Source organism: Strix uralensis, chromosome 2 (genome assembly GCF_047716275.1).
Source record: "Strix uralensis isolate ZFMK-TIS-50842 chromosome 2, bStrUra1, whole genome shotgun sequence".
Lineage (NCBI taxonomy): Eukaryota > Metazoa > Chordata > Aves > Strigiformes > Strigidae > Strix > Strix uralensis.
This window is the reverse complement of record NC_133973.1, coordinates 118,886,961-119,028,913: the sequence shown is the minus strand read 5'-3', so window position 1 is coordinate 119,028,913 and position 141,953 is coordinate 118,886,961. Positions and strand designations below refer to the sequence as shown.

The 141,953-nt window shown below is 40.5% G+C and overlaps 3 protein-coding genes across 10 annotated transcripts; 1 reads left to right on the top strand and 2 right to left on the bottom strand.

Annotated features, from left to right (window-relative positions):
- Positions 1 to 9,171: 9,171 nt before the first annotated feature.
- On the top strand, positions 9,172 to 20,937 carry IL17D (interleukin 17D). Its single transcript, XM_074861027.1, has 3 exons — positions 9,172 to 9,375; positions 9,527 to 9,837; positions 18,939 to 20,937. Exons 1-3 carry the CDS (start codon positions 9,361 to 9,363, stop codon positions 19,252 to 19,254), a joined length of 642 nt encoding a protein of 213 aa, XP_074717128.1. The 5' UTR covers positions 9,172 to 9,360; the 3' UTR covers positions 19,255 to 20,937.
- Positions 20,938 to 25,099: 4,162 nt separating this feature from the next.
- EEF1AKMT1 (EEF1A lysine methyltransferase 1) lies at positions 25,100 to 38,352 on the bottom strand. The gene is made up of 5 exons (XM_074860069.1): positions 38,254 to 38,352; positions 30,690 to 30,843; positions 29,690 to 29,772; positions 28,749 to 29,029; positions 25,100 to 27,275 (listed from the first exon to the last, which is right to left on the bottom strand). Exons 2-5 carry the CDS (start codon positions 30,837 to 30,839, stop codon positions 27,148 to 27,150), a joined length of 642 nt encoding a protein of 213 aa, XP_074716170.1. The 5' UTR covers positions 30,840 to 30,843; positions 38,254 to 38,352; the 3' UTR covers positions 25,100 to 27,147.
- Positions 38,353 to 41,881: 3,529 nt separating this feature from the next.
- XPO4 (exportin 4) lies at positions 41,882 to 127,916 on the bottom strand. 8 transcript variants are annotated; one of them, XM_074860061.1, is made up of 23 exons: positions 127,818 to 127,916; positions 102,443 to 102,548; positions 98,669 to 98,810; positions 98,269 to 98,407; positions 86,452 to 86,568; positions 85,533 to 85,686; positions 77,055 to 77,167; positions 74,466 to 74,623; positions 74,019 to 74,193; positions 69,178 to 69,354; positions 66,864 to 67,006; positions 66,604 to 66,749; positions 65,147 to 65,324; positions 63,270 to 63,429; positions 61,444 to 61,613; positions 60,326 to 60,500; positions 58,923 to 59,216; positions 57,858 to 58,038; positions 56,797 to 56,915; positions 55,717 to 55,847; positions 54,858 to 54,975; positions 53,507 to 53,599; positions 41,882 to 50,109 (listed from the first exon to the last, which is right to left on the bottom strand). In XM_074860061.1, exons 1-23 carry the CDS (start codon positions 127,893 to 127,895, stop codon positions 49,912 to 49,914), a joined length of 3,465 nt encoding a protein of 1,154 aa, XP_074716162.1. In that variant the 5' UTR covers positions 127,896 to 127,916; the 3' UTR covers positions 41,882 to 49,911. The 8 variants fall into 8 exon arrangements, 7 of the variants coding, with proteins under 7 accessions (XP_074716162.1, XP_074716164.1, XP_074716163.1 ...); XM_074860063.1 differs by lacking the exon at positions 127,818 to 127,916 and adding an exon at positions 112,536 to 112,636; XM_074860062.1 differs by lacking the exon at positions 127,818 to 127,916 and adding an exon at positions 112,328 to 112,396.
- Positions 127,917 to 141,953: the final 14,037 nt, after the last annotated feature.

The window sequence follows — 141,953 nt, the reverse complement described above, 5'->3', positions numbered from 1 at the left end:
AGAATTTCCTAATAAATACTTGCAAAACTAGTACACTGGTGTGGCAGGGACTTGGTTTTAAAACATTAGTGTGAATTTGGTTTAATCATTAGACTTTGGTTATTACACTTTGAAATGCAGGGATTCAGTCTTCTGAAATTCCCAATGCTCATTCTCAGTGCTGGTGCTTAGACTGTTTCCCAACACCGGAAAGTTCTCTTCATATCTTCATGAAATGTTCATTTCAGGTTTCAAAAACATCTGCCGGGTCTCATAAGATGTCTCTGCAAGTGGTCTGTAATGGCAGAGTTGTAGGAATGTAGTCCTGTGGGGTTTATGGTACGTTAATGAACCGCTTTACACGTAACGTGTTTCCCACGATACCGGTGCAGCACTCGGTCTAGGACTGCACCCGCTGCCGCTTGGTGGTACAAGCAGAGAACATTCAGTGCGGTTTATGGAACATCCTGAGGAGCTCACCAGAGAAGAAAGACACAGTAAGCCCTGGGGCCTGGTCCTTCTAGAGGATGGAGACAAGCGTGAGAAGGAAGTGGATGCCACCTGTCTTATTTCTGCAAGTCTTTCCTGTGCTGCAGTTAGAGAACTTAGCAGCAGGACAGAAAGGACAAAAAGATGACCTAATCTGCTGCAGCTAGGGACAGAAAGGGAACGAATGAATGGCTTATGTGGCTGAAGAGCTTGGATACCACACTATGATGCTAACATGCCAGAGCAGTCTTTGGCTTTTTGACTGTTCAACTTGGCTGAGGAGACCTTCCGTATCTTTTAGCATGAGAAATACAGAAATGTGTTGCCTCTCTTGTCCCTGGTGAATCCCCAGTTTCACTGCAGACTTTACCGTTTTCCTTTTTTCCACTCCTTGACAACAGCCCAAAGCCAGCGCACGCCTGTCAGCACCGAGTCTGTGTGCTGTTGTCAGCTGGGTATATTCTGGGTCCGTTGTAGAGCCAGCAGGAACTTGCTGTCTCTGGCACTGGGCAGCCCTGACCTCTTCACCAAGGCCACCCCTGCAGCCCCACCACTGCCAAAACCTTGGCACTGACACCCAATACAACAGTGTATAGTTTTAATATTTTCAGTGAAATGTCAGCCAGCAAGACAAAGGAGGGGAGATGGCGAGGCAGTTGAGCTGAACAATCCTCAGAGAAGGACTTGGACAGATGATTTAGCCTTATGGTCACACTTGAGAACCAGCTTTCTCTTGCCTGTACTTCACTGCTGCTGTATCTACTGCTCTGGTCATGGGATGACATTTTCCTGGGTATCACGGTAGTTCTTTTCTGTCAGGTTTACAGTCTTGGAAGACCTGGACCTCCAGGATGCAACATGCCAGGCAGGAGGGAGCACGTGCAGCTGCAGACTGCAGTGGAATGACGTATCTGACTAATCGCAGTGGGGGAAAGTATTTGGGACCATGGCAGGGAGCACAGATGAACCTGTGAAACAGTGCACAGAAGAAGCCAGGCAAGATACTGTCATGGTCTGCTAACACAAAACCATTTGAGTAGAGCATCTAATCAAACACTGCAATTGCATAGATGTGTCCATAATAAAGTGGTATGAATTACTAACAATTTGGGATATGGTTCATGACTTAGTCTGTAGAAACACTCCTACTGACATCAGAGAGATTTTGATTAGCAGCAGTTTTCTTGGTTGGTTTTGCCCAGATGCCTAACTGTACATCATGTAAAAATTTATGTTTTTACAAACAAAATTGCACTTTTGTTCCACTCTTGCACAAATTGCGAGGAACTTCTGGACCATGTTGTTTCCTATAGCATGAGGATCTGATCATATAATGCTCTGGGTTATGATGTATTTGCATGTTATTTTGCAAGTACAGTTGAGCTTGTTCTGAACTGACAGAAAGCCATGTGATCCAGCTCCAACACTGGAATCATAAGTCCTGCTGACAGTCAAAATGATTTAGCCCAGGTTCATGTCCTTCAAAACCATGTTAACTATGGGTACGTCTCTACTAGAACTGCAACATTGCCAGGTCAGGCCCAGAGCAGAGGAGCTGACGCAAAACCATCTGCACTGTAAGACCAGCAGCATGCTCCCCAGTACAGTTTTGGCCCGTCACTACCAGCAATCTCCCAGACAATTCCCTTGCATGACCCAAAGGTTAGCCTGGGCCAGGAACCATTCTCCATAAGCAGCTTCGGTGCAGCCTCCTCCTTCTGCTGTGTGAGATGTTCTGTGTGAGGGAACACAAGATGTGACATCCCACCTGGACTCAAGGCTGGAGAGTGATCCCTGATGGGGACTAATATAACTGGAATCTGTTCAGGGGGAAGAAGCTGTGTGCACACACCTGCATGATTCAGGCAGCTCAGGTCTCAAAGGAAACGTGGCCATGCCAGTGGGGGCTGTGTCTAAAATAATTACCTGGGTTATACGTGATTATTGTGCTATGTTGATGTGATGACCCCGTCCTGGAGGTAGCTTGGTTGGCATTTAGCTCAGGTGGTGTGTGAGTTGTGTTCCCTGCTGCCATCCATGTAGGATGCCCTCAGTCCTGCAACAGGTCTCAGAAACTGCAGGAGTGGAAACACTCCATGAGCTAAATAATTCTACCTTCACCCCAGAAATTCAAGCAGAAACATTTACGCACTTTTGGTTGTGCAAAACAGACTCCATCTCCAGAAGCCATACTGCAGATATGTGCTTCCAGTGCCATTTAAGTCCTGATTTTGTGTTTATCATTCTGGAATTAGTAGATCATTTAAAACTCCTGAATAAAGTTCTGGTAAATGCAATAGGATTGCTATTATATCAGTTTGTTTATTTTTTTATCTTAGGAGGGCAGCAGCATTAAACCTAGGAAAATGCTAATCTTCTTGAGGAACTGACTTGTGAGCTATTTTAGCTTGTATTATCATCAAAAATTTATTGGTCACAATATTAAAAAATCCTCAGTTGACCACTCACACCTGAGATATTATGTAAGTCTTCTTCAGGATACACTGAATTCAGTTAGATACAAAGTTACCTTTCTCTTTACATGTATGAAAAATGTCTTTGTGCAGTAGGCTCTCTGGTAATGACCCTATGAGTCACTGTCACTTTACAAAACATACAGAGATTCATTTTCCTTGGATAAAGGTGGAAAGTAATCACAGCAATTCTATCCCTTGAGACAGACATTTGTCTTCTTGATTCTCTCTAGAGTCTTCTATGTCTATTACTGCTTCAAAAGTGGACAGGGAAAAAAAATCCTTTGAGAATAGCCTCTTAGAGCAGAGGCTGTGAACTCTCTGTGAAGAGTTGGTTACCCTGGTGATGAGCATCTTGGCAGCATAAATAGCCAAATATAAATGATTACTTGGGTAGTATTTCATTTATTTATAAACAAGCCTAACTCCACAGTATCAAAGCAAAGCATTCTTACTCACACATTTAATGTTTCACCCTGAACATCCTTCACTACAGACTGCATAACTCATTACTTTTAAAACAAAGCTATTCTAGAGTAACGTGGGAATTGAAAGCTGTATGAAGAAAAGATAAACAGTTCTGCAAGTCTTATGATGAAGGGCTGTTTCTCTTCTTGGTTCCTTTGCAAGTGTAGTATGAGACCACAAGAAATTAATCTAATTTGCCAAGCTTTGATTGTTCTTGATTTCAAAGGCATGGATTCTCAGCTTTTCAATAGAAAGGCCATTTTTATCCTGTTTGCTCCTCAGTTTCCACCTTTCAAAATGAAGGCCATTAAGGATTCTCCATTTTGCAAGAATTCAGTTTTGCAAAGCTAAATATGCTGAGATCCTGCTGTAGAAGATGCTGTGCCATAGAAGCTGCAAAGTGGTATTACGATGCTTACAAATGCAGGGAAGAGGGAATGGGAACAGAATCAGCAGCGTGGGTGACAGGTTATCTGCAAACAGAATGTCAAAGAGAAGGACGTCTTTGGGGAGTAATTTTATTCTCTGTCTGAAGATTTATACCTGCTGGTGATGACAGCTGAATGTTTGTTCCATACAACAATATAAGTTGTTCAACTTGAAGACCTATATGATGATTGTTAAATGTTTTTCACATCACTATTTCAGATAGAGATGGGATCTTGTTAATGTACACGCTGCTGTAGCAGGATGGGGATGAGCATTTGGAATATGCCAGTGTAGGGCAACTGTATCAGTGCTGGGACAATCACATTACAGTGGCATCATTAATAATGCTTGTCACAATAATGTGTTTTATTTATGTGAGAACCATAGTTTCTGGAACTGGCTGCCATGCCAGGGCTGCTATGGAAGAAAACAATCCCAAGGAAGAGAAAGTCCCCACAAGGTTGCTCATTGGTGGTTAATGTGTCTGGGAAGGGCTACATTCTTACACCTACTGGCAGGTTTTCATGACCATGTTAATGGTTCAGAAACAACTTTCTAAATTATCTTAATGGTCTGATGATAATATATTTGAATAAGATTTTTTCTCCTGCAATGACATATTTTTCTCCAGCTGTTAGTAACAATATAGCACTGAAGATACGAACCTTGTGTGGTTTTTGTGCATTTCAGTGTTTAACATTGCATGAAACTCTCTCTGATGGAATCATGTGCAGAAAATGTTTCTTCTTACTAATATGAACTCACTAAAAATGTCTGCCTTATTCTTGCACAGCTCAGTTTTCTTTTGAACATCCTGACTTTCTCATAGCAGAGTTGTGTGGAACTGAATTTATTAACTACCTAGCATGGATTACTATAGTGTCAATATCAGGAGAGAGGCAGCTGCCACTCCCAAGTATAACTGTTGCGTTACAACCCCCAGAAAGAGCATTTAGAATATTATGTAAAGGTGAAAGAAATAGTTTTTCTACTACTCAGTATATTTCCTTCTGTCTCTCCTATCAGTGGCAAGTTTCTCTTCCCCTTCCTCTCAAACTTTTCCCCTTTGACTTGGTTAAAAAGGGATAATGTAAGGTGAATAAAGGAGGATGAGAAACAGTAAGGCACAACATGAAGCTCACTGGAATCCAGTAAAATAGAATGTGAAGACTGGATCATATTAGAATTCATAGATGAAATGATTGCATAGAAGGTGAACTGCTATCTTAATTTGTAAAACATTCTGGGCCAGGAAAGCAGAAAGTTTACAATAACATATTGTTGAAACACTAAGGGCAACACCAGAATCTTGGGAGACTATCAAGAAGAACCCTTATGAACCATAAAAAGTAGCTGTCATTTTTTGACAGCAGGTACAAAAGTGCTTACAATGTATTAGAAAACAGAAGTCCAGAAATCTTCTAAGGATCTAGAACATCGTAATAAAAATGTTTATATTGATATGAATGATAAGGAAATGTGAACACATGGGTGCAAAATACCAGCAGGAGAAGGGCTATGAAAATGGCATGTGTTGTTGACATCTACAATAGCAGGTCATCAAGATCCTAGCACACATCTACCTTCAGTTTCTCAGGACAACCAGATCTGAAGCAGGGACACTGACTAACTCCTGATGACTCACAGAGGTGGGACACGATCCAGAGATTAATTGCTGTCAGCTCCTGATGAGTACAATGAGACACATCCAAAAGCAGCACCCTCCTAAGAATAACCCAGTCAGTGCAGGGAATAGGCTTGAAAACTGGTGCCCCTTGTCCTCCATGTCATTGCAAGCCACCCTGGACAGACTCTGTGGATATAGGTGTCAGTGCCTCACTGCTCGGTGGACTACCTACATGCATCTTGAGGTTTATATGTATGAAAGTGTTTTAGGGGCTGAAACCAGCTGTGTTTTACATAAATGAGTATTTCCTTTCTATGAGATACCACATCGAGCTACGTCGTCACTACAGTCCTGTGACATGTATTTCTGCAGTCGTAGAAGACAGTAGTCATTATTTCTGTCACCACGGGGTTGGTGACACAGCCAGCCCAGGATGGGTGTCTCCTGGCTGCCTGGGAGATGTGGGACTGACAGCCTTGGCCTGAGGCTGGGAGAGCCCCAGGCAGGGAGACAGGGGCTGCCCATGGCAATGGAGGGTGGCTGCTCCGGTTGTTGCTATTACCCTGTCTTTTACAGTCGCAGTCTGTACTGCAGCACAGTCTCACAGGCAGCTGGGAGCTCCCCACAGCCTGGATGAGGGGAGCTCTGCACCACCTACCCTCTGTGTGAAACTTCTCTCAAAATAAAGTTTTTTCATTCATAAACCCACTGGCTGGTTCTGGTTCCTGTGGTCTTTTGGGGGAAGCTTGTTCATATATATGTACGGAAATCTCTCTCTATAAATCTGTATGTTATACAGGGACACTTCCTGACATAAAGGAAGCGGGCAGCCAGTCAGAGGGTGCTCTGAGATCATATGGGTATGATGATTTCAAAACATGACAACCGTCCGCGCACAGTTGGAAACAGTGTGAAACACGTGGGCTATGACATCATCAACAACGGCAATTGCCATGTATGCAGTGGGCAAGGGCTTCCTGTTGTCACCTACTGCTGGGAAAGCTGTAAGGGCTGGCTGATCCTGCCAGCCAGCCACAGGCCAGGATGAAAACATGTGGGCCATGAGACTGTCAGAAATGGCGACTACCTGCCATAAAATGGCATCTGAAACAACTTGGTGGCCTCTGTGCATGTTGTGGGAGGGGATTTCCCCCTCTGAGACCCTTCTATGGCTGACGGGAAGAGGTGGCTGGTGTCAAGAAATGGCTGTGAGCTAATCACAGAGCGTATGAAAACAAGTGGGTCATGTTTTACAAAATGGCACCTTGGTGCCATTACAAAGAGCAAAGAGTCACGTCCTTCAGGCAGCGGGATGAGGCAGGACGCAGTCTGTGGGCTCCATACCGACCTCACCACCGGGTCTGCTGTTGTCAAGGGCATGGGTGGGATGCTCTGTGCTCTGTCACTGGGAATTTTCACCTGAAGCCATTGAAGGAAAACATCTCACTGCCTTGTCTGTTTTCTCTTAGAAAACAGCCATGACCTGTTTAAATCCCTAAAGAATCACATAAAGGTGCATATGGCTGCTATTCTGGATTTATTGATTGAAATATTATCATATATTGCATCAAAGCCAGGACAGACTTTTTATTACTAAAGATTTTTTCTCAGTATTTCATTATATAGATATCTTAAACCCCCTCAAATTCTGAGAAAATTATAAATCAATGACAATGAACCTTAGTAATATCTTAGTAACTTCTCAAAGTCATGGAAGAACCTAAGTTTTGCCAAAGTCTATAAGTGAATTTTTTATGACTCAGATGTCTCTGGGGCAGACTATGCCATGAGAGCCAGCACAGCGCTCTTTCAATTGCTGTGTAATGGAATCTCGTTTGCTGCCCTTCTGTGATTCTTATTATCTGAATCAATGAGATTGCTAATCAGACAATATGATGCAACTAATGTACAGAATTAGAATATTGTCTAAAGACTCAAAGCCTTAAACGCATTGGCAATTTAATGTCTGTGCCATTGTTTCCTCTCCTTCTGCTCTGATTTTGTGAGGCAGACCCCTCCCAGAAATGTCAATGCGTATAAAGGAAGTGCATAAAGGTAATGTTTTGCAAAGCCAAGTGTGACATGCTCATGCTACTCAGAAAGCATTGAAAAAAGATACTGGTTTATCATAGGAAGAGTAATATAAAAACATCTGTGATGATAATGACACAGTCATGTTGCCACACATATCACTCAAAGGTGTTGAAGTAACACGAGGCCAGGTGCAGTGTAGAGCTCAGGGGGTTAGACCGGGCTGAGCTAAACGGGCAGCCGCCTTGCCTCAGTCTGTCACCTGAAGATACAACTGCAAAGGAGGGTTTTTGATTCGATTTGAAACAAAGTCCTTCCTCAGAGTCAAAACCTGATTCAAATTCCATACAGTTCAAGGTTAAGATACTGCTCATGAGTGATACTGACCTGTGATGCATAAGGTACCAAAACCACTAAAAATCACCGTTAGACTCAACTCAATGACTTTTCAGAAACCACGAAATCAAGTCACTCTATCACATTATGAATGCCAGGTCATTCTGTTTCAATTCCAGTCTGGTCTGTGAAACTGATGTCCTGCATTTCTGTGGTTCTAAGCTGCGGTTTCACAACTCTTGGATGACTTATGAACCCATCTTCCCTTATTCTGGATTAGTATTTTCATATTTAACCATCCTTATGCTAAATGCCTTGATAGACATGCAGGGCTTAATCCTAGTGCCCCAAATATTTGATTCAAGTGATAAATTCAAAAGGCTGTTTTTAGTGCAAACCATTTCAGTGGACTGCATCTTTTATGACCCAAAGTACTACAGATGCTTATTTTTGTGGGTTGTGCCAGAGACCCTGAATATATTGCATCATGTGTCTGTTAATAGTACTGGTAAACCAGCACAGAATGGACAGAGAAGTGATTAGACTCACCTCAATCTCATTTAGAGACGTACGATGCAAGTTTCTCACCTTCTGAAGTAGGCTTCGTTTTTAGTCAGCAGAGAGTGACATTGTAGCGGGTGTCCGCTGTGGGTCACCCCAGCAGGAAGATGATGAACGGGTGGATGAGGCCTCTAGAGACAGCTCGAAGCGCCCCCACGTTTGCCAGCCCTGTCTTCATGCGGGACATCAACCACCCCAGTGTCTGCTGCAGAAACAACACAGCGGGGCTGCTTCTGGAGAAACAAACCAGAGGTGCTACCTGGAGCTGGGCACGTCGGAGATCCCAAACCCTACAAGGGCCAGTGCCACCGCTCCAGAGTGACAGCAGCACTCCCCTCCTCAGCTGCAGTTCCACGGCCAGAGCTGTGCTATTCTCAGCTGTAAATCCCCACATATTCGCTCATCGGCCTTGACACTTTGGCTCCGACTGGGCCAAAACCATCCTGGCTCTGCCTCAACCTCGTGCCCTGCCCCGGTGGGTCCCACTCGAGGCTCAGGGGCCCAGCGGGCCTGAGGAGGGCCCGGCCCATCTCCCTGCCGCCGAGGTCGTGGAAGGGAGAGCGCTCGGCTCCGGCAGAGCAGAGGAGGGCACTGGCCGCGCCCGCCGCCGGCGGGGGGCCCCGACAGCGCCCAGCCTGCAGGGAGAGGCGCGGGGCTGCTGCGGCCGCGCCGCGGGGCTGGGCAGCGGCTGGTGGCGGAGCCAGCCCGCCCGCGGGGCTCTCCCCGGTGGCCGGGGGCAGCGGGGCAGGATGGCGGGGCCGTGCCGAGTGCGGCACCGGCCGGCTCCCGGCGCTGAGCGCTCGCCTCCTCCGTGAGCGCCTAAAATGTTCCTGGCATGCGAGGCCAGGGGAGATGCAGTGAGGAGCGGGGCACTTTTCCAACAGCTCCTCCGCCGAGAGAGCCAGTGGCACGGCGCGGCTCCGCAGCCCGCCGCTCTCCTCGGCTTCCCCGAGCCGCCCGACGGCCATGCAGCGCGGCAGGGTAAGGGGCTGCGGACCGGGGACGGGGCAGGGCGCCCCGGGGAGGGGGGGGGGGGGCGGGGGCGGGGGGCTCCGGGGCGCGGCGGGCGTGTGTGAGGGGGGGGGGGGGGGCGCGCCCGGTCCCAGCCCCGCTGACGGCGGCGTCGTTGCAGGTGCGGGCGGCGCTGGCGGCGCTGCTGTGCGCGGCGCTGCTCCCGCTCCCGCTCCCGCTCCGCCCGGAGGCCGCCAGGGCGCCCAAGCGGCCGGCGCGGACCCGGACCTGCGGCGAGCGGCCCGAGGAGCTGCTGGAGCAGCTGTACGGGCGGCTGGCGGCGGGCATGCTCAGCGCCTTCCACCACACCCTGCAGCCCGAGCCGCCGGGCCGCCAGCACAACGCCAGCTGCCCGGCCGGGGGCCGGCCGGCCGGCGACAAGAGGTTCCGGCTCCCCGTCAACCTGCGCAGCGCCTCGCCCTGGGCCTACAGGTGACTCCGGGGCGCCGCGGGGAAGGGGGGGTTCAGCCGCGTCTAGGGGCGAAGCGGTGCCCGCGTCCCGGCGGGCTGAGGAGAGCCGGCTCCTCCGTGCGGGACCCGCTGTGCCACGCGTGCCCGGGGTCTCGCCGCCCTTCCCGCGCAGTGCCCTCAGGGCGGCTGTGGGGAGGCGGCGGTCCCGAGGGGCGGCGGCTGCACCGAGCAGCCGCCTGACGGAGGGGCGTTAAAGTCTAAATAGGCACGTGTAAGGTAAAGATATAAAAACTACTCGTGTGAGGAGTTTGTCTGACGAGCAGAAAGAGAGGCAAAAAATGAGTGAGGTGGCGCAAGCTGTGAGATGGAGCTGACGCACACCCCCCCTCCCGGGAGCACAGACCACCCCTCAAAAAGTCACTTTTGGCAAATTGTCGTACGTGAAGCTCACTGAGAGGACCCTCAGCAAAGGACCATCACCAGGAAAGCCCCGCCGCACTCCCTGGCAGCCCCAGAGGGGCTCAGATGCTTTCCCCGAGATGTGACTCCCGGCGCTGTGCTGGTTTCTGAGATACATCGGAGCACAGTGTGTGCTCTTGTTACAGACCAGCAGAGCCGTATCTTCACTTACCCACTGCAAACACTCCCAAGGGCTTACTCTCCAGTTTGCTGTAGGAGCATAGGCAAGGAATGAGTACTGCCATTTTTTACATCTGTATTTTCAGCCCATGCTTTGTAAACCCCCCTCCCCTGAGGTGGAACAGGGGCTGAGTCTTTTTAAGGGGGCCCAAAAATACCTTAGTAAAGCAAATCTGTTGTTAGGCTGGTTAATACACAAAACAAGGATCTGCACTTCTGTAGGGAACTCTGGAAAAGCTTGGAAACCACTGGTCTAGAACACTAAACCCAGCGTGTTGATCACATTCTCAAGTCTTCTGGTAGTTCTCTCTGAGTAAGACTGACAGAACTGGGTTCTCTGTTTTCGGCTTTCTGTAAAGACACTGGAGACAACAGGAAGCTAAAACATGCACAAACTTAAAAGGAACTGACTTTCTTGCTACTTTCTGTACACTATCCTTTGTATATACCTTGATGCAGTTACTGTGTATTCAGCAAACTTGAATATCTCCTTGTTAGTGATCTCCAATAAACATTTATTTTGTGGCATGGTTTTTGCCCACTTTTAGTTTAAGAAGTAATCCTGTTGAGAGAAAAATGGTTTATTTGCTCAATAAGCCTTTCATAAACAAAGTATTTTTAGAAATAGTATTTTTAGTAATACATTTTCTGTAAGCAGACTGAGGATTTTTTAAGCTACCTAAGCGGGCAAAAAGCATGTTGAACGGAACACTTACCATTAGGCTCAGGTATTTTTTACATTGGTCTTGCCAAATACTATCAGAAAACTGTTCTTCTGGCCTGAAAACAGTGCCTTCCATGCTCACATCTCATTGGGCATCTCATTTATTTTCAGTTGGAGCTCTGTATAGGTTTACTTCTTAACAGAGAACCAGCTGCCATTTGGGGCCTGGCTTACAAAAAGTTTATTAAGAAACTGTAAATCCACTGTACTTTTAATCAAAATGTTTTCAAACAGACCACTAACCATTCACATACAAGTAACGATGACATCTTCAAGCTAGAAATTTTAAAAGATAGTGAAACAAAAGTACTACACCATTAAAGGCAAAATCTAAAAGTACATTTAGGGGGAAAATTGTTTCTCTAGGGTAAAGAGGCCTCAGTACACTGTCTAGTTAACAGTTACAGCTTTTTTTCTTGACTGTATTTTTACTGTATCATGAGTGTGCAGTGAGATGGCAACAGCCATTGCAAGATGTGTAATGGAAGTGTAAAATATAAAATTGCTCATTATGAACAGTAACATGAATTTGTTATTACAACCTGCTATTTCATAGATTTTGAAGCCAGATAAAAGCATTATGATCTGTAGTGTTCACCTGGTTACCCTGGCAGCAAGCTCCCAAATCCCATTAGAGCTACTGCGTATCTTTGAAAAGGACATGCAACTCTCCATTAAAGGTTGCAAGTAATGGTACATTACGTCTTTTCAATGGTTAACCAATTCCACTTCTAAGATCCCAACAATTTCTTCTCCATGGCAGTGGTGTTATGCTGAAAAACTGCATACAGCTCTCTCCTTTAACACAGAACTTTCTTGACAAGCCTACATACATTTAATTCTTTTAATCCTTCCTCACTGAGTTGCTCCCCTTCACTCATCTTGCCAAGTTTCATTGCTGTCTCCTGAACTGCCTTTGAATGACCAGAGAGGGTCTAGTAATGAATGCCCAGAAATTAAGTCACTGTAGGCAGTCCCCTTTTGTGCACCCTGGTAGGACACCCCTCAAAGCATGAATTTGACTATTTGAACCCTGTTTCAGCGTGTCTCACAGACATCCTGCTCTCCAACTTCTTTTCTGCCCCTAAAGAGTTACAGTGCAATTGATTTCTGCTCTGTGCACAAAGAGTCTTTTTTCTTTTTGACCTGCATTTTAATGTCTGAGATATCTCCTGCTGTTTCTCTGTCTTCATTGGTGTTACAGCAGTTCCCATTGTTACCATCTGCAGATTTCATTAACATACTGTTTATACTCCCTACTCCAGGTCATTAATAATAAAGATATTAAGTCTGGCTCTACTTACCTTCCCCTGCATATCTCCCTAGGCACCTGTTCCCAGCTGTTTAACACTGCTTCTTGTAATTCTTCTGCTCACATGACCATTCAGTTCAAGTCAACTGAAATTTTTTCATATCGGCTTTTGTGAGAAAGAATCAAATATATTACTTGGGATCTGTGTATAGCATTCACCCTGCTGCATCGCGTATATCCAAGTTTGTCATTCTGTTTAGTGAGGACGAATTAGGTTTGCTTGGCTCAAAGTACAGCTAATCCTTGTGTGGCTTCTTTCCTTGCCTTTGTTCTGTGCTTACTATTTATTTTCTATTACTTGGTCTTTAATTTGGTTATACAAAACCCAAGACTTACATCATTTTTGGCTTGCTACAACCCAGAGACACGGGAGTTGCACATGGATTGCACCACAGATCCATCTGGTCCACGATCCTGCTGCTGGCAGCAACCAACAGTTGGTATTTGAGGCAAAAGTTAGGGGAAAAATACTAGCTCACCTGCCTGATACTGAAATTCCATCTTGATGGCCACAGGAGATCAGTATATAACTCAGGACACAAAGTTTAATCACATGAATCGCTCTTTACTCTGCAGAGCTATAGACAGCAGAGTTCCCTGGAGTCAGTTGAGTGGAGTGAAATCTTGAGCATACTGGGTTTGCTTAGCACTTCAGGGAGTTGGTCTAAGAATTACCCAGGATTTTTAAAAAATAGAGCCAGCGACAGAAGCTCTGCCATGAAATCATCATGGCATGAAATCATCAGGCCAACTGTGTGCCAGTTTGTGACATCTGTCCAGGAGTTGCTTGTCCTTTTTAGCAGCATTACATGGACAGCCAGTGAAATCCAGAAAGCCTGCTTGTACGAGGAGGTACTGACAAGGTCCTTGGCGATTGCTATGGTTCATAGTTGTCTTACCACCTACAGATCCCTGCCGACAGCACAGGATGGGTGCTGCTTCTTAAGAGAAGCCATAATCACTGTGAATCTTTACCAATGCAAGCTGTGCTCCAGAGCTGCACACACAAGTTGCTCATGGACAAGAACCATTATAAAAAGAATTAATTTTAAATGCATGCCTAAACATTTGCAGGATCTGATCATAAAGCTCACAGTAATGCTTGAAAAATCGGATCCCACTGAAGTCAACAGCATGTTTACAGGTAGTGTTGATTTGTGATTCCATTCATGGTACTGCAAAGCACAGGTTCCATTCATTAACCAGCTGTCTACATCAGCGCTGTTTTTATTCTCTGTTGTCTTAAGGTTATAATAGCATTCATAGCTAGTTTGTAGGAATACATTCAGAGCCTTCTGCAAACACACTTCTGCACAAATTTAGCAAAAATTATTTATGTGTATTCAAGAAGTCATTCCCATTTCAGAATTTCCAAATCTCATGGCTTCTGTGTCTGTCTCTGGGGCCTAATCCTGCATTTACTAAAAGTTAATTTACAGTGATTTAATTTCTGTTGTTGGTGTTGATCTGATCATGAAATCCCACGTTAACTAGTCCCTCTCTCAAACATTGCCCAGCTTGTTTTTTCTGCTTTTCGAAAACTGGTTTCAGTTTATAAGTATCCTTGGTTTGTGCTAATCTATATAAAATCTTAATAAAAGTAATACAGGCAGGTCTTTTTTTACTGGTAAAAGCCAAGCTTGTCTGCAGTGCTTTTGAAAAAAGTCATGCAAGAGGGCTTTCCTTTAAATAATACTCCAGTGATTTTCAAGGACCTTATCCAAGACATTTTCCAGGATTTAACATTATCATGTAGCACAGTGTGCATATCCCAAAGATGCAGCCAAGGGAAAGAATACAGGGGGATGCAGAACTGCCGTCCTTTTTATTTGAGTACACTTGTACAACTCTTCAGGAAATCAGTTAGCACTAGGTGATTTTATGCAAGCACTGTACTTACTACCTGTATATAAAACAAACTAATCGTAATGTGAACAAAAGAACACCTGCTATAGAGAAATAAATGTCTGGCCAAGAGGGAAAAAAAAGTTGTTAGCTCTTAATCCTGTATTTCAGAGTGCAAAGTAAAGGGATGATGATCTGCTTATTAGACTTCTGATAACATCCAGCTGTTAGCCTAGTGCTAACAGTGATTTTTCTGAAGAGTCAGCGGTATCTGCCTGCCCCAGCACAGCATCTGACCCTCTGGATTTAGAAGCTTGGAAACTATGAAGTGATAATATTATTAAAAATACTACATATGAAAGTAGCAGTACAGGACAAGACAGGTTAAGTCTTTGCAAGAGTTTTACTTCTGACAGAAACCTTTGAGTTTCCAGGCTTAGTACATAAACGGCAGGAAGTTTGTTTTTCACTGGGAGCTCTCAAAGCACTCGTAGGGTCATAAGGAAAAGCAGCCTAGAACTAGTCACACTTCATTAGCAGTTCCAGTTCAGTACAAACCTGCTTCTTGTTCCAGCAGATTGAAACACAGCAGCCCGGCATAGCTCACTGCTCCTGTCGTTTGTAAATCAGGAGCGCTGGCTAGGCAGAGTTAGCCTTACATACTGGCAACCCGAGTTCACAGGACAAGGGCAACACTCATCAAAATGTCTGGGCTGTCTAATTTGCAGCAGTGGCCACAGCAAGTGACACAAGGGTGCAGGGGACACTTGGGTACCAGTGGAAAGTTGCACTTCTCTGGTCCTCCCACCACTCTTCCCAGCTGCTTCTGTTGTGTCCACCCCAATTGGGTGCATCTTTCACTATGTATGCCAAAGAGTCAGTGGAAACTTGGAGCATGGGTTTTATCCGGTTAATTAACCTGTTTGCCCTGTTCTAGGAGAAGACATAAAAATATGACTTGTAGTGCTTGGAGTAATGGAGACCCATCACACTACAGCAGCTGAGGCTGTGGTCATTACATGCACAGAGTGATGATGTTCAACACATGCAAGCAGAGGAAGCAGGTCACGCAACTGCATTTATACGGCAAGGTTACTGGTCTTTATTAATGGTTCAGACCCAAATCAGTCTGGGTTGCCTAGAAAGATAAAAATGAGGCTTTCGTTATATGGCCTTTCTTAACAAGTTTGAGCTGAAGATGCAGAACCTCAGATATGGCTCCAAACTTTAGTGACGTTTGAGTTCAGTGTTTAGTTTCAGGAGGCATTACTTAGAGTCTTCAGCCTTAAAGTTCTGGTATGGGTGCAAAACTGTGTCTATGTTTCGGATCCATCTTTGGGTTTGGATCCTCTCTGATTCCTTTTAATCATCATATGATGAGTAGAGGTATCTAAATCAGACTTAGCAATATAAGGGATTCTTCTATGGAAAGTAGAAAACCACACCACACCGTCTTTCCAAAAACCCCTCATTTATACCTGACTTACGCCATGTGGGAATTTGGAGGGGGAAGTTTATTGTAGACCATGATTTCAGTGACAGTGTTCTCTTGTTATTAGTGAAAACTCTTATGTTTGTAACCAGAAGCGTGTTCATGCTTTCCAGTAACATCATAAACCAGGTGCTAGAGATAATACAGTAGAGGAAATACCAATGACTTGACATACGGTGTGTTTAACAATCCAGCACTGAAATTATTCACACTTGGGTTTGAAATGGGAATGTATCACGGCAGAAAAGCCTGTATTCCACTTTCTTTCCTTCTGCTGGCTACCAGACATTTTATTTCACATTGGTGTGAGATCCTGTAACATTAAGGTATTTCCTGGGGAAAGTAAGCAAGTATAAATGGGACAGAGAAGCTTTGCAAAAAATATCTGCAACATCACAGATGTCTGGCTATGAGAAAACTGGTCATATTTTTCTGTGTGGAAAACAAACTTCTTAAAAAGACAAAGAATCCAGATTATATGGTCATTGCAAAAAAAAACCAGCGTCTTTTTGATGACAGGATAGTCAAGTTTCTGTTTGGCTGAAGCTATGATTCCAGATTTGGTTTAACCTGAAAAACTGGTGATACTTCTGAAAAGGGCAGCTCCCTTCTGCCCCCATCTACAGCTTCATGCTGGCTTGTTTGTGTAGGGTTCTGCATATATGCGGCAAGACAGCTGAAGGACCAAAGTCCAGCTTTTGTTGAAGTTACTCTTCAGTGGAACAAATTCCCTGATCAGTCCTGTGACCAGAAGAGCGTGAGCTGATATCAACCCAGGAGCAGAGGCGAGAGGGAGAGCCAGGCTGCCAGTTTTGGCAAGTGCAGATTTTGTTGTAATGGCACAATCACAGCCTGAGGCAGACTTACCCTGCCTCTTCCACAGCTGAAACCTCTTCTCATCGCAGAGGCCACCTGAAAAGATAAAAGGCTAACACTCTGATACCCAAGGAAGTGGTACAAACCCGGGGAAACGCAATTTAGGAAACACTTTAAATCTACTGCAGTTTTCGATCGGTTATTTTGAAACTGCTGTGGGAAGGGGGCATTGTATACTCCGTAGTTTGTATCATCCAATAAATAATTACACTGATGACAGATATTTATTAATTTTTCTTACGTAGTTGCCCCACTTCGTCTACTGCATGGTGGTCCTATCCCAATCCCAAGTAGAGGATGGCTTAAAACCCAGTGCAAGAATTTTTATTGGTTTTGCAGCACTTCACATCACAGTAAACATTACAGGCTTGAACATACTCTCTGATATCAAATCTTTGGCTGTTACTCAGTTTTTTAGACTCAGCTGCTGTAATTTCCCATCCAAACACAGGCAATGATTGATGCAGTTTGCAAGAAAAAAATGCTCTGCTTCACTGTTAGGAAAACTTACCAAGTAAAAAGGATGTGAAATACTGCAAGAGAGCCTCTGGGCAGGCTGAGGATCTCCTCCGGAGGTTTTTAAGAACAGGCTGGACGAACATGGGCAAATACATCTGAGCTTGCCTCATGGAGGCATTTGGAGTAGGTGATGTCCCGGTGTGTCTTCATGCTCTCTGTGTGCCAGTAACAGCCTGTAGGATACTTCTGCTGTGCACCATGTGTAGGTCTAACGGTTTACTGTGTGAAAGTAGGAGCAGGGGGAAAGGGCAGAAAAAGGTTTTCTGTTACCTGACAGGTGGGTAAGTGCTTCTGATAACATATGTGAGGTCAGCATCATCCCAAAGGGGAGACAGGCTCTCAGGGAGGAGCACGGGGAAGTGGCTGGTGGCACTTCTGCGCTGAACACTTCTCCAGCCAAAGAGAGCAGCCATCCCTCTCCAGCTGGACAGTGCAACCTGTGCTGAAACAGGGCTAGTTTTGTACCAGTGTGAGAGTAGAAGGTGATCTGGAGGAAGCTTACAGGTACAAAGAGGGCAGCTGGCATAGAAGTTAAAAATATTAAAAATTCCTCTTTCTCTGGAGGTGCAAACATCTCTTCTAGACTAATGACATGCCGTTAGTAATAACATAGAAGTTACAGCCATGCCCAGCAATTACTTCCAGTATAAGCACGAAAAGCAAGTAAAGAACAAAGCAACAAATGCATCACCACCACAATAAGCAGTGTGGCTACACACACCAGTACGTATACTCCACTGTGTACTTAGTCTTTTATTTCAAAAAACGAGCAGACTTTATCAGCTTTTGCTCTCTGCTAAAAACAATGACTATAGGTCAGCCAGGATCTGTATGACTTGAGACCATAGTATCACATCTTTGTTTCTGCATCCAACAACATCCAGAGAGGAATGTTGGAACTTGGACATCGTTGATTCAAGCTATACTTAAGTTACAAGCTTTCCAGCTCCTGCTAATCAGGATTTTCCAGAGACAGGGCATTAATAAGGAAGAAGAAAGGGTCAAACAACAAACTAAGACAACAAAAAAATAGAGGCTATACTCTTGAAGCTTTGGGCAATGCTTTACTTCAAAATGTAGCAGGAGAGGGCAGAAAAAACATTAACTTTGCAGTTTATCTCAGTGTGGGCATGCAAATGTTACTCTTCTCTGGTTAGAGGAAGAGACCGTGGAGGTGAATTAAAGAAATAGAGAGTCCTGCTTTCAAGAGGAAGGCACTTTTATAACCCCAAGTATACTAGAGAGCAAAAACTATTGCAAAAATAATAGTACAATCTAATTCTATTTAAATTATAAAATTTTAAAACATCATGTCATAGCTTCAACAGTAATAATGTTAACAAGGATTTGTACCAAGTTTTGAAGAACTCAAGGCAGATCAAAAGTTTGGAAATGCCTGGGGTCCTTTTTAATGCTCCGTTTACCCATTCAGTCCAAAATGCAAAACTTACTCTGCTTAAACCCTTGAATCTCACAGTTTGGAAAGCCAGTCACTTCATACTTCAGTGTGCACTGTAGGACCTAATCAGTTCTATAAGTTGTTCATGTTTTTTCTTTGCGCAAATAAGAAGCCAGACAGCAACAGCTACAGCTGTTTTTCCTGGCAAAGAAAACAAAAACATTATATGGTCAAATCGCGTTGTAATAATGTTTCCCAGATTAATATATCTATTTTTAGAGATACTAATGAATCTTTATTATTTACTTCCCTATAGAATTTCATATGATCCCACAAGATATCCTAAATACATTCCTGAAGCATACTGTCTGTGCAAAGGCTGCCTCATGGGGATCTTTGGCGAGGAGAATTTTCACTTCCGCAGCACCCCTGTGTACATGCCAACAGTCATCCTCCGTCGCACGTCGTCCTGTGCTGGGGGCCGTTACGTCTACACGGAAGATTACGTCACTATCCCGGTGGGCTGCACTTGTGTACCTGAGCAAGAAAAAGAGGCCGAAAGTGTAAATTCCAGCATAGATAAGCAAGAAATGAAGTTGCTGGTAAGCCAGAACAAGCCATCATCAGAATGAAGAATATATAGAGAGTCGTGTTACAGTATTGGCTTCACATCATCATTTCACCATCTCAGGAAACAGCACCACAGCAGCAAACACATTGACTTACCCTCTTTTTCTACTTACAGTTATTTCAGTTATAAGATGGAAAGTTTGTCCACTCACTCAGATCATTAGAGATGACAGTTCATATTAAGAACTTCTTTAGTTCATGTAAGTATTTGTTGCAAATTCCAAAGTAGCTTTCTTTTATCTTAGAGCAGAATTTTATCCTTGCTTATTCACAGTAAATTTTAGAAGACGGATGCAACTGTAAGACATGCTAGCTATTCCTATAGCAGACTATTGGTTGTAGATATTTTTAAGGAATCTCTTATACTTTACTTTTAAATACTCTTATATAAAAACCACACAGCTGCCATACATGTGCCAAATCAGCAGTTAAAAGGATAATTTCTCTGGCTGCGAGAGCCTTCCTTTATATTGCATATCTCAAGTCTAAGCAGTGTTCTTGGCTGTTACATCTTTGGCTATTTATACACTACACCAGGGAAACCTTTGCTGAGTTTGAGTCATTCATGAAACAATATTCCATGAGTTTGCTATTTTTAAACTTGCCAAATTGCAAAGGGTACAAAAGTGTTGAGAAAAAGCATGCTAGAATATTGTAAAACTGCAGTGGAGTTTTCTGATGTGGACTAAGTCTAATTACACAGAAAATGTCAATTAGAAAAAACACAGTTTGGGTCCCAAGAATTCTGTATTAGATTTCATTCATCATTAACTGCTTAACTATTTCTTGTGACAAAACTGTATTCTGTACAGTTGAAAGGCAAAAACCTTTTTCATGTTCGGAGAGGAGATGCCCTATTTTAAAAAATTAAGTATGAAGGATAGGCTTCATCTCAGGTACACTGCAGATGAGTTAACAGGCTGGGTCATGACTTCTAGATGCTACTGAGGTCATTGAGGTGAGTCCCAGCAAATCCAAACTTGTTAAATCCAACTGATTTATACAACTAGTGTTACTCATTTTCCTCTGTGCTACACATAACAGACAATCACCTGCAGAAGAGCTTAGTCTGTGGAAGAGCAGTCTTCCATCATTGAAGTTTACGAGAACTTGATGGCAAGCCCTAGCCAGAAACCCTAGATACACAAAAATTTGCGTTTCCAGAATAAGAGACTGAAGGTTGACTCAGTCTAGTGAATGAGAATCAGGAATAACCAGGCATACCTTGCACAAACAGAACTCCTCTGAGGGCCAGAATCACCAAAGTAAGTTGATAAATCTCTGAATGCACAGCAGAGAGTATCTTTTACAGCTCATGACTGCAATATCATTACAAAAAAGAATGAACACCATATGCAGCAATGTATTTGCTACATCAAGAATCTCAAAATTTGGCTTCCTTCATAGTGGAGAAAGTCCCTGCACTACACAAACACACGCTTCTTTGGAGTGTCGTTGGATGAAGAATGAAAAGACTATAAGCTAACCAGAATTAAATAAAAGTTAAGTAGAGAATGAAAATCATATGACAACTCCTTGTCTTGGTGCATAATTATTGACTGTGCTCTTTATGACTCAGTCTAGTATAACAGTATTTTTATAGTGCAATCTGTATAGCTTCTTACAAAGCCTAAAACAACTTTAAGAACTCCAGAAACCAATAAAAGATTCCCATCACAATGTCAGATTGAAGTTTATAACTGTGTTTCTTGTGCAGATGCTTTTCCACAGTTGTAGTTGTTTTCAGATCTGCGTTTCCTCAAATTGTGATGCTTCTATCTCAAGGGGATTCTCAAAGAAAGGTTCAAAGAAGGTCATAAAGTGTTTATACTACTCTGAGAACAGCTAATTGCCTAGCTGCTGCCAGCAATTAAAGGTAGTTACCTGTTCCCTGGAGAATGTAAATACTTGCAGCAATTACAGCCACTTTTCCTTCCTCCTAATGTGGAAGAACTTCTCGCCCTCTGAGAAGAGGGAAATGGTAATCAAAGATAGAGGGGCTGTAAAGGGAAGCAGACCCGCAAAACTGGAGAAACACTTCATTAGATGATGCTTCAGCAGTCCAAGATCTTATGGTTTCACTATTAAATTGTGGGTTTTTTTTCTCCACACACACCCTTTAAATAGGATGAAGTTGTACCTTCAGAATCCACAGCACAGAAAGCAAAGTCTTCACAGTAAAAGGCAGTAAAAACCCCCAACAACAACAAAAAAAATCCCAAACTACACAGCCCTTAACATTTAGTAAATACCCAGGGGGGCTACCAGCTAAAGCTTGGGCTAAACACTGCCCTCCAGCAAAACTCATCTCTCTGCCCACACCCTTTTGTTATACAACTCTGTCTGCACAAATTAGTTACTAGAGCACGTGGATTTATTTGCATGATGTGGAGAAAAAAATCTCACTTTTTGTTGCAACTCTCTTGTCCTGCAGGCATAAATGATGGAATCGGTTTGAGGTTTTTGAGTAACTAGAGTATGTTCTGGGGATTCCTGGGAGTCACAGGCTAAGATCAGGTAAATGGAACACAATTGGTTTCGCCAGTCCAGAAAAACAGATGCTTTAGCTTACATACAGCTTCAGGAATTGGATGACTGAAAGGAAAGTGTTAGAGAACTGCAAAACCCCAGTGGATCAATAGATCATATATGTTGGCGACGTTCTTCTCATCATACTGCAACAAGTGCAGAAAGCTTCCTATGGTTACAGGCAACCTCATTTTATCTTACTTAGAAGCCCCATTTTCCTTTTTTAATCCTCACCCTTCTGTGACAGACTTTTTAGCTGAGCCAATTTGCTTCTTGATCCAGCTTTCCAGTTAGGTGTCTCTTAAAAGATATGTTTACATTTTAGCGTGAGCAACTTTGATAATAATTTGTTAGTGAACAACTGTTTGTTAATGTTTAACATCATGAACTATTAGCCACACAAACATTTGTTAACTTTCAAAATATCCTTCCCTCTATAAACCCCTGTCTACATTACTCATGTGGAAAAGGTTGAGTATTAAATGTAGTTTACATTTGTTTGGAATTTTATTTTTTAAAGAGATCATCACATCATGGATTTATATCAGTTTCACTTCAACTGTGGTGTGACATTTTCCAGCTTCTAGCCCTCTGGTTACAGCTGCTGCAGCCTTGCCTTTAATTTGCATGGGAGGAGGGAGGGTTCACTGGAGTTGCTTCAAGGCTCACAAGCTGTTGACACAAGGCAGACATGAAATGCCTCATTGAACCAACTCCAGGCCCAATAAATCCAAACAATTCAAAGCTGAAACTATCTGGCAGCTGCAGCTGATTTGAGAAAATTTTTGTTGTGCCAGGAAAATCTTTTCCTTCAATGAGGTTGTCCCTGGAATACATTAGGAGCCACAAAACACAGAACAATATCCTTGGTAAAAAGATTATTTTCTCTTTAAGTGTAGTATCAGTTAAGATAGGTTGGAAAATCCGTATCATTTAGGAAGGTTGAGAGAAGCCTGAGATGCTAGTTTTGGTTTACTAGCCAGTCATTACATGAAGGTGTTTGTCCGAATAGGTGGAAGTCTACAGTTGCAAGTAAACATAAAATTGCATGGGGGAACACAAACATGGAAGCAGCAAGGGGAAAAAGGAAAAGGGCTATGATGTGATCAGAAAGTATAAACACCCATTAATTTCACTGGGATTAGGGAACAGCCGTAACTACCTGGACTGAGGCATATGTGTTCCTCAGGACTCGGTGTTGGGACCATTTCTGTTCAACATCTTTATTGATGATCTTGATAAGGACATAGAGTGTATCATCAGTAAGTTCACAGATGACACCAAGTTAAGCGGGAGTGTCGATCTGCATGAAGATAGGGAGGCACTACAGAGAGACTTGGATAGGTTGGATCAGTGGGCCAACGTTAACGGGATGAGCTTCAACAAGGACAAGTGCCAGGTCCTGCACTTGGGCCACAACAACCCCATGCATCGCTACAGGCTTGGGGAGGTGTGGCTGGAGAGCTGTGTGGAAGAGAAGGATCTGGGGATTCTGATTGACAAGCAGCTGAACGTGAGCCGGCAGTGTGCCCAGGTGGCCAAGAAAGCCAATGGCATCCTGGCTTGTATTAGAAATAGTGTGACCAGCAGAAGTAGTGAGGTGATAGTCCCCCTGTACTCTGCACTGGTGAGGCCACACCTGGAGTATTGTGTCCAGTTTTGGGCACCTCAATACGAGAGAGATATCGAGGTGCTGGAGCGAGTGCAGAGGAGGGCAACGAAGCTGGTGAAGGGCCTGGAGAACAAATCCTATGAGAAGTGATTGAAGGAGCTGGGACTGTTTAGCTTGAGGAAGAGAAGGCTGAGGGGAGACCTCATCACTCTCTGCAACTACCAGAAAGGACATTGTAAAGAGGTTGGTGCTGGTCTCTTCTCACAGGTAATGAGTGATAGAACAAGAGGGAATGACTTTAAACTGCAACAGGGGAGGTTCAGACTGGACATTAGGAAAAAATTTTTCACAGAAGGAGTGGTCGGTCAGTGGAATAGGCTGCCCAGGGAGGTGGTGGAGTCACCATCCCTGGATGTGTTTAAGGGTCGTTTAGATGAGATGCTGGGGGATATGGTGTAGGGGAGAACTTTGTAGAGTAGGGCTGATGGAGTCAATGATCCCAAGGGCCTTTTCCAACCTGAATGATTCTGTGATTCTGTGATATGAGGGAGACCTAGTTAATCCTACGTGTTTTGCTGAGTAGTGGCATGAGCTACCACTTGGTTTTGCAGTAGTTGCATCTAAGGGGGCTGCAGAACACAGGTAGACCCAGAGCAACAGCACAGCTCTGCCACCGGCTGACGAGCGACTTCTGCAACCCAAACCTAGCTGCCCTGTTCCCCACCTCACTGCACCGCCCTGGGGCTGCGCCGAGCAGGTAGCCAAGGGGGAGTGACAAAACCAACCATCAGAGATATTTCCCACTTGCTCTGGGACAGAGAGGCACGGGCAGAGGGGTGAAGGCACTTGTGTGGTACAGAGATGGGCTCACTGTGCAACATCGAGCTGAGAGCAACACCAGTTTTAACGGGAAGTACAGATCTTAATGGAAGCAGTACCTTGCTAGAAATGTTTTGTCATCTGGGCTGAGGTGCAGGCAGCTGCAGTATGTTCTCTTTCACCTGGTGCACAAGCCCCCCCAGGTTTCCTCTGCCAAGTGTCACACTGACACCGGCAGCAGGGCACTGAGATGCCCAGCTGCTGCGCACTGCCTGGCAGTGCAGCCTGAACCAAGGTAGTGCAGCCAACACGTGACTCTGCAGTCCTAAGTGCCACTGTAAAAGTAGCAGGGTGGTAACGCTGCAGTACAGTCTGTTCTAATAGAAAGTCCATCCGAGACATCCACAATAATGAAAGCCAATCACTGCTTGACACTGAAGGTTTTTTTCATAATCCTATTACAGAAAAGAAGAGAGATTTTGCTGTCACACAGTATTTCTTAAAGTTACTGTGATGGCACAAAGCACAGATTCACTATGCATTTTTGTGACTTGTAGCCTTCACACAGCTACTTCCTTGGAAACAAGTATGACAAAAATAGTTTACCTCCTACCATTGATGAAGGCTGTGAATGCCCCTAGTCAAGCTCTGCTTGGGCAGCCGCCTGCGCTCACCAGGCTTTTAAGAGGGAAGCTGGTGGACAACGGACTGCTCTGTTGAGTGCATTTACACAGATTTACATGTACCCTCATTTTCATAATCGTGCATCTTCACAGTGCCTCTTTTCAAAGCTGCCCAACCTACATGTGAGAAGCAGCAGTTATTTTCTTGGTGAACTGAATTTCTTGGTACAACTGAATGATGTACTTTTTTAAGAAAGGTCTCTGATGAAGTTAGCAAAATTGTCTTTTAATTCTGATATAGAGAGCCCAACAATACACATCTACCAAAATGAAGCAGACAACTGAAGGAATGAATAGCAAAGCAGCAACATAGGTGAAGCTTGTATTTGAACTGCACATTCTAATTGGAGGGGGAAGAATATCATCCCTTCTGGCAGTCATACCTGTCCCACTTGAAGCCTCTATGTAGGTAAAAATAAAGTTTCAGGAGTTACTTCATTGTCTCCATCTGCTTGGTGTACAAGGCACTGAGGTAATAAACATAAAACAGTTTACAATTGTGAAGTATAGATTTCTGCCAGTATCTGTGCATTTAACATTCTGGTTTGCTTTATTTTGAAATTGGCCACATAAAAGCAATGGTATAGCCTCCAGGAAAACAGCTAAACCCAGCTGTATGTCACCTGTGGACTGTCCTTTTCGAGGGGGGATTCTGGCTTTACTGGGCTCAGCAGCAAGGATGGCTTCTGGTTTGAAAGGCAAAACTGTTTTGGCCATGGGCTGAGAGACTGCCAGAAGAGCCCAGTCTCTATTCTCCGTGCAAGCTCTTCCTCCGTTTGTCTATTAGAAACAGTGGGAGTTTATCAATACATTATGTTCTACCTCAGTGGCCATGTAAGATTCAACGATTTCTAAGATGATGCTTCTGCTGCTCTGCTGCTGTCTGTGCAACAGGAGGCAAAGACAAAACTGGGCAATTGGAAAAAAAAGACTGTTCTTGTAACTACAAACTTGACATACCTGTAAATCATTTTTAGCTTGATATTGAAATCTACTAAAAAGCAGGCACTATATTTAATCAGATCCATTATGATTCAAGATTTAAGGGACTAACATGTATGGGTCACATTACTACAGAAGTATCTTATAACCAACAGTAAGAATAACTCCAAGTGAGAACCCATGAACACAGTCTGAAGCATTAATGCAAGGACTGGCTGATGTGTTGCATTTTTATTTAGTAATTACTTTGTATTCCAGGTGATTTGGCTTGACTATTGGGTAGGATTCTTAATGAACCTAAAGCTCTCTCTAATGGGGAAATCCTTATTGTGCTTTTTTCAAAGAGACATCAGGTTTATATCACTTCTGGAGATTAGCTTAACTAGTAAATCGAAGAGCCTAGTTGTGTGGTCTTTTAAAAGCTCATGACTTTGTTGCGCTAACACATAATCATCGCAAAATAAATGCACTGCTTCTGCAAAGAGACATTTAACAACTTAGATTACCTTTCAGTACAGCATTCATACATACACAAGTTTAGATGGTGGTAAGTGATGACAAAATAGATCTTTCTGTTACAAAAAGAAAGTCTGGGCTTTAGAGAAAAGGTGAAATAATAACCACAAGTTTTTAAAAAGCCAGTCTGGCAACAGTAGTGGATAGCAGGTCTTATCTTACTTGGCAACTGGTAGGTAGTTCTGATTATTATTAAAAACAACTGTAGAGGCCTCCCCAGAAGGAGACCTATTTTCTCTTCTAGTTAACCTTTATAAAAATATCAGCCTGCTGGATAATGAATCTGAAAACATGTGACACATTCAGAACAAACATCTCTCAGTCCTCTTACTAAGGGAGCATCTCTCAAGATTGAAAGGAGACCAGTATTCATGCTCTTTGAACCATCCACTAGCTACCAAGTCATCAGTTCTGATGCAATGACGATCCTGATGTCTGTGAGGCAAGCACCTATGTGTTGTTACAAGCCAACCAGCTAAAACCACTTCAGAGAGGTCAATGAAGAGTCCTTGAATGGTAAAAACTACCAGTTAGAATGAAACTATTAACAGAGAAGTTCCCATTATCCAGCATCTGCATTGTTTGGTCCCCATTTACCTAATAGGTAAGATAAAAAACACAGTAACTGCAAATGCTTACACATTTAAAAGAGAGAGGCTATCACACCGTGTTGATTAAAGCTAGCCCAGAAAACAGTACTTGGAGCTGAATATTTCAGCATTGAGAAATGTGGATTCACTGATAAAAAACATAAAGGAGCTTGACTGAAAAAGTTGTACAACTTCTTATGAGAATCAGTCCAGTCCAGAAGCATAGTTCACGTAACATCGAAATTCATTGGCTAAATTTCGCAAGTGTTTTGGAATAAACTTGCATATCTTCACACCAAGGTGCTTTGCTGCCTGTTCCTCCATGACTGCACCTGCAGCAAAAATAATTAGTATTTGATGAGAAAAACAGTAACAGAATGTTTGGGCTTTTTTAATAGCTCCTCCCAAATGCATATATACAGAGCCTGTTTTTTTTAAGGAAGCAAGGTGTAAAGCAGCTACACTGTCAGCCCTCTTCAACAAATGAATCTATAGGGAAATCTAAAATAAATACGAAAGAATGGAAGACGCCCTAAAGAAATGAATGCCCTAGAAGTTTCATAAAAATAGGTAGAGGGTAAGATCAGTGCCCCTTTTATAGAAAACAGAAACTCGAACTCAATCTTCTTGCTACATGCCAAAGAAATTACATGGTAGGGAGCCATGGGAAATGCAAACAGATTACATATACTCTTCCACTTAAATAAACCACAGTGCGATATTTACAGCTACACACTGAGAAACCATTTCCTTGAGCAGTATTTCTCAAACTTTGTAAACTGAAGGACCACCTATCCATTTTAGGGAAAAAAATTCTGAGAGCCACCCTTGTGCATGACTGCCATTTGCAATTAAACAAAGAAGTAGGCTTTCTATGGCCATAGAATTTTATTTTTTCTTTATTTTTGCCTTTTGGTTGACTTCCCTCAAATTGTCTGTATAGAGGGGTTTTTTTCAAAAGTTTCCTGGATGTCTTCAGATGTCTTGTAGTAAGAGTACAGTTTAAGAAACACCATGACTAAGGCAGATACTCATCACTTCTTAAACCAGCAAGTGCATCTTCATAAAGAAGGACCTGCAAGTACAGCTGATAAGTTATTCAGTTTCACTGCTCTTGTCACTAGTGATTTTTTAATTCCTCCTGCTGTATTTCAGTGTCTAAGATCTCCTTACTTGGACCACAGTGGCAGAGTCCGCTCATACATTCATTCATGTTACAGTTTCTATGCTTACCAGTAAGGACAAGTAACATGAAAAAAAGGTTGACTTTGTTTTTCTTTTCAAGACTTAGCTAAAATCATCCCACTTTACTCAGCAAAGGCCATTCCAACCTATCTGTCATTCTTTCCACTTAGCTCACCTTAGATGCTAAGTAGTATGTGGCAGCTGAAATCCTGCAGCTACTGACACGTTTAAAAAAATCAAATTTCTAAGGTTACTGAATAAGACATTAACAATAAGTTGCATCTATGTTTGTCATACCCAGATTTCAATCATTGCAATTACTCAGAGTGGCCCTTTTACAAGAAAAAAATATTTATGGAACTTTGCAGGTAAGTCTTCAAAAATTTAGTAAAACTCATAATGCCATATGAAAAAAGTACTGACTTCAACTATTAAAAACCACACGTGTTCAGTTTAAAATAAATGTTGAACTAAAATATTGCAATAAAAAGCTTAGGATGCATATTCCTTCTTGCATTAATGATAAATCAGTATTATTGAGTTAGTATTTTTCTCACTTGAGTTTGTCTTTTGAGAGAAAAAGATGCTTAATGGTGACCTAATATTTTTATTAATTATACCTGTGCAAAGCAGAATCTTTCCTCTTGTTAAGTATTTGATGGTCTCTGCAGTTTTTTGAAGACATTCCTCAGACAGATAGGGTGGATCTGCTATTACGATGTCAAAACTGTGTGGCAGGAGATTTTCAGGTAAGTTCAAAGGGTGGTTGTAATCATAGAAGATAAATTCTTCTCCATATACAGAAAACCTTCTGTCATACTCCAGTATACACACTGAAAAATCTTTACCATCCCGTTCTTTCAGTTTCTGGTACACACTTGGTGCACTAACACATGCTATCCTGAAAAAGAGGCAATAACTTAGAATATTAATTTAAAAGGCAAACGACAACAAAAAAAACCCCCTACAGCAGTCCTCAGGACTGCTTTAGGAAAACATTTTAAACATCAGTCCCAAAAATGTAAGCCATTCTTCCTCCATTCTAACAAATAATTACTTTAATAACAGAGTTTTAAATATTAAAGCCATTACCCATTCAACCTCCGTGCTGCACAAAGACCTTAAGCTCAACTACAGAGAAAATCTTCTTCTAGAACAGCAAGGAAATATACTTGAAAACTTAAAAATTAAAAACAACCCCTTACAGAAATAGGAAGAAAACCAAGTTTTCCCATCTGTTCTACAGAAACGTTATATGAAAACAGAGAAAAGAATTACAAGTCATGAATATGCTCTGGATCTCTTTGTATTTTGCAAAAAATAAAAATATTCATGGTAAACTTTTACAAGGCAGAGCCTACAACATTCAATGAAATGCTAAATGGTAAAATCAGTATGAACTATTAATTAAATAGCAGCAAAGCATTTCTGCAACATCTCAACTGAAGAAAGGTGAAGTACAATGAGTAATTAATTAAACTGCATGCTCTGTCTACCTAGTAGAAATGAAATATTTACAAACAAGACGTGTTAAATCTACAACGTAATTATTAAAACCTACCTGCCACCTTTTCCAGCTGCCACAACTGCTTCATTAGCCAGGCATGATGCAGTTTCATCGCTGTACCAAAACTGGCTCAGTTGCTGAGAAAGATAATGCACAGTTACAAACAACATCAAATCTTCTGACTGCGCTATGTACAGTTAGGTGTGGTGAGCCATATTTGAAGAAAACCAAAATCCATAGCAACTTCTCAGTTCATAAACTGTACAACTGGAAAGGTGACTATTTTCCTGACAAGTCTTTTTACTTCTGTAATCCAGTGATACGCCACAGACAGCTTACACTGTGTGTTTGCAAAGCATTTACTTCAGTATCAGGAAAACCAAGTAATGCAAAACCACTGATGAGGTTAGTTCAAACCCAATATGCAGATGCACAATATTTAGGCACTCTTAAATTGAGTTTCTTCAGAGGAAGAGGAAAAAGGAAGTTGAAAAGTGACAGTATAGAAGGAAATAAAGGATAAAAGCACTAAATCAGAAGACATCAGAAAAAGGAAGAGTAAAAAAACCCACAGTCCAGAGGCAAATCAAAAATCAATCTGTCAGAAGAAAAAAAAGAGCAAAGCAGCCATCCACAAAACCAAAGAAAGAAAATACAGAAAGAAAAATTATATGAAAGGAAAGATCATTTGATGATGTTACACTGTGTTTGTCTCAAACTCAGGGAAGGTTCTTTACTACCTTCACATGCCAGGCTGGAGTTAAAATTTCCAGAAGGGTGCTTCTGTTGGCAGCTTTATTCCCTCTCCATGTAATTTCAGTTTGTACCCCCCCACACACATGTAGAACAGACAACTATACCCAGATTTAATATTAAAGCAAATATCCCTACAGCGTTACTGTCCATGAATAGTTTGATTTTGCTATTCTAGAAACATCTTGAGTGTTCCCCTTTTTCATTTCATTTAATTTCATTTCATTATCCATCCACAAAAGAAACCTGGTAAAGGCTACTCCTCTAACTGTGCTTCATTCACTGAAGTTTAGTTTCTTACCCAGTCTTCTTCTATTGAGCCAATGGAATATTGATTAAACCCTTGGGAGGTCTTCATGCCCTCTCTCTGCTGCTGTTCCAAATAGAACTCCTGGAGGGCAGCCAATGTATGGGATGAAAGCTGGGGAATGTCATCATCATCATCATCCATTTTTCTAGACGTCAACCAGAGGAAAAAAAAATAATTAAATTAACCCTTTTCAATGGTGAATGCTTTTAATAATGGCACAGTCTCCTGAGGTAAAACAACCTCCACTGACAAGGCAGACTTAGTCTAACAGCTAACCAGGAAAACCTCCTAACAAGAGAAAACATACTCCCTCTACTTAGGAGCTCTTAAACCAGTGAGAGGCAGATTGGAAATAACATGTCTCCAGAGAGACTTCAGGAACAGCAGCAACACTGTTCCCTTGCTATGTAACACAGATTTGACTTGTATTATTACAGGGAAGTTGTCATTACAGTTCTTGATTTCCTGAATCCATACACTTTTGTATCAGCTTGCAGAAGAAAAAACCTTTGGTGGATTTGGCAAATCCTGTAGAAATTATTCCCTTCCCTCCTAGAAATAATGATAGCTACTGGTCATTCCTTCCCGTGTTCAAAAGTCACACAATTCTGACTCAAAATGAAGTAAACTAGCATTCTAGGATCTGCATCATCTGGCTTTAACTTCCACACCATAAAAAGATTCTGAATGCCAGAAACCTACAAACAAAAGCGGGCAAGAAGCTGAAGGTGTTTTTTTAAAATAACACTTGGCTGAAAAATTGTGTATTTTGTGCATAAAAACATAAACTCGTATCAAAAAGACACGGTATATACTAATGCAAAAGTACCGCCACTTTCAGAAAACTCTTGAACTGGGTTACGCTGCACAGTATCACTGAAACAGGCTCACCCTCGCCAGCTCTGCAGCATCTGCCCAGACGGCAAGCTGAAGCGTTTGTGTCCTTCTTAGAAGAGAGTGCCACCTCGTGGAACGAAGGTGATCAAAACAGGAACCGAAGCATGTGAAAAGTACTGGAGAAAACCTTACAGCAGCCTTCCAGTACCTAAAGGGGGCCTACAAGAAAGCTGGGGGGGGGACTCTTTGTCAGGGAGTGTAGTGATAGGACGAGGGGTGATGGTTTTAAACTAGATTTAGATTAGATATAATGAAGAAATTCTTTACTGTGTGGGTGGTGAGACACCGGAACAGGTTGCCCAGAGAGGTTGTGGCTGCCCCCTCCCTGGAAGTGTTCAAGGCCAGGTTGGATGGGGCTTTGAGCAACCTGGTCTAGTGGAAGGTGTCCCTGCCCGTGGCAGGGGGGTTGGAACTAGATGGTCTTTAAGGTCCCTTCCGATCCAAACCATTCTATGATTCGATGAAAACTGGAAAAGATTCTTTTCTCAAGAAACTAATTTTCTCTGCATCTGATCCAAGAACTACTACACGAGCAATGACTTTAACAGAACTTGGAAACGGGCTTACAGCTGCCTTTGTGCAGAAGTCACTGAGAGAACTGCATGCCGTCTGAACTGTGTGCAGCTTCAAAAGTTAAGTATAATTTCAAGTATAGCTGCTCACGTTTTTTCTTCTCCCCATTCCCTGCATTGCAAAGAGAACTCCAAAATTCACGTTCCCACCCTTCCCTCCATGCTGCTCACCCTAGCAGAGCTTTCCAGACATTTCCTAAAACACAGCTTCTCACTACTTGCTGGAAAAATGGTACCATTAACCTGCCCCTGTGAGATAACTCATCAGTATTCACTAGAATAATTACTCTGCCATTTCACAGACACAGTATGTACCTATACACGGTAAGAGTAAAGCACTTGGCTCTCCCAGAGTATCGTTAATTGACTTGCTGGCTTCTGAGGCTGGGTTGGCCAAATAGGGAATCCTTCAGAACCTAAAGACCCACCTATCCCATTAGCCTCAGGCAACAGGAGAACTCTGGAGTCAGCTATCTAGTAAAACCCTAGTTAAATTATGTATTATTTAAAGTATTTACTACAAAAATTGCTTGAAGTTCACACAGATAATATCGTTTCTAGCAACAATGATCTAACAATATGCAATGCTACAACCCATTTTAGGCTCTATACAAGAACTTTTTTTGTTAGGACAGATGTTAGAAGTTTAAAATCACTCCTCATCTCACACTTTCATTAAGTGCATCATACATGTAGTAATCTGGTTTGCTATTATCCCCTAAGCAAGGAGACATCTATGCTTTGACACTTAAGAAAGCGAAACAGATGCAAACTTGCAGTTCTTAAGTCAAAAGCTGAAATTCTGATTTTATGTTCAGTGAGCCCGTACAGGCATTTGCAAGGACTAAATCCATGCCTGTGAAATGAAACCCTCACAGATAAAATTGCTGATGAAGCATTACCCACTGTTTCAGTAGATAAAAAGGCAGACACCCATAGACATCTTTTTTTAATAAATTTTTTTTTTAGTTGATTTTTTAATAGTCTTCCTTTTGGTTTGTAAATTAAAGCCTTAGGAACCAAGCAGTAATTAACTGTGAGGCTGCAAGTAAAGGTAACTCAGAACATATGGCAGAAATATTCTGTACGTCTACTAAGAAGACCTTCAAAAATCAAGATATTTTTCTGAACATACATATACTGTCTACATATACTGACTTAGGTCACTAACATGAAGACGTTTTCATGCTCAAGAACTACATCATCAGAAAACTATTAAAGTAAGGGAGTTTATGCGAACAAGACTTGTAAATTCCTTTGGCTTCAAGGAAGTTCTACTGCTTGAAAGCCCCTCTGTACCCCTCCCAGACAGTTCACTGATCTCAAGTCCAGAAACAACCCTGAAAGTTTTGGGGGCGGATGGGAGGAAGCAGAGGAACCCACAGTGCCTCTGGCTCTTAGGGAACCTTTATACCCTATTAACGCCCAAGGCCCCTGAGCCCTGAGGCTCCAGCTGGCCCACCTGCGCTTGCCCCAGGCCCTGGGTCTCTCCAGGAGCAGCCTGTGCTCTGTCCTCACACAGACTCTTTACGAGAGCCCCATGGGGGGACAGGGCTGCATTTTAGGAATGCCCTGGGATTCAGAGCATCCATAACACATACGGTGCTGATACAGTCATATTACCTACATTAAACCCTTGCATTAATAGGAATACAAGGGTTAAAACTACCAACGTGACAAATCTTCTTTACTATTAATTCTTAGCTTAAGTATTGCATTTGCACCTAATTAAAAAGCAAAACAATAAAGAAATCAGATTTCCAATAACAGCTCAAGAATACTACATACAGAGTTTGGGAAAATAAGACTCATTGTGAAGTCAAAGTTCATCTAAAGGAAAGCAGGAAAAAAAGGGGGCAAGCTCCCACAGATACAGTGGAACATGAACAGGCAGGGTCATGTTCATAGGGTAAAATGGCAAATTTGAATGCTACTGGCCTCTAAAGGGCCAGATCTAACCATAAAATGGGAAAAGCGAGGTGACTGCAACTACACCACATGGCCTACAGCTCACACAGTGCAGCAGGCAGGATGAAGGCACTGGAGATGCCTGTAGACTCCTTAGTCCCTTCCCCTCTCTGCACAGCTCAATCTCTCTATTAGCTGATGAACTGTTCAGGTAAATGTCATCACTACAGAGTGACAGCTCTTCAAAGAAAACAAAAAATAAATGAAAAGAGATAATACTAAGTGAAAACAGTAGCACATGAGACTCCAAGGCCTTGTTTACACAAGAATACCTATTTAACATTAGTTTCCAGCTGTCATGTATGAAAACTCTAATTTTATATAGCCAAATTCTAAAGTGGAGAAAAAAAAACCACCCCAAGTTAGAAGGAACACTATGGAAAAATTAACTCACTCAAAAATTCCTACAGTCTTTAGCCCCCTGTACATTTGGTCCACCCATAATTATGAAATTATGATCATCTGGAAACCAGTAGTCTTTGAGATAGAGTGCAGCTTCTATGCCCAAATGTAACTAACTGTGTGACCCCATCCAGAGAAGTCTGGAAACTTGCAGTCACCAGGTCAGCTGAGGCAAGTGAAGACAGAAAACGTAGCTTGCTCCAGAGGTCAGATCCTTCTACATCCACAGCACTACTCCAGAGGAAGCTCCTCTTCTGTGGGGGAAGGCAGGCAGGAGGTGGGATCCATATTTACCAAGCCACCTCAAAAAATACTCTCATTGTGAAGTACAACTGCTTTTTCAGAGCTTTTACCAATAGATTGCACCAAAGCTGACTGGCTAACATTTCTCTGTCAAAGAGGAAGTGTCAACCTAACTCATGTCTTAAGACAGGCCTCCCAAATGCCCACGCAACTTGGAAATAGCATTTGGTAAGTGTACAAGCAGAAGCACACATTGCTGCTCTGCCAGTTTCCAGTGCTTGTTCTTTTATGGTACCCTAAAGATGTCATCTCATTGTAATAAAATGTCCCTTAGCTGAAAGGGAGAGGAGAGACTACTGAAAGGCCAAGGAATAGGAATACAACTGGAAAGTCACTCTGTTCATCGCTGGGAAGGGGGAGGAAGAGGATGGTGTTTGCCCCTTTTACCAAGAATATAAAAAGCACATGTGCAACTTCAGAAAACATCTTATTCTAGAGTAACTTGGACCTACAGATAGATAGCATGAAATGGAGTTAAATATAGTTGTGTTTTTCCCAAGCAACCCAAGTCAGTATTTGAGACAAACAGCTCATCATCTATGGTGTTCGTAACACATATCAAGAAAAGCTGGACAATTGTGTGTAACTCTATGAAAATCACCTGGAAGGGGCTGCAACCACCTGCCTGGAGGTGAACAAGTCCCCATCAGAGGGACTGGAAAGTTACTAAAAGGCTTGACACGTGCCCTACTACCTTAAAAACAGGGAGGTACTGTGCTCTGCTCAACCTTCAGCTTCTTAATGCGTACAGGTGGCCAAACTAACCCACACATAGGTGCTGAGGGAGTCTGTCCCAACCATAGTAAAAGCCCAGAGAAACCTTCTCTTCTACTGGAAACAATTTTTCAGATCTTTAAATCCTAAGAAGGAGTTGATTGTCAGTGATTTGACAAGATACTGGGAGTATTGCCAAACGTACTTTCACAGGAATGACTGACAGAGCAGTATGTATGAAATACATCACTCTAAAGCAATTTAGACAAAAAACTCCTCCTGCTAGCTAGCGTGGTCTAGTCAGAAGAAACTGAGAAATGCTAGGCCATACCTACATCTGTTTTGTAAAGTCTTCTAATACAAATCAAAACTTCTCAAACATCTGAGAGGTCATCCTCAAGCACAGGCAGCCAGCTTGTTCCCCTGCAGTCAACTGGGAAAAACTCAAAACCTCAAGTTTTTGGATCCCAGGTGCCATGAAACAGAACAGTCTCTGAACAGGATGGCCAAGCTGGGGGACGTCAGAAAAGCAGAACTGACAAACCTGCACACAAATCTGAAGCAATTTTCTTATGTACTAATGGTTTTGTGGAGTAGGGGAAGGGGGACAAGGCAGGGTTTGTGGACCAGGAGCAGTTCATCTGCCACGGATCTGAGAACAGCTCCATTTCAGGATTAAGTCTGGAGAACTTTTTGTTAATATCCACGGCAAATAGTTCAAGAGGAAAGCTGCACTAGTTCAGATCAAGGGTTGATACTGGTCTTTCTTCTATCTTGGAGGGTTGATACTGGTCATTCTTCTGTCCTGAAGGTGCCCAAAAGCAGCTGTCTTGGAGTGAGATAAGGCAAGTATATGCGATGCCTCCCTACTCTATACCCTCCCAGACTTTAACCATTTTCCACTAAGGGAGTTGTTTCTGCCTCTGAAGTGATTTATTCTGTGAACGCAGTTCTCTTAGAGACATTTGTCCAGTATCCCTTAAATTAATGTAATTTTTTAATCTATAATGTCAGCTGGTAAGAAGTTTTGTTTTATGAATAACTACCTCTTCTTGCTGTGAACATGGCTACTACCTTCACGTGATGCAAATACCTCATGTATTGGAAGAAAAAGCAAATGGTTGAGCCCTTATACACTCTCCAAACCACTCTGAGTCATTTCAGACACCTGTAAGTCATCCCCCTTCCCTCATTCTGCAAGTTGGCTCTTTTCTAGTCTGAAGGGTCTTAACTCACTCCACTGACTGGTTGACAAAAGTCTTTCCATGCATTTGCTCATCCTTTTTAAATGCTTCTAATGTACCCTTTTTTTGAGATCAGGCTCAAACTCTACACAATAGCTCAAGATATGGGTGATGCTAATGTTAATTCATGTTAATGTTAATTTAAAGATGTTTTCTGTTACAGAATATTACTTTTCCTCAAAAATTCTAATGTTTGATGTGCTTTTCTGGCTGCCACCAAACACTGATATAATGTTTTTGGAGAACCACATATGATAATCCTTAAGTCTCCTGCCTGAGTGGTAATGCTGTCTGGTGAGAACATGATTAAGTAGAATTTACAAAGAAATTTAAAAGGATCTGCCAAGAGCTTCAAAATACCAGCACATACAGAACAAAACTAAACAGCAGTTCTCGTCCCTTCATCTCAACAAAAAGCAGAGAAAATACTTAAACTAGAAAAGCTTCGATATGGGTAGTGAGACATCCAAACACTAGGATAGCTTTTGGAGGGGAATGAGTACGAGGAAGAAGCAACTGAGAAGGGGTATGACAGGGCGTATAACCACGAATGGCATGAACACCACGGGCAGAGACCAACTACTGTTTTCCAAGGCAAGAACTAGAATTCAACAAGTGTAGACTGCAAGAGCCTGGTTCAAAAAAAATTGAAAGGAGCTGGTTCTTGACACAAGGTGTTGCTGAGCTACAGAACCCATCAGTGATGATATTTCACAGTGCTTCAAAGTGATAAAGTGAAGTTTACAGAAGAACAACTCTCAGATTACTAAATATTTAGAAACAGCATTGTATTTGAAAAGTAAGGTCTGAAGGCCTGGTGGCTACTTGCAGAAGTAAAGTATGATGTATTCTAGCCCAATTCTCATCTCTTTTAAATAAGCACACAGAGGGAGAGTAGGCTGGACTCGGAACCGCTGTTATCCTCCTGCATGTGAATGACAAAACACTGGCAGTTTCTGAGGAAGGCCCTTTTTCCTGTTCCCTTCTGTATTTAATTACTTTGCGCCCACTGCTGCAAGCACTTAACCCCCGCGCCCCTCCGGGCGCGAAGGGTTACTCTGGCAAGCACGCTGTTGCAGAGGCGAGCCCACCGCCGCCCGCCAGCCCTCTCCTCGGCCGCCATCTCCCCCAGAGCAGCCGCTCGCAGGACCCGCCCGCCCCCCACCTCAGCAGCCCCTTCCGAGCTGGGAGCGGCGCGTCTTCGCCGCGGGGGCCGCGACCCCCTTCCGCCTCTCCCAGGCCCGGGGCGCTAAAGGCCGCCCCGCTGGGAGTGGCGCCCGGCCCGGCCCCTCCGCTACGGGAGACCCTGGCCGGGGGCAGAGCGCGGCCCGGCCCCGCCGCTCGCGGGGAGGGGAGCGCCGGCCGCCCTCGCGGGGAGGAAAGGCGGGCGGATGGGCACGCGACCTCACCGGCCGCACCACTCCCAAACCGAGCCCGCCTCCTCGCTCCACTCACCGACCGCCAGATCCCTCCGCGCACGCGGACCTCTCCCGCCCCTCCCCAGCGCCGCGCGCAGCGGTGCCGGCCAAGGGGCGCGCGCCTCCTGCTGGGCACTGCGGGAGGGGCGGAGCGGGGCGGGGCGGGGATCCTCGCGCCGCTCCGCCATTGGCTGGAACGGGCGCCCCTGGCGCCACGGCCCCGGGCGGGGCGGGGCCAGGCGCTGCCCTGGCGCACCCGCCGCCCTCCCGCTCCCGAGGGCGCCGCTCAGGACGGAGGCGGTGCCGTGCGCCTGTGCCGGCCCGCGGGGCGGCTCCGCCTACCTCCGCCGCCGTGCCCTCACCTGCCCCTCGCGGGCCCTCACACACTCCGGCAGGTGTCCGCCTGCGCCGGCGTCCCGTCCCGGCACGCCCGGTCGGGGCGCAGCCGCCTTGAGGCGCCGCCGGCAGCCGGAGGGAAACCTTCGCTTCGCTCCGCCTTCCACCACTGATGTGAAAGCGATCTGCGGAAAGGTTTCCAACTTAAGTATGAGCTTCATAAAACCTTATGACCTGCGCAGGGAGCCACCGCTGGGAGCCGCCTCAGCGCTGCCGCTTCCTCACAGCCCGCGGCGCCGCCGCCGTTCGCCGGGGGAACGCGCCCGTCCGCCCCCCTTCCCCGCCTGCCGCCGTACCGGTAGTTACTGCAACAGGTACAGAAACCTGAGATAGGGTATACCTCAAGTTAGACACCCGAGGGTAGACAGTCATGTCAGAGGTGGAAATCTCAGAGGGATCTCGAGTTCGATGTCGGCGTTCAAAAGCCATGAGCTTCAATACCAGCCTAGTTCCCCAAACTGGTTTTTTTGATCGGGCTCTCCAGTCTTTCCCTTTGAATGAGCCCTTTCTTACATACAGACAGAAGTCAAGCTGGTGCTTAGTTTCAAAAGATAGCAAGTTTTAAAGTACCTTCCTTGTTTCAATTAATTGCATCTTTCCCTTTGGGTGTAAAAACTTCCCATCTCCCCCTTTCTTATGTTGTGCAGGCATCATCCCAGATTGCCCCAAAACAAAAAAGCTTAACAACTTCCTCACCACTGTTTTTTTCATTCCTTCTTTATAAAGTCTCATAATTTGTAAAAAGCATTTTCATGACATTGTCTATTTTTCAGTGACTCTCCTATAAACCAACTCCTAGAAGGTTGCTCATCATATTTATAAGCAACCCAACAGCAGACTCTATCGTTCTCCAGAGCTTGATGTTTCTGTTGGCAATGCGTTGAATAAGAAACTTCTATTTTTACCTACAACCTGTTGAACATGTATCTGCTGCAACGCTTCCCTGTGGCTGAACAGAAAGTCTTGCACTCAGCACTGAGCACCTACAAGCAGAGCAGAGCTATTTCCTTGGACAACAGAAATACTAAATTCTCATAGAATATTTTTGCAGCACAGCTTATGTAGGCAGCAGAGAATCAATTTCCCTTGCCACCACAGGATGTAGGGATAGGCTGATTTTTTCTTCAGATCCCCATACCTTTTACCTCTCTCTTGCACTCAGAAACAAGGCCTTGCATGAGAGTATAGAACCGTGGGCGTTTCCATTTAGTTTTAAAAGACTTCCAAGGAGTCTGGATCTGGCATTCAGTACATTACCTGCTTTGTCTTTGAAAGGTCTTGCCAAAAAAGGTCTTCATCCCAGCATAGAAGATTGCCCTGTGTGGAGTGCACCCATATCCATTCATTCTATAATTTAAAATTAAAATAAAAACCCTTTTCCCTGCATTGTTGCAAAGTGACAAGTTACCTGACACCTGCATAATATTACCAAGTGCAGTAAGAAATCTGGTTAGATTCTACAAAGAAGTGACACTTCAGTAATTTTCCTATTTCATGCATGCTTGTAAAGCATTTTATGTGAAAAATGTTCTTCACAGGGCTGATAACTGAAGGATAAAGGAGACTGGGCAGACACACACTCTCCATCTAGATTTCTCAGAGCAACAGTCACCCCTGTGACGAGTGATTCCTCCTCGTCAGGAGGCTTACAGAGATCACCTAAGGGCACATGGCTGTGCAGGGGCTTGGGGGGGGGGGGCAGGGTGACATTAATTATTTAGGTTATGATATCAGATACTACTTGGCAGCGAACAGACAGCTTAGGACTCTGCTTGAATCCACATTACGAGACTGTTCTAGGATGAAGGCTCAGGAGGAGCTTGTGTGACCCTGTAGGAAGGAAAACAGGTCATATCTTGCAATGCAATTTCTTTGGGATGTGAGGACAAACAAACCACATTTGTAAAGTGCACCCCGCAAGAAGTTTCTTATAAATAATTAGATTTTATTGTTTCCTAGTCTTTTTTGCAGGAAGGTATTTCTAGTTAAGCTATCTCCCCTATCCTTTCACTGACAGACCCATACCACACAGCAGTGACACTGGTGGCATAGACCACTGCTAGTGGGCTAAGGTACTAATATGTCTGCTAGTACTCTGTCAGACCAGATTAGGAACAGAGCATGAAACATTTTAAAAAACATAGTTCTACCCTGGAAAGTAATAGCAATGTGTTACTCATAAGGCTTTTGTGGTTTGGTGTTTTCCTTTCATAGTCTATTGTATTTTTTCTTTATTAAAGGAAGCCTATACTTTTCAGTCCTCTTGCTGTAGCACAAAGTCATAGCCATATGAAAAAGTATAATCAGTTTTAACTAACATAAAAATAGATTATTAAATTCCAATTGTAGAATCTCTGCTGTTGCCATTCAGTCTAAAAAATTTAATAGCTTTTTCCCCCCAAAATATCAACATTTTTAGGGCTGGCAAACCAACTGGATGTTCATTTGGAAGGCAGCCAAACACGCAATGCTTTACAACCATACAAGGATTACTTCTAGTGAATGTCAACATAATCCTACTTCTGAAGATGGAAAATAATAAAGTGGAAATACTTGCAGCACAACCTGCAACATCTCATCTTTGCAAGAGAGGCTTACTGCACTTTTTCTTCCAATACTGAGCTGTTCTCCTACAGATGCAGGATAAAACATGCATTAGAGCCCCGTGGGGTGGCTCTGCCCGCCAGGCTCATCACAGCTTCCTGCAACCTTGGGTCATGCGGTAGGACAGACTATCAGTCAGCCTCTTAAAAGCTTGCAGTCGCTCTCTAATTCGAGTACAGTAGTAAGTTTTCAGCCTCAAACAGTTTATAGACTCCCAACTCTATTGCAGATGCAAATCTTAGAAACATTACAGAGATACATGATCACAGTGACTTCTTTCTATTCTGCCTGGCTTTGTGGATCCCTTGGAAGTAATTCAGGGACCACAAAGAGGGTTACAGTCTTCAGACTGAAAAATACATAAAGTGACTACTAGTCATTTAATACCACCTAGTGGTATTGACATTTTAAATGGATTTTTGAAGTAATTAACCCAAAACACCTGAAACAGAATTACCAGCATCTATCCTTCATACATTTTAATACCCCCATTGATTTTATTATGCCATATTGCTCTCAATTTATGCTGTTCTCTCAAAAAATGTCCCGAGATACACACTAACATACAAACTTGATGGAATTTTCTGGCCAGAGCCTTCTCACAGTTGTTTTTGCTTCCTCCCACCCCCAAGATGTAATCACTCTGCCATCACAAGAAGCAGGAAGGAAAATATATAAAATATATTTAGCAAAACCAGTAAAATTAAAGTGGAACAGAAAATGCAGTCAAGTAGCAAACATTATGTACAGCAGCAGATTTTACAGTTTTTCCTACACATACCTCTGCACTTATTTCACACTTTTTAAGGAGAAGGAATAGAAATAAGCTAACGTTAAAGAAAGAAAACATTTTTTTTTTCCTGAACAGTAATGGGGTTTATCACTGTTTTTTGAAACTCCAATTCAGACTATATATCTCTAAGAAAAATAAGAGGAGGACACCATTTTTCTCAGTCCCTAGAGTAAAATTACACTGTCCTCCTTTTATGGACTATACTGGTATCTTAAATAGTTACACTCACAGGATCTAGACGTTATCTGGCCATCTTAAGGGATGTAGGTAACAAACATTTTAACCAAGATACAAAACAGGTATCTGATTTTTCCAGCTTTCCTGAGGCTGAGTGAATTGTTTAAATACATGTGCGCTTATCAAAATCCATGTTACAGTACATTTTTAACAGTAGTTTGTTAAGAAATCATGAAAGTGCATAACAGCCTAAAAGCAGGCAAAAAGTACTTCAGAAGAACAGTCTTTCCTTAAAGTGGCAGAAGAATGTAAGCTTTCCCCAAAGTTGTGTTGATCTTATGTGAGGACATCAGTGATTTTCCTAAAGACTCCACAGTGTGATGGTGGGGTTTTGGCTTTGGGGTTTTTTTGTCTGAGTTACAACAATCATTTGTATGAACAAAAGACCATTAGAAGTATTGGTGCAGTTCTAAAATGAAAGCAAATGTCCTGACAACTTATTAAACCAAGTTATGAACGAGGCTTTCAAATCAATACTTGTTTTGAAGTCTAGTGACAACTTTCATTCAGTAAACACCAAACACAGAGATTGGAAGCGGTTTGAATATGCCTCAAACCCAAACTGCATCATCCAAAGCAGTAAGTTAAAGCAAATCAAACATTCACACCTTTGCAACCGTGAACAGTGGGCCAGACAAAGAGGGGAAGAAAACCAGAAGTACATCACACCCAAAGCTCTGCCTTAGTCTAACTTGCAAAGGCAACAGTGTGTCAGAAAAATCAAATCCAAAAACATCTGACAGATGTTAAGGTGAAAAAAGTTGTTCCATGAAATTCAAATATAGAAGGGAGAAAAACTAGTCATAAGTTCTCTATCAGTCACAATGGGTAACTTCAGTGTTCTCTTCGGAGACATAGATTTGTCTGGAATGTTTCCCAAAATAAAGATTTTATTATTTAACAAAACCCACACTGATAGTATTGCATTTCATACAATTCCAAAACAGCACTTTCTCTTTTCCCCAAAAAAATGTGTTGATGAAGTGGTAGACTTTTACTAATCCTTGTCAGGATGATACGGATTTATGGGATAACACTTGTATTATGGATTTCTTTTTCTTCTTACAGATTACCTTAATTATTTTTTTCTCCACATAAGTTTGCAAACTTTTTACTTTCTTCTCCTCCTCCCCTCTTCCAGTTCATGTACAATCTCCTCCTCAGTTGACCTGCCAGACAAATTCCACTTGGAAGGTTGAGCTGTCCTACCTTTCTGCTCATCATACATGGCAAATCAGTGAAGGAAGAAACCCACCACCAACTCCACCACACATGACCGAAGCAAATGTAAGTTTCATAAAGGCAAAATTGATGTGTTTTGCATACACTTACACAAACAAGTGTGAATAAAGGCTTTGTACCCAAGTCATTCAAGTTTATTCCAGACCTCATATTTAAGGTAAAGCAGAATAGTTCCATTTTCTACATGAAAGGCTCTTGGATACGCTGCTGCTGTTAATCTTACCAGCTGCTTTCAGGGATTTCCTCAGAATTACCTTAAATGTTTCTGTTCTTCACCAAAACATTCACTGAACTAAACCAGGCCAATATAAATATATAACTGCAATAATTTTAGTTCTGAAACCAGTAAAATTCTAGCGATACGTACAGCCAAGACGTATAGCAAGCTGTTACCACCATAGTTATCACGTAGTTTTACTTTCAGGATTTGTGAAGCTTTTTTCTGCTCCCCCCCCGCCCTTTTTTTTTTAAAAAAAAAAAGATGTGAATGCATGAAAGTAAGAGTGGAACAATAGAAAAATAGTTGTAGCTTATCCAAATGTATTATAGCACATTAGGAACTGCTGCCTGTAACTGAACTTTTCTGATATACATCAAGTAACATAGATATCACTTACATGGGAACAGATTATGAGATTGGAGAACACTTCCATGCCAGATATCATCAGAAACTGTTTAGATTAAATCTACACCAAAAAAATTTCAAGACCCAGAAATCAGTATTCCTTCTGGGTAGACAAACACCACCAACAACAGTGACCTGAAAAGTCACCATTAAACTTTTTTTGGAGGGTGAGGGAAAAGATTGATTTTATATTCACAGCCACTTATGGTAATTGTAGTCCAGTGTGAGATCCTCCTGCTGCACATCTAATCACTTTTTTTCTGTTGATGGACAAACTCATACCTTCAGTGATGTAAATTAAAGTTACCCCATCAACTTAACTGAATTACTGTGCATTCACAGTAGCCAAAGAGCACAATGTGTAGCCTGAGGTTTCATAATGTTCCTATTTTTGTTTCTACTGTAAGGAGGTATAACAAATGCTATTTCAGGGATTCAACACAGGTGAGATTTTAGAAAAATATTAAACAAGAATACACACAAATCACACATGGCCAAAACAAAATAATAAAAGTCTTTAGTGGAAAACAATTTTATCCTCCTCCTGCTTATGCATCTTAAAAGTACACAAAGTGTTCATTTCAAAATTGAAAATTCAGTTGTGATAAGGCTTGATTACACAGCCATTTCCCAAGTCTTATTGCAACAAATCGTGAAATATTTCTATGCAACTTCTCGTCTTCAACTGTACAGGTAAAACAATAACTTGAAATCAACTAGCACTTCAATCCCTGTGTTTTTAATATATAAACTCAACATAGTACTGATTTATACATTTAAAATATTTACACACTTGACCAACAGCAGTACTAGCATTTATTGCCTTGAAACTGCATGTTCACTGCATGGAGGTTCCTTATTTTGCACAAACGGAACAAATAAAAGAGGATAATATTTTTTTCCTAATTATAAACTCTAGAATGGTTCAATGGGAGATTGAAATGTGCTGGGGAATGCTATTAGAAAGGATTTTATCAATTTCAAGTATCAAGCTGTAATAGACTGGAAAAATCACATGGATAACAGCTTTCCCTTGAGATTGGAAGGGTCTTCCAAATCTTTTATAAGAATGGCTTAAAAGGACAGAAAGAGCAGGATAGGGAAAGAGAAGGAATGAAAAAGCAGAATCTACTTTAATTCACTGAGGAGAAGGGAAAGCCAGGAATATCTTATTTCTCAGTTGCTAGGGCCCCAAGAAATCTCATAATGAAAAAAGGGTTTTGTAAGAAAGCTGAGAGCTTACAGCTCTAGAGCAAATCACACTCATGATTTGCTTCATGATTAGTGCTAGAAAGCATTAATCTCACTTACTGCAAAGAGGGCACAATCTACTCATATTAAACCCAAATTTACAGGGGAGGCAGGGCTGGCTCTTTAACTTTTAATTGTTATCATTAGGCTTTGGTTATACTGAGCAACTAGAACAGATAAGGGAGAAATTAGTGGTGTTTGTTCCTTGCAGAAAAGTGTAAAAAAAATCAAAACCAAACCAAACCAAACACCCTACCACCACAAGTGGCACTTGTCGTAAGTAGAGGCATCAAAGCCTGAATAACTAACAACTGTCCTCTCACTATGTAGACCAGAACCGAGGCACACTGGTGGTGAATCTTATCTAAGAAGCCACCATTTCAATTGGCTGTAATTGAAATAACTACAATTTACAGCAAGCATTACTGTACTGCAGTAGACCAGTCTTGGGGAATACTGTACCACTGCTGCCTCTACTGGGCTTTATAATTATGAAAATCTTCTGTTTTCATTACAGTAAATCTTACACCTCACAAAACTAAAATTAAAATATTTAATATTTACATAGCATCTCAGATCCTCAATGCATTTTATAGGCATAAGCTAATCCTCACAACATCCCTGTGAGGTAGGTAGATATTATCGCTATTTTAAACAACACAGTTCTAGCGACTTGCCAATGGCCACAGAGGATCCAGTGGAAAAACTGATACAAAATTAGAGGAGCCTGGCTCCTACTCCTGCGCTTATATTCATCAAGCTACTTCCATAAAAACACCCCTTCTTATGTAATTATTTAACCAAAACTGAAATTACTTGAAGTGTTTTACAAGAAAAATGCTGCAATTTTTATTTTTGAATAGTTTTACAGATCATAAATTAGAATTTGCTTTACCTTTTAAAGAATTAGATTTTAAATGGACAACTGACTGCTTTGAGCAAGCTTATTTTCTAGAACTACATGGCTTAGATATAAAGGGATTTACCCAGATAAACACTGGGGCTTTAGTGAGTGCTATGCACTATCAAAGAGATGACTCTGATTCAAACCCCCTCTCTTTCAACTAGTAGGATTTGGACATGCTGAGAAAACAAGTTTCTCGTTCCTGAGGAAAATGGTGAGCCCTTTATCACTAAACAGTGAAACACAAACCTCTGGGCAATAAGTAGCAGATTCTGACAGTAATTCAGTGAAGATAATTAAGGCATAAATGCACACGAAAGTAGAATTTTCATGTAGTAGTAGTCCAATTCTCCCTGTCCATGTGTATCTGTGCTTTCAAGAAGGTCTTCAATTTTATGACCCAACTAGATGGTCATGGTTGCCAGCATCAAAAATTATAGGTCGAACAACAGAAAATCATTATGCCAGCACTAGAACTAGCTATTGCAATGGGGAAGGAGCTGGCAAAATGGGAAAGAAACTACCTGATTTCTAGTCTCAGAATGAAAACACTGGAGTAATAATTGTTCTAGCAAAAGAAGTCTAGACAAATATATTTGTTACAATTATATCACGCAGCATTTACAATTCAGTTTGAGTTGTGGGTTTTTTTCTTCAAAAAACAGATGCATTTTTAGAACCATTATTCACTTCACACAGTGAATGGAAAATCAATGCAGTGATGCTATAAAGATTTCAGAACACTTATGTAGAGCCAACTCTCAATGTTCACTAAAAATGATCTATGAGTCTCTCCTATGGACTTGAATGAGTTTTTTGCATCTAGATTTACAGCAACTGGATGTGTAGAAGATCACTGAAGGATTTTTTTTTTTTTTTGAAGGGATATAGAAGCCAAATAGTTTAGGTAGAAGCAGGCATCTAGCCAGCAGGAGTATGAATTAATAAAACTTATTCCCAGAACCTTTTTCAACAATTTTATGGATGTCACTAAGCAGAGACATTTTAGCATTTGCTCTAAAGGAACATAAAATGGCATGAAAGATCCCTGTTGTATATATGAGAATGGAAGAAAAATTAAGAAACAAGAAAGCAAGAATGTTGTCTAGCATAACATCAAACAGGAAAATTACCAAAAAACCATACTAGGACAGTTTTCCTTTAATATATAATATTAATTTTAAATGAAGGGCAAAGGAAAGTTTTAAGCAACCTTCAAAACTAGCCTTTGAAAGTAAGCATTCATACTTTAGTAAGTCTTGATAGTCAAAAGATGCTGCGTGTCTCTGCTTGTTACAACACAAGGGGCCTGATAAGAAAAGTAATGGGTATGCACATGACTTTGTCCTGAATGCTAACTCAATTTGTGCTCCCATTCATCAATATGCAAGAGAATTTCAAAATGTTAAATAAATAATTTTTAAATAGTGAGCCAGCTTTAGGATTAAATAAAATGATAGTGACAGAGCTAGTTATAAAAGAAACAATGACTGAGTATATCAGTTATTCATTCAGATCCAAAAAATTTGAAAGTATTTGCTATGATCTCTTTGAAGGCTTTGGCCTAGATATTTGACAACGAGCACATCATGACAAACTAGCAGCTCCTACAGCTGCTTATGTTCCCAGGCTTTAATGCCCTTCATCTGAAAAAAGAGGTTTCAAAACTGCTGCCCTATCCAATGTACAAACTCAGAGAAATTTCAGAAGCAGTTTCAAAAACATAGCAAAACCCAGACAAATTAAATAAAAAAAACAGCCATCAGAACACCTTAAAAACAGAAGGATGTGCTGGGACCATTATCTTTTGTGCAAGTGCACAGTCAAGAAATCTTTTAAAGAAAAGCATTAGAGTTTCAAGAAAAAAAAATGAGAGCAATACCCCTGTTGTAAAATACTATGCAAATTACCTTAGAAATAAAATACTAGCTGGGAAGGTACATTATCTAACAAGTTTTATGGTCACTTTTTAACGTGTAAATCTGCCCTAGCCCAGTTTTCACATAAATTAAAAGAGAAAAGTATAATGAAGAGATGGCATTTTTGGCCTTGTGGATCCATGATTGAAACAGGTATGGATTTAACTAAAAAATAAAAAAGCTTTAGATCACTTACAGCACAGTATTACAGATTTATGTCTTTTAAAAATTCTGGCTATTGTGACTAATTTTGAGATGAATAGCTGAAGAATGGCACAGAGTTGCAAACATGATGCTATACATAGCCATGTGAAGGTGTATACTGTACATTTTATATAAATTTTAAAAACATGTGGGAAATATTTAACAGCATAATCTAGCAGAGGTCTTAAACCAAAAGGGCCCACTTCTGCCTCCATGTATTTCCACAAAAATAAGTTTTACTAGACATGCAGCATTTGTGTTTGCTTTAGTTTTCTCTGGCTCATGAGTAGAAACAAAGCAGGCCTTGCTTTTGCATTCATGTGCTGCTCTCCCTTGTTGGTCCACTATACTCAGGGCACTATATTCTGCTGTCATAATAGCTAAAGTGCTTGATATAAAAAACCGAGCAAGAGCAGAGCAGCTGGGAGGGCTCTGCAGAAGTGGAGCTAGATTCAGCATAACCAAAAATCCCCCACAGCACTACACATCCCAATTGGCCCTTGAGTAAAAGGGTTTGACACCCCTGTCCTAGCATAATTTTTTTAGCTAATGCCCCAACTTTAAAAAGTTTGCCAGTAATTCACACCTTTTGAGTTGTTATTGCTTAAGCAAACAGTTCAGTGTAGAAATACATTGCAGTTGCGTGCAACCCGGGTATGAATCAAAACAGATACTGAAAGTAAAACTACACATGAACCTTGCATTAGACACTCATTCCAAAATGATACGTCAACATGAAGGGCTGCAACAGGTACACAGCAGCTTAATGCCAACACCCTAAACCAACTCTGAAGAGTCAAATCTTGCCTTAAATTTCTTATCTAAAGTATATGAGCTTTTTTTTTTTTCTTTTAAATTAAGGCAATGAAATGGCTACAGTTCCTAAAGTTCATTTTAGGGGAACAAAAATATACACCTTTTTTTAATCCGAACTTTAGGCAGCAGAACATAATGTAAAAACCTGCATTGCATTAAACATACAATGTCAAGTTGATGTAGAAAACCAGAACTAAACACAAGTTAAAATACCATTTGGTTTTTCTTCCTCATTGGAACACAAACAGAAACTTTAAGAGAGGAAAAATAAAGCTTAAAATCAGCTAAACTGTTTAGAGCTTTATATGTATCTGCATCACACTCTAACGTGATTTTGGGTAGAAAAGAAATCTGTACGCTTATCCGGCCACTCATATTTTAAACCAGTGCAGGGGGAAAGGCACTGCATTTATTTTTCATTGTGCCCATATCTGTTTGCACATATATGGAAAAAATTTAAATTCAAATTTTCTGTTCATTCTCTCCCACACACAAGTATGACAGATTGCAGCTAACACATAATAGCAGAAGCTGATTCAAAGTTGACCTCTCCTATTCCATTGTGTTATGTTCAAACTTCCAGGCTCTCTAGAATCTGAGATGGCTGCAAAGAACCCAGAGACAGGTACAAGATTTAGTCAGCATTCAGCATTTCTCAGTGCATTTTGCAGAAAGGGTCTAAATTAGGCATAGAGTTTTGTTGTTTATTTTACACAGAGAAGTCCACCAACATTTGCCATAAATTCTTCTAAACTCTTTAAGAAGGCCATCTTCTGCTTACGGTCCAGTGTAGGAGGAGTGCTGCTTGCAGTAAGCTTGTTGAAGGCATCTGCTAACCGCTGGTAAATTACTGGATCTTGTTGAGTTGATAGCAATGTTTCAACTAGCTCTGAATATTCAGCCTGTTAAATAAACAAGAATCTTATTAACTTTAAAAAAAAAAAGATACAACATATGTAACTTCTCTCATCAGGACAAAATCCAGAATCAAAGCTGTGACAGGAAACTATCAGTACCTCTCCACTTCTTACCCAGTTTCACTGACTAGTGTGTACCAGACATGACTATGGACTCGCAGCCTTTCACCTACCTCTAAACCAGCCAGATTAAAGTCCTTCAATCAGACCAGGATTTTTAGTAAAGCTAAAGAAGCCTTTAGAGCTAGGTAAGTGCTTTGCAGTGCAGAGTAAGAAGAAAACTTTAATGCACACCCTGCAAAGTGCCTTTTGGCTCTTTCTTAGCACAGGCTTACTCCTGCAAACTACTCTTCTCTTTCTTCACGCCTGCTTTGTGTTCGGCGTGCCATACCAACCATCTCCTCCCGCAGGTTTTCCCTTTTCTAGATTCCCTTCCCTGGGACAGAGAGCTTAGATTCCTTTCCAAGAGTTTTCTACTTACTCTCGTGCTTACTTGGACAGAAACAAAAGACAAAGAAACATGTTAAACATCACTAAAAGGACACTGCCAAGGGGCACCTGGAGCAAGTCCAGAGTGACTACTGAACTCTGGGAGCAAGGGTGAAGGACACGGGAGCCAGAATGGCACTCCCCTCAATTCTGCTGGTGAAGGGCTTGGGTGGGGGTAGACACAACATGAAGTTGCCACCTGTGAATGGTGTCGCAGGGTCTTTTTGTCTTATATGATCATGAGTCCCTCCTTGAGGGATGAGGGCTGCTAACAAGAGAGAGGATCCATATGACAAAGTGGCTTGGGACCACCTTTGCCGAACGCTTGCCAACCTGGCAGGAAGGGCTTTAAAGGGCACATTGGGGGTTGTAGATAAGTGAAGAGACAGATACCAAGAGTAGTGAGGATGCAAGGAAGTGTGATGGGTTTAAGAGCGCTCATCAGGAAGGAGGAAACAGGTTGAAAGGAGGCCAGCCTCAAATGTCTGTAGAAATGCATTCAGCTTTGGAAACAAACAGGAAGAGCTGGAGCTCCAGATGCAGATGCAGAGCTGCAACCCTGCAGGCACTGAGATGCGGAGGGACAGGTGGCATGGCTGGAGTGCCCCGATGGACAGATGGAGGCTCTTTAGAGCTCTTCAGGGAAGAAGAGGACAGAAGATTGCCATTTATGTGAAAGGACAGCTCAAATTCAGGATGCTTTTCCATGGACTAGGCAACAATCTATTTGAGTGCTTATGAGTCATGATCAGAGGAGAGGTGGTAAAGAGGACATCATGGTGGGAGCTTGTACAAATCACCAAAACAGGGTGAGTAGTGAGCTGAGTCATCTTCAAGCAACTTGAGGAAGTTTCCAGATCAGACTTAGGAGAGATTATCTCCCTGACATTTGTTCAAATGCCAGACGGGTCACCCGGGGGTGACTGCATCTGCTACTCACAACTAGGAAGAGCTGGTCAGGGATGTGGTAATTAATGGCAACCTTGGCTACAGTGATCATGAAATAGTGGAGTTCAGGATCCTTAGGAGAGCGAGGAAAGAGGGTGGCTGAGTACAGACACTGGACATCACAAGAGCAGATGTCAGCTTATTCAGGAGTCTGGTGGGTGGGATCTTGTGGAAGAGAGCTCTGAAGATGAAAGTTGCTCAGGAGAGCTGACAGGTCTTTAAGGACAACCTCCTCCAACCACAAGAATGGCCTGTCCAGATACTGAAGAAAACAATATAAACATGTCAGGACACGGACCCAGCTAAGCAGGAAGTTCAGGACTGAACTCCAGTGCAAGGACGACACATGCAGGGACAGCTACAAACGAGGAAAACAGAAACATCGTCTGGACAAGAACAATGACAGAAAAGCAAAGTTCGGCTAAAGCTAAATTTGGCAAGGGATACAAAGGGCAACAAGAGCAGCTTCCACCAGTACATTAACAGTAAAAGAAGGAACAGGGAAAATGTGGGTCCTGCTGCTGAATGGAGCAGGTGATTTAGTGATAACAGACAAAAGATGAGGCTGAAATACTCAATGCGTTCTTTGCCTTGGTATTGACTGGCAGGTTTTCCCAGACCTCTATGACTAGAGACAGGGTTCAAGGAGGAGACGAACTACCAGTAGTGAAGAGGATCAACCCAGAGATCTCTTGAGAAATCTTGATGCATACAAGCTCGTGAGACCTGACCGAATCCATCCAAGGGTTCAGAAAGTCAGCTCATGTCATTACAAGGCTGCTCTCTATCACCTTTGAATGACTAAGAAAATCATGAAGCAAGTACTCCTGGAAGCTATCTCTAGGCACGTGAAAGAGAAAGGGATTGAGAACAGCCAGTGTGGATTTGCCAAGAGTAAAGCATGCTTTACCAACCCGACTGTCTTCTGTGATGAAATGACTACATCTGTGGATGAGCAGAGAGTGGCGGCTGCCTGATGTTAGCAAGTCTTTAGCAGTCTTGCACAGCATCCTTGTAACCAAGCTGAGATTTTTATTGTCTAGATGGGTGGCCTACTGCATGGGTGAAAACACACCTGTATCATCAGTCTCTAAAGGATAGTGGTTAACAGCTCATATTCCACCTGGAAGCTGGTTACAAGTGACACTGAGAGCTCTCATCTGGGCTTTGTCCTATTAAATATTTTAGTCGGTGACCTGGAGGAGGAGAGGAAATGCATTCTCCTCAATCTGTGGATGAAACCAAACTGGGGAGTGCAGCCAGTGCATTCAAGGGCAGGACTGACATTCAGAGACATCTAGTCAGGCTGGAGGAATGAACTGACAGGAACATCATGAAATTCAGCAAGGACAAATGCAAAGTCCTGCTGAAACAGACTAACCCCCTGCAACTATACAGACTGGGAACTGACAGGCTGGGGAGCAATTCTGCTGAATAAAGGACCTGAAGGTCCTGGTGGATAGCAGGCTAAGGAAGCCAGCAGCGTGCCTTGTCAGCAATGAACACTAGCAGCATACTGGGCTGTATTTATTATTTGTCTTTACACAGCACGTGTTAGATTATATGTGAAATACTGTGTCCAGTCTTGGACTCCTTAACTCAAGAAGGATATTGATGAACTTGAATGAGTCCAGTGGTGGGCCACCAAGACTGTCTGGCAGGTACTGAAAGCACATGAATTGTAAGGATAATAAAGCATTCAACAGGCTGCTCAGAGAGGCTTTGGAATATCCATCTTGGAGGTTTTCAAGACACAGCTGGAAAGTCCTGAGCAACCTGATCTGAATTCACTGTTGACCTCACTTTGAGCAAGAGGTTGGTCTACAGACCTCCTGAGGGTCCCTTCCAACTAGAATGATTCTGTGATGTGCCAGACACACAGTAGCTAACCACTCTCATTTAATAAATGACTGGTGTTCAGGATGTAGGTGTCTCAATGCCATACCTGATGCAAACACACTAGTGTGTAGAATGCTTCACCTGCTGCAGTTGTCATTTCTGTATTGTGCTTCTGAAGTACCAGCATATCAAAGACCATCTGAAATCACAAAACAGAAGTAGTTACGGAAGCGTAAACTTAACCTTCTACTTTACCAACATTTGTGCTGAACCTCATCTTCACTTCTGATGATAATAATAATATGTATTTACAAAAAACCAAGGTTGTTGCTTGTTTTGTTGCTTTAAAAAAAAATAATCTAGGTATCAGTAATTGGAAAGCCAGGTTCTTTTAGAAGTCAAGTCTTGGCTTAACAGCACAAATTCACATCTCAATGCATTTAAACCTGTTGTTGATTTGTATGTGTTCTTCAGAGAGAAATGGCATCTCTTATTTTTCTCCAACAGCTGCAGATATGCCAGAGAAATAATGAAAAAAGCCTTTGCTCTTCCAAAATAAAGCAAGGAAACTTTTCCTCAAGTTTTGGAGACTCCTACAGCTCACAAAAAGCCAAACAGGAACAGATTAATAAAAACAGTATTATAATTTTAAGTGGAAATTTAGAGAAAAGGCAGAAAGCTAGGTTAACATTGAAGAAATATAAAGACAAAATTATTTAACATGTTTCTCATTCTCTCAGCTTGGCTGATGCATGCTTTTAATGAGCAATCCCCAGAAGTTCAAACATCAGTTTGATAAGAAAAGACGTCTTAAGGAAAACTGAAGTCTTTACAAAATCAGAAGACACGCACACAAATTCCACAAGTACTTTGTTCCCAATTAGCAAGAACCTGGTTGCCACCAGGTCACTCCAAAATTCAATGAGATAGAGTGGATGGTCCTAAAATGAAAGTACTAAATATGATAATGGATTAAGAAAATGCATAATTCAGTGGATGCATCGAATAAATGACAGCATTTTCTTTCTAGTTCCCAACTATGCTCTTTTTTCTGCCTCTTGTTTTAGTACTCTACCCAGCCTCCAGTTCACACAATTCTGGAAACTTTCTATTTCACAGTAAGCATAACTGCTAAAATTGTCAATCAGGTTCATTCTAGAGCTCATGTGCAGAGAGCATGGATAAATATAAATTGCGTTCCAAGAGGCTCAGGTCTTTTGTTGATTGGCCGTAAGTAATTTCCTCTCTCTACACCTCCATCCTCCTTTGTACTCTAAGTCCAATGTCTCCAGTCGTTCATGCTCTCTTTCTTCTTAAACTACCAGTTTTTTAGTAACAGGCTGTTTCTTACTGTATGTGTGATCCTGATTAACCTGGTCAGATGCGATCACTGTTTGGCATCTCGATGCTACCTGTATGCAAAAAAAACAAGGTAACACGAAACGCAGATGCCTTACCTTAAGAAAGTGCCTTGTTGCTAGAAAAAGGGTTGAATCTGTTTCTTGTGCTTTTGCACACTGTTCTGCTAATGGTGTTACAGCCTCCAGACAGAGCTGGCAAACCTCTGAACTCATTCTGATAACGGGTGTTAAAGATCAAAGTCAGATTTCAATTAAATTGTGGTAAAACTTCCCAGCTGTGTCACTAGAAAATGTTTTAAATGCTTGTATGTTCCAAGATTTCTTTTTACTATAAAGCTGTTATAAAAAGGGGAGAAAAGAATTCCAAATTCATTGCCTTCTTTTACTAGCTACTCGCCCTAAGGTAACATAACCCTCTCTGACATAACATTTTCAGAAAGAGTCCCTTATGGTCAAGCTCATCTGTTTCTGACACGTGCCACAGATTAGTGAAAATGGTACTCCCATTATGAGAGGGAGAGCCCATTGGCACCCTGACAGGAAATGCTCTGGAGCCAGCCCAGTAGAACAGCAGCAATGTTTTGTATTACCAGCTGAGAAACTAATTCAGGAATGGCTTTGGGATACCAGCTGAAGGCTTATGAAGTTACACACTCTGAAATGAAGTAATGGAGGAGGCAGGAATGGCTGCCAGAAAAAGCTTACATGCTAAACCACTTAAAGGCTGTGTTCAAGCAACACAAGTCAGAGGCAATTCAGCTAATACTAGAATCTCAGTAGACACTACAGTGAAACTCTCAAATCACCAGAGAGCAGAGAGTAAGAGTCGGTTACCAATATATAATCATAGACACAGACATTGATGGAAAAGGACAAAAAAAAAAAAATCATTTTTAACAGGTCCTTATAAAAGCAACTCAGATTTTTAAACACTCCCAAGCTCTATAAAGGATACGATGACATCCCTAACTCCAGTGAGTACATTAGGCTCTTAAAGAGGTCCTCTGGAAGTTGTGGAATTTTCTCAGGGAATATCTCACAGATGAAAGTGATTAATTTGTAATATTGATTACACAGGGATGGAAACTGTCAAAAGAAAAACATGGTAATTTTAGCATCAATCACATAACTCTATTCTGACAATTTCCATCTGTACAAAAAGATGGAACTGATGCTTTCCACTGAAGAACACAATTTCAGTAGACAACCTCAGAGTCATTAGAATGGCTACAACTTTATTAGTAAACACTGTGGCACAATAAAAAAGATTGCTAAAGCTAAACAGTTGATGGTGGGAGTCTGGTATCTGCGCTATACAAATTCAAGGAGTTTTACTTCAGACATGAGCAAGTCTAGTCTTGTGGGGTAAAAGCCTCACAAGCATCTGGAGCACAATAGAGGGGCTCCTAGGGTACCTCCTTTGACTCAGTTTCATCTAAAATAGATGTAGCTCTCATGCTCAGCAAGCACTACCAGATGAGAAATGATGTTAAGAGGGGACAACTGAGGTATACTTCAGAAGTGTCTCCTGATTCAAAGTAAAACATTAACACAGTGCAACCCAATGAAATACTGCCATTCCACTGATTCATATTTCACTGTTCTGCTGACAAGCTGCTGATGTCTCTGATATGAAAGCCAGCTGTATTGTGAAAATAATTAAAGAGTTACTACTTGCTCCCATTTTTTTTTTTTATTTTTTATGCTAATATCACTGTTTATGCTTCCTATCACTCTTCTGACACTAATCACAAAAAGGATTCCACAAGTCACATTTCAGGTTTGGCCAACTGTTGACCTGCATGGACTCAGTTCTAAAAGAAAAAACCTTTTGTTTAGGCCCTTCAAATACACATTTTCTCAGCTTACAACATTTCATTTCAAACAGTATCTAGAACTACGGAACAGTTATTTACATTTTTAAAAGCCCAGAAAATTCAACTTAAGAAGGTGGAATGCATATAGAAATGAATTCTGGGAATTCACTACTATAAAGCTTTCATATTCTAGCAGCTACATGTAAAAATATACTTACTTTCAACAGATCCTGGGACATTAGAGGCAGAACTAGATTAACCCCATATAAGACAACATCTGCTGCTGATACAGATCTATTTGTAGCTTGCCCAGGCTCATGTCCTCTAAATACTTCATCTGTAGAAAAGACAAAAAATGTTTTCCATAAAAGAAGCATTAAACATATTGAAGGAAGAGTCTGATTTCTTTATTATAAAGACATTCTTAAAAATAGGACTATTCCCCTCTCCCCAAACAAAAACATGAGGCACTGTATTAAAATAGAAACTTAGTGAGTGGAGGCTGCCACATCACTCTATATTTATATTCATTAGGACTAAGCATTTCATAATCACATGTACCAGATGGCATGCTAAAACAGAACACTTCAGATACTCTGAGGCCTCCCTTCCATTACAGAACATTGCATTTGTTTCTAGTGATAGCTGCTTCATGCCTGCACACATAAACAGATAGTGAGCAAAATATTACTGCATTTCTATACTTTATATATTATATATATTTACATATGTTTATATATATTTTAGAAACACAAGGAGAAAAAAAATGGGAGAGTTCATTCTGTAGTTTAGACGTTGTCAAGTTTTCTCCAGTAAGACCTACATTTCCCATCCACTGGCAGTGACCTTACTTTTATAATTTCTGCACTGAGTTAGAAACAGTATGCAGACTGCTTTCAATACATTTGATCTCTGGGCATTAGTTAGGTTAAACCTTAATTTCATGGTAAGTATTTTGCAGTAATTTACTATTCTCACTTCTCTATGGGTTTTTTGTTAGAAAACTGCTGTTGCTACATGTTCAGACTTGCAACATTCAGATTTCAAGCTGTTTCATACACGCCCTATTTATTTGATGTCAGCAATAATAATTTCAGATGCTAGAAAACTGTAAAAAGTCCTTCCTTTGCTACTGGCATATTAAATAGTAATGTCCATATCCTGATCTAATCAAGCCTTTACTAAGTTTTCACTTTACGTGGATTGAATGCATGCCCCACAATGGTTTTTACAGTTTAGAACACAAGTTATGGTTCAGCAATTACCAGTTCCTTCATACCTGTATCACTGAAATCTATGAATTCTTTTGATAGAAGATTAGTGAGAAGCTCCATAATAAGGAGGAGATCCTGGTACTGGTCTTCTTCTGCTGTAACATCTATCCGTTGTCGACCTAGATTATTCTTGGAATACACCTGGAGCAGAGTTAGGCAGGCCTCATACAAGTTCATGGCTTTGGCCTATAAACCAAGGTTAGATAATAAGAAAACTTCCATATGCTAAAAGTGACACACTTTGTTTTAAGATGGCGTTACTTGGTTGATGATACCTCAAGGTTTTTATTTCAGTTATTTAACCACTTTTTGTAACAACTGCACACCTTAAACAACAGGAACACTTATAGCCATATATTGATGTGCTACTGATTGAAACAGCAGAACATTACTTTTATCAATTCCTCATTCTTAAAAAAAAAAAAAAAGACGAGTGCAAGAGTGGCTTGGGACAAGCTGACACATCTCACTATCTCACAAACTAGATTACCAACAAAATCCGTCAGGAACTCACTTCAGCTATCAAAGTCTGGAGCCACAATACACTGCGTATACCCAGTTTGGAAAAGGCGGGAACTCTTCTAGATGCAAAAGCAAAATTAGCCAACGTTGCAAAGATATAAATGTACTGCACTGACTCAATTTTACCCATTAACTTTTTGGTATCTCTTCATGCCTTGTTTAGGACAAAGGCAGCATCTTTACAGTATGCATTTGTCACATAAAAGAGTGCTGTAATTCTCCTAGACTAGCTTTCAGAGAAGTCTGATATAGTTAAAAAAAGTAGTCAGCACAGTCTGCACTCTTTTACCACCCATGCATAGAGTTAGACCAGTGATGAATTGTGGTTTATTGGTATAAGAACAGTCTAGATGTCCTGCTTTTAATCTTTGCCAGTATATGTTTTTAAACAAAGGAATTCCTCTAACAGATGTGACCATATAGCATTTCTTTCTCTATAGAATCTAAAAATCACTACACTTTATTTTGTTCAAGGGATAGCACTGTATACACACGTATGCGTGCATATACACCCTCTTTCCCCTCCTTTCTCTTCTGGTTGTACTTACCTCTCCAAGATAGCAAATCTGTTTATGTGCAACTTCAACAAAGACTTCTATTATGAGATTAACAGTCTCTGGTGTGTTTTTGTATACTTCCATTAATCCAATGCAATTATTAAGGAAGTCCATTAGGAAATTGAAGAGAATTGCTACGTTATCAATCTGGGTAGCCTCAGCAATGCCACATAGTGCTTCTAATGTAGCAGTGATTTCCTGTTTCACTTCCTCCTCCTGACAGATCTGCTGAAAGTTTTCTTGGTTTATCACATTCAAGAATCGCTGCTGAAGTGGCTGAAGAACCTTGAAATTTTTCAGAAAAGTCACATTAAGATAAACATACTATTATATGCAATGTGAGGTTTAAGTAATTTAGCAAGCTTTTGGTGTGGCAGTACAAGAATCAATCACTTCCAGTTTCCAATGGCTCAATTATGTTATTATCTGTCACATTAATGTAAGTTGAAGTGGTAGTAATTAGTGATTTTCATTACCCATCACCACTTGGAGTCTGGTTTCAAAACGAGCACCTCCACAAATATTTTGTGTTATTTTATAGTGTTGAAACAAATGACAATGACTTTCTCTGGCTCACAGTATTTGATTCTCTTCCAAATTCATTATTAGGGGGGAAAATTGTTACAGTTCATCAATGAAAGTATTAAGATTCATGTTCACAGATATTTTTGCCATATTATGATTCTCAATAGCGCAATCTCTTTTTGTAATCATCTGTGTTTGGAACGAATTTAGAAACTTCCATAATAATAGTTACATGTTTTTCCCAATTACTTCCAGTGCATTATAGTCTTACCTTCAATCACTAATTTCATAGTTTTGCTAGTAACAGCAAGTTTCTCTCAGGCCAATGCTTTACAAGCTCATGTGGTGCTTTCTGATCACATTTCAGCTACTTTCCAGCACCAACCTTTCTGGTATTAAATATCTGAACTTTAATGGAGCCAGGGCACAAAAAGCTTTTCAAGGCTCTTCATTATGTTCCATATTAGCTCTTTATTTACTGTCATTATCATTAAGTGAATAATTGAGTAATTCATAACATCACCAAATTAAATGGAAGAAATGACATAGTTCCAAGTGAAATTTTTAACCTTTTATAATAGTCTCTTTCAAGTGTACTGCTATACTGGCTGCTTCAAGAATCCTCCAGGTAATTATGTTAGTTGTTTCTGTTTAGGTTGTGATAGTTTAGATACAATTTTGGGCAGCTCATGGGTGCCATACAATTAGTGACCTTCAAAGAGAGAATTATTTGAAAAATTATCAATACTAGATGTTCAGAATCAAAAGATTTTATACGGGTTGATTTTGTGTCACCATAAAATTCCCTAAACTAACTTGTCTATACTACTTGCTAAAATGGAGGTGACAGAAGCATCAAAAGAGCTTACCTCTGTCCAGTATTGTTGCTTTGTTTCCGTATCCATATGAGCAAAGCCTCCTAAAACTAAAGCTTTCATTAGTGTTCTCTGCACAGAACTGGACAAATAGTGAAGAGGAGGACTTCGCCTTGCAAATTGTTTAGCTAAATTCCACCAGTTTTCACACTGAATAACTAAGTTTGCCCTAAAAGAGGGAAAAAACATTTTAATTAAAGACTTCACAAAATTGTATGAACAAAGCACATCAGGTTGCTAGCAGCTGTCAGAAGATATTTTTTTTTTTTAAATCCTTTATTCTAAGGCTAAACCGCCTTTTGACTTTAATCTTAATAATGCCTCACCTGTAAGATTTCTGAAGTATATATTCTGAAAATAGCTCAATTCATATGGGAGAAAAGCAGGGAAGTGCTTTAGTTTTACACACATACACATAGAGTTAATGAACATATTGCATGGATTAAAAGCTTAGTCTCATTATGTCATGATAAAATAAGCATTTTATTCCAAAACTAGTTCCTATGGGGTTTAATTTTTTTAAAAGGAAAATTTCTCAAGTGTTTAAATCCTCAAGAACAGTCTTTCAGCAGACTATGAATACATGACTGCATGTATAATTGCATGTCAATTCACAGAAGTAAAACATTCAAAAATTTCCTACTTCACAGTTTGTAATACCAAAGAAAACTTTGAAATTCATCTGAATCTGTCAAATCCTGGACTTTAGAAGTGTTTTTATATGTTTACAAAACACATTTTATACTGGCTTAGCCAGTATCTGAACTCTTAATCTGGAAGAACTTGTTCAACAAAAATAAGCAACACTGCAAAAATCCTTGCAATAAGAGTGGAGACCATGAGAGTTTTCCTTTCTCACTGTTTAAGAGTGAGGCACAAAGGTAAGGGAAGGAGAGTGCAACCTGTGAACAATAATAAAAATTAGGTTATGGTCTGTCAAATATAGGTCTCACTCCTCACTTTGTCAGACTTTTTTTTTTTCCATTTATGTTACTAAAGTAATTTGACTTAGAGACATGAAGAGGAAGTGCCCTGTATCTGGATTACTTTGGCCAAAAAAATTTAAAGGAAGCAAAAGAAATTTTTTGACTTCCAGAGGTATAGCAACTTACCGCTCTCTCCTTTCCACTAATGTTACTAGCAGTTGTACAGTATCATTTGCAAGGTCCTGCTCTGAACTCCACACTGCCAGGTTACTGATCACTTTTTCTAAAAGGTAACCCACAATCCACTGGGAACCCTCTGTATCAGCACCAAATGCTGTACTAAATGGCAGACTTATCTATAAGAAAAGCATTAAAATGAGTGAGTTTTACAGAAGCCAGAACCCCAAAATGTATGGTAATCATTGTCAGCAAATTCTTTTCAGGCTGTCACTTCTTCCCTACTTAAAATACACAAATGTTACATAGACAAAGGCAAAGAATACCTGTAACAGAAAAATCTTTGCCAAATTTATCTTCCAATTTTAAGCACAACACCTTAAAGAAAGAAAAGTTTCAACCTCATTACAAAATCAGGTTTGAGTATGTCTAGCTTTTAATGCCAACAAAAGTACAAAAGCTTTAAAAATTGTAAGATCCCAAAATCATCTCCCAAAAGTGTTTTTCCATTGATTCATGATGAAATTCCTCAAAATTCAGTGATTAAAAATGTTAGCAATAAACCTAGCTGTTGATCTAGATCGAACCTTGTAAAAAACTTAATTTCAGCATCTGCTTTCTGCAGATTGTTCCTTCAATCTATACATCTTTGAGGGAAGATGTCACACTCTGGTCCTGGCACATTAAAATATTCTTCCTTGAAATTGCCTGTTCTCCTGTCTTTAAAAAAGTTTCTCAAGAGTGAAATCCAAGGATTTTGTAATAATTGTGCAGGGGCTTCCTGTCAGCATACCACTAACATTTTAAAACTCATGACATACACATGACTGAGCATAAGGTTTAAGTAGTAGAAGTTTCAATCACTTTCACATGTCAACACAAACTAAACATGTGCATTTCCTATATACTCTATTTTGTTTCTTCACATTGTTTCTCATGTGGATCTCTTCCTTACATGCTCTCTCATTCTTCTCCAACTGGTATCTTTAAAAAGTCTTAGCTCTGCTGTAAGTACAAGCTAGTACAAGCTGAATAATCTGATTCCAAACGTTTACAAATCTATGGTATACTTATTTTTGTTAAGGAGGGGCCTCCTGAAGCGTTAGTATTCTTAGTTGCTTCAGTAGTGGAAATAAAAGGGAAAGGAGGAGGCTTCCTTCTCAAAAGTTAGAGCCAACAGGACCTCTTTAGGATAAGTGGCCTCCATCAGCTAGCTGGATTACAGTTAGTTTGATAAGCAAAATCAGGATCAAGGTCTAATCATGATTAGTGCTGTCCAAACACAAGAAGTTGCCCTTTACAAAAACCGAATCACTGAAATCATGATATATACAATGAGAACATATGAGAACGGGGAGAGGAGAGAAAGTAGCATGACATTAGCTGATGTATACTACCTTGTGATGGTGTCAAATATCTAATTCAGAATCATGACTGGGTTACTAAATCATCCATCAAGGGCAACCACTGTATTAGAGATGAACTGTAAGATCTGATGGATAGTGAGAAGTAGCTTATAAAATTGCTGTAGTCATTGAGTTTCACCTGTTATGCAACCTGAGCACACACACTATGCTATTCTGCTATGGCAATGGCTACCAAAAAAAAAAAAAAAAAATCACATTCGCACCAAAATGTGCAAGGGTCCCCTAACAACTTACATTTCTAATTAAAAAACTGAAGAAGACATCAACTTTCAAATTCCAGAATAAACCACAACCCATTGAACATTAAAAATGCTTTATCATTGCACTTTAGCTACTCTGACATCTGCATTCACAGGACAATATTACTGCTAATACTCGCCAATTAATTCATAAAAGTTATATCCTTACCTGATCATACAGCTTTTCATCTACTAGGAGGTAAGTCTTTGCCCAACGCTTGAGGAACCATACAATATCTTTGCCCATCTGGGGGCTCAGGAGGTGCATGAGATTTGCCCTTATTGCTCTAGATTCTACTTCAGACACTCTTAAAATAGCAGATAACAACCTGAAGATTTAAAATACAATGATGATGCTGAGAATGGTTTTTGGACAAGCAATGCGAGTATCACTTTCATTTTTCATGAAATAAGACAGAATAACACAAAGTAGTTCAACTCTGATGAAGTAAAAAGCACCTGAATTTATCGTTTCTTTAAATGCAAGGAGAAAGAGATAGGATAGAGCGGCAAATATCCTCCAAAAAGTCAGAAATGTATTAAAAGATGAGGTGATTATCTTCGACATCAAAATTACCGCAACAAAGAATCCTCACAAGCGTTCTGACGAATTGGGAATGAAGGCAAATGGACTACTACTTGGAGTGCTTGAAAAGCTTTTTTGAAAAACTGATTCTCCCCTCCTTGCACTGTCAAGCTTAATGACCAAGTGGGTCCTAACTGTGCAGCTTTTGCAGTGTGATTCATACTAAAGAAAAAATACGAAACGACTAGTTGTTTCTCTCTTTCGTTACTGCAGAGAAACAGTCTGAAACAGCAGATCACCCAGCGATTGCATTAATACAACCTATCCATAAAATTAAATATTAGCTTTTGTAGTATATCAATTAAATTTGGTACAAATGTGATAGTGCACAAGGAATTTAGGAGTTGACAGTGGTCTATTTCTTGAAGACATTTCAGAGCTATTACCAGAAAGCCTCAGAATCTCTCCTTGTTTAGATCTGATTTTATTCCCATAGCCATTGAGCCACCGCATCAAGAAATCCTGTTTGGTGGCCACTTCTCAAAGCAGCCAAGTCTCACTGAGCAGTATTCAAACTTCTAAACATTAGGCACATCATTGCTAATGAAGATCCGTTTTCTCTAGCCTCTTCCAGAACAGGTAAACGTTAAGTACACAACTACTGACCTTGGGTGAAGAATCTTTCATGTCAGTTAAAAGTGGAATGTAATCTTAAGTGTGAGGATTCAAATGGAGGAGTCTTTTGTGGGCATTAGCCTTCTTGCAAAAAGAGAAAGGAAATCCCCTCTCCTGCTCCTTTTATAGGCTACTAGTGATATGTGTACATAAGTGACAACAATTCTTCCCGTGCTCAGGACCAATTCTGCTGCCAAGCTTGTGCAGTAACTCCTGTTCAAAGTAGACAAGCTCAGATACTCTGGAAAGTGTTTGCTTAAGCTGTACATGTGCTGAATGAATTATATAGTATATTATCTAAAGATTTTGATCTACCACTTTTTAGTAATTCAAGTAATTTTAGGAATTTTCTTTAACAAATAGATCAAAGATGCGTTTTCAGTAGAGATATAAAACCATTTCTGTTTATTTCCAAGATTTAGCTCATGTCCTCTGTTAAGAGTAATAGGTCAATCTGGTCATTTCAGCCTTCCCATCTTCACTCAGTTTTATCTGTTTTGATGCCTTATTCTCATTTTTCTTCTAAGTCCTCCCCTGGATCATCTTGACTTGAAATATTATCTGTATTTACCCTGCCTCTGTCTACCCTAAAAAAAACCCCCAACCACTTCATTTTTCTGTCTTGTCTTAATCTCTTTTACAGCATTGCCTTAATATATCTGTTATAAAACCATTCTTATGAATTATTTATCCTTACTTTAATACTAGTTAAGAGATGTTTCTTTTCAAATGTTCAAGTCTTTACATATTGCTTTTTTACTTTTTAAATTCACAGAAGTCCACTCAGCTTCTCTTTTTTTTTTTCCTCTGAAAAAGCATTTAACATACTTAAGATGCATCCTTACCTAATTACAGAGTCAGTTCTGTTGTACCCTGGGATGGAAGAGGCCTTTTCTCCTGGAGATCCCAGAATCTGAAGTGTTGTATTGATATCAACCTCAGCTGAATGTTTTATGGAATATTCCATTACTTCTGGAGGTATTAGCGGAGTCTCTCCCTGAGTATCATTAGCCAAGAGGTAGCCTTACATTAAAAAAGAAAGAGTGATCACAACTTTCTACCCTAGGTTAACTTATAGCTATTTGATTAGAGAATCCATTGGCTTAACTGCAGACATCACACCAGAATCAACTGTTTGTACAAACCCTGACTAACACTGTTTAAATATGTGTAAGTTAACTTTAGAATCCTTAAAGGCATTCCGCAGAGAAAAACCTAAAGAAACCACCAAATTAAAAAGAGAGATAAGCTTTGCTTCATGTAAAAGTACTACAGTCAATTCAACTATTGAGGTGGAAAAAAACCTCAAATCAACATTTTGTTGTCACTTTCTTCTTCTTCTGTTATGTGATTTAAGAAGTCTTTATTTTACAGCTTCCCCACCAATTCCATCTTATTTGAGACTTCTGTTCTGCTAACATTTCAAGTCTGCCAGAGGCTTTCACACACCAAGTAAATGTGCTATAATAGTTTTCCTTGCATAGCAGCTGCAGATCAGTGGAAACATGGATTTTATACGATACTCTGGTGTCCAGATAATTAATATTAATTTCAGCTCTAGTCATAGTTTTCAATGTCTGATCTCATAACCACATGCGAGCTACAAACTTCATCCCACATTGATACAAAAATATTATAATCACATTCATGTCAGCATCTGAGTGACTAAAACATCGGATGTTCAAAGAGATCCCACAAAATATTTCATGAAGTATACATTTCTCCTAACAAAGTACAGACACTTAGTTGTTATTATGTTTTGCAAACAGATGTAAGATAGTTCCATCTAAAAATCAAAACCAAAAAAGGTTCTAAATTCAAGTTCCCTGAAACACAACAAAATGCCAGGACGCGGATCATCGGCATTGAGAGATTCTGGAACTTACTTGATTCTTTGCCACCACTGAGTAATACCGTTATCCTGATCTCATGTGGATTTCCTTACAAAGTCGTGTGTCCCCAGACAACACAACTGATATCATGAACAGACTAATTTCTTGAATGGGTTGACTGATAACACATCTCAAAAAAAATCTGTAACAAAATTAGTTGTGGGAATTTCCAAGTGACATTACCTTATGCAAAGATTTCATCAACCTTTTAAAGATAACATTCATGTTACTCAAGGCAGATGAAAGTAAAACAAAGACTTTGTGAGTAGTGTATGTAAGATGAAAGCATCTTAAGGGATAAAATTTATAGTCAATTAAGAGTAGTTGATATACAGGAATTTCTTTTTCCTAAGGTGATCCAGCTGCAATAAGAATACCAGAATAGGTGTCATTTAAAGCTGTTCACTAACCTGTGACTAAAATAAGCCAATGAATATCCTCATACAGGTCATCAAGCACTTTATTGTCAATTGAGCCTGATGCTGGTGAGGCAAGTAACTGCTGCTGATGTCTCTGCAACTGACCATGGAGCCTTGTAACTCGGTCTTCTAATAAACTGTGGACAAATAACAATAACATAACTTCGCTGTTTTTAATTTTTTTTGGCAAAGTCAGGCTTTTCATATGTGATGGCTTTATTGATTTGCATTCATGACTGGGTTTTTTGTACCTTGTAAGAAGAGGTATACAGTGTTCTGCAGCAATTCTCCCCAGCATGCCAACGCTGGCCAACTGGTCACAGAACTGGTCTCTGTCATCTTCCTGCAGTTCACTTATTTCTTCTTCTTCCCGAGAGGCCACACCATTGGCAGTCTTTGGTTATTTCAACAAAATTAGAAGTAACTAGTTAGCGTTATATTTGTAAATTTTATCATCAACACAATTTTCTACATTATTTTGGCTTTTTCTTTCAAGGTGTTTTGCAGAGACAAACAACAGACTTGTACTAAATTAGACACAGAAGAGTTAAACAAGGAGTAAACATGGCTTCACATTGTTTTAAAACTGGCACTTCACAGACTCATTAGCAAAATGCCACATTCGGTTAATCGTATATATTTGCTACAATTTCCAGTAGTGCTCTCAAGTCAAAAGATTCACTGTGAAAAGTGTTAGGGGTAAGAGTTATGAAAATTGATACATGTTATTAATAGGTTAAGCACAAGCTGGACAATAGCAAAACAGCTTCTTCACACCACAGGGTATATAGATCAGCTCTGTTGAGCATCCTCTGCTAGAAGTATGGTAAAAGGTACCGAATGACTTCGGCTCACAGAGATGGTCTGCAAACCCAGTGGTCAAAAGATTGCTGAAGTATATTTACATTTCAAATCACATATACAGCAGACCAAGAACCATTTTAAATACTGGAACTTCATGCTTTACCCTATTCATTAATCAAATATATTGTTCTCAGTTGTCTGAGATCTTACATAAATCACATAAGTAGTATTTTTCATGATTAAATGAAAATCATCTTTCATTAAAGATTTTCCATAACCCACTGTTCGAGGGGAAAAAGTTTTAAAAAGTAAATGCTATAGCCTCAGGAAAACATTAGACTTATTACTAGTCATCATCATCTCAGTTTTATTTGTTGCTGATGCAGAAGTTACACTATTTGATTTCTCAGAGTTTATCTTGGCTGCATTATAAATCTTAAATAATAATTAGACCTTACTCTTGAAGATATGAACCATGATATATAGAAACTAAGTATTGATGTTTTTAAAGATCTCTAAAGAATCATTAAATTCACACAATTAACAAAGTAAAATACAAGTGACAGAGAAAGCTATCAGTCTGCTTTGTTTCTGTAAAGGCTCTGGAAAACTGAATCCATACACAACTCCTTATCCAAAGTGCTTTTAACCCATCTTTTCTTTATGTAACCCTGCAAATCACTCTTTTGGCAACTTCAAAGTTGCAGCTGTTTACTGAAGGGTGAGCCTCTGCTCTCAGAGACTGAAAGTTCCTGTTACTGCTTTGATATTGAACAAGAAGCATTCTAAAATGCCAGCTGTGGCTTTTAAAAGGTTACCCGTGGGATAAATGACTTATCTCACAGAATGACATGAATTAACCTGTGTATACAAGTTATGTCAAGACCGCCTGATATGAATTCAAAGTTCTCTTGTGAAATATTTCTCTCTGTTTTGGCACTGTTATTACCATCTGTTACATACTGCGATAGCAGAATTAAGTTTTATGTGGTGCTTTTCAGAATTAGGTATCTTGGAGACCGTTGCACAGCATCAAATTAAAGAGAGGCTTTATACAGTTATTGAATTGAATCTATGCAATAATTAAGTCATCCAACATCTACTTCCAACTTTCTGTATGAGAATCTATTTTATTAAGATCCAGACTCCTGGCAAAAAGATTAATCTGCTTTCTTTCTCAATGGCTCAAGAGATGCTTGAGGTACTTCTAGGTTTTCTCTAGAACAATCACCTCAAAAATTCAATTGGAATTCATTTTATCCAAAAGAACCACACAATATTGCAAGTTTCTTCTAATTGGAGCATAGTCGTTCTACATTTTTTTCAGATATTTATGCATGTCAATTATACTTCAAAAGTATACTTTGAAGATAATGTATAGAAGGTAACAACTGTATAAAAGGCTTCCCATTTCATTGGGGAATTTAACTAGGACCCTAGTTCAGAGAAGGATGGTCAGAATTTTAGTCATTGCATCTGTGCGAAGAACAGTAAGATGCATGTTGTTTTCCTTTATTTCTTTGTATTCCTTTATTTCTTCTTCAGAATGAGAGACTGGAAAATGACCACTCAGTAACAAATGCAGCAAATTTTTCATTTCCGAGGTCACAAATACTAATTCTATGCTAGCTATAGTAATACAGTTAGTAAACTCTAGCTGTAGTAGTATAGCTAGTATGAGCTACATAGTATAGTACACACCAAAAGACACAGGCTAGTTACTATATATCATCATTAAGAACTACTACAATGAGGGCTTACCAAATTCCTTGTACCATCAGGAGCAGCTAGATGGCACTGAATGTAGGAATTAAAGACCTGAACAGCATGTTGGGTAAAGAAACCTTTATGGAAATGTTTGTCATCTTGTACCAAAGTAAGCCAAGATTCCAGCAACTTATCATATGCTTCCATATATACCATGTCATCTTTGTCAAGCTGTAAGAGATGAAACAAACAAAACAAAAATCTTATTCCTAAACCAGAGGAACATCCTTATATTATTATTTAACAAATGTTCTTCTAATGTTGAAGCAGTTAAAAAAAAAAAAATCACAAAACCTATCTAAGGATAGTCAAGAAAATATCAGAATGAACTGAAGCAACACATCGAAAAGGTCAGTGCAGCTTTCACACTTGCTAGGCTTTAAAAAAAACTGTCAAAGTGTTTCGCTATTTCTCTTTATCTGATGTTCAAAACCAAAACAGGCTTAAATTAAGCCTTTAATGAATAATTACCTAAATACAGAAGCTACTGAGATTTTACCCCAAAGATGCCAAGCATCTCAGCTCTTATTAGTAACAACAAAAAACTGAGTCATTTCTTTTCAGATAGACAAATGTAGAACACATGCATATAGATTTCTATGTATTCCACTATTTCTGAAATAGAGAGAGAAAAGATAACTATTCTCTGCTCCAGAGGAAATAACTGTAAGATTGCATGTGTTCAAGAGATCTTACTACAGGTAGCCAGTTTTGATGATGATATGCAATTTCTCATTCTATGAGCAAAAAAAAATATGCAGAATTCCACATAAGCCTGTACCCCCAATTACTTGGTGCATTTTAACTGATGCTTCATGTTTTTAGTTATTCATATATGTTTCTACATAGTACATAAGTTGCAAAAGGAATTAACGTATCTGAAGAACGAAGTCCTGGGTTACAGGCAAACTAAAGAACCAAATACCAAAGAGGCCCTTTCTTTTTAAAAGTATTTTTAGCGTACCTAAAAACTTCTTTATTTGATGCAAAAATTGAACATTAGTAAATATATCCAACTACAAATAACTTAAGTCTGACTGTACGGATAAACATGCTGCTAAAGCAGGACATTTCTCTAAGAAGCTTTCTCAAGTTTTAACCAACAGGATCACTCACAGAAGTTACTTTGAGATAGCAGACCTTAGTAAAATGAATCCTTGATGAAATAAAGAGATATTAAGGCCTTAATCATGCTCCAGACAGAAGAATTCCTGACTTTCAGTGAAGTTACAAACACGGCTGGATGAACAGGCAAGGAAAAGAAAACATTGGCTGGATGACTGATTAAGAGGGAAAACTGATACCACATTGGAAGCATTTCAAGATAGCTTCACAGCATCATTTTATAACTGCAAAGTGGTCATATTTACAGAAGTTAAAATATGAGACACACTGATGCAAGTGTGAAAACAAAAGCTGAAGATGACAAGGAGAGAGGCAAAATTGTATTCAACACTAGCACAAGCCACAAATTTAGGATGGACACCACAACATGTCTTTTTAAAACTAGAAGGCTAAAGGACAAATAAATTCATAGACATTCAATCCTGAAATATTCTGACATATGTGTGCAATACATTTACATAATTTATAAGATTCCAGAGCATAAATGAATAAACAGAAAAAATTCATTTATTTGAGAAGGTAATACAGAAGTTAATGCCATGAAAAAGATGCTTTTAACATTTTATGGTATCCTCATATGGAAGCTAGGATTAATAAGTGCCTCCATAAAGCACGTGCCCAAATAGTAGAAAGAGTTTATCCATATTGGAAAAAATTTAGTCACAAAGGAACCTTATTAGAAATTCCCACATTTTATATTAGCTACAGCTGGGCTACCAAAGATGTCATACTCATACAGGTAAATTAAGTGAAATGCTGTAGACTGGGGAGCTGAATCGTTCTGATGGAGGCAACAGAAGCAACGGCAGAGCCCAGTTCAGAACTCAGATCTTCAGGAGAGGCAAGATACAACCAGTATCAAAGCAAAGATGCTTAATTTCTCTTGTATGGGAAACGGAAAGAAAATCGGTACTTCTTCCTTCACAGTCTGCTGACCCTTTGAAGAAAGAACACTTCTAAAATTTGTCGAGTAGCTACAAGCTGGAAAGAGTTGGAAGCACAACAGAAAGGACCAAATTCAGAATGATCTCTCCCATCACATGATATTTTTAAGTATCATGAAACAGGAACAGTGCATTAAGAGTCATTCTGAGAAGAAGCCTTTGCTGTAATTTTTATTTCTATTTGACTTTTCATCCAACATCCTGTTCGTACTCTTTACTAATTCAGAGGGACTATTTGATTTCTATTTCTGCATAAGCACTAAGTGTTGAGCAAGGTGATGCACAGCTGTGGAAAAGCACCTTCTCTCAGACCCAGTCCTATTAAAGGAAGAGATTACTGGTCCAACTTGCACCATAAAGTAATGCCCAGCATTGCTGAAAGTTATTGCCCTCCACCAGTGTAGCTGTTCAGGCAAATGTTTTCAGCTTCCTTCAGTCAATCTCCCCAACCCCAACAGGCAGGTAAATGTAAAACAGCATTTGAACATGATGGGATTGTGGGGTTTTCCCGGTTGAAAAAATCAGTATTAGCTGCTTTGAAGCAGTTTGCATATTATGGTTCAGGACCTCCCAATTTTGACAGTTTCCATAGCAGGTCTTATTCTGTGTGCCTGACAGGGTTTCTGCAATATTCACAAGACCTTCTGCTGGCATATGAAGTGGCAGAAATATGGGGAAAACAGCTTTTCCGACCAGCAAAGCTTAAGGAGTACGCCTGCCTGCATTCTGCTGCACTTCAGATTTCTGAAGAGTTCCAGAAATATTATCTGAGGACTCTGAGCCCAATACATGCAGGATTTTATCTATCAACAGCTCTTAATTACAGACAGCACATGAGCTCACACAAGATGTCACCACAAGCAGTCTAAGCAAGAAGCTCAGGGAACACATTAACTGACTGGGACATTCTTAAGCCAAAAGATTGTTTTCAGGGATGCAAAGTAGTATTTCAACAGACACAGCACACAGTATCATCACGCCATCTGGATTAAGTCAACAATAACTTAAAAGTCTCGGTAGCATGGCTTACTGCTGACACACTGTTAAGGTATAAGAATTATTTTTTTGAAGGCCCATCAGCACAGAATTCCAAATCATCCTGGAAATCAGAGAAAGAGCATGAAGTTGAGATATCTGTAAGAGCTATGACAGAATGGAAGGGGTGACAGTGTAATGTTTTGCTTTCCACAGAATGATTTAAAGATTCAAGGACAGTGAGAAAATTCTCTATTAAAACAAACAAATCTTGCATTCTCTCTGATGTTGGTGAATCTCAGAACATTTACGTTTAATACTGAAAATACTTTCTTCAGCAAAAACTATGGGATCATATAAGTGTAGGCGGCCACAGTTTACCAGGCATAACTGACCAGTCATTTCCAAAACAAACTTTGTACCAGATAGTGGTACAAGCTACCAGAAGCTTTTGTCGAGAGATGGAAGTGTTTTGAATGGCATTATGTTGAGCACTGTTTTCATTAAACATGGTTGCATATTCTAGCTCTCAAGTAACAAGAGGCTAACTGAGGAAACAATATCCCTTTAGTCCCTTTAATTTAAATTATAGGGGCCTGTGGTTTTGCTGAATTTTTTCTGTAAAGGCTTCAGATGCATGTCTAAATGTGTTGGTGAGCACCAGAACTTATGTTCAATCTTCTACTAGAAAATCTCAAAAGCAAGGCAAGTTTTGACCAGTCAGGTTTAGAAAGTAGCTGTATTTTAGATTCTAAATTTAATCACCAATTTTTTGATTAAGACATGAACACACTGGAAAGTTTAAGTGAGCACTGGGCCAAATGTAATGCATTTTAACCTTAAAGTACAGACATGATCTGCAATGAATGCTAATTAACACACCTGTGATCTCTAGTAAAGAAACATGTCCATCAGCTGTATAATTATAGGTAATTATTGTATAATTATTTTCAAAGGCAGGTAATTAAACCCAGTCAATAAAGCAAAACTGGTAAAAATTCATACTTTTTAATGATGATGGGGAAATATTGGCTAATATCTTGATAGTCTCATTTTAAATCAATAGCTACTGCACATAAACAGATCAAATGCAAGATTATTCGCCTTAATTCTTGTGGGCTTTCTTCCTTAAACTAGGTCTCCTTAGAAGTTTTTTTTTAATGCAATTTTTAGAAGCAGATGACTTAGACTATCCCAACTGCTCTTTAATGTTACAACCGAAGTTTGAAAGAAGGAAACAAACAGAAAAAACCCTCTGAATTCCTGTGCTAGATTTGTACACAGAATTACCATTTGAACTGCGTCAGCAATGAAGGGATGATTTGAACAGCTTAGAAATATGGGGTTAACAACAGATCTTAACAGCTACATTCACTTAAAACAGAACTCTTGACAGCAGTTAAGTTTCAGTCTGTCCATATGCTCATGTAGTCATTTTAAGCTTTCAGGACTGTAGCTCATTCATTATCTACAACAGTTTTCAAAGAAGTTCTACAAGAGCAAGCCAGCCATATTTAAAGACTTTAATATGTTTAAATGAATCAATTCTTTTTAAAATGAAAATATGAGACAAGTGCTTTAAATCCAAGCAAAGTCTGAAAGATGCATACAGTGTGCAATTATGTTCGTTATGTTGTTTGAAACAAAATCTTCTCAGATGTGATTTCAGAAATATCTAGAAGAAAACCACTGAATCCACAACAGTTATTAATAAAACAGCCAAATTCTCATGTCCCTCATGCTTATCACAAATAGAGAAACAAAAAACAACAATTTGAGAGTGATACTTACCACTTCTTCCAAGGCAGCACTTCTTCCAAAAGAACAAGTGAGGTGTGCAAGGCAGTTAACAAATGAAGAGAAAAGTTCATTTGGAATGGCCGTTAAAATATTGCGAGGAAATACGGTTATCAGGTTGCTGATAATACTGGAAATTCCCACTGCTTCAGAGTCTTCTATTTCAATTCTACAGATAGAAATAGCAGTTAGTTTTTTGCCTTTAAGAAAAATGCTAAAAGTGAATTGATTTTGTTGATACATTTTCAATCAATAAACCTATTTCATATTACTTAAGCACCAGCTGCTTTCAACCGCCTTTTCTTAATTTCAGTAATCCAACACTAAACACAAATTATATCCAGAAATAAGCAAGCCATACCAGTTCGCCACACAGATACGCTATACTCCGAACTAAAGATTAAAAGATGCCATCTAAATTTAGAGAGCAGGCATACATACCCATTGATAGTATTCAGTAATCCCTCAATGAAGTGTGCCAGGTAATCAACTTGTGAACCTTCATCAGGAAAGACTGGCCCGTGCAAAGATGCCAGCTGTGCCAGACACTGTAATGAATCTTGGGCCATATCTGTATCTTCTCTGATTTTTCGATGTACCTTTCAGGAAGTGAGATAGTTAATAATACGTGGAAAATAGGGTGTTCTTACAACAGTCACATGGCTCTCAATCCAAAAGAGCACACACCAAAAAAAGCTTACTATAACTTCCATTCAGTCTGAAATGCAAGGGTTTCTACAACTCTCTAAACCACAGTAAATGTCAAGATTGTGACTCAGCTCACAAAATCGCACGGCTTGAATTAACTCACTGAAACTAATATTTAGTTAAGTCTCACCTACATGTTGAAAATTGAACTGTCTACTGAATGTTATGTCTTAAAGAGAGAAACAGATGCCAGCCAGTCAGACATACTGCTCCTTCTAAAAACAGCAATAATGACAGTCATCTCTATTATGCTAACTATGCCTAGGCTACAGAGTCTTGCTAAAGTTAGTCAACAAGTTCAATCAAGATTATATAGATGCTTCTTTAGCAGAGGTAAACACTGAAGACATATACTAAAATGAATGCATCACTTCCTCGGCACACCCTTACATTATACAAGGCCAACAGTAACCTTCCTGCATTTCTGTGAACTGTTATGTCATTACTTCTGCTGGTGAGACTTTCTAGATTCAAATCTTAATATTTCAGTTATCATATCCTCACATACTTATTTTAATTGTCAAGTATGGATTTAAAGAATTTTCTTAGGCTCATGCCTCCTGTTTTTCCACATAAGATTTACTGAATGAATAAATACAGGGTAGCTTTTTCACCCAGAAGCAAATTTAAATAATTTCAGCAATATTATACATGAAAGTACAGTTAAAACACTAACCATTTCTCTGCGGCATTATAGTTGCAACTTCACCCAACTCCTAACTAGTTGGATTAGCTGCACAGTTAATCTCTGAAAGATCAAGCTAGCAGGAGAAACAAACTCTGCAACAGAAATACCCCTCCTAATATACATCCCACACTAGGCTGAGATTAGAACTGAAGGTTCTCTTTAATGTGGTAGTCCTGCCAATTTCTGCAAGGTTATTAAAATTTCTCAGATCAGATAAATGAATATAAATTACTATCATTCACTTACATTACTTCAAATAGCAAACTAATACTACAAGCCTCAACCATTGCAAATCAGGAATCTAAAACCAAAACTGACAGCATACTGCCCTGGCTAGCATTCATTCAAAAATAATCAAATACAGGCGAGTTTTGATTACTATTAATTAAAATGCAAATGTATTAAACCAATTCTGCATGTTATTAAAACCATTATTTTTATAATGAATAAGCAATTGCAAAGCAACCAAAGAAACAGATATCTAGCTCTGACAACTTCATACTATTAAACCAGGAAGGGTTAACATGTAAGCCAAAAAGTTATTTGCATGTGGAGGTTCACAGCTGACAGTAGCAACTGTCTGGATAGTCTAGACAGCTGTTCAGATTGTGTATAGCTGCTAAGAGTTCTGCCAGCGATTTTTTCACCTTTTCAAAACTGCTGGAACAGATAAACTTGCAGTAAAAAAAAATTTTTTTAAAAATCTAATTTATCAAAAAACCCCATAAAGTAAGGTCATGGATCCAAACACATATCGGACAACTCTCAAACAGCACTGAAGAGTTACATTTACTTTGTCTAATAACAACTTTGTCCAAGTTTTGAGCACATTATTTCTCTCCTTTGCAAAAACGAAAATAGCCTGAGAATGCGGAATTCTCATGTCCCAAGGGATGTACCGTAAGATAAAACAGCACAATAAACGAATTTATAAGCCAATGTATGTTGCTGCTGCAGTAACTCCTAGCTGAGCAACTACAAACTTCTTTCTACAACTGTTGAGAGAAAACAATACTGGTTTTATCCAGTTTTGATACAATGGGGTTTTTAAGTTACAGAAATAAAGTATTACATTCTCCTCTCCCAACTCTACCTCTTCCCCATTCCTCCTAGCTTAATCTATTTTAACTTGTTTGGATTTACTTTGTGCTGAGGAAAGAGATGCATAATTCTGTATGCTGAAACTGGCTAGAAAACTGCAACTACATTACTTATTTTCAGCTGTTCCATTGAGCAAGTGCTTTATGATCAGCAAACACACACTGTTCATCTGATCTTTTTAGAAAGACGTTACACCTTATCTGAAAGATACACTCTACTACTGCTCATCGTGCTTGGTTTTCTTTGACAAGTACATGCCCAGAAGTATTAAATGTATAAAAGTTTAGATAACTACACAACATACAACTTCTTGTTTTGTTAATGATCATTAATTCAAAGCAATTTATAGGCAAAATACATATTTGGTAACCTAGGAAAAAAACAATTCTTCTGTTTGCTTTGATAAGCAAGCTGAAGTTAACAGAATCAGTCCTACCTGATGCAAAAGGAAGAGTCCAACAATACAGTTTTAGAACAGGAAGGAGCTGCTTTCCCTGTGGTCTGGACTATGAAAGTTGAAGAAAGAAACTTACTGTAAAGAAAAGCTCCATAACTCTGCTGTCCAGGAGGGTCTCACGCCAGGATTCTGTTGGCTTTAGCATCACATTTTGTGAGGATTCAAACATAGCTATATAATGTCTGCCCAGTTATCTGGTGTCAAGGTCAACAATAACATTCCTACTTGGCTTTAAAAAAATCCTAGATACAACAGGATCCATTCAGAAAGAATGTAATGGAAACAAACTTTAAGCCTCTTCACATACACAGCATAATTCATGCATGAGGCCAAGGAATAAAAGGTATTAAGTATTGAAAAAAAGAATGCTCCAGGAATGTTAGATAACAGTTTGATCATAATTATGAGACATACCATAGTGATACGATCACTTTGATAACCAGGGTGTCTAATGTGACACAGCGAGAAGGGAAAAAAGCAACCGCAATTAACAGGTGTTAAAATTTATGCAAAATAGGAAATCATTTTCTAAAAAATTTTCCTGGCAGCTTTTTAAAAGGCCTTATGATAGCTAAAGATAGCTCATTGAAATCTATATCCTATTTTTCTAAATAGCCAAATATGCGTCACAGAATGCAGATATGTTAGCCCTGCATTAATCTACATTTTTTAATCACACTGTGAAGAACAAAAGCGTAAGGCGCCACAAGGCATCATCATATTAAACCCATGTTTGCAAGAGACGCGAGACGCGCATGAAAAATGCGCACACCATGAAGCCATAATTTTGCATTCGTTTCAGTTCCTACCATGTGTTTTGGCATAACTTAATTTGCAGAATTTTGTAAATGCTACAGAAAGGTACAGAAAAAGCAGAGGCATGAGCAAAAATCATTTAAACAAGGTTACATTCTTTGCCAGTCTGATCACACAGAAGAGTGTTTTTCAAAGATTTTTGAAAGTGCTTCCTTCTGTGACACCCCCCAATCCAAGTAGTGGTAAAACTGCTTTAGCTCAGCAACTTACGTTTTCATTTGCCTTTTTTAAACCCTTCATTATTCTCTCTGATCCCCTTCGAACCCAACCATCAGAATAAGTAACAGCATGCTCAGCTGCACGTAATTTACTTACTGGTAATGAACTGCATTAACTTTTGTACTGTAAAGTCATCAGGTATTATAAAAAACATGTATCGAGGTCTTTACAGGTCTAGAAGAAAATAAATTTCACAATGGTATCATTCAAGAAAGCAGACCCCTTAACTTTTGATGGATTTTGTTTAAGAGAACAACATATAAAACAAACAGCTAGCTTAATATGATGAATTGTGGCACAAAGCAGGATGCACAATTTTAGTTTATTTACGCTTGTCTTCTGAGTTATGCCAAAACCAGAATTTCCTAACAACAGTGTACAGAACCACATTCAAAAAAGGCGACTTTTTCCACGGCACAGACCTTGTGGTGGTATGTGTCCAGAACTGTTGTCAGCACATTATAACGCATAAGAACAATCAGGGATTTTTACATTAGTGCAAAACAAAACCAATTTCACCATTTTCAAAGTTATCAATGGATGTTGAACCATATCAAATCTGCATTATTTCAGATGGGGAAAAACTAAAAATCACAGAATTGTCTATTTTACTTCCATCTGAAATACAGATGTAATTCAAGCAATCAAAAATGCTTCAGTTCTCCCAGATTAAAAAGGCATGAAATTATCACATGCAAGCATCCTTTATCAGAAGTAATATTAAAAATTAAAACTAATTTTATCTGTCAAATTAAGCCATGCTTTTTTTTTTTCATTTAGAATGCTTTAGAAAAAACACTATTTTAAAATGGTTTATTGACAACCGTCCTTTGCTGTAACTCTCCAATAAATGATTGGCTTGGAAATACATCAATATCAGGAGATGATCATAGATACATTATCAATCTCTGAAAACCAATTTGCTCTTCACTAGGTTGAGTCTACAGAGGGGACCAGCTACATAACACTTTTCATGTGGAATGAAAGAAGGGCTAGTTTGCTGTCACTATTTTAACAAGCCTCAGTATTTAGCAGCCCTATCCTGTTATTTTTAGTACTGTTTCTCACGCTAACGGACTGATGACACATCTGACAATAGCAGATTTGTGGGTAAAATATCTGTTCACCGAACAATACAAATTATGTCTGCACCTATTATGGAGATCTTACACCCATTTTCCATCACATACTAGATGTATGCAAACATTAGCGTAAGTTGGCTGTGGACGTGCCTGCTGCCGTGAAATACCTCAACTTATTCTGTGCTATGGTTCAGCCTTATTAGCAGCAGTCCAGTTATGCCAAACCTGAAAAAAAGGGCAGTAAATTACCTAGCACATGGACATACACAGGATAAATGCAGTTTTTATCAAAATTAATTTACTTCTCAATAGTTGAGAGGAAACAAAAAGTACAGAACTAGCACAATATTTTTTTGTAAGCACTCAACTATAAAACATAGACACAGAAATCCAAGCTAGGAAACAGAAGCATGGCAATATTTCACCAAGTTCACAAGACTTAGGACACCGATTCCTATAGAGACTAGAAACTTCTGCTTGAATCAGAACAGATTATTCAATAACATGTACCAAGCTCTACTAAACAGTGTAAGAGTATAACTAGATGCCTTCGTGTATGATAAGGCTCATATGCTCACTAATTAGTGCCTAGAGAGGAAGAGGAGGAGACTAATGTGTGAGACAGATTTTATCTTTGATTAAATTGATGTATGTAGACATTAGCCCTATGCTTGGTTTTGTTTCATGAGCTAGAGAAATAAGAGTAATTTTTTTTTTAAGTTATAAATTTGTAACTTTAAAATTGTAACTTGGAAAAAAAAAAATTGAAGTTTTATATGCTTCTTGGAGGAACATATTAAAAAAGAAAGTAAAAGATAAACAAACGTGCAGTTTTCCTCCTACCCTTTGCCTCTATCCCAGGAAGGGACTGATGGGTGAAGATGAGTATCAAAGTATTTCATACCCTAAGGCAGCGAGTTCACTTCAGGACTTCCCTCAAGTTCCAGTATCTGAGAATGAATCCCATGGTCTTCCTCAGAGATGGAAGGCTTGCCCTCCCACAAAGCACTAAATTAGCAACTCAAAAAAAATCCAAGCTGAGATTTCTTCTGCCAGAACTCCATTCACAGATTTGTCCACAGGAGTGAAGAACAACTCAGAAATGGAGGGAAAACTCCCGGAGTGCTAAGCACCGAGTATCTTTCTTAGAAGTTATTTTAATCACTTTACCGTTGTTGTTGGAACATTCCTGGAGAGCTTTGTGTCAGTCTTCGACTTGTATTTTACAAATAAAAAACTGCATTAGAAAGGTAACTGCTTGAAATCTGCCATCCAGTGTTATAATGCTAACATACTGATTTTATTTGGATTTTTAAGACCTCCTCTGGCTTGCTAGCTACTCAGCCAAGCACATGGGATGAGTCTATGAGCAACTGCCTAAAACTGATGCAGAGGCTTGCTGCCCCCTATGGAGAAATGCTTCACAGATCTTTCTGCAACTTAAAACTCCCAGCAAACATATCCAGCGTTCAGGAGAAGGAACGTATGCTTAAATATGTAATCATTAAACACAAGTATTCTTAACTGTCATGAAAATGAAACAACTACTTTGTGTTGGAGACACTGGACTCTGATTGCACCGACAGGCATAGGAAGTGTAGGAAGACCCAAGCTAATTTTAAAACTGGCCAATTCCAGAGCCACTAGCAGTGTAGCCATGCCAGTACCAAGTCTCATGCTGACCACCCAAGTCAATTCTGCAGCTCTTGCTAGGTTTTGCTGCTATACCTAATAGTATGCAAGCTAATCACTTCAAGCCTAACTTACACTTAAAGCACCTATGCAGATACAGCTCAAGAATCACTTTCCACTATATACTGGCTGCCATCTATGACAAATCACTGCAAAACTGGAAAATTAAAACCACTGGGGCAAGAGACCAGAAGAGGAAAAAACCTATATATTTTATCAGTTCTGCTTCATAAAAAGGGTCATTACTGGTCTCTTTTCCTCTTCTGATATTAATGCTTTTAAGATGTTCTTACATTGCAAACTGATTTCAGAATTAATTCAGGAAAACCCAAATGATGAAACACTAATTGTTGAAGAGTTCAACATAAATACAAACATGCTTAGTGCAATCATGAACAGATTCCGGGGATCTGCCAATCTTCTTGGTTTTGCTCAATTTTGTCTTAAAAAGTTGCTAAAAAGGATTGTCAAGAAAACACATAAGTACCCTAGAAATAATTTCCAAACATCAGGGATTTCAAAGTCAGGTCAGTTTTCACCTAAGAGTGGTAAGTCTGATAAAGTAAAATGCAGCTCTCTTTTGTACTTTCTTAAATTTCTTAATTTTAGTTACAATGAATTTTTCTTTATATCCCAAACAATAGCCAGGGTAGTACACCAACCCTTCATCTTTCAGATAAGGACAGACTGCTGTAGTAAATTCAGGATAATCCCAGGCTGCTAACAAACACAAGGCCTAAGGAAAGCAGCGCTGCTGCTGAAGGAAATCTGTGTTGTCACTCCTCAGTACAGGTTAAATCGTTTTTGTAGCTGTGCAACAAATCAAACTGGGGACCTCAACCTGCTAAAAAAAGTTTTCAGCCAGGTGGTTTCCTGCTCAGTATCATGCTCATCAGAGGTGCCAGGGCAGGATGTTTCTTCAACAGCAATGTCAACCTGAATCATTCCCCAAAACAAACCTCAAGTTTTCTGGAGCATTCTCTGTGTTTTTCATGCACTTCCATTATTCATACAGATGCTACAAATCTGGGTTGGACAGAGTTCAAATCCTGAAAGCCTGCAGAACTATATGGTTCACAGGATCTCCCAGAAAGGTGTCTCATTCTGGCTTGAGGTTTAAAAGACATTTTCAAAACAGAAATTAAGAGCTTAGTTCCTTTAACTGTGTGGCCGAGGAAACACACAGTTAAAAAAAAGTAGTGTACAGATCAGACAAAAGCTTCAGTCAGTTCATGCAACTGCCATCACACCATTTTCAATGAAACAGCAATGATGCACATTAGTGGAGCGCATCCCATTAGGTTTACGTAACCTCTATTTTAAATTCAATCCCCTATTCTACATTCACTTGAAAATTTGCCAGCTTGCCTCCAAGCAAGTACAGGCACCAAATCCAAAACAAGAACTAAAGCTCAAGTTCCTCTTTATTCACATACTATAATCTATATGTTAATGAATAAGGGGTAAGTACTTCTATGACAGCTCCTAATGACAGATACTAGACACCTTTTTGTAGATGGGAGACAGCTGGACAAAAATCTTATCTGTTTAAGAACTTTTACATTTGAGGACATTCATCTGAAGTCCATTAGAATGTGGCTGCTAAGAACAGATAAATCCCGAAGTCAAGAAAAAATTAGAAACAGAAACATCTCTGGAAATAAAATAATAAAAATTGCAATTACATCCTGACTCCACAGGACACATGTCCATGGCAAGGTGCATTAAAGCCCAGCAACACTCAGCACCTGAACTGGAGACTTTTGACAGTGACAACGTACTAGGAGCAAGAACCTTGAAGGCAATATCGTAAAGGAGAGGGTTGCACCTCTTAGTACTGATCACGTGCACTTCCTTGATCAGTCAAAGCATTCATTTAAGAAAAGATGCAGCTAAAGCTAGTTACATCTGAGTAAACAATATTTAACAGTGCTGTAATAGCACTGAAAAAAGAAACTTTACAGAGGCCAACATGCCACAACAGGCTACCATACGTTCTTAGTGCAAAATAGGAACCCTATGTTACTGTCATTTCCAACAGTACTGCCAAAAACCTCTGAAGCGTCCGCAAACACCAGGTGAACTAATACCTTGAGGTAGGAGATGAAAATAACAATAGACGACTGCCTGTGTGTTAGAAAATGAAATGGAAGAAACTGCACGTGACTGGAAGGAGGTCTCCTAGGTCATCATGCCCTGCCCTTCCTATTGCAGGCACTACATCCCAAGACGCTTGAAAAATACAGAGTTCCAACTTGCAAGTAAGTAGGTCCCAGCCTCTTTTCTTTTGTTGTTCCAATGAGGTGGCTATTCCAGAATGCATCTTGCATGCTAGCAATAGACAATGCAGACTTACTACAACTCTTCTGTTATGATTGGCAGCACTGTCCAAGACTGCATTTAACACAACACACTAAGTTATCCTGTAACAGCACAAGAACTCTTGAGAAGTGATATTTTTTGATGCAACTCTCACATCTTGGTGATTTAAGTAACATGCCTCTTGGTGACGATCACTGTAGAGTTAAGGCATATTTATGCTACTTTCTTTGGAGATACAAGATTCTTGCTAAAAGATTATATACAAATGCTGCAGATTACTGTTATGCTGCAGGGAATACTGAGAATCAATACTATCTTGCCAGGGGAAATACCAACTAAAGGAAAAAAGACATATCTGTGGATACAATGGATCATTTTACTCCATGCTTTGAGTATTAAATTTATGCCCATTACTTCGGCATATGTACTGTCAAGATTTGGAAAGAGGATACCAAAAGGATACCAACTGATCAATCAACACAGCAATTCTTACATTCTTACGTAATGTACTATCTATTTAGAAACTGCAGCCAAGTTAAAGTTTCACTGCCCATGAGCTAAGAATCAACAGTTACTTTTAAACCAGTCTTCTTAAGGAAGAGAGATTTATGCCACAATGCAATCAACCTGGTGCTGTAAACCCCAACAGTTATTGAATCTTCGTCAGCTAAGACCCACATTTCTCAAGGATGACTAAAGCTTTTCAACTTCTGTGAAAACAGGTTGCTACACAGAAGAGGGACACCCAAGCTGGTGCTGTAATTCTTACAGCAAAATGAGATGTCCAACGGTAGAAAATAAAAATATGGTATCAAGTGGAGCAGAAGTTATGAAAAGATTTGAAATAGAGCCATGTGAAGGGAACTTGTGGTGTTTCAGACTAAAGGTCCAACCAATATCCAGAAGTGGCCAGAATTTGTTTAACAGCTGTAGGATCTAAAGTAGGCCAAGTAGCAGCAGTATGGCTTGCTTAGCTATTTCAATTAACACTTATTTACTAGCACCTATAGACTAAATCACTTCATACTATATCATGGTATAAATGAAAGCTGGAACTCCCAAGGCTTCACGTCTTGCTTGCATATATCTAGTTCCACCACTGCAAACCTTAGCCTAGGATAAAGTGCTCTTTAAGAACTAGAGCCTTCACTTTCAAACTGTAACAAGATCAGTATTTAGGACTACATCTGAGGTTTGCACACAGCAAGACTAAAATTCAGAGGGAACCATCACTGCACAACACAAGAGCATTTTTCTTTTCTATTTAAGATTACAGCTTAGAGGAAAAAAAAAAGTGTTCACATATCTGAATTCTTACAAATCCCAAATCCTCTTCCAAAAACTTTTGTAAGATGCAATAATTTGGTTCTAGTCTCAGTCTTGTAGACACATGCACTAAATTCCTCTCTGGAACCCAGTCAAATCACTCCAGTGATTAATAGGAGTGGGATATTTACTTTTAATCCATGGCACTTTCCATACAGACAATATAATTGGTATTCTGCTTTACAGATGTGAACCAAGGAATAGCAAAAGTGAAATTTATTTGAAACTGGATGCCTGCTGCATAATGAACAGAGTCAAAGACAACAGAAACACACAGATACTGCCTTCTGACCATCAAACCAGGAAAGCAAATAAAATCCTTTACAGAGGATTTGAAGGCAATGTCAAGATTCCTACAGTATGTGTAACTTAGTAGCAATTTCAAAAGGTTTTAAAAAAAAAAAAATTATAAACCAGCTCTTGGAAAGTTTGCTGAGCATCCTGAAGATGGTCTAGCTATTAAAAGAGGCATTGTAATGTTTTAGTGCAAGTGCTGTCTTAACTATCTGTTAAATAGAGAATGTGATTATTTCTACAATATTCTTCTAGTCCATTTTTGGGCTGAGAATTTCTGTATCTTTCTTCTCTCCCTCACTAAGACTCTTTCTAAAGATTCCCATTTTCTCCTCTACATTCAATTTCTTTCTCTGGACTTTCATAATCAGCACACATCACAAAGATCATTTACCTGCCCCCTCCTCTTCTCTGAGGGAGAAAAGTAGGACAGATCAGATCTCCGCATAAAAATTAAACAGAGTTTAGACCTCTTCACTATTTGGTTCTGCACTAAAGCAACATATTACACTTCCCCTGTCCCCACCAGATAGACCACCACTCATAACTGGGAGCTGCTCTGCTGAACTAGTTTTGCCTTTTATATAACATACTTTAAAAATCTAATGAAGAGCAACAGCAGCTTCTGCATGTAAGCATCTGTTAGCAAGCACAGGGGTGATCAAGAACACTAATGGAAGAAAACATAAATCAAGGACTAAATATAAGGCTTATAAGTTTCACATTTTTCTCTCCTCACACTTATCACCCAGTAGAAGTGACCAAAGTCAGTTGAAATAAAGGGCCTGACATTAAAAGGATATAATTTGGAGGAAGGAAGTTCCAGCTTAAGACCTGATTGGCTAGTGCAAGATAACGCTGAAACACTGAAGACATCTGAGCATTGAGGTTTTCACGTCTGCTGAATTCCTGAAGTACCTCTACTGTGAGCATGAAGATCTGCCGCAGATCGTCCTCCTGTAGTCAGGACGAACACAATATTATTAACAGAGTCTCTCAGTCATTAAAATGTTGATTAAAAAGAAATACTTTTCTAAAAAGAAAATAATTTACTGTTTTCACCTTATTTTTCATTAAATTGTCTGTCAGGCACCCCCCACTCTTCTGCCAAAGTTAACAGGTTGTGATTGTAAAGAATAAGAAAAAAAAAGTCTTCTCATAAATGCTAGTCATTAAAAGAAAAACTTAAAATGTTTTTAACAACTGGTGGAGGAGAGGGTTGGTCTTTGGCATGAAAAAAAGTCGGTTGTTCCACAACAGTCAGTTTAAAGCAATGCCTTCACAAAAACATTTCTGCCTGGCCAAACAATACATCTGAGACAACCAGACTACACCATCTGCAATAATATTTTTAAATACATAGCTCTCCTTGGCTTTAAACCAAAGCTATATTTAAGACTATCATTGTTCCACAGAGTATTCGTTTTGTTTGCAATTGGTAGCCAAGGAATTAAAGAGTCCAACCACATAAAGATCTGTAGCGCTACATTCGTAAAATGGGCAAAAAGGGATTGCACCTTTTTGATACAAGTTTTTAAAAAAATACATTATCAACCTTCCTGAAGTAGCCAGAATCTGCATTAACAATACAATATTTGTCCTGTTAAACGCTGTTAGGCACACATTGTACCTGAATGCACCTGGCACAAGAAAGTACTTCTGCTTCTCAATGTTTAAATTTTAGAAAGACAGATAGCACATATTGATATAGAACTAGTTTACCTGAAATATACGTTTACAGTTACCATGGAACTCCATGCTTAGTCCAATGTTGCTGGTTTTACTTGAACTTGAGAACTCGCTCAACAACGCCGTTAAAATGGAACAGGCCAAAGTTTGCTATAAAAAAAATAAGGGGGAATAATATAACTAAAAGATGTTCAGTAACGTAATACCACCTACATTGTCCTGAAATTTTTTTATTAGCATTTTTCTATGACTATTACTTCAGTTTCTTCTAACACAAAACTAGAACAAGTCAAACTTTCAGGCGGATAGATCCTTGGGTGAACCATCTCTAGAATCATCAAGGCTCAATCCTTACAAACGAAATTGAAGTATCTGAACAATGTAAAAGCTAGCACCTGTGCTATCATCACTACAAAATGGAAACAAACTTTCTGCGATCCATTTCCCAATCTTGCTGTTTACTTTCTCTCCCTGTGTACAGGCCTTTACAGGTATTAGTTTCAGGGAAGATTCAGTTTCTACTTATTTCTATTGATCCAATAGATAAGGTCACTGAAGTTTGTTTTGGCCCTTCTCTGCATTTGCTACACTTACCGTGTTGGTATTTGATCATGATTAACTTTATTCCACTGAAAGTGATAAAAGCCAGTCAAAAACAACACCTGCAATACACCATCTACTACATCTCCCCTCCCCCAAACACACCCCCACCACCCCCCCCCAAAAAAGTAGAGGAATACACAGAAAGCTCTGATGCTTGAAAGCTTTTGGATACTTCCCTCCAAAGCACAACATTCACAAGCCTCAGAAATAATCTTTAAAACTACTCTATTAGAACGATGTCTCTGAAGTGATACAAGAATTGGTGAGAAAAAGGCACGTTAATTTTAGAGACAGATCCATGAAGACTGAAGGTTTAAGTATCTTTTCCATTCTGAAAATTTAAGGTAAGGTAAATCAAACACTTATCCTAAAACACAACTTAAAAGCCAACTTTCCTTTATGAAACACAATGCTCCAGCCTTTGATGCCAATTTTTAAATAAAAAAAATCTTTTTTTCCTGATGCCAAAGTCCAGTAACCATCATCACCAGTTTAAATATAATTTTAACTGATCATTACACACAAAGGGGAGTAAATATTGTACAGTGGAGATGCAAGCAGTACTTCAGAAGTGTGCCATACACTACTGTAACAAGCACAATAGAAACTGTATACTGATGAAATGAAAACACTTTTTGTTAAAGAGATGTTCTTAACAAAAAACTTCCAAATTACTGGCTATCCCCCCAGACTGTTTGGAGCCAAGGTGCCAGGGATGGACAGAGGGATAGGAATTGTTAAAGGGTCATGCATGCCAGCAAGTGTCCAGGGGTTAAACAGAAATATGCACACTACCTCTGAACACCCGAAAGATTAAAGTGGAGATGATACTATTTATGCAAGCTCATACAACAGCTGAGACCAGTGCCATCCACCCACCAACTGCAACATCTTTGTTCAGAAATGCCTCTGAAGTCAGTACCTTGACCCCCCAGACAACCAGTTATCTTAGCCAGTATACACTAAATTAACATTCTTACTTGCTAAATAAGTCCCAGACAGATTGAACATAGTAGCTTTGTGATAAGATACGGATTTTCTCTTCTAGTATAATACAGCTGTACAGTGGACCAGCATATTGTTGATCAGTTGCTAAATCCAGGCTTTCCCATTTTAAAGAAATAACTATTTATTTCAAGTGGACTATTTCTCTTCTACTGTCACCACTGTCAAACATCATGTATGATAAAAGCAACATTTAGCCAGTGAAACATAGCATCACACTTTAAACTACTCCAGCAAAAGTGCAATTTTGTCAGTTCTATACTAGACTTAGAAATATTTCTGATTAGCTCAAAATTTCAGTATTTCCAAATTTCTAAGTTTTACACAATAAATTTTTTATTTAGAGGAAACCCAGATTTGATCCAATATAAAAAAATTAGTACAGGCTAACACTGAGTTTTAAATCCAACATTAAGAGTTCCATATGAAAAGAATTAATCTGGGTGAAAAAAAAAAAAAAAAAACTAAAAAAACTCCCAAAGTTTGGCTCTAGAACAATGCTTGAGATAAGAATACATGTTTTTAAAGGAATAATGCAAAGTTGCCAGAGAACACTGTCTAACTTCATTATGTGCCAGGAGATGCAGAAGTCTCACAAGGCTCTCTAATACTTTAAAATGCAGGCTTTTATTTGATGCTTGAATTACTGACACACTGATACTTTTCAGCTCAGTGAAGCCATGATGTAAGAACATCATTAGTTGCAATTACAAATCTGTACAGTTTGATACGCTACAGCACACCATGATTACCATGTGGTATTGATGACTACAATGGTACAACAGCCTGGCTAAAGCTGAGCTGCTTCTGCTTTATCACACAAAGATCTCCACATCAAGTCACCATCCAGACCACCCCAGGACAAGCGGGGCAGTGATGCAGACCACCCATCACTTGCAGCTGGTTGCCAATTATTGGAAAATAATTGGAAAAAAAAAGTTCAAATGACAGGTAAGGAGAAATAGAAAAAAAAATGTTTGTTCCCACTGTGATTATAGTTAGTATTAGCTGAAACAACAGATATTTTCTCCAGTTTGTTTATATGGTATATAATAATTTATCCTTTCTGTTTGGATAGTAACGTGCTATTGCATGATAAAAGTTTGTTCCAGATTTTTTTGTGTGCTCTTCTCCTGATTTCATGGAGAAATTTAAAAGGAAGTTTAAATTTTATAATTGATGGTAAAGAAATCTCTTCAAAGATGTCAAGAGCAATGGTTGCAGCTAGGCTGACTGAATCTGCTAAGAGCCTGATAGAGCAGCTTGAGCAGTGACCTGCCTCCCTGACTTCAACAAAAGCTATTTCAGGTAGTTCTGATATAAGCACCTGCTTTCAGCATTAAAGGAGAAGCATGGTATTACTAGAGATTCACCCACTTTATTCCCTCCAGCAGCCTAGCTCACAGTGAACACCAGGGCACACAGCATCCTGCCGCTCTCCTCCCTCCCACTGAATTCCCAGCATCCCACCAACACCTTCACCTTGGTATTTCAATAGATGGGGTGCACATCCTGCCCCATTCCCTCACCATCCCAAGGGCAACATGTGCATTATGGGCACATCCATGCCCTCTTGTCACTACCTGCATCTACGCTTACCCCTTGCACCCATGAGGAATTGGAAGCACTCCCATATATCCAGGTCACTAGAGCAGGAGAAGACCAAAGATAAGATATTGGCCAGTAATTTAAAATTTGCTGCAACAACAGGCTGAGATTGCTTGAGATTGGTTTCTTAGAAGGTAGGTGCCAACCCCCAGGAGTTTAGCTGACAGACAAGAGCAGAGGAACATATCAAGACCTGTAACCTGTCCTTGCAATATCAAGCATTTGCATAAAGCTGCATACAAAACCACAACTGCTTCCCTAACCTGCCATAAGGCTATAGGAATTTATATAGATTGTTGTGTATAGCAGTAAGATTATCATTTTCATATGAATATTAACAAACTAATTAGCTTAAAAGAACATGTGCCCTGCCATCTATTGAACTCTTCTGAATACACAGTAATACCTCAGAAAGTCTGGAATAAAGCTTAAGTAAACTTTCCTAAAAGTAAAATTTTGCTTTATAAAAAGTAACTTTACTGAAGATTAACTATTAATATTTTGAAATACATTTTTTAAATTTACATGTATGTTTGGTATGAAGACACTAAGTACCTCAACAAAAATGCAGGCTACTAGACAAAAGATTTCAAAAATCTGAACAACATAATTTCAGATAAACCAATACAGTTATGCTTTGTGAAATAAAATTACTTCCTTTTCAACATAATAAAATTGACTGCACTTAATACATGTAAAGTTCTAGGGCAGAGAGGTTTTTTTGTTGTGGGTTGGTTTTTTTTTTTAAGGTTTTTGCCATGCCACAGAAGGTATTAACAATCCAATTTAGTAATACCATAAGTAGAAAATGCACGTGACTCTGGGCATCATATTAAAAGTCAGATCTGAATGTCTATTGCACAGTAATGCCATTAACTTCATACCAGTAAGAGTACACCTCTGAACCTAGTTTGACTCGCTCGCTAGCAATTTCACTAGTTCTGCCACAAGTACATACCCAAACAATAACCCCATCTAACAAAATAAAATACTTCTCTTGTTCAGAGCGGACTGCCTCTGAGAATAGCTTGGCACTCACCCCAGTTAGCTTTATTACCAGGAATAAACTTTATGAAAGATCGCTATACATAAAATAGACTCTCAGCTGCTCAAACAGAAGATCAATGGGACTTGTGATAAGAGATTAACTTGGCAATCAGACACCCAGTAGTAACATCGTTTTAGTGGTTTTCTTTTTAAATTACTCTAATAAAACACAGACTACAGAAAGACCATGCACCATTTTAACAGTAAACAACATTTATGTATCATTCATGAAACTCAGATGTAGGAGGTAAATGCAACTTATTCCTCCAAATGGAATGTCCCCTATAACAAAAGTTAAAGCCATAATGTTTGAAGGGATTTCACACTTGTGCCTGGACTGCCCATGGAATAAGTGAACTGCTTCATTTGAGGGTAGTTAGGTTACAAAGCATCTGAAAGGAAGAAGAGTTCAAATACAGCTTAGGAAAAAAAGGACATGTGGTACACCAGCTCTGAGGCAGAAAAGCCAACAGAAAAAGCAGAATGAACACCACCACCACCGTTTCCTTTGTTCTGAAATTCAGAGCAGAGATACAGTTAGGTTGTCAGAGGTTTGATTAAATCATTCATTCTACTACAAAACCTAAACTATCAAGCAACATCCCTCCCACCCCCTGCAAGTGTCATTTATACCTACAGAAAAAATGAGCAAGTATATTTAAAACAATAAAGGTCTCACCTGAACAGAGCAAATCATAACATCTACTCTGTTATATTAGATCACAGCCAGCCTGAATATGCATTTAGAGGACACTGTCTCTATCTGTATAATGTAAACTCTTGTTACTGAAACCAAAGGGAAGCCACAAGAAGCATTTAATAATATCCCTAAACCAGCTAAATTTAACTTGCACAGGAGATTTACTCTTTGATTCTTCCTGCTATCAGAGGTAGCATTTGCTGTGCTGCTTCTAGATGATAAAATTCTGTACTGAGAAAGTGTCAAATGCAATTTTACCAAATAAATTGTTTAAAGCCAGGCTTCCCTGATAAAGGCAGTAATATATTTCTTCCCTAACTTCCTTGAATCAGCAGAACTGCATTTGCTAATTTTTTTCAGAGTATCTAAATCCCCAGAATGTAAACTGCAACTCCAAATGGAAAGGTTAACAGGATGGCCACAGGACCAAAAGAAATACCATTATGTACACAGAGTAACTGGGGCCACTCCAGCTTTTCAATTTGTGAGTACTGCAGTGGGCAGGGGGCAGGAAACCCAGGAGCTGAAGTAGTAGTTCCCAACCAAAGAAAACCAGAATATATGCTGAAGAAATAAGTAAGCACCAGGAAGAACCCACTGGATTTTATCTGTTTATTCCTTCCCAGATGAGCCAACTGGTGGAAAAAAGCTGTAGAGCAGGGACAGGATGATAGGAATAGGACCCACAGCTGCAGTTTTGTGCTGTCAGCAGTAAGGGACTGCCTGGGCAGCGCACCCCTTTCTTCCCATTCCCCCTCTGCCACCGTGCAAAGACAAACAAGCAGCACCAGGTTAACACACCACACCTACAGCGGCACAACAGGTGAGACCCTGCTTCCCTTCCTTAGGGGGAACCAGACAAACCAAGCAAGGGAAAACCCTAGGGTTGAGCTGAGAAAGAGAAAACCAATTCCTCTGCGAATCACTGGGGGCCACAGGAAGATGATCTTGTGGCATGTGAAGCATGCAGGCTTTGGCCAAAGAGAGATGGGAAGTAGCAGCCTCTACTAATAATGGAAGAGGTCCAGGCAGAGTTTGCTGGAGCTTAGGGTGCAAAACATGCTTTTCTTTGTTCCTCTGGGGACAGACGAAGTTGTGAAGCAGAAATCAGGAGGAGAAAAAAAATAAAATTAATCTCATTAAAAAAAAGTGAAGGTCTGAAAACCATTTATCTAGAGGCAACATATCCTTCTCCAGGTTCTTGTCTGAAAGGCACCAGTTGAATCTTCACTCCCACAGTAGTTGCATGAACAAATCCAAGACTTCCAATTAAATTCACAATATGAATAGTAAGAGTAGTCATGCAGCTCTCCATCAATATCATCCAGACTTAAATACACATCATCCTGGCAAGTGCTCTTTGTAGGAAAGGTGTCCCCTCTCCCCCCACTTTTCCCAGTACTCATTCTTGGTGCTTTTTGCCTGCCTCTGCCTGCCATACTGCCAGATATGCCAAATGAGCTGTGTTACACGGCTGTGCTCCATAGCAGATCTTCTTAGAGACAAAAAAAAAAAGATATTAGGAGGGAGAAGGCTGATTGTTTTTAAGTAGACTCCCACACAGATCCTGTTTATTACTGAACATATATATTCAGAAGGGTAGTACCTCAGAGGAAGAGGACCTAAAGACCAAGTAGCTAGGGTCAAACTTCTTAAAGAGGCTTTTCCCCCTCAAGCCTGTTTATTTGTGTGTCACCACAGTAATAAAAGAAATATAGGTGTGACACATGGAAAGGCATCATTTCTTCCTTCCCAGTGAGTCTGAGGTCTCCAGGTAAGGGTGTCCACACCTGCACATCTCCTGAGACAGCAGAACTGAGGAAACGAAGAGTTGTGGATGCCATATATAGAACAGGGGGGCACACATCTCTTCTCTGGATCATGCCTCCTCACTTCCCAGCCCCATCTTTGAAACTGTGGCTCTACTGTAAATGATAATACTGGGAGCTATCAATTCTAATATTACAGTTATTAAGCACCTAAGCTGGAGTCTTGCTGTACTGCATCTCCAGTAAAGTAGGCTCTCTTTCAAAGGAAAAACTGGAAAACTTTAAAAGGCACCCTGGTTAATACAACTACTAAAAAAATACTTATGTTTTAAAGTTCTCTTACATTTCTATTACTCAGTTTTAACCTCATATTTGGAGTAGTTTCTGGATCCCTAAAATTCCCAAACCAATCTTTAACACACTAACTTAGGCCTCTATAGAACACCTGTCAGCATGAAGGAAACAGCTTAAATATCCTGGTTTACCATCTGGTTTTCATACTCAACATGTCTCAAGGGCAGTAAGGTTCACAGGACAAGGTAATAATTTTATTAGACCAGAAGATACAGCTGAGGGTAGAGGGAGAAAATAATATACACATTTTTGTCAAAATGTAAGTCATGAGAGCCTCTCCAACTCCTACCCTACCCCATGAGGCAGCAACAGCTAAACAGGGATTCAGAAGTAAAATTCCTCTTAAAGAACAGAAGAACCACAAATGCTAAATAAATGTAACTAGTTATCTATGCAGCCATTATTATTGATAGATTAATTTAAATGAAGATGAATGCCTAGAGTTCTGCTTACTAATATTTCCCACTGTTCACATGAAATCCATCCACAGCACATTCCTCACCAGTTTTAGGTAACCTAAAGTATCTGAATCTCCTCTCTAGCCCAACCATGAACACTGGGAAACAGACCAACAGATTTACAGATTTTTAAAAAGAAGGAACTGTTAGGATCCCAGAGCTCTTCCAGTAAGTCTTGACAAATCTTGCAGATACAGAAAAATTTAGGCTTCAGGTATGGAGCTTTATATTAGAATATATTTTACTGTATGCGTTGTAAATCTTAAAAAAACACAGATTCTGTTGCTTCCCAGTCCTGTGTAAGGTCTACAGCAGTTGGACCCCTCTGCATCTGCCTACCCATATTCTGGAAGGAATCGAGGTGTGACCCATATCCTAGTTCAGTTTTAAACAAAGTCCATCTGATTGTGTTCACATGCAGACCAATTCTTCCTCCTGAGAAACAGTCACCTTACCTGCCAGGATTCCTGTCCTTCTGGCAGGCATGAAGGACAAATGAAATCTTTCAGTTATGCACAAGCACAATATTCTAACACAAAAAGGCCAAGGAATTTAAGGCATTTATAGTTGAGAGGAACTTGGCCCACATAGTTCTTCAAAATGTTGAAATCAGTGATAGAAAACATGCATTTAGCATTTTAAGACTGGCCCATGATACTGGGTCTACTGCCAGAAGCTCTGGCCCTCAGAGATGAAGATTTTTAAAAGAGATCCTGAAATTGCTATTGGAGGGAGATTACAGGTTCTTCTTCATGAGCAGGAGGGTGGCTTGTATTGATGTTACAGGAAGCGCCAGGAAAAACAAAACCAGGAACTCCAAAGCTAATCCTTGTCCTCCCAGAGGACTACTACCTAAACTCATTTATAAGGTAACAGGCAGCCAGACTCTCTGTGGTTTGCTTTCCCTCCTCAGACAGAGGTTTTTCCCACAAGACCCATAAAGGCTCATACGGCAGAGAAGTGTCAGCGAGAGCCAACACTTCAGGTCCAGACCCTGTCTCTAACCGTGCATCTTTCCCATCCCTGTAGTATTCACTCTCCTTAGTGCCTTGTTATTTCCTTAACACATATGCTGTGTTCCACTATTAGGACACTAAAGCCATCTTTTTCATCTCCTCCTCACTTTCTTCCTCTCATCATTATTACTCTCCCTTCTCTTCCTTCCAGTCTCCTTTTCATATTTTCATTTGCAACAGTTCATCCATGAGTCTTGCTCCCACGTCAGTTTGCCACACTACTCAACATACCTTCAAGTTCCATCCTCAAAACCCACCTGTTTCTAAAGATATTTTTCACTAATACTTGAGAAGTTAAGGTATTAAGCATATCAAATCCTGTAAATGGACACATGCAAAAGACACAGTACTATCTACATTCACTGCTGTCCTTATTACACTGATCTTCAGGACTTGACCCTGACAAGATGTTACTGAAAAGTCCCAAAGATTTCATGGGGCAGGAGTGCCTAACAAACACAAAACTAGTACAAATGTCTGACAGGAACTGGGTGGAGGGTTGCAGGGAATGGAAAAGATTAAGTACCTACTTTATTCTTGTAAGATAAAAAAGGGTCAGGAAGCTTTGGAGCCAGCAGAGAGGAGAAAGCAAGCGGGAAGCAGGCAAGAGACCACTTTACTTTTTAAAAAAGTACTTTCTCTCAATTACAAACAGCTGTAGAAAGCCATTATCAACAGCCAAGAGCCATATTTGAGAGTTTTAAACATTTTTAAATATTAAGTGATCTGCTGCTGACTCCATATGTTGTATTCCCAGCTGATGAAGTGAGCCTCAGATAGGAGGACACAAATGGGTGGGCAGAGGAAACATGCAGCAGAAGTCTGTGAAGGACACAGAAAGGGACCAAGAGACTCGACAGAGAATTAGGAGTTGCAAAGGTATGACAGACTTCTGAAACTTGAGTGTACAAAGCTGGAGGCAAGAGTGCACATCACATCACAGGAAAGACATGTTAAAAAAAGTGGCAGGAGTCGGAGTGCTGGAAAATATCTGCTGATCTCTCCCAACACCCATATCCTAACCTTCTCCCTGGTGTGGATGGAGGCCTGTTTTTATAATACAAACAGAGCTCCAGTGAAGTGCAGAAACACCTGTGACACTGCACGGCACTGTCCTCATAGCGCATTTCAGATCTTGAAATCAGTACCACTCCCTTAGCTTCACACGGTACCCTGAAGCACCCTGAGCTGAGACTTCACACAGCAGCAAGGCAGCTGCAGCACTGTGGTTCCATTTGGCCTGATGGGTACAAGTGAATGCTACAACGGCACTAATGATATTTGAAAATATCGTATTTGAAAAGGTAAGTGGATAATTCATTGTATGAATTAATTCACACAACCTTTCAAGGTTATTATATATTTATACAACAGGCATGCCCTGAACTCTCTCAGAGCTCAGTTGTGATAGGTACTGTGCTAACACATAATTTTATTAATGCTTATTATTGCACATGCCAAGTCCCGGGTCATGTGAAGCTGTGCCAATACCAAAGTTTGTCTTGTAATCTTCTGAGACTTTGCTACAAGAACATTTTTATGAATGACAACTATTTTATAATATAAAACCTCATACATACATGGGGGCATGTGTTTATAACCAGATTGTCAAAGACTAACAAATATATACTGCACCTTACAGAAAGTATGTTCCATCATATGTCATTTTTTGCTAGTAAGTCATACTAGCATATAGGAATTATATACTCAAGACATGTTCAATACCATTCTTAAAACCTGAGCACAAATACTTTGGAAAAACTTGTGAAGACAGGTGGATAAAGGGAAATAAACTGAGCCAAACTTGGTCTCTGTATGGTGTCAGTGAGCAGAACTTGGAGAAGAGTGAAATATTGCCCTTTCCCCCAGCCAGAGCTCCTCTGCAACACACTCTGTTCTGCAGCAAGCCTGGGATGATATACTTACAGCAAGCAGTCTTAGCTTGCTGTATGCTGTGGCCAGTGTAGTGCATCTGTATGTTAGTGCATGCACAGAGTACAACTGTAGAAGTTGGACCGTGCAAGAGTTAATTCAAAGCAGACTTCTCTGTCAACATCCACGTTTCTATTTACTCCACTTCTGTATCTTTATGGAAAGATCATATAAACTACATAAGCGTACACAATGGCATGCATAAGACTTGAAAACTTCAGTTGTAACTCCATTTTAATAACAAGGCTATGTTTCCTGGAAAAAAGCAGGAACTCAGCATTGTTCTAAACAAGTACCCATTTCTATCCAAATCATGCATAACCAAAAGGCTGGAATGTTCTCCTTAAGCTAAATAACTGTGAAATTAAGGTTTACAAGTGTAACTGAAATTTCCATACCCTGGAGGGATATCACTTGTGCTCAGAGGTGACACACTATTTTTAGGACCATGACATGAGCTGCATTACTTCTAGTACACTTTGATCGAATTTTCAGAGTTAAACACTTGCTGCTCACATCTAGTACAACTGCTGTTCTGAATGCTCAGCAGTGTTATAAGCCAGTTCCCTCAAGCTTTTTGTTTGAGAAAAGCTTCAGTTAAAGTTTCAGCATGGAATCTACATACTCCTCGATTTGCATTTGCTAGGAGAAAAATCACCTCTCTTTAATCTCTAGTTACATGCCTCTATTATGACCTATTCTAAACTTATCTCCTGGCATAGCAAACGGAATTTCACTAAATGCATAGATAGATATTGGACACCTTGTTTCCACTTTGAGCTCAGTATGGAAGGTAACACTTACCCCTAGTACTATGACATTAAATCTAGAGTAAGTTTTGTATTTCCATTCCATGTTTTACTTCCTCACACCCCTTTCTCTCCACCTACCCGTCTCCCAGAGAACAGCAGAGGCCTATGCCTCTTGCTCAGTAGCCTATTCCGACAGCTGAGCCACAGGAGGGTGCAGCACTGCACAGATGGAACAGGAACAGAGTGTGTAAAGAACCTGCCAGCTAATGGAAAATCCATTTTAGATCATGCTGTTTTACTAAAGAAACCTAGAGAAACAAAAAAAAAAAATGCCATGGCACTTAAAGCAGCTATTTAGAGAAACCTATTCCCTAAAAAAATACGGTGTCATTGTGTACCAGAGAACTACACATACTACTCCTAGTCACAAAACATTCTTATTCAAAAATATCCGCTTTGGTAAATGATTGCTTGAGCAGCTATCAACTTAATTACTAATTTTAACTTTTACACGAGAGAAGTACACAAGATTTTATAGTCACTAAGTATATAACTTACACTGCTGATACAGATTGCTTAAACTTTGAAGAAAAAAAAGATACTTACCACAGTGGGGTTACCGCTGCTGATCAACTGGCTAACTTCATGAAAAATGCTTTTGCAGTCGATTGATTTGTCTAATGATCCCCGTTTCACTATCACCGCTACCGCTAATAGAATCTGCTCCCGAACGTACTTTTGAAGGCTGTAAACAACATTGCAAAAATGTATTTGCAAATAATTCTGAACATCAACGCTCAATAAAATTTTAAACACGTTTCTTTTTCAAACGTTTTGTGTGAATTCATGAAGGAAAGCTGACAACTCTACAGCAGTCAACTAAGTGTTAAGAATGGAAGATATGTAACTGTTGAAATAGTCTTCCACCGCTACCCTGAGAAACAAAAGGATAACCCAGACTTTATGCAGATTCCTAGATGTTCAGAGGTATTTTTTCTATACTTACTTAGGCCTTTGTAAGACATAGGTTAGAAGGAATGTTCGCAGTGACTCAATGCTAGTTTTTTCCAAGAGAATCCATTCTCTTACAACTGCTTCCATTATTGCTGTAGCAGCTTGAAAAAGGACATAGTCCACTTTACTAGTTTCTGTGGGGAAAAAAAGGCATCTTGAGTATCAGAAAACATGTATTTAGCTTGTATGTACTTCCAACAAAAAAGTTAATGGAAATTTACTATTACCTATTATTAACTGGAATTTTGTTGCTATGAAAACAAAGAATTTGCAACTCAAGAGGGGGTAAAAACAATCAATAACCCAATTACCAAATTGTCCAGTATTATTCGACTCAGTGACTCAGATGAAGAAAATCTGACTGTGTAAACAGACTGGGCCAAAGATCAGGAATAAGAATTCTAACACGACTGTGGAACAAAATATGACAGATTTAGTCCCAATATATTAAGATATGATTAATGACAGGCACACCAGAACTGAAGACTCCTCTATTATTTGGGTGCTTGCCTTTGGAACCAATAGTACATAAAATTACATGTGTTTTATGGATGATAATGAGAAGCAAGTCCACTTACACAAAAAGATAACATTAATTATCAAAGCAAAAGTTTTACAGACTGGTGTATTTAACGTTTTCTACATCACGTTCAAGCTTTCATATTTATCTTGAGGTAATCAAAATATAACTTCTGACCATAGTGTAGGAATCATTAGCCCTTATTATCTGAATATCTGATTGCTCTGTATATAGATGCACTAAAGGAAATAGAAAAAGATGTTACGGAAAAAGGTAACAGTTTGGGTGACTATAAAGTATAATTTAAAGAGAAAAAGCAGACTCTGAACTTAGTTTATATGATGATAGAAGGCTACAGAGGCTTTTTTTTTGGTTCCTTTGCTTTTAAAAATTTTAACTTAGAAATAGCAGGCAGTATCTCAGTAGCCAGTTTCAAAACAATCTGAGCTCTATAGAAAACACAGAAAGAATATTCAGAAAGGGTGTAGCCACAGGGTGGCAAAAGCATAAAATATGAAATGGTGAAACAAAATTCCCAAACAAGAAACAGAGTTTGAGCTATGGTGCACAACTTGCCAGGACTAGAAAAACTGGGTTTGTTTGAAAGAAAACTCGGTCATGAGATGATGGGCTTTAAATGACTACAAATCAAACTTTCTTCCCTTGATTATATACACACAGGCTTATAATATACAGTTCATTTATATGCAAGTTCTGTATCTAAGATAGCAACCAATTTTCTAAAATGTTTTTAATTTAGTCAGGCTCCAAATCTAAACCCTACACAGGTAAACATGCTTAAATCAAAACAAACCACCTTTAAATCTACTTGGTTTAATTTGGAAAACTAAGTAACCACTTAATTAAAAGATTAATGTGTATGTCTAACACATACATAAAACTGAGCCAAATTATTCCTGCATGGGAATTTTAATTCTGGCACTTGTTAACTTCTGGGTCTTTGGCTTTTCAAACTGTACAAAGCTCACACAAAAAGAGAATGATATTAAAAAAGAGAAGGATGGAAATTCTCCTTTGCGCCAAGTACCACAAATGCACAACTGCAGTCATTAACAGCACAGACCTCTAGCGGTCAGTGTTAAGCTCATAACTAGTCAGAGCACCATTATCTTCTACATGAAGTTACTAAAGAAAGGCAGGACAAGTTTTGCCAGTATGTTTAACAGCTATAAGCTTACAACAGAAGAACGAAGAGCCTCATGCTTCCTGGGTTCAACTCCAGGTTTTTAAAGAAACGCATAGTAGTGGCTGTTCCCCTTTTCCTTACGCTCATCATCTCCACTGCTCTCCCTATATCACTTGTACACCCTTCTTTTCACAAACACCATCAACATCCTTGTTATCACTACCTCCACTCCAATTCTTGCTTTGACTATTTTTTTTCTTTTTCTTTTTAAAGCCATGTACTCTGATCCTCTGGTTCCTGCCCATCCTTACCTGTACATATACCTTCAGTACACTTCAACTCTTTTATTCTTCATCATGAACAGCTTGTTTCCCTTCCCTGGTTCCTGATGTCATACTCCCTGTCTCTCCCTTCTCAACTCCAAAGTCTTAACTAGCTGTTCCTTCTGTCCAGACACTTATTTAAGAAGCATGAAGCTTTGGAAGTCTCAGTTCCAGATGTCAGCATCACAACTGCCTACACTGCCAGTAAAAACCTGCCCCATGCAGAATCATGCTGGTTTCTCAATGGTGGTAGCATATGAACAGTTTAAGGATGTAATACTTCCAGACATCCAAAAGATGTTAAAAGCAGGATCACATTCCTTCCAACCACCCAGATTACAGAAGAAAAAAAAAAAAAGAATGTCTGCAGTGATAGCTCATTACTAATGCTAAATTGAATTTCCTTCTTTAAGAAGAAAATATAGTGATTTAATGAATTCTCATTATTTATTTCTGATTAGTGACGAGTATATCACTTCTAAGAGCTCAAAATGGTCTGCAAAGTTACTTAAGTATGTTCTTTTGCCACTTAAAATTCTCTAAAAATCAATGTGAAAATAAAAAGCATCGATTTTGCTGACCCATAAAGCAAAAAGTGTGATTAGAGTCTTCAGTGCCAGATGAAGTACTACTATAATACATTAAAACCAGAAGAATCTAATTTGTAGAAAAAATTTTGGTTGGGGAGTAGGTATAGGAAAGTAACCACACCCTGTTCTATATATCACAGTATAATTTAACAACACAGCAGTAGGCCTGCAATATTGAAATCCTAATATTCATGAATTGTAAGTCTCTAATCCAGTAAATTTAGAAATAACTGTTAAAAAAATACTGTGGGATGAATTAAGTATGAAAATAATAATTTTTTAAACATAATCCTAGTATTTCTCTGCTCATTCTGGCAAATCCTTTGAAAGAAAATTTGCTTTTTTGTGGTTTTGGCATGTGTTCTTTTCCACAAATTTCCAGGTTTTCCTCACCAGGTTTCATAGTCAGCTTTCACTGAAAGTTCCCCCTCACCTCCCCGCAACACTCACACTTAGTACAGTGATGCTGAGCAGGAATCTTACACGCTTACTGGTCCTGCAATTTTCAGATTATTTAGCTGCCAAACTCTAATAAGTCTCTATAGTGCCTGTAAAAACAGATTTATTTTTAGAGACTTGTAACACAACCAGATTTACAGTATTTCCATTAAAACCCAAGAAATTTCTGATAAAAGGCAATACATACCCATCTCTTTCCTTTCTCCACAGGTATAATCACACAAAACTTCAAATCAATACTCTATTGCTTCTACTAGGTAGACAGAAACTTTTTTTTTTTTAAACACAACAGTTGGGCTGTTAACAGCAACTTACTAAGACATTCAACCCAAAATAAATTCTCATTATGGAAAATTTCAGCATCAGTGCAAAATCTGGCAAAAGTGTATAAAATTGCATCACTGGTCAGTTTAATGGGAAATATCAAGCCAAGCAATCAGACTACAGGCAGTTCTACAAGCTCCACAGATTAGACAGTATTACAATAATCATGTTGCAGATGAAATCCGAATTTATTAAATCAGTTTAGGAACTTAGCTACATGAAGCTACACCTTACAGCTTTAAAACTGCCAGAAACAAAACCAAAAAGGGCAGCAATAGGCTTCACCCTCCATCAAAAAGCTCCCCTCATCAGTATCAAAACTGATGTTTGTATTCCCAGCTGCAGAAAAACAGCACAGTTCCAGTTACAAAAATAGGTACATGCTTAATTTATTAAAACTTACCCAAAATGTGTTTGCAAACAGCAAATGGTGATTTTGATTTTCTAAATGATAAGAATATGTGCTCAGCATGTTGGCGTTGTTCATTATTGACCATGGAAGGTGGTGCCTGGAAGAAAAGAGAATTAAAAAAAAAAGTTAGTCAAGCACTAAGACCCCATCCCAATTGTAAATACATATGAGCAATGTCATGAACTTAAAAATATTTGCATTGTTAAACATCAAAACCAAGTATCTCTTGGTAAAACTGCCTGCTCTCTCTCAGTCATGGCCTCTTCTTATATACCACTGTGTACTTATATCGTGTGCACAGAAGTGTGAACATTGAGACATTAGGCAGAGAGTGAATAATTAAGTATTGTGTTCCTAATGAAGCTTCTGAAGTCAGATCTAAATTCAACCCAATCCTTTTTCTACTCAAACCAAAAATATCATTGCACACCACTAAATGCTGCTACACACGCTCACAGTCATGGAAACAAAGCACTATTTTTTCTTTAGTTTTATATTTGTTTTAAAATATTGAACTGTATAATAAATTCAAGGGATTAAAAAATGACTACGTTCTAAAATAAAGTATTGGCAGCAACATACTACCCTCTAGTGTTTAATGTTAAAGTTGACATCCTAAAGACTGCATGAGGGCTCTGACTGAAGAGACAGGTAAGCTGTTTGGGGATGGCTACAGCAGCTCCCCAGCTGCCTATGCCCATCCCCTTATATACGCCTCCCCTTACATCATGGGCACCTTGGCTGCTCAGGCAACACCTGCCGCTCCACTACTGCTGAAAGCCAGCTCCACGGTGGATTCTACCTGAAAATCAACTACAGGTGAAGCATGAAACTATGCAACGCAGTAACCTGGACCACTGCAAGGTGGGATATCACCTACAGACTGCCTGCATTGCAGCCTCACCTCATCAAGCAACCCCAAGATCTCCCCACTGCCCCAGAAGGTAAAAAACAGCCCTGCAAAAAACATCAGCTGCTCACAACACCACGTTGCTCTCCACTTCTGCCACTAATATTCTCTCATTGGGATTTATCTGAACAAGCACATGGCACAAAACACTCTTACATGGGATTGATACCGCAAGGCAGCGTAAGCTGAACTGATGTGCCTTTGAGAAAGGAACGTGCGCACGTAGCAAGATTGCATACAAACTGTAGAGCTGGGTCAAGGTGACAGCGTAGGTTATTAAACTTCAGCTGATCTTCCAAACTCCAAATTCCAGTCCTGTCCCTAGCAACATGAGGAGAATGTGTGTGCCACATATCTTTCATCCTTGACAAAACACAAGATGACAGAAGATTTAAATATGAGCAAGTAACACCACCTATTAAAACTCAATAATCTGAGTAAATGAAGCAAAGGAAAGCAGGCTGCTGATGCTTGGATCAAGGGGATCCTAATAAACAGCTGTGTTCCTTCTTACACAACAAATTTCTGACTCTCACAACTCTTCCTGTGCAGATATGATAAATGCCCGTGAGGGGAGCAAAATAAGTAGTGGAGGAAGGTGGCTGCAAAAAAGCCTCCTGGATGCAGAATAAATGCTCTGTCCCTTCACAAACCTGCTCTGCTCTACAGCCAATCTGGGGACAGGACCTCCTAGGACAGCGATTTGAATGTATGCAGGACAGCTCTTACCAGGTCTGGGGACAAGACCACAGTGTTTGTCCATGCTCCCTCCTGGGCAGGCAGCAGTTGGTGTTAGGCTGTGCACATGCACAGACAGCAGCGTGCCCTTGGTGCACTTCCATGTGCTCAGAGCAGCGTTGCAAGGGCTAAGGCAGCAGGTTGCAGGCAGATGCACGACACAGAAAAGCTTTCCGATATTTGGGGCATTCGTGCACTGCCAAACAACTGAGACAGAAGTAAGCTCCATGACAGTACCTGAGTCCTTCCAGGACACTGAGCTTCAGTGAACTCCAATCCAATGCAGAAACCCAAACTTTAACAACTTTTTAAGCAAATGTGAACACGTAAAGAAGCAGCCTCACCAAACTGGGGCACATGACACTTCTGTGACAAACCTCAACTCTCCTGCATGCAGCCAGCCATCAGCAGGAGCTGTTCCCAACCACCCAGGCTTTCTGCGGTCTGAAGGACAATATTTCTCCGTGTGGACTCTAGCTATATTCACTCCAACAGAGCCAGTCGTTCTGAATGCCAGAAGAATACTTGGAGCAGGTTATCAAAAATGCAGGAATGACCTACACAGCAACAGCCTGACATGCACTTCAGTCAGTGCTATCGCAAATAAACCAACCAAACAAAAACGCAGTCCCCACTTTTTTTTCCCCTGTTGTATGGGCAAGCATTTGTGCAAACGCACAGAGAACCAGATTGGGGAAGTGCTCTCCAAAAAGCATCCCACCAAATGCAGGTTATTTTCATCTGGATCAGTTCCCCAGCCTGGTTCACCATAAGCCAGCACAGAAGTCTGTGCCGGCACAGTAGAGGACCTAATGGCTAGTGACAGGCTGCTTTTTACCATTTAAAGTGCATTTAATCTACAGCCTCTGTAGGCTATGCAATGCCATGGGAATACTCTGAAGTCTCAAGGAACACACAGCTTCAATCAATGAAGTTCTGTGAGAACAAAGAATCAGATTTCTTGAGACAAGTGACATTTTAATTAGTCTCTGCTACCAGAAGGAGAGGTTCCACTCCTTTCTTGCTCTCACCTGCATGGTCTTGTCACCTCCTTGCATTATCCTTTCTATGAACTAGCCCGGGGCAAGGAGAGGGAAAGGGGAATGAACACTCTTTTGTTACTTTAATAAGCATCAAAAAGTCAGACAAGTGCCAAAGCCAGTGCAACAATGGGGAGAAAAGGAGTGGAGTGGTATTGCCCTTTCAGCAGTACTGACCTTGCAGCTCACAGCTCTGCAGTCTCATGAAGCTTCACTAATTACAGCCAGGATAGAAAGAATCCTTCAGGTGTGACAAAGCATAACATTTTGCATGTCTGGGGTCATTTATATTCACATTCTTAAAGCAAGAGCAGCAAGTTAGGGCTACCTGATATTGAACCAATTTTGCATTAACAAAGCATATTTGAGTTTGTCATATAGAGATCATATCTATTTTCAATGTTCTGTAATACTTAAGGGCACTTGCAGGGACATTAGCAGTGAGTTATTGCACCATTAAAAAAAGACAGAATTAAAGTTTTATGGGAAATTCTCCGCTCATGCTTACAATAACTAGAAAAGATACCTCTAACTACATTATTTTAACTCTTCTCTGAAGTCTGATTACAGAAGACCTTTGGCACTTTGGAAAGGCGTACAGCACATGAAGTTCCTATATTAATTTTAAAAATCACAATACTTTAGTAATACATTACACACTTAAGACTCTCAAAACTGTCCAAAACAGTCAAGCGCAACAGGTAAGCTTTAAACTGTGCTATATAGCCACCAGAGGGAGCTTAAAGCACACAGTCTACTGCCTTCACTGCATTCAAACACTAGTTACCTGTAGACTGAAAGTCCAGCTAACTTAAGGCTTTAAAGGAAAGCCCAGCATATACATACTCTGTGTACAAATTTCACATTAAAGGAACACTGACTTACGTTAGTCCGTGAGCCCTGGAAGCCGGTTCCCAGCATCCCTTTGGCACCACAGGGTTAGAAACATACCCCAAGTACTGATCATGCTTGGAAGGTTCACCAAAAATACCTACACATTCACTGTTTTCTAATTGTCTCCTTCAAACTCTTCTCTACCATCCAGCTTACAGGGTATTAAACACCAGTGTGGTAACGATCAGGGTCTTTTGGCACACTGAAACTATTTCCAGCTGTAGCACTTTCTGACTGTCTGATGTTACAGCTAACACCCATCTGCTCTCTTCTGTCTTACAAGTTATCTATAAAAAGTTCTCTAGGACAACGATCATCTTCCTGGTTTCAGCATAGTAAGATAGTGCCCCATAAGAATAGATTTCCTATATAACATAGTATTATAAATAAAATTACATCCTTTCAGCTACCAAGGCTGTCTGGATACAGAACAGGAACAGCAACAGCAGGACTGACTCAAATGGCAGTTACTCACACAAGGGAAAGAGAAACTGAAGAAAGACAAGACTAGAAACACTCTGGCAGACTAGCACAACCACTAAACTTCTCTGAAAGCCTGCACAACTAATAAGAAAGTAACGTAACCCCTTCCCTTTCATGTCAACCAGTTTATAAAAAAAGAAACCTAGTTCATTCTACTTCATTATGTGCTGCTATCACTAATCTGAACAAAAAAGATAAAAAAATTAAGGTATTTGATGACAAAACTGTAACAAAGCCAATAAGCATATGTTAGAAGATCTAAGTGCTGCACATGCTCACAGAAATGCTATACTTTCTCTGCGTGGTTGTGAAAAACCTTTACTGTGGTTTTTCTGCTCAAGGAAAAAGCATGAGAAAGCCAAGGTCTTTGCATCCCTTCTCACTCTTAACACAAATAACTGTGATGATTCTCAGGCCATCAACAGTATATGAGCCACTGGAAAAAAATCTTTTTGAAAAGAGCAGAAACACTAAACTTTAGGAGGAAATAGAGCCTGGAAGTCAAAAGTAGAAAACACCGTTAACACCTCACAGTCAGAAAATAGGACTGAGAAGAAGGAAAAGAGCTGGAAATTGAGGTTCTCCATATTATGGTAAATACAGCACTGAGTCCTCAGCAGTCAGCATCTTTCTAATATTTTGGGATACAGGCAGACAGATGCAGTTTGAAGGAATGTGTTGGCACAGATGAGCCAGACAGTCCAAATCATAGGTACAAACACATTTTTCTGGTGTAGCATAAGCATGCTCCAACTTTCTTTATGAAGACTGAATGCACAGGGAATGACTACAGCTCCTTCTGTACATAATGATCAGTTTTACCAAGAGCAAGTCCCTCAGTCTGCATCTCAGATACAGGCAAGCCTTTCAAAAGTTAGGCAGTGATCTTCAACAGTAGGAAGAGACAGAGATTAGGCTCTTATATCCTTGATTAGATTCTTAATAGTTTCCTTTTGCCGACTCACATATCACCCTACATTTGATTTTTCACTTTCTGTACATTAAAAAAACAGTAAAATCAGCCCACTCTCAGGAGATAACTTATCACAGCTTACATGGGCGTTACAGAAATGAGACAATTATTTTGGAAGGATGGGAACTATTGCGTAAAACTAATTCCAAGTCAGATTTTGCCTTCCTTGACTATTAAACCAGGTAACTTTACAAAAATCTAAACATAACTTCCATGCAATTACCTTTTCTTTCCAGTGTGAAACCCGATAAAAACAAAACTGGATTCAGCTTTCCATGAGAAATAGAAGTTTCTCCCCAATGAGTTCGAGGTCAGCACAACTCCTTTAAATTCTCCTTCTCCCCTTTCTTACCACTATGAAAATGTTACAAGAAACCATATCACAGACAAAGCTCCATCACCCCTTTACCTACTAACAAAACAGGAGGCGCACCAACATTGTTCGTACAACTGTTTACCTCTGGCAATCTTGGTGCAAGCAATCCACTGCTCTGAAAAATGCAGAAGTCACAAATGCAACAAACTAACAATATTAAACCCTCCAAACAGCCCAGGTTCCCAAACAGCCACAAGAGTACTGGTAGGTTTTTAACTAGCTTTCCCATTCTTACTGCCTGCAACCATCCTTTTGTACCATGGAAAGATAAAGAAGAGCACCTGATACAGCGGCACCATTTAATTCCATAAGTTTATATATTACCACTTATTTTTTCCTCTCCAGAATAACCCATATTTGTTTCTTATACAACACAGATTTCTCATTTCTAACTTTGATCATCTTTTTTTTCTGCTCCTCCCTTGATGGTACACCATCAATTTAAATCATATCATATTATTCACTGATGCTACAAGAAAGGACAGCACAACTGGTAACGATTAAAAAGGCTAAAAATTTGGCATACATTACCTAGGCAGAAATTGATTAATACAGATAATTTAAACTATTCATTCATAGTGACACTTGGAACAAGAAAGACATAGATAAGAGAAAGGGTTAGACCAACTCTCATTTGGAAAATACACACATTACTAGAAAATATCTGGTGAAGGTACATGCGAAAAACATAAGGGATCACAACAAAGGGCTTGAGGGTCTTGTTTTGTTTTAAATAGAAGAAGTAGTTGATGCAGGTAGAGGATCTGAAGTTACACATATGTATTCAGAACAACATGCTTAGTACAAGCATTTCCTACCTCAGTAACATACCTTTAAAAATATATATATAATTATGACTTATCAGGATGGAGTGCCAAGCAATGAAGGTAATAGAACCATGAGAAAGGTAGCAAATGGGTTGCAAATATCAGATGCTCTCTTCCTAAGACTGAAATAATCATGTATTTGTCAATAACAGGCTGAAGAAGTTACACCACATCCACATTTGAAGTCATGTCTGCTTTTTTAGCTCCTTCCCCTTATTTCTGAAAACACTTTTCGTAAAAGTATCAAATCCCCCCTCTCCCCCAAGTGATTCTGTTCAGGCAGTTTCATGTTGATAATCACAGACATACAAAATACAACATTTTCTGATCGTATATTAGAATTGACAGTATTTTCTTGATGCCAAAGAATATTACTTATTGGTCACTTGTGGACAGTGACAGTATCTCAAAATTAAGAACTTCTAACATTCAAGTGACAATATTATTATTAAAATCAATAATGGAATAGTTTTTTATTTAGTATAATTTAGTTAACCACTTTGCACTGTTAAGTCTGCATCATACTTTTGCTCAGAAAAATCCCACTCGTGATCACGTAGAAACATAATTAAGGATGGGATGAACAGCATTCATTCCTTGCAGACAGAGAAGTTTGCTAGACACAAATTCTGATTTTTCACAGACTTTTGTTATGGCAAGACAGCACTGAACACAGCCGAATTCTACAATTACACTGGGGGAAATCTGCAAATTAGCATGTCACAAAGAACAGTCACGCACTCCTCCAGACTTTGCTGCTTAAGAGAATACAGAGAGAGTGCACCAGAGTGTTTTAAGCTGACACCCACAGTATTCCCACCTACAAAAAAGGTCCCCTATGAACAGTACAGGCTAAACACTAGTAGGATTATGGAAAGGCAAACATGCCTACTAAGAGAATTTTCCTGGGTTTAAAAAAAAAAAAAAGATGAAATTGCTTGTACCTGCTACTACTAAAGCCAAGAAGGAACTTTCTTGCCAAAGGCAATGTTTATGTCTGCAAGTAAAGTACATTACGAACTTGACAAGGGTAGAAACAAAAATCTGAGATTTCTACTGAAGTGTGACTTCATAAAATTCATCACAAACTCTACAAACTGAGCCTCCCCAGATATGTAGGGGAATTTTGCCTTCCCTGTGGTCAAAAGGTAAAACAAAAAACTGTCCCCCAACTCTGGTCTGCGGGCCATTATCAGCTTATGAAAAAACAATTAAACACATTAATTGTTCTTCAGAATGGTGTCTAGACTCTGTGCTGCAGAGAGTCTGGAAGCCTAAGAGAGAGAAGAATAAGAAACTGAATCTCTATCAATACACAAGGATAAGCAAAAGCCACCACAGACAGCAGTGGCACCACTGGGTCTGGACCTTGCTGACAGCCACCATCAGGCAAGACACGCTCAGAGAAGCAAGGAATAAAGGAAGCCCAGATGGCTCGCCAACATGTCCCAGCAGGCAAGGAAGCCAAGTAACAATGAGGCATATGGAAAGGAGAAAGATCATGAGTGAACCTGAGAAGCATGTGCAGGGGAACACCATGTGATAGTGGTAACGTTGCAGAGGAGTATGGACAAAAATAGAAGGAGAAACAGAAAAAAAGAGGAAAAAAATAATCAAACACAAGGGCAAGCAATAATTTTTAACTACTGCACATACCGCATTTAGGACAGCTAAATATATTACTCTATCCATGTAAGCAATTGTTAGAGCTGCAACATACCTAAAGGTCATGAAATTTAACTTACTGTGCTCTTCTACTAAGATGCTCAACCCCCCCTAAAAACAGATTTCTGTATCTTAAATAACAAGAAACACCTTAAGAGAATTAGTCCCCAGCACAGTTCTGCTATATACGTGAGTTATGCAAAAGACTCAGATTCTCAGGAAAAGGAGATTTCAAGTTTAACTCTACCAAAGTCACATCAAGCAACATGCCCCAAGACTGCATTACCCTGACTTCTGTAGAGTCAAGCCATAACAAGTTTCTATCACAGTTTTACCGGTAACACTTTTCAAGTGTTTTATTCTTCCTACAGTGTATCACAGCACATTCAATAACTGTCACTTGCCTTACTAAAACAGGTAATCAAAGAGATCAAATACAGTGGTCAGACTCAGAGAATTGGATGATTAGCCACACTTTCTTTCTCAGCTATTCCCCCTACATATAATAACAGAGACTGACACCTAAAAATGCAGGGATGTCTGATGCACTCATGAAGCAAATGCTACCAGCCAACAATTCAGGCTACATGAAGATGTTCAGCTCTACAGCATTCAGCAACCGCTTCACAAGCGGATCAGAGGTTCCCACTTCAGGCACCAAGCCAGAAGGCAGTTCAGACAACTGGTATCCATAGCAGCTTCTGCTGTCCAATTCAGATCTGTCATTATATGACTGCCAGAGCCCTGAGTAATAGTTAAGTTACTACAGAAAACCTAGCCTGCATAATAAACAATTTCAACTATGTTCCAATTACTTCCTTTGCACTTTCTTTTTGGAATAATCATTCAAATTACAGCTGTAACTCATCTTCTAACTAAAAAGATACCCAAGATTATTTCTGAAGAGTTGTAAGAAAGATGCAATAGATTCCAATCAGACCTGCAACAGAGACAACATGGTGAAAATTTAAGACTTTCTGAACAAAAACTTCATTTGATTTAAAAAAATAAGAAAATCTTTCCCAAAAGTGATTATGATTTGAATTATTTAAACCCCAGAGTGCCCGGTATTTTTCGGTATATATTTGGAACAAATGCGTGACTGCTGGAGGAATTACCTCCTACACATCTACTCACTCATGTCTTGCTTTCATGCAGAGGTTTAACAATAGGAAAAAAAAAAAGATTTTTTTTTTCTTCATATCAAATCTGCTTTGTATTTTGGAGCTGAAGTACTTTATTAAGTCTTTTGCAAGTAAAAGAGCAGATAAACTGTGGTTTCTGATAAGATCTGTTCTCAGTTTTGAAATGGTCTTATATAACATACTATATATACACATTAATTGACTAAAGAGTCAAAGTAAATCATTACCATCAATATCAAAATGTTTTGAGATAAGACTTCCTCTTCAAGTTAACAAAAACAACCTACCAAGATTTTACCTCTCTACTAACAGTCTGACCCTCAAAGATAGAATATTATAGGTTCTGCACTGAAATTACATTCATTTACCTGCATAATACACTTCAGATATACGATTTGTGGTAACCAGCCCATAAACTGTCCTCACTGCATGAGGGTACAGCTTCCACTGTTCATGTCTACTTTTCAGCACCAAAACAGGTACCCAAGACCTGCTGCTTGAAGAAGAGCAGGTAGGACTTGAAAGGCAAAAGGGAGTAAGGTGGAGTGGAATTTTTGTTTGAGGAAGCAGGACCAGAGAGGAGCAAGAGAAAAGAACAGAGGACGTTGAAGGCATAGCCCTCAACTAGCTGTGGTAGGACCCTGACAAACAGATGTCTGTAGCTGGTCTATGTATCTATGCAAGCTGTCCATCCAATATCAGCTCTAACTGTTGTCGGTCTCCTTGCAGCATTCATTTAGGACTTTCTCTTTTCCTGACCACTGTGCGCATTGTTCAACAAGAAAATCCACAAATTCAACTAACAGTACATTGACTTGTGCCAACCTTCTGGTAGCATTAGGTGAACAGGATCAGCCTAGACTCCATCCATCCCATGGAGGATTGCTCCAGCAGGTTTTGGAAAAGTGACTGAAACATACATGGGAAATTTTGCATAAGACAAGGGTTACAAGTTTAAACTTGTTAGTGTTGGACCAAACTCAGAGCCCCATATAAAGTAATCACAATAGAAACACACACAATTATCACATACCTTACATACACTACGATCAAGATCTGGTTTTCTTTTTAAATCTTAATGCTTTCTTCATAATCTCAGGATCAAGAAAATGTTTCAAATTGGTTCCAAGAAAATTCAGTGTATAATAGTCTTTCCCTTCTGTAAATTTAGGTAATGAAAACCAGGATACAGTGTAACATAGCAGTTAAAACAAAACACTTCAGAAAATTATGTGTGTGCTTTATATGTACTTGTTACTGTATCCTCCATAACTGCAGTTAGGACATCAGTTTAAGCACACTGACAACAGATAAATCTGAGAAGTGTCCTATAATGGATATTTAGCTTATGGTAGTTTGGCTGTGGACAGCCAGAGGATGAATGCTGACACGAGGTTACAGTTCAGACCCTTAAATAAAACGTTATTTATTTCCTAATCTCCACATTCACTGTTCTAATATTTCAAAGCGCAAGGAAGGTCTGATGGGCAGTTCTGTTTAGCAAAGTAATTTCTGTAAAATGCCTGGCTGATAGCGATAGGCAAATCCATGCACAGTCCCTTGAAGTCATATGAACCTTCGAAGCAACAAGAAGTCAACCCATGCAGACCAGAGAAAGTTCAGTCAAGACAGAACAAGTGAAACTCAGTAGAGAAGAGGAGGACAAATATAAGAAAAACATCATAACTACACAGAACAGTTATGGAAAATCTCATTGTTCCAAACCTTTCTAAACCATTTAATGTTAACAAATAAAATCAGCTTGCTTTGACTTCAGAAGGAAAGAAACATCACTACTGCAGTAGCACTGGAACCCTAAAAATGTATGTTACTAAAGGAATATAAACAGTCATAAAGTGTCCTTACTACAACTGCACTTGCACTAGTCTTGAGTCCTGCTCTGCTGCTTCCTTCCTCTGATCATCTCCTGGAGCCGGAATGAACTTGGCCTCCTCATCTGGCAGCAAGGAGAAGGGTTGGTGGAAATGGACCAATTTTCCCTCGGCTCCTACAAATTACAGGTGCTTCCTTCTTTCCCCCACAAGGAGGCATGGAAGATAAACGGGTCCTAAATTCAGGTCCTGAGTCTGTTGTTCTAGAGGGTGGGAAGGAGAGGGGTCTCAGCATCAACTCATACTACAGCCTCCACTGAAGGGTAGACTATCCCCATGAAAGGTCCTGGTTCTCCAGCAAGAGATAGGACCCTAGCCCATCCACAGCCCCTGAAATCACAATCGTTAGTCTATCACAAGATTCAAGTAGCTCATCTCAATACTGTCCATTTCTGTATCTATTAGACAGTTGTACCGGGTCTGGCTGAGCCGGAATTGGTTTTCCCCTGTAGCAGCCCTCATGGTGCTGTGTTTTATGTTGGGAGCTGGCAGGGTGTTGATAGCACACTGGTGTTGTGGCTACTGCTGAGTAGTGCTTACACAGCACCAAGGCTCTTTCCGATATTTCCCTCCCACAGTGGGACAGGGTGGGCAAGATCTTGGGAGGGGACACAACCAGGACAGCTGACCCGAACTGACCAAAGGGATATTCCAGACCATATGACGTCTGCTTAGTATAAAGCCGGGAGAAAGGAGGAAGGGGGGGGTCCACCCTTGGTCCTCCGAGGCAACCACTACGCGTATTGGAGCCCTGCTTCCTGAGAAGGCCCGACATCGCCTGTTCGTGGGAAGTAGAGAATAAATCTGTTTTCTTTTTTTTTGCTTCCGTGCGTGGACCTTTGCTTCGCTTTGCTTATATTAAAACTGCTGTTGTTCTACCCACAAGGGTTGTTTTGTTTTCCTATCTTATTTTCTTTCCCCTCTCTGCCCTGTTGAGAAAAAAAAGGGGAAAGGGGGAGAAGTGATAGAGCGACTTGGTGGGTACCTGGCATTTAACCAAGGTCAAACCACCACAACAGTATAGGCACAGCTTAACAAAAAAAGCTGGGACTGTGACCATGAATTTCAAAATGAAGTTTTAAGTCAAGGAAGAACCATTGTGACAACTCTTCTACTAGACAGTAGATCGTAGTAATGCTGGTACTGGCCATACTCATTTTCCAAAGCTCACTAGTTGAGATGTAAGTGATATATAACCTATTTATCAGACTCACTGTACATCAAATATTTCATTAACTGCTGTCCTACCGCAAGAGAAACTTTAGTATTACCCCATCTGAAGAAGTGTCTTGTAGTATCTATTTTTTCCTGGTGTCCAATTTCAAATTAAACTTGCTGAAACTACAGCTATAACTATGCATTGTTTGCAGAGGTAACATTACTTTTACTTACAGGTAGCCTTCTACAGTAAGCACATGCAGATGGAGGAGGACAGCACTGGGGTAACAGGACATCACAGGGGTAACGCCCCATCTGCCTCAAGCATACCTCTCCCCCAACAGAGAAGTTGAAAGCCATCACTCTGTGAAAGATGTAAACTGAGATAATGATGCATTTTGGTTTCTAAGAGTTTTAGGCTTTGCCTCCTATCAAAAAAGTGTTTCCTCCCACCAAGCTAATGAAGAAAGGCAGGCACACAGGGCAGTCAGCTTCTCTGCCAAAATTCAGGCTTTAGCACTTCCTCCTCCATCAATCTTGCTAAAATTTCAAAATCATCTTGTCCCAGCATACTTATTTGGAAGGAGTTGATTAAAAGCGAGATAAGGATTTTTTTTAAGTTTTCAAGGTTTATCTAAATTTGACATGAAAAACTCCTTGTGCTTAGCATACTTTCAAAATGGCACAGCCTAAAACACCTACCTTTATTAACAGCTTTTAGCTGTTAGCACATTAATGGAAACTTACAGACACAAGTGAAGTACACACAAAACAATACCTGAATCATGTAAGCAAACAGAAATATAACTACAGGGAACATGAAATCAAGATTTAGCAAAAAAGAAAGCAACAGAATAGAGGCCAGAGGAGGAAGCTCATCACCTATGCCAGCCTGCAGGATAAGGAAGCCAAGAGGAATTGCAAAACTGAAAATGATTTTGTGAAGTGAATAACCTCTTTCACTCAAAACCAGGAAAAATTCTGGACTTTCACCAAACACCTAGAAAAAGCTCCTTTCCCTAACATTTTGACCATTACTGAGAAATGGGAAAAATATATCTAGAATTGTACATATTTGAGATGGTAGGATGTCACTTTTACCTTGTTTCACTGATTTGTCCTGCTCCTGCGGATACAGCCTGAACCAAGTTACCAAAGAAGTTACATCTCTGTATTCATTGTCCAATATACAAAGAAGCAGACACATGATACATATTTTGAGAAATACTCTTCTAAAAAGCATTTCTTTTACGAAGAAAATTATTCTTTTATTCCATATACACATATTTTTGGGTTTTGATTAGAAGAGGCAATTTTTAAGACTCCCTTAAAGTTAAGTGCCTGAGTTCACTCTAAGAACCTGCATAAATTAGCTAAGTCTCAAGCTCTGAAGAGTCACAGGGCTCCACATACTTACTGAAAAATGACTGTGAAGAAATGTGGTCATAATTACATATTTTATTCTTAGCGCTGTTAGAGGGAATGTTATTGTAACATGAACAGAATAGTTCCAGAAACAATATTGTCATTTCTCTTGATATTAGAATTTAATATTTATATATTCCCCACTAAACAATTCATTATCCCAAAGCTACCCAACATCTGTTCTTAATCCCACTTAAAACAACCTCACAAAATAAAGGCTTTGCAGCTAAGCCTCCCTAATTCTCTTAGGAAGAAGTATGTTTGTTTTTTGGGCTGGGCTTCTGTTGCTGTTGTTGACAGGTAAGGAAAGCGCTATTCATGTTTTCTTCACCAGGAAAGAGTGTACATGTTTTGTAAACCTATTCAATTTACACATTTTCTCAGTAAAGATGCCAGACTTCAGCCATCTGGGGAGCTACCAAAAAAGTATGGGTGATAGAAAAGTCAAGTAGCAGCAACATTATTAGCAAAGCAAATATAAGTCAATGACTGAAGAGATGATAGTGCTAAGCTAAATGTGAATGGTTAAAATCTTAACAAAAAAACCCCCCAACATTATGGTCAGTGCAGATAACACCAAAAGCTCTGTTTGCACAGAGACTGGTGAACGTTTAAAGCAATGCTTCTCAGCCACTGCTTTAAAAGCACACAAACTCAGCTTTAAGGCACCTAATATCAAACCAGCATCTATAGCTGCAAGGGGAAACATATTCTGCCCTCCCCTGTCCCCAACAGGGCTGCAGTCCTGTTGCAACAGAGGTACAGATCTGGTCTCCCATTTGGGGATCTCCAGTTACTGTATACACATATATACAGATAGATGCTGTGGAGGAGTCCTCATGAAATCTACAAGTGACAAGTGCGTAAAATGTAGCTTTAAGACAAGGGTGTAATACAAGAGGAAACTAACTGAGCTGTAAGGCGAAACCCACAGCAGGCAGGCAGGGTACGCCAGCGCCAACGATGTCTTGCCATGACCTTACCCAGGCGAGTGAGGAACTGACTGAAGGCCCATATGATGCCAAGATCACTGATACAAGCCCAAGCTGTGGCAGATTGAGTTTGAGGAAGTTCATTCCGAAACCCTGAAGACCACCTATTTGCAGAGCCAGACAAAATCAGCAAAAAGAGAAGACAACCTGCCTTTGCTGCGTGCCCAAGGCAGAGAAGCTACACGTGTAGATCCTGGTCCAGGTAGGATGACGCTTGCCCCCACATCACCAGTGTGGGAAGCTTCCCCCAGGCCCCAGCCAGGCAGGGCATGGAGGTACAGCTTCTCTTGTGCTGCCATGTGTGTGGTGGTTTGACCTTGGCTAAATGCCAGGTACCCACCAAGTCGCTCTATCACTTCCCCTCCCTTCCCCTTTTTTCTCAACAGGGCAAAGAGGGGAAAGAAAATAACCAACCCTTGTGGGTAAAACAAAAGCAGTTTTAACATAAGCAAAGCAAAGGTCTGCGCACGGAAGCAAAAAAAAGAAAACAGATTTATTCTCTACTTCCCATGAACAGGCACTGTCGGGCCTTCTCAGGAAGCAGGGCTCCAATATGCATAGTGGTTGCCTCGGAGGACCAAGGGTGACCCCACCCCCTTCCTCCTTTCTCCCAGCTTTATACTGAGCAGACGTCATATGGTCTGGAATATCCCTTTGGTCAGTTCGGGTCAGCTGTCCTGGTTGTGTCCCCTCCCAAGATCTTGCCCACCCTGTCCCACTGTGGGAGGGAAATATCGGAAAGAGCCTTGGTGCTGTGTAAGCACTACTCAGCAGTAGCCACAACACCAGTGTGCTATCAACACCCTGCCAGCTCCCAACATAAAACACAGCACCATGAGGGCTGCTACAGGGGAAAACCAATTCCGGCTCAGCCAGACCCGGTACAATGTGACAGCAACATGGCAGTTCTGCAGTAACTCATAAACGACCACGTAAATGAGCCAGTATGGTTTCTGTTTGTACAACTGTTTCTGCTGTTTGTTAGCTTTGACACTGTTTGCATATCATCACTAATGCCACAATTAACAATAGTTGGAATATTCTTTTATAATAATAAAGGATGGTATAACTCAATGTTGGTTGTTATCCAATTGCACCACTGATCTCTGTACAAACCGATGCTTAAGTCCCAGAGTCACAGATGCCCTGTGGCGCAGGCCAATGTAGCAGGCTCTGCAGTACACCCAGCTACTGGATTTTCAGACTCTGCGTTAATAATGCTGCAACCTGTTTTTTGAATTCTGTGAACTGCCTCTGCCCTCCTTCACCTGTTGTCAGAGCAAAAACCTCAGCAGCCAGGGTATTTACTTGTGATGTGAAAAAGTCAAATTCCAAAGCAGAAGAACTGATTGAACATGGCTCAACCACCTCTTGGTGTCTTAAAAGCTATCAAGTTACTCATTTCTGAAAAACTGGAAATACAAAGTCAAGGAATATACCACCCACTCCCATACAGTCAAAATGCCATACTACAGCAACCCTCTCAAAAGATCAACACTCTAAGCATTACAGTCCACTCTTACCAGAAAAAGAGAATACTTCAGTAAAATACACAAAAAGACAAATACCATGTAACTTTTCTACAGCTCTTCCCATGATTTCAAAACACATTTGTGAAGGATGCTGGTATTATTCTTTTCCTTCATTACAAGAGGATCCTAGTCTAAGTTGACAGTAGTGAACTTCTCCAGAACTCCAAGGCTGTGGTTCCCAGAGAGGCAATGCAGTGACAGAGACTCTCCTCCCAACCACACTAATTCCTCTCCACTCCTAGACACACATTATCTGCTGCTAGCTTTGGCAACTGGCAGGTCCTTCTGTAAGCCACTCCAGCTCACCAAACTAGCAGATAATCAATCCAGCAAAAAGACATGTAATAGTTTTCCTCAGCCACTTGCTGTTAGGCTAGTTTAGGCTTCTGTGAAAACCTACCCTAGGTCTGCATCACGCTTACAAGCCTGGGACTGCAGATGTTCTTCACCTTTGCCAAGCCTTTTGAAATCCCAGGGACCACCATCATAAACAGTAAAATTCGTGCGGAAAGGTGTTTTGCCATTTTATTGATTTCACAGCCACAAATTAATTACACAAAGCCTTCAAGAGACCCTGGCATAAGGCATATCTTCAACACTACTACAGCTGTGCCTCTACCATTTTGCACAGCTGCACATAACACAGCTGGACTGCACGATGATAAATACTGAAATTCATAATTTCAGCACAAATCATGATATATCTTTAGCCTTTCTTCACATTCACTTTTATAGTTATGTAAATTTTGAATTTGGTAGGCACCACTAAACCAACTTTTCTGACTTCTAGAGTAACAAAAGCAATAAAACTTTATTCACTTGCTCCTATATTAATACAAATAACTTTAAGTGTATTTTCCATTAAAAAAAAATATCAGTCTTGATCTGAAGACAAAAAGAATTATATCTGCTACTTCCAAAGTGGTTTAACAGCATAATTTGACCAAAGTTTCTTTTAGGCACCTAGGCGAACTTTTTCATCTCAGTCAAGGTAGCAAATGGTTTATAATGCAACACAGTGAAAACTACCTGAATTAAAAAAACCTTTTCTCCCTGCATCCACTTCCCAATCCAGTTCACTATGCAGCCACTCAGGTGGGTGTACTACTACTCTATGTTTTGGTAGAGCAAAAGGCAGCACTATACAGCTGCCACTCATCATTAAGTCTCAGAAGTAGGAAAGTTTGGGGTTTTCATTTTTGGAAGACAAGGAGAGGGAAGAAGAGGGACTATTTAAAATACACCCTCCTGCCAGTTTTCCTCCATTTCTTAAAACCCCCATTTGAACAACTACTCCCTATTCAACAGGATGTTTTAGACAGACTTTAAAGGGATGAAAAAGAACTGAAGACCCGTATCAACATCTCCTACAGCTCAGATCTGAACACCCTCCCTTCCACACCACATCACCCAATACATATGTGGTTTTATGCCACTCATATGCCCCACTATGCATCAAAATTGCTTCAAATGTTACCACATTCCCTCTACCAGGTCACAGCCCCAACACAGGCATCAGTTCCACTTTGTTTTGTTCTGGGGAAGCCAAGGAAAGCAGAAAAGGAGCTAGACATGGAGAAAACATTTTCCCCTGTTAAAATGGAAAAGGACATGATCATCAAAATCCAGAATTCCACCCCTACATCAAGACGGGACACAGAAGTGAAGATCTTATGTATACCTGATCCAGAGTTTTTAGTGTCAAAACAGTGTCAGAAATTGCTGAAAAGGAATATTTTACTTAGCTGCTTGTGACAGCATCAGCTCAACTTAATAATCAAGAGGATTTCTTCTACCCCTCCATATGGAAAGCTGTTAATTAACTAATGAATACAGATTAGCATAACAACGATAAGACTCTTAGGAAGCAGATTAAAGGGAAGACAGCAGTAGGTAGTGCCTGAAGAAGAATTATCCAGATGGAGTTACGGACTAATGAAGATCCCCAGCGGATGAATCTACGACCAGACACACAGTATTTCATTGATGACTCAGAACAAAATACAGAAATATGCCAGTGCAACAGTGACATGTCAAATGAGTGTGAAACACAATCTTGATTCAAAAAGATGAATAATCCCTCTGTGAAACAGTCAGGGGAAATAAACCCAAGGCGTGAAGAATCCCATTTCACTAGATTTTCATTTCATCAGACACTATGTTTGCTTTTTAAAGATAGGAGAATCTCTATCAATCCTCACATTCCTGTTCTCAACTCCTCACCCGTAGTACTGTGTGCTTGGGGTATGCTCTATGCACATTTGTTCTCAGCTCCCAGGTGAAAGTTTCATTAGCATGCCGCACACTGCACGTACTTATCTCCCAAGCTGTAATCTGAACCATGTGCCTGTAAAATGCACCAACCATACCAGAAAGGAGGAAAAACTATACATACACATGATGGACTCTAAATTACTTAGTACCACTCCAGAAAAAAAAAAAAAAAAGATCCGGACGGTTTGGGCATAGTCTTCTGAAAACATCACCTTGCTGCTCTGAAGTAATAAAGAAAAGCACAATGCTAAGTATTATTAGGAAAGGAATACAGAAGAATACCAAAAATTCACAACCATCTAAAATCTTCAAGTACCCACATCACAAAAGAATGCAGTTCTGGTCAGTCCATCTCAAAAATTCTATCATAAATCTAAAAAGTTACAGAGGAGTACAGAGATGATTAGATGTATGGGGAACCTCCCACATGAAAAACTGACAAGACCCTCCAATTTAGCTAACAGATAACTGGAGAATGCAGTATGATAGAGAGCTATCACAAGGGATACCGTAGAACAAAAATCATAACAATGATCAAGTATTTCTCATAATTCAAGAATGAATGAAATGATCAAACAGCAGGCTTCTCTCAAATAACATAATGTTGGGTTTTTTCCAAAAACACCAGTGAAACTCATTACTACCAGCCAAGTATAATATAAAAACTAAGAAAATAAAAAATAGAAATGCATTCTAGAAACAACTGGACACATTTGTGGAAGAAAAGTTGATCAACAATCATTAAACACAACTATGCCACCTCAGGCTCTTGAAAACGCTAATTGAAATAAGGTAAAGTATATACTAGTGAAAGGATTATCCTTATTTTTCAGACCCTTTCTCTAAATCTGCATCTAGGGGCCATCACTGGAAACAGAAATCAGCTGGGCAGATGTTTGGTCTAATCCCGCCATAATATAGCACACACCCAGCTTGTTTGGCTGGGTGATGACTTGGAAGACTCCAACAAATCTTCTCAGCACTGGAATGATTAACAGGTAACCTGCCCATAACAAAATCAGAGCTAGTCCATCTCTCCCTTTCACCCTTACTATTAGTCATGCTTCACAGCCTGAAAAACTGCCCCGCAATGAAGACAAGTTGCAATGAGAAACTGACCTTCCCCATGGAAGGAGGATTGTCATGGACCAGACCCTCCAAGAAAAGCCGACCATACAAATTGTCAGGGTAGATGATACAAACAATTTGCTCTTGGATTTTAAGGATATTAATGTGCTCCCTTATGCTCTTTATTCTATAAGCTTATTTCAACCTCTGAAAGAGACAATTGTATGACCATTGTCAGACTACCCAACTTTAGCCTGAAATCTGAGTCAGAAAGGCAAGATAAGCCACAAACTAAATAGTACACCCTGAAGACAGTAATGTGTGAATACTCCACCACCCGCAAAACAGACCACAGTGAAACAAGAACATTTATAAACTTTTAAAGACAGGAATTCTTCTGCAAAAGCCTTTGCTCAAATATTCTTGAACTTGTTAATGCTACCCAGACCCATACCATGTAGAATAACTTCAGATAACACCCTTGTCTCTAAATTGGAGTGACATGGATTTGATTGATGGACCACTCAGTGAATAAGGAATTGGCTGGATGGTCGCACTCAAAGAGTTGCAGTCAATGGTTTGATGTCCAAGTGGAGAGCAGTGACAAGTGGCGTTCCTCAGGGGTCACTCCTGGGACCAGCACTGTTTAACATCTTTGTGGGTGATGTGGACAGTAGAATCGAGTGCACCCTCAGCAAGTTTGCCAACGACACCAATCTGCATGGCGCGGTCAACACACTGGAGGGAAGGGATGTGCCATCCAGAGGGACCTCGACAGGCTCGAGAGGTGGGCCTGTGCAAAACTCAAGAAGTTCAACAAGGCCAAGTGCAAGGTCCTGCACGTGGGTTGAGGCAATCCCATGCACAAATACAGGCTGGGCGATGAGTGGATTGACAACAGCCCTGCGGAGAAGAACTTGTGGTAGTAGTGGATGGAAAACTGAGTATGAGCCAGCAATATGTGCTTGCAGCCCAGAAAGTCAACCATATCCTGGGCTGCATCAAGTGTGGCCAGGAGGTCGAGGGAGGGGATCGTCCCCTTCTACTCCGCTCTCGTGCAACTCCACCTGGAGTACTGTGTTCAGCTCTGGGGCCCCCAACGTAAGAAGGACATAGACCTGCTCAAGCAGGTCCAGGAGGCCATGAAGATGATCAGGGGTCTGGAGCACTTCTCCTATGAGGACAGGCTGAGAGAGTTGGGGTTGCTTAACCTAGAGAAGGCTCTGAGGAGACCTTATAGTGGCCTTCCAGTACTTAAGGGGGGCCTACAGACAAGATGGAGAGGGACGCTCTATCAGGGAGTGTCATGATAGGACAAGGGGTAATGGTTTTAAACTGAAAGAGGGTAGGTTTAGACTAGATAAAAGGAAGAAATTCTTTCCTGTGAGGGTGGTGAGACACTGGAACAGGTTGCCCAGAGAAGTTGTGGATGCCTCCTCCCTGGAAGTGTTCTATGATTCTATGACAGGGACCTCTGGATCTCACATCTATCAATCCCCTGACCAAAACAGAACTCGTTTCAAGCTTAGACCAGGTTGTTCAGGGCTTTGTACAGTCAAGTTTTAAATATCTCCAAAGACTGGAGATCCCATAGCCCCTCCAGGTAGCCTGGTCTGCCTTCACCAAACACAGTTTCTGTGATTTTTGGTGGTTTTTTGCCTTCTCTCAAGACGGAATTTCCCTTTCTGAAACTTGTAACCTCTTGTATTTTTACCGTGCACCTCTGGCATTTCTGGCATTTCCAATATCAAGATAGCCTGAGTTAGCAAGTAAATTGTACAGTGAAGGTATATGACACACTTGAGCCAACCTGACAGCTCACGACTGCTAATAGGGGCAGACCAGCCCATGTGCAACAATCTAATTTCAGACCCCCACCATGCTAGCTCTGCAACTTAAATGACTGCACAGATAACCAATTCATCTTGCTAACCTGACAGAAATCCATTCCCTTGTTTAATTCCTATGTCATCTCAGCAATATTAATATGTTCAGCACAGGGTTACAAGGGAGAAAGTGGAGCTGCAGGTAGGAACCGAGCACCCCTTTGTGGGGAGGGGGGGGCAGGAAGAACAAGCTATAACCTGTGAATTTACATTCAGGTGTCACAGAACAGCATACACTAAAAAAATTTCAACCTGCTTTAATAAGTTTTCGGCAATAACTAAACAGTCTTTTGCATGCTTCCTACTTCATCTCACCTATGGGATAACATTTACATTTCTTTCCTTAATAATACAACCTATGTCTTCTCTCATCTGTGAAGACATATATTAAAAGAGTGCTTAACTGATACTAATTATATTCAGCATTAATTACCACCTGAGCTAACCAGAACATAACAGATAGGAACTATATACATTTGGTGAACTATATACATTTGGTTAGAGGATGCCATGTCAGCTAGAAATAGAGGAGCAGTAAATTCATTCAGTTCATACAGATGCTGGTGTACAGTCTTCACCAAGCCAGAGTCACATGGGTCAAAGGTATATACCAGCCTGTGACAATGAAGAACCACACAGCATTTTACACTTTAAGTTACAAGGCCCTATGGGAACCTTACTTCAAGTAAACACCATTTAGCTTTGTTGGAAAGGAATTAAGTACCCAAAAAGCACGTACTTTTTCATGTAGCAAACACACACACAGCAAAGAAAACTGTCATAGGACCAGCATTCAAAGTCATATTTGGCAGCTAATGACGATTCAAGTTTCATCTTTTATAACAACTCTTCAACTTAAACCAAATTTCAATCATTTTCCAAACTAAGCCTGTTGAACGTGGGCTACCTAGAACCTGTTGAAAGGCGTTACTGGTAACAACAGAAAAGCATTTCTATACTGCTGTAGAGGAGCCTGGTGAGCGAATAGATTGAATCTTTCCAGTTTTCATACACTGCACACCATGGTTTGTAAGTCCATAAAGATCAGCAATTTATGAGATCAGAACTAACATATCTATTATCTGACATATAAAAGTAGTTTTCCAAAGGAAAACTCAACTAACCCAGAGCAATAAAAAAAAAAATTATGAAAATACTTACCAAAGATTTAGAGGGCTCATGGTAATCCACACTGACCCTCAAGGAAAGTTAAACACACTCAGGTTTTATTATTAGTATGTCTGATTTCCTCTAGCCCATTATTCTCCCCAAGGTTCAGTATGTGAAATCAAGACAAGTATTGCGTAAACCACCACCACTCCCTGCTCCATCCTCAGATATGCTGTCCCACCTCTGATGCCTCCCTAGCCAACTGTATTTTGCAAGGATTGCTACTGTCTCAGATGCCACAGACTGCCATAAGAAAACCTGGCTGAATCCCTCCACAACTCCCTGCCCAGTTAAAACTTGCTGACATCTATTGTCAGACCATTCACAGCTCTGCCCTTTCCCATCGCTTCAGGTATGGCTCCACTGCAAGATGCCAGCCTCTACTCAGGACCTCCGTTACTAGGGCCAGGTTTACCACCCACACCCAAGTCCTCAGATTTTTAAATAAACACCTTTCTGAGTGATCCCACCAGTTTGCTTGATCAGTTCACACCTCCCAGCTGCCACACAGAGTTACTTCCTGACCTCATTCCCAAGTAGACCTTTCACCAGATTTTAACAAACAGTGTAGTCCTCTGGCTAAATTAAATTAAGATCATCACTGTCCAGGTGCAGTCCTGAAATACGATTCAGCCCTTGTTTTTCCACAGTTGCTAGTGAGAAAGAGCAGGAGCAGAGTGCATAACCCTTTCAGTCTCTGGGGTCTCACATCCACCGCTGTAAAGCACCTGGCAAGCTGCACTCCTCCTCTCCTCCGTCACTCCAAAGACTTGATGATTTTTGAAAAGAAACACAGAACAATAACCCTAAACAGTTCTCACAGCTCTTCTACAGCCAATCCAGCTTAAAGCCTGATTCTGGGTCCTTAGTCTCACCCATAGCTTTAGTAAATATCTGTTTTATGCAGCTTCCTAGGGAAGCGCCTCTAACTAGTTCATGTCAGTTCAGTGTTGTCTACGAAACTTCCAAGAGCAGCTGCAGAAAAGAAAAAAGAAGAACAAGAAAAAGCTAATGACTGCAACAAGTCAGCTTTCATACTATCAGAGGCTGGAGGAAGCTAAAAATTCAACAAGGATCCTAACAAACATATGCTTGGAGACCCAAAACATGTTTTTACCAGCAAGTTTAGCACCTATCCTTCAACAGAAGCACAAACATTACTGTAAGAGGCTCGTATCTTTTCCCTGTATTAACATTTTTATTTACTTTAAGTCCACATTAAGTTGCATTTCCCTCTCTATGATAGCAGGGCTATGCTAAGGAAACAATGCCAACACAAGTAACATTCAGTTTTCTAGTACAGATGCAAAACTTTGGAGGTGCCACCCCTCATGTTACCATGTTACTGAAAGCTACCTAACTGCCAGCTTCCTTCCACACATGTGTTCTGTCTCATAATAATACTTATTACATATTTCCGCTATGTAGTCAAACACTTCTGGTAATTACAGCAACTGCGTTATTTTTAAAACTGAGATACACAGACATGAGAACGTCCAATAATCTATGCAGTTACATTTTGCAAAGGCATGCATCAATCAAAAACAGCTCAAAGCTTAAAATTCATCACTGTTGGCATACTTTAAGAAGGTTTTTTTCCGAAAGGATTAGTACTTGTTGGTAAGCTATCCACCTTTACTCTCCTGTTTGGAAACATAGTCAACGTCTTTCAGGCTTTGATTTCACAAGGAGTAACACACAAGTACTACGATGAGGACACCCACAAGTAAAGCTAACAGCCAGTTGCTTTAGTCAGGCCACTTCAGCTAGACATTAAACCACAAACGTTCCAGCTCTGGCTGTTGATCAATTACCGATACCAGGCAAACTTTCCTACTATTTGCTTGGTTCTTTTGAAATCCCTTTAATATCAACAACTTACAAACTTAATATTTCTGTTTGAATCACATTTTGGTAAGGCAGATTGTGTGGGGAAGGCTTTCAGCTAGACATTTTTAGATCTGCAAGGAAGACCTGTAAATGAGACAGGCTAATATACAGCTTTTCATTGAATCGAACAAAAAACTTCTACAAGGATGCGTGACTAGGATGTTTTAACACCAGCGGTGGCTATAGGTATTCAGCTCCATCCCATTTCTGATCTTTGCCGTGTGGGCTTTTCTCTTCCACACAAACACGGAAAGTAACACACAGCGCATTCCCCGTCAGCAGGAGCAGTTAGCTGGTAATAAAAAGATCAGGGCGCGAAGCACTTTGCTTCAACGCCGCAGCAGCACCGTGAGCCTATGGCTGCTCCCTGCTCCTCCACCGAAAGGAAAACTCTGGAAGCGAGCGGCGCTCAGCCCGCGGTCCGCGGCACTTCCGAGGTCGCCTCCCCGCTGCCGCCGGTGCCCCACCGCCCGCGCTGGGCCGGGGCCGGGCGCGACCTCCCACCGCCCCGCCGCTGCCGCAGGAGGCGACCCGGGGCCCCGGTCCCCGCCGCCGGGAGGGAGGGAGAAAGAGTTGCTCACCGGCAACTTCGGCAAGGGTTTCCGCGGGGGGCAATGGCGGTGCGGGGCGTGAGGGGACGGGACGCCCCGCCGGGGCGGGCAGCTCGGGGCGCGGGCAGCTCGGCAGCCTGCCCGGGGCGAGGGCGAGCGAGCAAGGCGGCACATGGAGGACTGGCGCGGCGTGCGCGGCGGGGGCCGACCCCGGCGGCGGGGTGACAGGGACGAGCCGGCGCGGCGGCCGCCCCGCGGCGGGGGCGGGAGGCCGGCCGGGGAGCGGGAGGAGGTGTGGAGGGGGCGACGGAGGCGCCGCGTCCCGGCGGGCTGCGCCCCGAGCCCCGCGCCTGAGCGACGAGGGCGGCGGGAGCGGAGGCGAGGAGGGAGGGAGGGAGGAAGAGGGGGGTGGTCGGCGCGGGCGCCCCGGCCGCGGGGCGCCGCTCCGGGCGCGGCGCGTGCCGCCGCCCGCCTCACCATCAGCACTTTGGCCGCGTTCTCCAGCTGGGCGATCACCTCGGGGGCCCCCCCCGCCGCCGCGGCCGCCGCCATCATGGTCTCTCTTCAATGACGCGCCATGCGGGGCATTCTGGGACGAGGCGGCCGCGCAGCCAATCCCGGGCGCGGCGCGGCCCAGCCCGGCCCCGCCGCGGAGGCGAAGCGGCGCCGCCGCCGCAGCGTGACCGCCGGCCGCCAGCCGGGGGGTGCTGCGCGGCGCCGCCGGAGACAGCCCCCACCTCTGCGCACCTCCTCCCTCCCTCCTTCTCCCGCCGATCGACCGGCTGACCGCCTCCCTCCGAGGCGGGCCCGGCGGAGCCCCGGGGCGGGGCCCGGCACCACCCGCCGCCGGTTCGAGGCCGCCGCACCTGCCGGGGCCCGCGGCTGCGCCCGCTCCGCGTGTGGGCGGAGGAGCGCTGCGGGGCCTCCCGGGCCGGCTCAGGGGGAGCTGGCTGAGGGGTCGCGTCGGCGGGGCGGGGCAGGGCGAGACCGGGGTGTGCGCCTTGTCTGGGCGCTGCCCGGTTCAGTCGTGTACCTGGTGCGTACCGGTGACCGCGGGCGCTGGCGAGACCGCGGGCGCTAGCTGCTTGCGGTTCCTCGTGCTTGGCGGTGCTTGCAGATCTTTAATGGGGTGAGAAGGATTTCAAAATACAGCTTAGAAAGCGGTGGGGACTAGAGAAGGTGGCCAGCGTCTTTACAAATGGAACTGCTTTGTGGCAGACAAAAAAAACAGCCAAGGTTTAAAACTGATCTAAAATGCATTTGTTTTCCACGTAACTCCATCTGGAGTTCACTTTATTGGATGTCAGTTACAAGACAGCATCACCTCTGCAAAATATGCTGGAGAGAACATCGTACACCTGCAGGAGCAAAAGGACTCTTGGATTGTGCCTTCACTGGCATTTCATTCTGGGTTAGGAGTTTGCCTTTTAAACAAATCTAATGGTTTCCACTTCAGTTTGCACACTGGAGCAGACTTGGAGCTTTGATACCTTCAGATGAAACTAGATTGGAAGATCCGCCACTGCCAAAGAGTGTTCAGTGCATAGGACCAGGCTAGGTCTCCTTCAGACTAAGTCCCTCACAGTGCAGACCATTGAGCAGCATCTGCTGTTTTGTTCCCTAGAGCCTGCCAGACCACTCTACTCTTAACAGCACTTGGGTGTTCCCAACCATAGTTCTCCCAACCTTGAGAAGACATTAGCTGACCGCTAGTGCTGAACGTATGTGAAGTTCAGAGCATATCAGCTAATAGGAGTCTTGGACACTCACAGACTGTTCACATAAACTGAGTGTCAATGTGCAATGTTTCCATGCATTTCCAATGTAATAGCCAAAGGCAGAAGAAAGGATCAAGGAAATGGGATGACAGCAAAAAAATACACCTTTCCTATTCGAAAGAAGAATGCAAGTGTTTTTCTCCCAAGAAATGACAGCTTTTGATGCTGAAGGGGACATGGCGGTGCTCACTACTAGACAAGATTAGGAGGAGCAACAGAACCATGTAAAAGTTTGATTTTGTGGTTTACCTAGGAGGTAATGTCATTCATGCTAAAAAGTTAAGTGTATTTCAGGGTACCGTTCAGTTTCAGAGTTGAAGAATGTGGGGAGATGAGCAGGACTGCGCTGAAAGGAGAGATAAGTATAAGGAAAGTTGAACCAACTGTCAGAGGTGGAGGAGTTCGAAGGTAGCGGAAGTGTGACAGCACACTTAGGTCCTGAAGTGCAATGTTCAATGAGTCTTGCTCTAAAGAACAGCAGAACAAGAGCTAAAGACTTAGAAGTCTGTGTACAAAGAGGTAATGTCAAAAAAACCTGAAGAGCATGAAAAAAAGCTATTTTAAAGAATTCTGTGTTCAGTGAAGGGCTACTTCAGTCGAGTATTTCTGTACATACAGCTTGTATTCAAAATGAGATTCTTCAACAACTTCTTCGGCATGCTCAAAGGTCCTTCATTCTCCTGTGAACTTGTGTGTTCAGCAGCACACCTGAATAACCACGGGAGCAATAGAAATAGAATAGGTTTGTTCAGGCTGGGGGGGCTCAAGAGGTCTCTAGACCAACCTTCTGCTTCTTCAACCTTCTCACAAAGTTGCTTAGGGCTTTGTCCAGCAGGGTCTTGAAAACCTCCAAGAAAGGGGAGTGCACAACTTGTGCAACCTGTGCCAATACTTGATTGTGGTCACAGTGAAGTTTTTTCCCCTTAAATCAGAACTGCCCCATGTGACTATTGCCTCTCATCCTGCTGCCATCCACAGTAAACGGTTTTGCTCCATTTGCTTGATAATATCAGGTACTAGAAGGAAGCTCATGGGTTCCCCTTTAAGCCTTCTGACTGAATGCAGTTCCCTCAACCTCTTCTCACAGGGTATGTGCTCCATCACCCTCGCCGTCTTGATTGCCCTCAGCTGCACTCACTGCAATTTGTCAACTTCATTCTCATACTGCTTTCTCATACTTTTCCAGACATGATCTAACAAGCGCTGAGTAAAGAGGACTAATAATTCTCTTGATCTACTGGCTTCATGCCTGTAAAAACAAGCTAGTATGTCTTTATAAAGGTAGCCTTGCTCGCTGCTGTGGCATTCTGCTCTCTTATGTTTAGCTTGGTACCTGTCAGGAACGAGTAAATTGCACAACTGGGCCTTAATTGCCCTGACACCCTCACCTGGGACTTTAGCATGTGCAGTACTGTAGGTTTACAAGTTCCAAGTCCCATCTCCTGTTGTCTGGCTTATCGTTTAGCCTTCCTGGGTAGACCTGTGTAATACATAGCTTTGTCTCCTACCCTTTCTCCTGTGTGGACCTCGTCTCTGACTCTGTCTTCAGCTGATCCTGGCTGGACTTTCAGGCTGGACCCTGGACCTGACTCATTATCTCGCCTTGTCTTGGACTCTCAGGAAGACCTGTCACCAAGCCAGCCCTGCCCAGATCCTGTGGAACTGCACCCTGGTTGATGAGGACGCTGCCCTGCCTGTCCTGTGGTCAGCCTCGGTTCCTGAGCGGAGTGGCCCTGCTCTTGTTTTCCATGACATGGTCCACCAGGACCTCCAGATTCCTTTTTCGGTCAGTCCTCAGTCTATACTGCTGTGGTGGTTATTCCACCTCGGTTAAGCTATGACACCTTAGGATCCATCTGTCAGCTCCCTGAATAGTCCTAGTGGTTTGATCAATCTGTATCTTTGTCTTCTCCCCCCGAAGTTGTGTATCTATTTGAGCATACTTCAAAAGTAGCATGCTCATTAAATCCACTCTTTTTTCACAAATGTATACAATATGTGCAGACAAAATCTTGCATTTTACCGTATCATTGTCAGGTGCATCTTGCCCTGTTTCTAGTGGAAGTACTGAGTGGAGTAATCTGCAGTAAAAATGAACATGTTCAAGTAGTCACATTCTCTCTCTCTCTCTCTCTCTCTCTCTCTCTCTCTCTCTCTCTCTTTCGGCTAGGCTTAGAAAAGCTGATTGTTCATTTATCTTGTCAGAGTGAATGCTGAAGCTATTTCTGCTGTTGGCTAAAAAAGATGCATCACATTCTTCCTTAACGCTTCCCTCTTTTGTGGTGTTAATACTCTTAAAATAGTTCAAAGCTTTTGGACTCGCTGCCAGAAAGAGTGTTGTCGGTAGTGGAGCCTGTGCTTCCTGCTTTAGCAGTCCTTCTCTAGCTTGCTTTCTTCCACAGCATCCAACATCCAACTAGTGCTAGTTTTCGCTAAAGATTAAAATGTTAAGGAAAATGGCCAACAGTTGTTAGTAAAACAGTCGTGAATTAGTTTTTTTGTTCTGTTTTAATATGTGTTAATCAGACAGTCCTATGCGTGCACACAGTAACTCTAGGAAAGATCTGTTGTCAGGAGCATCTGACAAAGTCTAAGGAAAGGAGATAAAAGTGACCGAGCACTAAGTTAGATGAGATGAGGAAATCAAAGTCAGTAGGGAAGTGGATCACTAGTATGAAAAAGCAATGACAATTGCAAGCTTGCAAGTGGTAAACTCGGGAGGAATTAATCTTTCATTGTTGGTTAGGTAGAAGCTTTCAAAACCGTCCTCTCCTATCAGGACATGCTTCATGATTTGTTTCCTGTTCTTGATTTCCTGGTGTTCTTAAGACTGTTTCCCTCCTGTTTTTCAAATGTGTTGAAGAGATCTCTTCCCATATAGCCTGCACTTATTTTTTCAGTAGACCTCATTTCTCTGGCCAGGACATCCAGTTTGCTCCCTTTCCCAGGCACCTTTTTCCAAACATCCAACTTCACTGGCTGGATTTCTGCAACAAATCCTGCAGTAAATTCTGCAGTAAATTCCTGCAGTACTTTCCGATTTGTTGCTGACTTTTCACCAGCACCTAGCAGAAGTCTGTTCAGAGTAGTGTTTCCAGTACTAGCTGTTCCAGTTGTGGTAGTCTGTGATGCCCATCTCCAGTGACACAGGAGATCTCCCACTCGTGTGAACTACTTGACAGGGTGACTTCAAACAATTCTGCTTAATTCCTTCAGACACCCTGGCTAGATTTCCATACAAATGGCCTCAGTCAAGTTACATAGGCACAGAAGTCACTGTTACCCTCTTGAGGAAAAGCTTCTGCCAAAATTATTGTAAGCAGGTTGGTAGCTCTGCCCAGTGCTGTTGGTCAGTACTTCCTATTATGAACCCAGTTCTCCACTGCCTTTGAAGTTGGGCAAAGTTTAAAATTTTGGGAATGTAGGTTTCTGTGCAAGTTATCTGTTACAAGCTTAGAGAATGTGTACATTTGTGCTAAAATGGTAGTTGCTTCTGAGAACAAAGCTAGGGAAAAATAAAGTTGAAAGATTGAATTGAGGCCTTTGCAGAAAGACACTTTTCTTTTTTCCTGAAAACGGGGTTAAAGTTTGAGAAAGATTAAGATTTTGATTGGAAAATGTCTCTTCCCATACCTGATAATCGGTTTGTGTTTGGCCATGTTTGAACTAATAAACTGAGAAGGCTTATATGTACTTGATTTTATAAAGCAAATGTAGCCTGCAGATTTCCCTTCTCAATGACAATTCATCTTAATGTTCACGGAGGATCTCAGAACAGTCCTTTCCCTCACAGCTCTCACACATGATTGGACTGTACATGTCTGATCTTCCAGAGCATGCCCCGGCCCCTCACAGCTTTTGCTTCTGGCTGAGTTCTCTGCAATCACCATCCATTTCTCCCTTACTCTTGCTTTCCTTCAGGATGCAGCGAATGATACTCCTGTTATTCCCCAAAGTCTTTTTTGTGAATAAATTAAGATCCAACTCAAAATCAGAAGTCTGTGAAAGAACCAGCTTGTCTGTAGTAGGAATCTTACCCTTCTTGTGGAGGAAGTGCAGGCTGAATGAAAATGATTAAGCAGATTTTAGGAATTCTGGGAGAGTACCTGTCTTTGCCTGCCTGTTCTTGCATTGGTTTGGTGAGGGGCTTAAACCAGGCTTCATATTTTTGCTGTGTGTCTTATTTTATGGGTCTTGACTTGATTTCTGGGGTCTATTTGTAGCAGCACTGAAGGTTTACGACTGCAAGTAAAGACAATGAGAACTTCATTGGAGGAATTAAACTTACCTGGTATCTGAAGAAGAGTTCCTTCAGGTTGTTCATGATCTGAAGTAGACATTGGCTCTTCGGTTTATTTCTTACAAAGTAACAGTACGCAATGCTGCAAAGCTAGATTAGTCATTCAAGTTATTAATTTCAAGTTCTCAGTTTTGTTAAGAATGGAGTTTGACTAGGAATGGAGTGTGTCATAAGTGAGGTTAATTGGGAAGAGGTAAAATATTAGGTATTTAAGTGAACAACCTCCACATTGTAAGACTGGGTCTTACTGGAAGAAAGGTACAAACCATGTTAACCAGTGGTACACAGACAGAGATACAGGGGATAAGAATGAGGTTATAGAGAATTGGTGCATTGTGTAGTTGTGTGTGTGCAGTACCTGTGACACTGTCAGAGCAGTGAACAGTGACAGTGGCTGGGAGCAGCCATGGCACACCCAGAGCAGCAGTCAAGTTGCCACAACAGCAGCCTGCAGAAGGGAAATTCAGGAGGATGTCAGACACGGAGATGACTGAGTCACACTCAGGATTTATTAAACGAATATTCTGCCCAAGAGCTGGGGCACACACCTCTCACTTAACCTGGCTTTTCACAATCAAGGCATTACATTGGGGTAGATACAATTGACATGAGGGAGGCAAAATGTCAGTAGAACAAAAAAATGTAGACTAGGTGGACAATATTACTAGATCTAGCCTTCTGGCATCTTGTGACATCAAATTCCTGTATTTGAAGTTGTAATAATAAGAGCTTAAGCACTGTTTAAAACAAGTGAGTGAATTAATTGTTTGACAGGAAACCTGCTGTATTTGGTTTTGTATCTGCTTATGTTCCATTTCTTCCTGACTCTGCTTGTCTAGCAACCACCATGTCGGTTAGCACTCCAGTGTACCAAGAAAGGGAGAGCTGAACAGAACAGTCACTAAGTTTAGCTATTTTGACCTTCAAAGTTATCTTTAGGATTTATGACTGGTTGACCAGAACATGTAGCTTATGATTCACACTTGAAAGTTTATCAGCAATAACTGACACTAAGTATTTGGAAAACATGCGTGCTTTCCTTCACGCAGCCTCTGTGCTGCCTCTGCCATGATCTTCTGGGGTATTTGGGAACACTTTACTGGTACGCTAAATGGTAGGATGATAGCTTAAGCTAGCCTGTTTGATCTTGTCTGTAGCAAACACTTTAAAATCTTCATGCCGCAGATATCTATGTTCAAGCACACAAAATGTCAACTCAGATTGCCAGCTTACTGCCTCTTTCATCTCAAGACTGTTGTGAAGGCAAACTTGCCAACCCAAAAGGGATCAATGCAGCACCAGTGTATTTTAGGCTACTGTCTATAGACACTTGTTTCATATAAGTGTCATTCACTCAAGATTAAGTCATTCTTTTGATTTGCATAGGCTACAGTACTGATGCTTTAGTCTCTTCTCTGAAATCATTCTGCTCTGACCCTGTCTAAAGATGCCTGCAAAGGGCTTCCCACTCCTAATAGTTTATTCCCAAGGCCATTTGCTTAGGAGGTGGTTTTTCCCTTCTCTCAGTAGCTTACAAGTTGCAGCCAACTAACTGATCCTGCATAAAAAGCAAGCACCTAAGTGGAAGTCCTCAGCAAGACCCTTAGGTAGGAATTGCCATTTTAGTGCTAGGAGGATTCATGGGCCGAATCTGGTTGTCTGACTCTCCCTGTGTGTTATATAGGTACAAAAGAGTGGGGTTTGGAGAAGCTGACAGGTGAAATATTCTGTGCTAGCTCACAGAAGAAGGTGCCAATGAAGGCTTTGCAGCTTAAAACATGCACTCATGCATGTGTGCACTTGTTTTACTTTAGTATTTGGGAACACTGCTGTACTACTTTGGAGGTTTTCCCTTAAGCAGTTCTGACACAAGGTGAGAACTTTTGCCCAAAAGTTTTGTGCCTCGCTGCAGAAATACCGTGGAGTACTCGCAGGTTGGTTCATCATCTATCTATTTCCTATTTTGGAGGCAGTCGGGAAAGCAAGCTAATAACTCAGCTGACCTGTCCTCTATACAATTGCCACAGGCGTGTGCCATGTAAAGAAATCAATTGCAATAGACAAAGAAAGGTCCAGTAGCTAGTTGGACATAGGCTATCTAAAGGTGGTTAACTTCTGAAGTCACAGCAGAAATATGCAACAGGACTCATCATTTAGTCTCTCTGTATTCCTGTTCCATATACAGAAGAGGCAAGTAGCAGAAAGCAACTACCCTGCCAGTTTATTAGATTCTCTAATAGCTGAGGGTACACAGATAGAATGGTCATTACATAGAACCAATCTGCTGCTTCAGCTTGGGTCTATAGCCTGCACAAGCTCCCTGAAAGCCAAATGACAGACTGCAGTGCTTGTCCAAGCTTTTCCTAAGGAGGAGGAGATTTTTCAGCTTCAGCAGTTCTGGAATAAACTAGGATTTTCAAAGGATTTCTTTCTCCCCTTCCTTGAGTTTTATGGATGGAGCACAGCAGTGTGCCTTAGAAGGAGGTTCCTGGGTGATGGGTTAGTATGAACTGTGAGCATCACTCTTACCTGCTGTTTTCCAGAGTGGATAACCACTATCACCGTGGTTTTGTACCGGTTAGTCTTGCCTTTGTTTTGCACCTCTCTGCTGTCTTCTGTAACACACTGCAACACTGCACTGTTAGAAATAGACTCTTCTTGTTAGTCTGAGGTGGATTTGGCTGTTTTATTGAAAAAAAAGTTTTAGTTTTCCTGGTGGGTTGAGACAGCAGCTCCAGTTACACCAGATAGTCCAAACATTTGCTAGCCTTATCAGAGATTAGTATTGTCCATCTGAATGGTTGGCATGACCAGATCTATGACAGCCTAATGAAGTCAACCAGGAAAAAAAAAGTTGTATATCATCTATGAGAGGAACATGATAAATCAGAAGCACCTTACAGTTCTAAGTTTAAGCCCCTCACCTTGCAGTCATGTGCAGCCATGCGTAAGCTAATAGTGTCTAAGGTAAGTTTCTTGTCCTCACATCTCTTACTGAACTGCTATTCCAGAGTTTAACTTTTCAGAGTTGTAAATCCTTCTGACCTCCAGCTAATTTACTTTCACTTTATTTGCTGCTAGCTTGCTGGCACAGGAATAGATATTGTTCTCTATCCCAATTAGATTTTCTTCCTTCCCATGTTTATTCTAGGTATATTTAGAAAGTTATGTTGACCTTATTCTTCATTTGTGAGTTCATCTAGAATTAGAAGAGTTTTCTTTCCATAAATTAGTTCCTTCTCATAAATAGTGCTTCTCCTGTTCTAACACGAGTTGATCTATCTCAAAAAATGGCCACCAGAATGCTGACACTTCAGACGACGTTTTACAAGGGCATTGCATTTTCTGTAACTCTGTTGGAAATGCATAGACCAAGGTTGTAAAATTGCCTCCACTAGTTTCACAGTCTGCATCATCTTCATGGCTTAGTCATCCCAAAATCACCTGATACACATACATACATTACAGCAGGAATTTTAGGGTGTTAATCCCTGAAGTCTTACAGTAAAAAACTTCATGCCATTTCTATTATTCCATGCATCAAAGTAATTTAGTTTTTCCTTTTACAGTACTTTTAATAATCTTTTACAGAGTGTGCCTGAATTCTATTTGCAGATTTCATTAACGTGCTCTACTTTTTGTTCTCAAGCCATTTGTAAAAGTATTAAAATTGAGTCTATTTATAGGCTTTCCACCCCTCGACATGCCCCTTCGCAATGTAGTCTATGTGGCAGAAATACCATCTCTATTTTTCATCATCAGCCCCTCAGGGAACCCACTGCAGACTTAGTGCTAGAATCAGATCTGTGTAGGGCAATTCATATAAACAACTATAGAGAAGTTCCTAATTCTTCTAATAATTTTGGAACAGAAATTCCATTTTTCTCCATCTTGCAGGAGGGCCTTAGAAATCTCAAGAATCAGTATAAAAAATTTTAGATTAACCACTCTTTCCAAATTTATACCCCCATCCATTTACGTTCCCAACTTCCATTTATTTACCCAGCCCTTCCCAGTGGGAGCTCTCTGAGACCCCCCCAGCTGGCCCCTCCATCAGCAGTTGAGAGCTCTGATCTTGCTTTGCTTTCTGTGGTTTGAGGTCTGGCAGGCTAGCAGGTGGGTACCTTCATGGCCAACTCTGTGATTTTAGCTGAAGAAACTGGTCAGCAAATCCTTATACTGCCACTCTACCTTCTATCCTTGCACATAGTTAATCCTTTTGTGTTTCTTAAATTTTTGTCCTCAGAGACTTGCTTAGAATTGTGCTACATCATACTCTGTGTGCAAATAAGTTTCCTGTTATTAGTGCAGCGTGTAGACTCCCTCAAAAGTGCCCCCTCTCGTTTTGCTCACCTCCATCAAAAATGAAAAACTTGAGAGGATATGGAACTGGATGAAAGGTGCCATGTGGAGATACTCCACAGACTTGCTTAATAGTATTATATATTCCCTGACAATAACATTTTTACATGCTTTCATAGCTGTGCGGCATGTTTACCAGAGGTACTCAATAAGCTGCCTATGTTCATGCACAGGTGCTTTTCTTGAGCTGATGAAATTAATTTAGACTCGTTGAAGGTGTATGGATAGTTTATATTTTTGTCTCCAGTGTTTAATATATTGTATTTGTCACTGTTGAATTTTCATTTGATATGATGTTGTCCATTCATATATTCTTATTAAATCTCCTTTAAGTACCATGGCCTGCACCTGTTTTTTTTAAAAATAATTAATTTACTTGTACAATCTGCAGATTTTTTATCTAATATTTCCCCTTCCAGATGGTAATATCTTAAACAATAATGGAATTAATACACAACCTTGAAGCACCTGTTCTTAATTTTTATCAGTTAGAGCATAAATCTCTTTTAGGTTTTTGTATTTTTAAGCAGTTCCTTTTTATTATATTATTAGAATTCTCATTTCAGGGCCACTTAATTACTTAAACAGTCTCGTGTAAGAGATTGCTGGAATATGATTGTCTGGTACAGAAAGCATGCTAGTTAAACATTAGCATAGCATCTCGTGATTTTCTAGGCATTTTTGCATTCTCTCTTTAAGTATCATTTTAACAAATTTGTCAGATACATATAAAAATTTTATTGATCTATGCTTTTCAAGATCCAGCCTGGAGTTATTTTACAAAGCAGGTACAATCATGGCCAACCACTTAACCCTTTAGTGCTACAGCTGATTTAGGAGATACAGTCACATAAAGGCTGGGGTTAAAGATGAGTACTTCGAGCAGTATGGATGTGAAGATTTTATGAGCCAATGCACCATCAGAATGTGCTCTACCTCCCTGAGGCCATCACAGCTTTCTTGTGTCATGACTTCCCTGTCTTTTTCCCAGTTAGCAGAGTATTAAAGGAATGCATATTGGAGAGTATTTCAACATGATTTTTGTTATTAGTTGTCCATGTATAATGTTGTCAGTAAAGCTACATTCACAGGATTATTCAGATAAATTCAGATTAAGTAAGTTGCATTCATTTGTTTCTTCAGATAAAGGTTTTGATTTATTTAATCACAGAGTAGTTTTATTTTGTGATTACATTTGTATTGACCAGAAAAGCAAATATGTAATAATTTGGTTAGCCAGTCAGAAATTGAAATACTGTATTATGATATAAGGCATCATATCTCTTAGATAAACAGCCTTGACTATTTACTTCTGAAAGGACTATTTGTAGTAAACAGCTGAAATTTGCTACTAATACGGCCTCCCAAACCAGGTCTGTTAAAGTTGCGATTTGCTTGCAAACATTTTGTGAATAAAGAAAAGCATAATGCTTAATTTGTGAAACAATCTTTCTTCTTGGTGAGCAGCTGGTCTCATATGTGCAAAACCTCAGGACCTATTCTAGGAGTAATTCCCATGGAAGCCTGTGGACAGGATAGGATCAGAAGTGAAAGCTGATGACCTGAAATCAGTGTGTGATCCTTTCTAAAAGAAAAACAGTAACATGGGGAATGATGACTCATGACATGCCAGACTGTACTCATGAATTTTCCTGCAGTGACAGAGCTAGTCTCATTACGGTTACATGGACATTTTTCAGCAAAGAGGGACACTTCAAGCAGTCCCCACCCTGCCTGTCCTACCCTGGCCTTCCAGCCCCCCCCCCGTTCCCTGTGCTCCTTCACCATGCCGGCATGACTGGCCATGTCACCATGCACTGAAGTGGTTCAGAAAATCAACCCAGCTAAAATTAGCGGCCACTGTTTTACTGGGTTATTTTTTGGCCTAAGCTCTCTGCTCTAAGTTTGCTGCCCAGTTGCACAACTACACCAGCACAGCTGAGGGGGTATTGAAGGGGCGGCAGGGAGCAGCAGCACTGTCAACTCAGCTTCAGTGGCCTTGCCATTGGCTGTGCAATCCTCACTTACACAAATGCAACAAGCAATGTTTTGATCCTGTAGTTGCCTCCTCTCCACTGCCTCCTGTGCTGTTCCGACACAAGCATTTGTGAGGCTGTGCAGTGACATGCTGGGCAGCTTTCCTAACTGAAAAAAATAATCTAGCATTTCTCCTGGTTTATTTTTCAGCAAGATTAATTCCCTGAGCCAGAAGGTCCCATGGTCACACAAACACCTGTCCTGGGAATAGGCTGACATGGGGCTGAAAAGTCAACGCAGTGAAGAAAGAGAGCGAGCACCTAGCATGTTCTCAGAGAGTACAGTTGCTGAATGTCACATCACAGCTTTGGTAGTCCAGCAGCCTAATTAGTAGCCTAGTCTGCCTCCCCAAATGATACCCATTGAGGAAAGAACAATAACAATCTTATAATGGCAATACATTTTGTATGTTACACATTTTTAAAATTTGCTTCCCAAATACCATGGGATTGACAGAATTGCTCTTACTCTTGGAGGGCATTACCCTTAGAAGCATTCTTGATTATGAATTTACTATATGAATTTAATATATGAAAAAATTACAAGTTTAAAGTGAGCTTAACTCTTAGTAAAAAAAACTTGTGAGCAAACAACCAATGTCAAATTTAAATATTGAGAGTAATTGTCCTATACAATCAAAAATAGGTAAGGGTTCTGCTTTGGGGAAATGAAGGCAGCAATCCTTATTTATAATCAGTCTCTACACATCATTTGTAAATGCTCTGACAGTTTATTTTAAAACTTTTAATTTAAAAGAAAATTGATAATTTATTGATAATTTGCAATCAGGAAAATATTCCCATTTAAGATTTTAATTTAAGAAAACAAGATTATTTGTTGGATTGCTCCTTTTTCATAAGCAGAAGTTTTCCCTGTGCAAATCACCTGACTGCTTCACATTATTCTTAGCTGTAGCATCTGCCAGAACATTTTTCAGTAATTCTACATAATGTGTTATTTGAAAGTGAGCATCAGAGTAAACAGTCTGCCTAAATGACTAGAATTATTGAGATAAACAGTTTTGTTTGCCTCAAAGACAGTATTATTGCTGATTTACTCAGAGGATGGTTTTCCTCAGATTCCATTGCTTGAGGCCAGAGGGGTCAAGTTTTCAGGGTGGCACAGTAAAATACAGTGGAGCCAGACATTTCTAAGGTTTGGAAGTGCCATTTTCTGCACAGAAATACTGGCTAAAAATTGTCCTTTACCTTGTTTTAGAGAGAGAAAATGGTACCATCCAAATGTGACTTTTGGTATGGATAAAGAGGGAGAAATACCACATGTGTAACAAGAAGGTATTATGCTGAGTTAGGTTTGGTTTGTTTCTATTGGGCATTCAAAGGACTTACACATTGAACAAAATGCTGAAGGAGGTTTTCTGTCGGGACTGTAAGTGTGACAGGAGTCAAGTTGTGATTGTGCTTTGTTCTCTTGCTGCTGTTTTGACTCCCTCAATTCTTCAAAGCTGTTAGTACATAACTTGTTTTATTTGCTACCATAGGTATAACATTGTCAGCAGCTGCATTTAGGAATAACTCATCCAGAGTAATCTAAGTAAAATGTGTATTGATGTTAATATGCTGAAAAATGGGAATAAACACAACATGAGAGACAATAGCAGGTCTGGAGGATCCAACACAGGAACATTTCAACAGTTCAAGCAACGCCAGTAGCAGTAGCCCTTTTGCTGAGATCCAGCAATGCAATGTCCTCTGTCCTGTTCCTTTGCTAGCTGTAGTTCTGACATCAGGATGTGTCTGAAAAAAAAAAAAGAAATGCAGTAGCATTGTTTTGGACTGGATGAACTCTGAAGCGGAAGGCCAAGGTGATTAAGGCAAATAAACTCTGAGACTGTGTTTATTAGCCAGGAAGTGGTTATTACCAAATTGGCAGGAAATGCGCTGGAGTCCGATGTACCAACTCCAACATAGCTATATGCATCAGTCATGTTTTCTCAGTGTTGCTGAAATCTTGGAATAATGATGGCAACTGCATTAACTTTTGTTTGAGAACAGGCAATTTCATTTTTTTTCAGCCACTCCTGCAACTAAATCCACCTTTATTTAGAGGGAGTGCATCTATTTTCTCTGCTCCAAATATGCTGGTGAAGATAGTGCTCATGAAACAGGACTGGCC

Bases quoted from the DNA above. Each gene is read 5' to 3' on its own strand.
- IL17D (XM_074861027.1), top strand. The intron at 9,838-18,938 runs GTGACTCCGGGG...ACTTCCCTATAG, and splicing joins GCCTCGCCCTGGGCCTACAG to AATTTCATATGATCCCACAA.
- EEF1AKMT1 (XM_074860069.1), bottom strand. From the start codon at position 30,839: ATGGATGATGATGATGATGACATTCCCCAGCTTTCATCCCATACATTG. The intron at 29,030-29,689 runs GTAGGTTTTAAT...CCTCTTTTTCAG, and splicing joins GCAGCTGGAAAAGGTGGCAG to GATAGCATGTGTTAGTGCAC. The intron at 27,276-28,748 runs GTATAATTAATA...TTTTTGCTGCAG, and splicing joins AAAGATTCTGCTTTGCACAG to GTGCAGTCATGGAGGAACAG.
- XPO4 (XM_074860061.1), bottom strand. From the start codon at position 127,895: ATGATGGCGGCGGCCGCGGCGGCGGGGGGGGCCCCCGAGGTGATCGCC. The intron at 102,549-127,817 runs GTGAGGCGGGCG...CTTTTCTTCCAG, and splicing joins ACGCGGCCAAAGTGCTGATG to GCACCACCTTCCATGGTCAA. The intron at 98,408-98,668 runs GTAAGTATAGAA...TGTTGTTTACAG, and splicing joins TATGTCTTACAAAGGCCTAA to CCTTCAAAAGTACGTTCGGG.